The following is a 144,179-nucleotide window of genomic DNA, read 5'->3' as shown; positions in this document are numbered from 1 at the left end:
CACTGATTGAAAGCACTCGAGCAAGTCGCATGATCTCCACCTTCGTTGAGCGTAATTAGCGTCTAGGGTCATAACTCAATATCTTCTGACCGGGGTGACCTTCCCGGTTTCTTCAAAAAGGGGCACATTTATTTGCCGTTTTGCTGCACAGGCAGTAGTGTGTGTCCCTGTCACCGGAACCTCGGATGAGACATTAATTACGGTCCTTTAGAAATGATTATGGCCAAAGATGATGAAATGATTTCTTCGTTTCGCTTTCTTTGCGGACGTTATGCGAGACGTCCATTTCCTTTGTGTGATGAATGTGCGAAACCCTATCGGCTGAGAGGATAAGCGTACTTTCACTGCAAAATGGAAAGGATTTTACCCGACGGAAGAAAGGGGAAGACGCTCTTGCCGGACATGGGTTTAATACAAATAAATCTCCACCGACAAACGCGAGGGCAGATTGCAATTTGCACCGTAGTAAAGTATAATTAGCTCCAATCAGGTGAAGAGATTACCTCCCCACGCGCTCTACTATCCCCGTGGATGGGGTCCGCTCTGCAAGAAAGGACATTGAATCGTGATGTCCGATCGGTGCTCGCCGTTCAGCACAGGTATCTTGTTGAATGTCGGTCCGTGATAGCTCTTGTCCAAACGGGTCACACTCGCACACACAAAGTTAAGCAGATTAAAAACCCATTTGCGAAACATCATTCACTTAAGGTGAAGCCGGGCGGATGAAATGATGACCAATTTATCGCCTCTCGGGACGGTTCTCCGGATGATGGCATACCGTGCGAAGGCTACAGAAGATGAGTTTTGAGTTAAGGACGTCCTAGCAACGACAAAGGACGTCAGGCAGAGTGATGTTACGCCTGCAGTTCGTAGCCAGTGGGATAAATGGACTGCTTTGTCCCGGAACCCTGGGCACAGCGCTCAGCTCGCCCAGCAATGAGGAAGGAGAAAAGGGATTGCATTGATAGTGTGCAGCAGTGTTATGATTATTTATTTATGCTATTTACTTTCTCGTGATCTCTCTCTCGCTCTTTCATGGTCCTACCTAGAGACCATCGTCATAAATTGTTATTCCTCTGGAAGGCATAGGCTCTGTTGTAACATAGTACCTTATTCCAATTCTCGGATTTGGGCCCCGGAAGCATCTCAATTTGTTTAACACTTTCTCGGTCCCTATTTCCACTTTAACCCTCTGCTCTTCACCCTCTTCGATGTTTGTTCATTCCGAGAGTAACATTCCATTTTCGGGGGGGGGGGGGTTGGCTCTCGGGACGACTCGGGAAGTTGTCTTCCGGAACAGACCACCCCGTTCCCAACCCACGGAGCAACGGTCCAGGCGCCACCGCAGTCGCGTTTGCGTGTTGTTTACACGCGCGAGTGCATCAAGCAAGCGGAACCCATCGACCTGGTCGGCCTTTGTGGGATGCAACCGAATGCAAACAACCATTGTTACGGTCGACCGGGCCGCACCGGGACTATCGGGCTAAAGGCAGCAAGCAAAAGGTCATAAATAATGTCTGCGCCGGGAAGAGTTTTCTTTCCTTCTCGCCGCGCGTGAGAAGTCGCTCATGTGTTGCGCATGATGGCAGTTGCAGTTCTAATATCCGGCCTCAAATAGACCAGAAAAAGAATAGACTGAGGGGCGGGAACTGTTGTAGGAATGCACCGGAATGTGGTATGGAGACAACGTTTCGTAACCACAGCGTAAAGGTAGTGTTTTTTTCCTCGGTACCTATGGATAGAAATTTGGCAGATTGAGGTTCGCAAAAACCGCATACACACGATCCGGTTCGAAGGACCAAACATGCATGAATCGGTCTGCCGGTTGCCTCCAGCACCAGAGGGAAAAGGTTTTGCGGTTCACCCGGCGGGTGCTATCCATCCCAGTCTGTGTCCAGCGATGATGATGATGATGATGATGATGAGTTATAAGCAAGTTTTTAATAATTCATCGAGTTGTAATTACGGCTTTTGAGGGTTGGGTTCGCAAGTTTTTGGCTTGCGTCTACACCACCACACCAGCTGGGATTGGGCCCGTTGCTTGAGTCCACGGGCGGTGTTGTGTTACACAATGTCGCATTTGACGTCATCGTCACCGTCCGCTGGTGGTCTGCTGGCGGGAACGTCTTTCACGCTAGTTTGCTTTTCCGGTCAATAATTAACGAGGGTGGTTGGGGTTTTGGCTTGCTTTTTTTTGTTGTTTCTGGGGTGGAGCCGGCAAGTGCTACACGTGTGCGGGAACCACACCGGGTTTTGGGTCGGGTTGGCTAAACCCGTCGAAATAAATGAGGATTTTGACACTTGAAGTTTGCGCGCGCGTTCCATGTGTTGGGATGTGGTGGGTAAGGACGGATGCCTAGATAGATGAATTAATCAGGTTAAAGTTGTACCCGTGATGAAGGTGTGGGGAAACCACTTATTCTTGCGAAGGGTCCGAAAGGCTGAAGAAAGTAGTTCAAGTAGAAGAACTTGTATGGGAAAGTTGTCTTTAACTCAGCGTGCTATGTTAGGGTAATTTTAATTTTTTAAATTTAATTTTGAATATCAAGAATAGTCATAAAGTATGAGAAGATTTCAAATATATTGAAATGAATCGTAGGTATTCCTGATACTATTGCTATTATATGTATTTTACGTCAATACATTTTGTAGTATGTATTGATTGTTTTTCTTCTCAAGTCACACTTTTCTTTTATTGACAAATAGCTCTTTATATTATTATTGAATTTTTACTTTCAAGGGTTATATTTTTAATGGTTTAACTCCACGAATCCAACAATTGGTCAGTGCTCTCTATATAATTATGCATTGTTCATCATGGATCTGCTTCTTTATATTTACGCATCAAACGCATTGGGGAGTGCAAAATAGGACCTATACTTCAAGAAGCAAAACATTGAATTTTTCTCTTTTATTGAAGTTCTCTACGATTACCAGTGCTGTAGAATACAATTCTGAGTAACTTTGGCGGCTAATGACTGGCAATCGTACTTATTATGCTGAGAGATGCTACGAAACTGATTAGTGAAGAACAAGATGATAAGTTAGTGTGCTGCTGCTTTTGATTTTCTTTTCACATCTCAATGCCTTTAACACAACATATCAGCGATTGATCTACAGCGCACTTGGCGGTTTCTTGCTCTCTCTCTCTCTTCCATAAAAAAACTGAAGCTTCGGGCGTAAACAGGTGTATTAAAATTAATTTCATGAAATAAAAGCTATTTTCCCGGCAATCCGGCGGTGAATTGGTGGCCAATAAAACCAAAAAACAAATGGTAAACGAAGTATACGACCGCGGTCGGCCGCTTGCAACTTTAAAAGGTAGTCATTTCGGCATAGCTGCACGCATCGTTACTTCTACGCCAAGGTGGAAGAGCTTTGCCACGGCTTCCTGTGGGTGGCCCTGTTTTCTAATTGCCACTACAAAGCCTATGTTTTTCCGACCACTTTATTATCCCCGCTCTCCCACCAGGGGAGCGTAATGCGCGCCGCCGTTGGTCAGCGCCAGGATCGTCGCTCAAGCGGACGTGTAGTGATTTATTGGTCAATATTAAGGCAGGCCCAGCACCGAGCGCATAAATCTAATTGCACCGCGCAGGTACTCGGTCATTGGCGCTGTTGTGGGGGCCTTTGTGTTGGAGGGTAACGAAAAGAAACAACCCATTTCCCAAACCCCACCGCACTTTGACGCGTTCCAGCAAAGCGTTCTTTGTTCCCAGCAAAAAAGGTTCCTGGGTCACCGCAAAAAAACTGGGACAACCATTGGAATGAGCGTAGGGGAAATGGTGAAAATTATCAAAAACCGTTTATCTTTTCCTTTTCTCCCGGCAGCGGCCTCTCGTGAAGCATTAGACCCCCCTTGCTGAACGATTCCGGCCCAAGGGGGGAATGTTCGATCATAATCGCAAACTGGAAAAACACCGTAAAACATGTGCAATAAAGCCGGTCTTGGTGCTGGCAATAAACAGGGAAAGGGAGATAACGAGCCGCCACACTTTGGCCCTTCGAACCGGATCGGCCAAAATGGAGGCTCTTTTGCTTCGGAGGCCGAAGCGATCGTTGTTTGATCGTGGTTGAAGTTGGGTCACGGTAATGCGTCTGCGTGGTTAAAAAAAAATGTGGAAAGCATACAAATGCACCAGTCTGCAGGGGGATTGGTCTTACCAGATGCATTGTGCGCATTGATGCTTTCGATGCAGATTGAACGCTCAATCGCTTGTGCAGACTCGATTTCTCTTTGCAGTGCAGACAGTGTGCTACATTTCCTGTATCCCGGGTAGGATCTTTACCTTCCTGCAGGCGACAGCCTCAACAATCTAATAAACTCAAACGCAGATCTAAACAAGCGTTCAAGGGAATGGCAAAACTCCCCACATGCATCGCGCTGTCGCGCACTTCCGATCCCGCAGGATAGAATTTAATTAAGGAAATGTGTGTTGGAACCTCCTTGGTTTGCTGGAAATCGAGCTGCATAAGTGATGCGTTGCTCGTAAATTAATTTGTAATTCTCCACACACGTACACATGTTGGTTCTTCAACGGGCAGCAGCCGGACACGGCGTCGACAAGCCGGCAGCAGCAGCCGAGCCGGCCACGAATGCTGGTTACACAGATCGTACACCAAAAATTAGATTTAATTCTCACTTCTCAAATTCGGTGTAATTGGTTACATCCAGCATCCGTCGTTGAGGGGTTGTAGTTGTGACAGGCCGTTAAAAAACAGTTCCCTACCTTCCTCTTGTTTGGCCACCGTTATACGCACGCACCATTGGGCCTGACAGAGCCTGGGACTGGGCAAAGAAATTGATATTAATGACGATGTATTTCTGGGAAATGGTGAGCTACGAGCCAGTGCCAATGGCCAGAACAGATCAAGTCCGTGCGGTTCACAGCCGTGATCGGGCTTGGTTGGGAGGGGTTTTTTTTCGGCCCCTGCTTTTTGCCTGCCTTTGGCTTGCGCGAAGCGGAGATGTTCGGTTTAATAAATGTCACTGTAATGTGCCGGTGGCAGGTTGCTCCAGATGGGTAAATACATTGTAGCGTTCGAGCAATTTAGTAGGAATAGGTGGTAGTGAAGTGTTGATCTGGTGTTGATGGGTATGCGAGTTGTTGGAAAAAAGGTCAGTAGCTCTGGAGCTAATAGTTAGAAACTCAACTTAGGAATGCTATCGTACGGTAATCAGTTGCAACATTTCTTCACCAAAGTACCAATAACTGAATTATGGTAAGAATTTCAAACACTAATATGAGCGATTAAAAAGCTTTTTGAGGGGTTTTTAGCTAAAATTCACAATAAAACATAGCCTATTAACAGCAATACTTGAACGAAACTTGAATATACTTAAATATTACAGTTGGCTGTATACATAAAATTAAGAGCAGTAGACGTATCCAGTATCAGAGTAAATTTAAGAGAAATCGATGGTTTGAATGATTACCAATTATGTACTTGCTGTTATTGGCATAATTATACTCTTTACATTTTACTGGCTTTATGCTTGAGATGTTGCAAAATTGAAGTATACTACGACAACAATGAAGAATACGAAGGATTATTTTAATAAAAATCAAGAATATATTTGTACAACCAAGATTCAGCATCTCCCTTCTAAATCCTTAGTTACCTGAAACAGGCTCTTTTACTCACAAATATGGAATAGATTCAGAAATAAGATTATACATAGACCTCACGAATCAAACATAGAACACGATTTATCTAGTTAAATGCCTATACAAAGATTCCTATATCTACAAGGTATAAAGTTCCAAAAATCACAGAAATCACTATTCCAGATACTACAACAATTTTTTCCAAGAATTTTGCTTGGATAAGGATATTGTTTTACCTTTTCATTTGCCCGCTAACCTTCCTATTGACTAATTGGCTCTGTTATCTGGACACTGTTTCAATCTTTGCCCTCTCCAGTGATCTATTCTAAGAATTCTAGTTACTGTTCTGCTCTTTGAAATTACCCTAGTTCCAGTTCAGCTTCCAGAGCAATAACGATTTCCAAGAAAACCCGAGCAGATAAATAGGACCTAATAGTTCCTTGGATGTGCAGGCTAGAGGCTTCATTGTACTTCACTTTATTGACTACTCAAAGCATAATACCAATTACAAACTTTATTGACAAGACGCCTTAGAGTGATATATGTTCCACGACGAAATACAATGCTTTAAATAATCTTACATAGTTGCTTACATTGAACGTGGTAGATTGATATGGGTAGAATATAGTTGATATTTATATGCACTTGTTGAATTTACTAAACTGAAACTAAACCAGGTATTTTTTATTTACACTATTTTGTATAAGTAAAGTATGCTTCTTGTGAAATGCTTTCAAAGCTATAATGTTTAAACAAACACACTAAAACTTTACTGTCCTACCAACCTGTCCTCATCGCCTTCGAGTCGGTTCTGCTTCCCAAACAAAAAAAGACAAAACAAACAAAGGTGCAAACAATCACCTTTCGACAGCTCACACTGCCCTGTTTGGCTGGCCCGAAACCATCCAAACAAACTTTCCTCCAGCTACGGAAAAAGAAAATAAAAACCCAACAAATGCAAAACATACCGAAGAAATCATTGCAATGCATTCGTTAGCCTAATTTTCAGCCCCAAACCATCACCGGGAACGAAACAGTTTTCTTTCCAGTGCCAGTGCTTACCAGTGGCCCTTTTTACCCAAACTCCTCCCGAAGTATCCCGAGAGCATTGAGTAGCGCGCTCCAAGACAAGAAGACAAGAAATAAATTAAAACTTCCATTCCACAGTGTTCCTGGGGGAATTTTCCTTTTTTTTTGCAGGATCATTGAGTGGGGTGAGTTTCCCCATTCGTCCCTTATTTCACCTAGCTTCCCTAGCGACTAACCAATTTCAACCAACCGGAGAAGGAAGCAAGCAAAGGCCACCAAGAAAAGCCCAGTTGAAAAGAAGAAAAAGAAAACATCAGCAGTAGGAATTATTCCTTGTGCGAAGCCGTACGATGTGGCCAGTGGTTCAGGAGGAAGGAAGGAAAATGAAAGCTAAACCGCACACTCACTCATAAAGCAAAAGTCCGGCAAATGGAAAATCGTCACGCAAAGGCACAGATTCAGATTTTGCGCTTCGGTCCGGTCCGGTTTTCACTCCCGACAACTTCCACATTGCCCGGGTGGGAAAGTGTCGTCACACGTTCGGCAGGGCCCGCCCGGGCTCGGGAAAGAAACAAAAGCGCACCCGGTGGGCAGTGAGTGGAAAATGCATTAAATATTTATGCAAATCTCGGCGGTTCATCGTTGTGTTTCAGATGGATTTGGTCGACTTTGCACGAGCAGAGGCAGCTCGCCGGGCTGCCAGGATTGAGCAAAACTTCCCCGCCGCGCCGTGTTTCGAACGTGCAGGAGGTTTTGATTTTATTTTCATTCTCTGTCCGGCCTTTATTTTCCCAACCCGGAAGCTGCTGCCCTGCCGGGTGCGGGTGATGAAGTGAGGTCGAAAAGCTTCTTTGAGGGGTTTTTTTTTTTTGGTTCTCTCCATTGGCCCACACCGCAACGGCTGAACGATGGCGAACAAATAAGCCTAATTTAAATTTAAAGTGCATACACTTAATGTGTCCTTTCCGCTTTTAGGCTTTTTTGTTTGTGTGTTTGTGTGTTCACCATTTCGTGTTTTCTCTCCGTTATTTCAGCGCGCGTTGGATTCGTATTCCCATTTTTCTAGCAGCAAATCTCACACAAACACAGGCAAGTCAAACTACTGACTGTAGCGGGTTGTCGGGATTTGTGGCACACAGGACGGGCACAGGCCACAGGACAGTTCGGTAGTCCTCCCCCCCCCCTCGGTCTACGCTGTTTATGGTAAATGACAAATTCGAGCAAGAACCAAGGAATGAGCCGGTCGACAGGAATGGTTCGAGACGGTTGACTTTCGGGCAAACTCCCTCCTGGTGAAAGCCTGTCAGACAGGCTCGATGAAATGGAAAAAACCACACCGACAGGAACTGGGAGCTTCAGGAAGCAAAGGCTTGGTTTGAATGACAGCGTTTGCCCTTTTTTTGTTGGTGGCTTTCCACTTCTCAGTGCATTGGACTGTTATTTTCTCGGTGAGCTAAGAATGGTTGAACTTTGCTTCTAGCATTGGGTGAGATGAAAAGTGTTGTTATGTTGGAAATTATTGGCTAGATTGGGATGGTTGTAGATGTCGAGTAGGTACTCTAGCTTATTGATTTAAATTTCAAATAATGAGGTCTTATTCTTCCAAACATTAAGATTAATTTTTAATATGTTTTAATCAATTCCAGGGTAAGATCAGTGTCCTTTGACTTACAAAATTATGGTGTCATTAACAATGTAAATTGAACATTACTTACTCAATATCAACCATTATTCTGAATCTTACCTATGTCTAGGTCACTGTCTTTCTATCGAATTTCGGGTGTTTTCTATGTAATGTCACATCAACGATGTTGATTGGACTTTACTCCTGCTCAATCGTAGTTACTTTTGCATTGCATTATTTGTATTGTTGTGGACAAAATTGTTTGTCATTTATCAAAGTGACCACAATTATTACTTTAAACTATTGACATTCAATCCTTAAATCCCTACATTGGTGTATTTATCATATAGATCACAGTTTATTGCCAATTTTATATGACTCATACGCCTGCTTTCACGACGATCATTGATTTAATATCTCTCTCAGTTCCAATTAAATGGTACCGAATACTACTGATGCGGTAAGATTAGAGTTCCTGTCACAATATTGTTTTGGGGTTTTAACCAGAACTCTGGTTCATAATAGAAAAAAGTTCTACTTATTAGACTGCTTTAGGATGGTTGATATAGTCTGAAAAATATAATAGAAATTAAAAAAGAATTATACTAAAACACTAGAACTAATTAAAAGTTAAATGTATAAGATATAAGCCTAGAAGATATAATAGAAACTAAAAATTAGAATACTAAAGCACTACAATCAAAAAGAAGTTAAAATTGTAAGATAAATAAAGAAACGAATAATAGAACATCAGTTAGTCATAGCAAATGAAACATGAAACACATCTGTTTAGTAAATTAACATATTAACACCGACATCTGCATAAAAATTTGAATTGAATAGAATTAAATGAATTTTAAAAAACTTAAATGAAAAAAGATAATGCTGAGCAATGAATGAATAAATAAAATGATTAAAATGAAAGAGAAGCACCAAAGATTTTTTTTCTAATCGCATAAAACTTCTGCACCAACCCAAAAGTGTCTACATCGGTGCTGAACGATCGACACAGTTTCTCCGCCATGTTTTTGTGCTGTCTACTGGCTATTTCGGAGCCGCCGTCCTATCCGTTTAATTTTATTCCATACTGTGCTCCTTGCATCATGTTAAAATAAAGTTCAAAGTGTTGAGTGTCGTCCCGTTCACACCTGCCCACAGCTCCCCCTTAGCTGCCCCCCACACAGCGCTCATTTATTAAGGCGCCACACCAAACGTCTGCTGACGTCCAGCGGAAAGTTTTCGATTGTTTATCGAAACAATTGTGAAGCGTGCCCAAGTGCACCGGCCAGAAAGGATGCCGACAGGGTACGTTTGCGTATGCTCGGTTGAATGTGAATAAAAAGCCATCAAACGCAAGCATAATTCGGGGGCCAAACATAAAACCATAAAAATTAAACCTTTCCTCCACCCCGCGTTGAATGCTTCTTTTGTTCGGTTCATTGGTAACGTTTTGTTACCGTCCGGGGGGGTTTAAAATCGACACCCGGCACGACGCTTATGCATCCGAATATTCAAATCTAATCGAGATTGCATAATTTTAACGAGTTTGAGCAAGTGAGTAGTAGGTGCGCGGTTGGAGGTGGCGAGTTGGGCACTCAGTAGTCAGTAGTGGAAGGTTCTTACCAAGTTCGTTGGGAAGGTGCTCTAACATCAACCGGCACCGGCACCGGGTACGGGTCTCATAAGTATGCACAGGTTTATGAAAGCAATAAATCAGTTTACACTGGCATTTGTTGCGCGTGCTCGTATCGCATAGAAATTGGTCACTTAAATCCGGTGTGATGGAGCCGTTCAGGAACGCGCGTTGGTAGCGTTTGACTTCGTTCTTTAGAGTCGCATTTGCCTTGCCTGGAAATGATATAAATGTTACAAAAATGGCCCATTTTGAAGAAAAAGGTCTTCAAGGGGGAAGGTTGAATGATTTGAATCGTCACTTAAAGCTATTTCATATTATTGATAATTACAATAGCTGTTTCTTGGACTTCGTTTAGGGTTTAGAGCGGAATAGAGCAGACGCACCATGTAGTGTAATAAAATTAAATATTTATTGATTTAAGTTCAAGAGAAATTTAATAGCTTAAACAATTTAAACATTGTCAAAAAAGTTAAATTTATACACTAATAGCAAATTATATAAAAATTATGAGAAATCATGAATTCTTCAGCATTTCTTAAAAAATAAAAAAAAGAATCCAATAGCTCCCATCATCTCTTTCTCTCATCTTTTCAAGCCAATCAATACCAAAATTTTAGGTAGAAGATAACAATAAAACACATGTTTCATTTCCCTCATTGCTCGTCGCCTATGTCCAAAAAGACAAAATTCCCACTCTGGTCAAACCAGAGTTTGGAACAAATATGCCCATTCCCGACCGACGATGCCCATCACTTCTAATTAAATTTCTCGGGAAAATTGCAATCATTGTGCCCCTTTTTCCAATCTCCATCTCCAGTGGGCTTGACTAGGCTTACTTCAACGTATCCAATTTTTTTCCTACATTCCTGTGTGTGTGACCTTCTCAATCTGCTAAGAACTGCTCGAATAAATGTTGGCAGTTTTTGCTTGTGGGGTTCGCCCTCAACCACAATCAAATCAATCCACCGCGTGAATGGCAAAGAGTATGATGTCACGCTCGCCCATCGAAAATCAACCGTTTGCAACCGTTCCTGATCATTCCAATTTCATACTCTCGTACCTTGCTCTGGGGACATCGGAACGACGCTGGACTCTCGGTCTGGGTCTGCAAATTCGTGTCTGTCGATCAACCTATCAATTATCGCACTCTTCGGCTGGATATCGAAAAAGGGCGAGTGTAAAATAAATGCTCAGATCAAGATCCAATATATCCTGGATGCGTCTGTGTTTTGTTCCAGCAGGGTCGAAATTTGGACAGCACGAGACGCTGAATGCGGGGCGCTATCGCGTGTAAGCGCGACATAAAATTCTAGCGAACAGAAACGGCAAGCAAGTGAACGGGCAGAACGGGAACAAAAATGGTATCCTTGTTCGATGGAACAAGTATGCTTGAAGGATATATTTTTTAACTCAAGTGCGATGAATTTGATAATTTGATTCCCCTCTTTTTCGAGAGCGATAGTTCCACGGTAACGTGGAAAATGGTTGGTAGTAAAAAAAACGTATTACTATTGCAATCTTTCAGAATATGTGGCTCAACATTTCAAAGGTGACATTGCGTACTGAGGATATTTGAAAAACGATTATCAGATCAAATTGTCACTACCAACAACGCTACAATTCGTGGATATTCTATCACAAAACATTTGAAAGGCAATTTCTATTCCCAAACTAAAACCACTTTTACCATTCTACATATCAAATTTACGAAAAATAAGAAATCCATATTTTGAGGCAGCTCCGGTGTAACCACAATAATGATATATAGGTAGGACGCCGAGATACACGGTACCACAAAAATGCAGATTGGGAGATTAGGAACACTTTGGAGATACTTCGGAGAAAACCCCTTCTTGATCGAATATTATAAATCATTACGGGCCAAACTAAACGAAAATTAGCTAAATTTATGAATTTATTTATTAAATTATCAGTATGAAAACCGCGCGATTCGAATATCATCTGTAGTAAAATTGCACCATCATTTAGTGATAATTTGGCTGGAAACCCTGAGAATCGACTAAGGAACTAAGCTTTGATGCATGTTTTATATACATAGCAAAGATTGCTAACATAACATGCAGTTTTGGCGTGGCTATATCTTCAGAAATGAATGATTTTCAGGAATTTTATTTCAGGAATTTCAGCTCCTGAACAATTTTGTTTTACTGACTAGTTATAAAATTAATATAGATTTTTTAATGATTTTTTTCTGTATAAATACTTAGGCACTTAGAAGAAAATATCAAAAATTAAGTAAATAAGGCTAAAAACCAATGAGTTTGAGTAAATCAATCACAGTTTTGAGATATTGTGATAAAAAAACCTATATTTCATGGATTTGTAGTCGTTTACAGTTCACTAAATAATTGATTTTTCGGCCACTAACTGACGAAATTATATCATTATACCCATTTATGTCTTTTCAAAAGGCCACATCGAATATATTTTAGTGCACTACAACCACTACTGGTACTACCTGCACTATAAGTATATAAACTATATTTTATACTGCTTCCGTGTGAATTATCTTTTGAATATACCTTACATTTAGAACTACGTTCCTTTGAATTAAACTCATATGCACAAGATATCCAAATTATTCGGTTTAATTTCCTGAACGATTTCGAAAATTTCTATACAAACTCCTTGACTGTATTCCACGCCAACACTGTCACTTGCGAAATCTTAAGCACTTCCGCCAGAAGTAACTTTCCATTGTACTCCCGCGTACGAGCACATTCTTACCCATTCTGCAAGTGTAAACTGTAACGCAGTGAAGCCAGTGGTCCCCAACGGTACGATTCCGATCCGATTCCACTTCGATTCGAGTCACGATTTCATGAGTTTGCAAAACGGCCACTCACACTACTCGCCCGTCCGCACTACGGTTTGCGTCCACAGATAAGCCGGCGAAAAGCGGTGAGGAAAACCCTCCATCCCCAGCGAGGGGTGGTGTGTACGATGCGGGGAAGATAATCGGAAAGCAAGCTTCTGCATATTTTGCGCAGATAATACCGGCGAGTCAGTAAGGCGAGCTCCGTCCTCCACTGCTTTCGGGTTTCAATTTTTCGTCCACAGTGCAGCACGCTGAGTGTGTGTGTGTGTCCGCCCGGCACACAATTGTTCCGAAATGAAATCGGCGTGAAAATCATCGGGGTGGTAGGCGGGCACACGCGGCACGGTAATTGAGTTGTCGAACAATCCGTGGTACCACATTCCGAAACGCATCGGCAAGAAGTAAGAAATGAAGAGGTTTCTTCTTCGCACTTTGCGCTCCGGCTCGTGGATGGGCAGAAGATGTTGCCAGCCCTTCCGCACTGTTTTTCATTTCCGCATTCACGCGTTCCGTGTGGCCGTTTGTCCGGAAAGGATGGAAAAGGAAGGAGATGCCCGCGCTGGAGCCAAGTATTACAATTATCTTGCCTCGAAAGAGTTGTTATAGAGAGGAAAATTCCGGCTCGAAGGACCAAATCGAAGAAGAGAAAGACAGAACCCCACCCCAAATGTGAGAAGATTCCGGTAGACTTTCTTCACCAAAAAAAAAAGAATCCCCGGAACACTCACTTGTTCTTTTCGCTTGTTTCCAGTCCTCTTCCTGATTGTACGACGTAATGATGCAAAGATTGCAAAACGGTTATTAAATCAAGTAATAACGACACAAGCGCCAAATCGACGACGTCTTTCCATTCTTGGAGTCTTGGTTGGTTCGTTTTTACTTGCGTTTTTGTTTTTTCGTTGCTTTTCTTGTTTCAAACCTTTTGTCTGTAAGTGTGTATGTGTGTCTGTGTGTGTTTGCTATATTGACGCGTTTTAATACAACCACACCAGAAAGGACGAGCCCGGAAGTGAAGCTTTCTGCAACGGAAAGCGATGAAGCGCTGCATAATCAGCTCCAGACGGGCGGGCTACACATTTCTGCTTCATTTGAAACGTATTCTTGCTAGGCAGCGTGTTGAAGTTTTCGCGTGGAGATGGTGGTAGTGTGCAGGTTGGCTGGAATGGGAGTGCACTTAGCGAACGCGGTATGGCATTATGGCATGGTCGCCCGAATGCACGGAGAGCGTGAGAAAAGTGTGCATTAGTGCAGGCAGGTTTACGACCAGCACTGCACTGATTCGGAGATGATTGGACGGTGGCCGGTTGGAGCGGTTTTTCGCATTGATAGCAGATCTTAAACTGATTATTGGGAAAGAAGTTCTTTGGGCTTTCGAGGCACACGAAGAACGTCAATCGCAAACAAGCTGTGGTCAAAAAGAGAGTACAGAGCTTCAAACTGACCCCATGTATTTGAATTCAATGGTTTGTTTATATTTTTTTCATGTTTTTTTTGGTTATTATTCTATTAAATTCGAATTTATTCAAATTATCAGCCTGATGGTTTGCCTAAACAGACTTTATATATGTATTTTTCATTACAATTCATCATATTGTTTGTTTGTTTTTTTTTGACAAAACATTCAAATTGCACGGTATTTTTGTAGTATTTTTGTGCTCTCAAATTACAGTTGTCATCAATCAACTTAAATCCCCTTACAATACTAAAAAAATAGTGACTTAGATACAACAAATAGGAGCATTACAGTAAAAACTTGATGCCTTAAAGGCAAAAACTGAAGGTTTACAGCTAAAATATGGAGGTAACGACTGTTTTTATCGAAAACCTTTGATATTTTTGACAAATTCTAAGTGATTAATATTATAATACTATTTTATAAATGTCATCTACTCATACTTTTACTGCTACTCCTACTAATTCTACTAAATATCGTTTAATTTATGCAGTTTTCTTCATCTTTTTTTATCCCTTTTGTAACATCGTTCCATAGAGTTATGATGTTTTCTTCTTAGCTCTTAACAACAATTCAGTTATTCTTTTGCAATTGATTCTTGCATTTTTGTATGTGTAGTTTCTATCTTTTTTCACCATTTTACTACTTTTGTTCGATATTCTTTTTATATCTTATGATAATTAATGTTCATTTCTGTTCGTTTATTTGTTTAATTTTTCATTATCAACGTTAAAGTGAATTCTTGCACTTTTGTTTCAATTGTGCATTGTAACATTTTATGTTTTTTGGTAACTTATTTCGTAGAAAATATTGTTTTTTTTTTTAACTTGATATAATCACTTCATATCACCATCGAAATTCCCTTGCTTTATCCCAACCCACCGATATGCGTCCCCAATTTGCATCACAGGTAAGTAACCACCGCTAATCGGCACGTTCCTGCTGGGCCACCGACACCTACCCATTCTCCACTATGGAATGCTTCCCACTACACCTCATCATTTCCTAGCTTAACGGTAGATTGTAAAAAAACGATTCCACGTCAGACACGATGTCTGACGCAGTCGTCGCTCATAACTGCTCCCGCCGCATTCTATCGCGATGAACAACGCACCGGATCGCACGTTCGCTCTAAAACGGCTAATCGCAGCACAAACAAACAAAAAAGTGCAGTTCATGCATCGATCGGTATTTATTCCCAGTGCACGCGGCGAACGTAAAATAGATGGATTATACTTCTCATCGTTAAAAAATGGAATGGGTGGCTGGAGGAAAGGAATGTTTAGCTGGATCGTTATTTTGTTCTGACTGAGCCTTTTTTTGTTGGTATTGCTTCCACATACAAGCAATGTTGCCGCTCGGTAACATGACTGCGCTAACTTCTGACTCGCTGACCCCATCCGCAAACGATAGCGATCGCAATCGATCGAACGCGAATGTTGGCAAATATTTACCAGCCGCACATTAGCTGTAAGCGGCGATAAACGTTCACCTCTACATTATGCAACCAAAAAAAAAAAGAAGGAAGGGTTAGGAAGGTAGCAAAAAGAGCAAAAAACGGGTGGGTTTGGTTGGCATAATAACTAATTACCGTACTCATCGATACCGATCTGTTTGCATAAATGTGTGTGGAACGAGATAAATTGGGGCAACAAACCTTAAAGGTGAAGATCTGTTTTAATGAGCAAAGCACTGCAATTTAACATGGAACAAGCAAAAACCTGTAATTAAATTCCTGTTTTGTACCATTATTTCAGTAAACTTTGAAGATCTTTCTAACCGTTTAATGCTGGACAATGGTAACCGTTACGAGATTGTCGTCCGTGAGAAAATACAATCCCTGTTTTAAGGCCAAATTGAAATATTATTCCCTTGACATGATCGAAACATTCAAAAAAAAATATCCCAAGCCTTCCATCTTGACCATCTTGTCATGCGAGAGTAATCAACGGACATTAGAAACTCTGGCCGTCCTGTGCAAGAGCCCGATAACCCCGTTCTACCGACACACGCACCTTTTGATAACATCCCGGGAACAGCTGCCAACATGCAGCTTTCCTTCAGCTTCCCGCGACTCTCACCCATCAATGCACAACAGTCAGTTACATTGTTCGGCGCTAGAATAACTACAAATAAATAAAAAAAAACCCGCCGCCGATACAACTCGCGACATGCGCCAGCTGCTTCGCGCGGTGCATTAAAGCATCGCCGCGGCGGTAAGATATCGCCGCGGCGTGCCTGTTGTTGCACCCTCCGGCGGTGCATTCGGTGTGCATTTTCTCACCATATTACGCGCGAGCGTACCACCGACCCAAAATCTCCCTTTTTTTTGGTGATGGTTTGGTCAATGGGTGAGTTGTTGTTTTTTTTTTTTGGTGGTGCCCGAAAAATGTTTTATCTATTTGATTTAATGGCTGTCAGTACCCGTGGTCCGAATAGGTGCCAGTTTCCAGGGGTTTGAGGCGCTAAACATCTGAAGACTGAACGCCGATCAAAGATCAAGCGAGTCGAGCGTCTGGCAAACAGGGGTGCCTCCTTTGTGTATGATGCGTGTTTAGAATGGTACGAGCAACTAAATAAATAGGAAAACATTTATTTCTTGCGCCGACAATGTGTTACATTCATCGAGGAAACTAAAGTGTTTTAATGCAATAAATTGTAAGGAAATATAAAGTTTTAAGTTAACAGTGCACTAGAGAATTGGTAGTAGAGAATTATTCTCAAATAAAGTTAAAGCTAACGCTTAGCCTCATAAAGTATAGCTTGCAAGGTATGAATAATAAACCAAGTAAATAATAGGACCAGTATCGACAACTGGAATATATAAAATTAAAATTAAATAAAAAATCAAAAGTTTAGAAACAGGCCAACGTAGGTTGTAATAAGAAAAATTGAAAATAAGTTTGTGAAATGTAACTAAATAAATAAATGGTTGAGAAAGAGTGTTTAAACTTGAAACACTAAAAAGGTATAAACTAGTGATGAGCAAAATTGGCAAAAATCCGGAGTCGATTCCGACCCAACTCCGATAATTTATAAACCGACACCGGAAGATAGGTCCGCTCAGCATTTTTTATTTTATTTTATTTTATTTTATTAGTTGCTCGGCCACGTTGGGTTACAGCAATAGTGCTTACTAACTATAGTATACAATTATTCGCGAAGGAGTTGGAAGGAGTTTATGGTAGGGAAAAGGAGCGAAGACGGGATCGGTAGACAAGATAGGATAGGTTGAATATCGAACAGATCTGAAGTACTATTAAAAGACGACATAGCTCTTACAAAATGCTCATTGCGAGCAAAACGTGTACGACATATAGGTAACTGGAGACAAAAACGATAACGTAAGGTGCGACTAGGTGCATACAAATGTAAGCGCGATAGAAGGGAAGGAGTATCAATCGTATTGAGCAATATGCCAGCAACTAAAGAAGCCTGAGCAACCGAGAGGAATACGAAGGAAGCGGAATAGAGTGAGGACCCAGCGACCTACGAAATACGATCCTTGTAAAACGTCTATGGATCCTCTCAATCCTTTGGAGCAGAGATAGTTGGACAGGATGACCAGATGACACAGGCATATTCTAGTACGGAACGGGAGTGGACATGCGACAAATATAACCAAGACTTTTGTTGGCCTTGTTGATGACATAGTCCGTGTGCTCTTTGAAAGAGAGACTCGGGTCAAAGAAGACGCCAAGATCCTTAGACAAGGACACACGGGGAATAGGGGCATCACAGACACTATAAGCATGAGTTATACTTGAAGAGGATCGGAAGAAAGACAAGACAGAACATTTTTCAGGACACAGGACTAAACCGTTAGGAGCACACCATGTAGAGAATTTACAGAGCCAGGATAGAAGGACTAGACAATCAGCTGTAGAAGATACAGGAAGAAAAATTTTAACGTCATCAGCATTATCCGGAGTCTGGAGCCGTTCGGAATCGCCCGAAGTCATCCGAAATCGCTCGGAGTTGGAGTCGTCCGGAGTCGTCCAGAGTCGTCCAGAGTCGTCCGGAGAGGCCCGGAGTCGTTCGGAGTCTGAATCGTCCAGTGTCGTCCGGAATCCGCCGGACGTCCATTCCGTCGACTTCGTCCCCGAACGATTCCGGCGAACTCCAGACGACTCTGGTCGACTCCGAACGACTCTGGACGACTCCGGACAATTCCGTACGACTTTGAACGATTCCCAGCGGCTCCGGACGGCTCCGGACGACTCTGTAAGACTTCAAACGACTCCGACTCCGGACGACTCCGACCCCGGGCGAAACTGATTTTGCCGAAATCGGACTAACAATAGTCTGAGTCGGAGTCGGATCGGAGTTGTGGGTGTGCATCAGAAATCACATCACTAAACGTAAGTACAAGAGCACAATGAGCACAAAAAAATGAGCACAAAAAATTTTTGAGCAAGAAAGAAAGATTTTTGAAATGGAAAGTAAGATACAAAAAAAAGATAAAAGCAGTGAAAACAATTTATAAAATATTTAATTCACATCCGTTATCATAAAAAAAACTAGTAAAAAACCTACATGAAAAAGCAAAAAGCAATAACAACACATATCAGATTGATTCCCAATCGCTGAATATTACCTTTTTAAAACTAAAAATCAACCAAAAACCATAAATATCATGTAAAATGAAAGTGAACGGATAAAAAAATATAAAGAAATGGTCTTTTTATATTCGAAAGAGAAAATATGCTGAACAAAACGAAAAGAAATTGCAGCATCTAATCCGTTTGCGTAAAAAAAGGGAATAAAAAACATCATTAGAGCAATGCGCGCGCGTGAATTGAAAATCCTGTGCTGCAAATAAACAATCCTTCCATCCATCATAAATAAATGCAGAACAAAGCGCTTGATGCATAACTGCGTGAGGGGGAAGCAGACAAAAAAAACCTGTTGAATGAATTAACAAAATCTTTTTAACAAAGAAGAAAAGAAGCAAAAAAAAACCCTTTTTGCCTGCCACCATCGTCCCCATTCATACGCACATCAAAATTCGGTCAACGACGATCGACGACCGGTTTCGGGTTCGCATCCTGGCGTTCTCTTCCCCGGGCAAACCGTGGATTGCATAACAATCGGAGCTCGTTTTTCCTTCTTTCGCCCCCTTTCCAAGTGGGTCGCATTACCGTGACGAAAGGGGTTGACCGGTTAAAGAAAGTGCTCCGAGAGAGAGAGAGCGCGCGCGCGCGCGGAAAGGAAAGCAAAACGGTGTTGTGACCAACGCGACACGTCCCTCCGCGGAAGACCGCGCGAACCGCGCAAACAACCGCGATACCAGCGTCCTGGTGATCCGTACCCCGCGAGTCCGATGCAACTCTTACGTCGAAAGCAAAGGGGGTACACAATCGGAGGCCATTGTCCTTTTTTCCCCCTACCCGGGTGCGCATCCGAGGCAACCAAAAGTACGACAGCAAAAAAAAGGGGGAAACAAACGCTTCTTAAGATTGCGTGCATTAAATAGCATTTCTTTTGAATACCGCGCGCAGTTCCCTTGGGTTTGCTTTCTACAGTGATGCACACGCACGTACGCACGCACGCTGTTTTGTCAAATCGAGGAGTTTAATTTCAATCAAACAATCAAACACAAAGCAACCCAAGACTCAATCAAGCTTCAGGAGCGGGCAAGTTTTGCTGTGAGGCAGGCGGGAGGGCAAAGAAGATAGTCAAGCGTTTGGTTGCTTGGATGCGTTTTTTCCTTTCTTTTCTAGTTCTTTGTTCAATGTGCCCGATTCGCTTCTCCTCTTTCAAATCTACATGCCAAAGGAGGGGTTTTTTCTTCTCTGTAACATACGACGGGCATGTTTCTTCGCTCTATTGTACTTTGCGTTCAATTGTGAGTTGTTTTTTTCGCTATGCCCAATTCTTTTCAACGCTTAGCTGAATCATTTTTATGAAGAAGGGTAGCATTTGTTGAAGAAAGCATTTCTCCCGGATGACGAGGTTGTTCTCGTATTGCTTTGCATTGTTTGCGAATTTGGCAGGGCTGTCAGGGTTGTACAATAAAAGTGCTCTTCCTTCATTGTATTATTTGCTTTATTTTACCGCTGGTTTTCCTATATTTGCTACGTTTGATATAAGATGTTGTTTTTTTTCGTTATTCTTATTGTATTATTCCTTTTCCTTTAAAGGGTTAGATATTTTGTTTGTTTTACTTTTTTATTTGAATGTGTTTTGCATTTATCAAATTAATTTGCACATTTCATAAGCAAGTTTTATTATACAGTAATTTCTGTTTTCATTTCCTTTTGCGTTTTTTCTTATTGTGTTTTTTTTTCTTTAAAGTGTTAGATTTTTTGTTGGTTTTATTTTTTATTTGGATGTGTTTTGCATTAGGCAAATTAATTTGGACATTTTATAAGCAAATTTTACTATCCAGTTATTTCTTTTCTTCTTTTCTTTTTTGTTACACTTTTTTGTTGATTCTGCTTCAATGGAAACCCTTATTTTTTATTTTATTCTTCTTTGGATTTTTTAGGGAGAATTAGCATTATTCTGTCGCTTTGATTATTTCATGTTTTTATATCTTTCATTTCCATGGTACCTTGTTCATGTTAGATCTGCTTGCATTGCTATTTTTGTACGGTTTTCTACACATTTTCTCATAAATTTATATCATTACACATCTATTTGGTCTGTAAATATTTATAATGTAAATATTTATATTTTATGTTATTGTTGACGTTGATTTCTGAAAAAAAGCTTCATTATTTTTTAGTTTTTGCTGTAGTACAGTTATTATTTTTTCTCAGTTTTTTCAATATTCCTTCAAATGTATACTCATTTGAATTTGGTTTAATCTCTTCCTAGATGTATGTACAGATATGTAATCAATCAAACTTTCTCTTCCACCCCTTTTTTTGGTGCCATTCAAATCACGACGGCTACATGGCTGAACTAAACAGCAAGGATACGGAGCTTAAGTACTGTTCCTGTGTGCTAAATCTCTTCCCCCTGCAGTGAGCGCAAGCAGGCATACACATTTCAATGCAAAACAAAGAACCGGAATGTATGTATAGCACCGGGTCCATATTGTTCAACAACTAGTTATGCTAAATTTATGATTCCGGCAAATCGAAGTGAATGACCGAGTGCCAGGAAAACGGGGAGGGTAAAGAAAAGAACTCTTCTATAGTTTCCATCTTCAAGTCAAACCAGGCTACATTCCCTACTTTCTACTGTACACACACACACACACACACACACAAGCACGGGCAGGGAAAGGGGCATTTTCATCAGAATGCAATTCGATTGTTTCCTGTGGATTTTACCGGCGCATGATATACGGCCAAGTACCGGGGGCAGAGCTCCGGAGAGGAAAAGGGGAATTTAGATCGAATTCGCTACGGTGTCCGCCCATCGAAAGAAGAAAGTGAAGCGTATTCCGGTTTGCCGCGAGAAGAAAGTGGACGACGCATCGGACGACGCATCGGTGACGACGCGGCTGGTGGGAATCCTTTCGCGCGCCGGTAATGTATGGCAATTAGAGATTTAGTGTGGAAAAGTACCCTTTTCTCTGGCTCTGCAGGATGCAACTGGTGGAACTATTCTCTTTTGTTTAAGAAATGGACTGGGTTTTTGGAGCGGGGTTGGTCGGCTGAAAAGGCAAGGCACTACGTTTCTCAGTTTTCTTTCTCGGAGGTGAAAAAAAGGATTGCAAATCCCGTTTTTCCCCACCACCGGATGATAGATCGCGCTTTCGCGCTCTTGTTTGAGGGACGCATTGTGAATTTGTTTACATTTTCGCTTTACCTTTGGGTTGAGGTATTTTTACTCATATATACTGCCAGAAATTACTTAATGTAGACGCTCTCAAGATCTTCACGCCTGTTTCTCATACTGATGACTGCTTGAGTGCTTTGTATTGTGCTATCGTGCGTCCAATCCTGGAGTTCGCGAGTGTTTTATGGACTCCAACTCAGCAGTACGTATGTAGCATAGAAACAATTCAAAAAACGTTTTTACGCGCATTGTTATATTGCCTTGGTCCCGCGATTGTGCTTATCCCACTTATCCCGCACCAGGGGCCTGCCTTTCAGATTGGAGTCTTTCCAATATAGACGAATAACGCATCTATTGATGCCTTGTCCATTCCTGAACATATAAACTTACGTGCACCTTGTAGAATTTTTAGGCCAAGACCATTATTTTGTACTGATTTTAGATCGACAGAGTTTGGTCCCAATGACCTTATTTCAAATATTATTAATGGCTATTTATCTACAAATTGCAATATCAATTTTAGAGTTAGTATGAACAAATTTGAATCACTCCGATGCGCATTGTAATGAGATGTTTTTGTTTTGTTTTTGGCCTTTCGTTACAAGTTTCTCTTTAATATAAATTTCATCTCTTTCATCTTATCAGTGTGATGTAATGTTGTGAAAGCCTACAGGCTCAATGGATTTTTTAATGGAATAAATAAATAAAAAATAAATAAAAAATAAACAATTTCATAATTGATAATTAATGATTTAATCAAGAAATAAGTAAAAAATTGAATAAATAAAAATAAACAGACAAAAAAAAATGGCTATATACGTGCTATAATAATGGAATCACTAAATAAGTAAATAAATAATAAATTGATAAATTAATATATATCTCAATAAATAAATAAATTGATAAATAAATAATTTAATTAATTAATTATTTAATAAATAAATAAATTCATACATTTATTTTTCTTGAAGAAAAACATGAAAAGAAACATTAGTAAAACGATGGTAAACACTTGAACGAGATTTGTCCAAACAGTTTAACATTGCCAGGAGTGTTATGTTTTAGAAAGTTTAATTTTTCTATAAAATTATTCACTCATTATCTTTTCACCTTCACCTAGGGTGGAAGATTGATTCTTTTTTTCTAATTTTTTTCACAATGTCTGAAGTTGCTTGTGTACAGTTTTCCTTTAACTACTTAATTATGAATATATTTTTTGTCATGTCTTTACCTATGATTCATCCTTTTTGTTTGTCTTTCTTTAAATTCTTATAAGTTGTTTTCTTTTTCATTTTATCTTTCTTTAAAGATGATATTTCTGGTTTTTTTTTCTAATTTGTTTTAATGTATTGTTTTAATGTATTTTGAAAATTGTTTCATGTGAATTTCACCACTTATATTTGTTCCCTTAAATTTAATTCTTCATTTATTTCATTGTTCTTAGAATTCCTGATGTCCGGTGAAAGCTTATACAAACTTAAAGCAATCAATGTTCTAGAAAAACGTTACCCTTCAAGAACCGAATCCTTCTCCTCTCTCTACAAAGGCAGCACGTGACCGGCCAAACAGCTTCTCTATTAATTTACACGCCAAGAAGAAGCCGTTTGCCGTCTGTCCTCATTAATCAGTAAAACTGTCTTCCGATGAATGTTTCCCTGTTTCTTATACTACACAAAGATCCAGTTCACGGGGCCCCCGCATCATGGCTGCGCTCGCACGCCCTAACTTAACCCCAAACGTTGAAGATCTGAAATCTCCCACAACGTCACGCACTTCCATCTTGTATCCTTACGAGCGGTGGCGTTTCGCCTGCCGAGAAGCTCATTAAAAATTAATCTGCTACCGTGGACGAAAAATTGGGCGTGGATGGTGCGCCGGAATAAAAACGCGCGGCCCGTCATCGGTTCCGTAGTCGTAGCGAACCTCCGATATCCCGACGAATCTTCACTCAGCCGAAAGAAACTAATTGATAAGCCCGGAGGGAGATCCAACTCACTGCTGATGATTATGATGATGATGATGATCATCATCATGACGGTGATGGCGGAACAGGGGCGACCGAAAGGTGGTCGCTCGGTGTTTGAAAAACTAACGACGCCAGCATCAGCAACGAGCCGGATCGTCGTCATCAAAGGATTACGCAAAACGCGGTGAAATGGAATTTGAAATTTCACTTAAAGCTCAATCAGGCGCATTTTTCCACCCACCCCGGGGACGGCGGGTGCGAGCGCGCCCGTAACAAGATGATTCTGGCCGATTCCGCGGCGTGCGGCGGTGGGGGTCCACAGAAAGGGAAAGCGAGAAAGCCAACCAACCGGTCAGGGCATTTTAATTTGAAACAGTTTGCAGTGCGCTAATGAAAGGAAATGTTAAGCAACAACATTCTTGGTAAGGGGCGAAGTCAATCGATGGAAGCTAACGGTGTAATAATTAGAAATCACACAAAAGGACTTCATACCGGAAGCGATGAAAGGCGCCCCTCCCAGGGTAGATGAAAGTGAAATTTGCACCGAAAGCCGGCTTGTTAGTGCCGTTTACGGACTACAAATGTGATTCGTAGTGAGTTTAATGCTGTAAAGAGTAGGACTGAGAGGCTCAAAAATTTCCAGAGTTTTGATATTTGTCAGTTCCAGTCCAGTCCAGTGTCTACAAGGAGAGCCATAGAAAATATGAACTCTGAATTGCAAAAAAACATGTAATAAGGATATATTGACATCCTGCGCTTTTCTTGGTACAAAAAGGTTGCAACATTAAAGGTTTTTACAAATTCTGAACAGCATCTGACTTAATAAACTGTTTCTCATTCTTGTTTTAATGATAAAAAAATTAAACTTGGACCATTCAAGAATCAGATATCCGACAAACGATCCAATTATCCAAGTCGGAGTGAATACGACTTGAATAAGATGGGAACTTGAAGGGGTTGACAAGTGGACAAGTTCGTTTGCGTAGAATCTGAACGACTCCGGATGACTTTGGGCGACATCAGACAACTCCGGACAGTTCTGGTTAACTAGGCAAGCCTCTAGATTTAACTCCAGTCAACTCTAGATGAGATCAAACGATCGTACAACTAGTCTTTCAGACTCACCTGGAAACATCCAGACATCATTGAAGTTATCCGAAACGAACCGAAGTCGTACTGTTGTTCTGCCACTTCTAGAGCCGTTTAGACCCATCCGATGTCGTTCGGACTTATTGGAATTCATTCAGACTCAACTATAACCGTCCATATTTTTCCAGAGTTGTCACGAGTCATCTGGAATTGTCTGGAAACTTTTGGGACTCCACATTCTAGTCGCCCAGAATCGTCCAAGCTCACAGTAGTCGTCAGAGCACATCCATGTCCTCAACCGCGTGATCTGATTCATTTAGACATTACCAAAGTCGGCTGGAGTCATCAGGAGTCATCTACTATTAAACTTCAAGCTTTGAATTATTAAACTCGAATGAATTTGATGAATATGGATCAGAATTGCATTTTAGCTATTAAAAACATGTTAAATATCGATGGAAAAATCCGGAGTCAACTCCTATAAAACCCCGACAATTTCAAAACTGACTCCAAAAGCTAGGTCCGCCCAGTACTATTCAGAGTTGTCGTCTGGAGCCGTCTGGAGTCGCCCAGAGTCACCCAGAGTTGCCTGGAGTTATTCTGAGATGTATCGAATTGTCCGGAGTCGTGCGGAGCCTTCAAAACAAAGGCCTGTAATGCAAAAGTGCACCCAGACTAATGTAAAAGAACAAAAAAGCACAACGAAATGAAATGCCTGATCACAAACACATTGCACTGGACGACTTCGAACGACTCCGACTCCGGGCGGAACTAGTGGTTCTCAATTTTCCGAAGTCGTAATTAGACTAACAACTGTCGAAGTCAGATCGGAGTTGTGGGTGCGCTCCAGTGAGCACATCTCTAAACTAAACAGCATAAGGGCCAAACTCAATCAAAACGCATGCAAACTGAAACGCATTGGCAGCAAAATTCCACATCCCACAAAAATGAGAGTCGGAAAACCTTACAGAAAGAAGCGTAGTTTTCCCTCCTTCCAGTAGTGTGGAATCGTGTGATTGTTAGATCACATTGTGTTGTGAATGTTTTGCAACTAGAAAAAGAAAAGTACGACATCACCCCTTCAAAACCAGCCCAAAACCCCCCGCACAAGCTAGCAGGAAAAGAAAACAGCATTAACATAGTGGCAAATTGGGTGGAGGGCGCTGGTGGAGAAGAAGGAAGGATGATGCGCCATCGGAAGTAATAGCGAGCGAGCGAACGAGGTAAAATAAAATAGCGGAAGTAAAACTGTGAACTGTGTGTGTGTGTGTTGGCGTGTGTATAAAAGAAAAGAAAATAAAAACTAACGATTCGGATCGCTTTCGCCCCAACGTTTTCCCCTTTTGCGTTCCGTGTTTTACGCTCCTGGCCTTATCGAAAACCTCCTCGTGCCGAATCCTTCACCAGGGGCTTGGGAAAACAAACGACCAGCTTTGGTGTGTAGGAGTGAAAGGGGGGTGCACAGGGGTGGGATAAAATTTGACAAAACTTCCGCCCTTTGCTTTCACTCTTCTTCTCTCTCTTTCTCTCCCTCTTTAACAGCGATCAAAACGGAAACCCTTTTACGCCGCTACGCAGCGTGAGCAGTTGCCGCACGTAAGGATCAGACACACACACACACTCCTATGCCCACCGCACATCTCCCACCCTCGTTGGGGGTGCCGATGAGCATAAGCCATTGCCAGTTTCGGTGGCAATAAATATAAAAATTGATGAGCTTCCTCGACCGACGCACAACGGGCCGGAGGGTTTTGTTTGAATGGCGTGGAAAATCGATACAAACGCAGCAGCAGCAGCAGCAGCAGCGCTAGAAGAAAAGGAACCTTAAGACCGGAAGAAGCCCGATTTCTTTACAATATTGCTGCCCGGTGGTGCCGCTTCTTGTCCCCGTCCATCTTTCGTTTTAAGCTTTCGGTACACCATTTCACTTCCGCTTTCTTTCATGGGGTTTTGTTGAGCGAAATGGAGCGGTTTTTGCGAGTTTGAGTCCATCAGAGCCTTCCGAGGGCCAATTCTTCCGAGGGAAAATCCTTTCCGCTGCACAAACGCGGTACGGGGAAAAGTAACGAGACGTTGGTAGTACATCGCGCGGCCCATGATGGTTATGGTGATGGGATTGCTTGAAGAACAAAAAACGGAAAACACACGGAAGGACAACTGGTAACAACACGAACAAAACCGCCCGATTCTAATCGACAAATCGTTCCCCCCCGTCCCTCTATGTGTGCGTGCGTGTGTGTGTGTGTGTCTGTTTGTGCAGTGGAAAATGGACAAAAGGATAGCGCGCACTCACCCGCCCCAAAAGGACGCGCACATGAAGACATTTGGCATCGGAAGTGTAATTTATTCTACAGCGAGGACGACTAACGACATATTTGAGTGCGGGTGGAATTTTCTTATCCCATTTTCCGATCGTGTCTCGCGATCCACGGAACACATCTGGGGCGAGTTGCTTTCATGAAGTTGCTTCCGGGTATTGAATATTTCGCATATCTAATTGGCACAGGCATTCCCAGCGCTGTCCTTCCAGGAACATACGGCTGGCGCTGTACGGCTTCCCCTCCGCAGTAACAGCAGAAAATGCAGGGGAAACGGAGGAACGGACTTGTGAAGTGATTGAATAACTGAATTATTGTGCGTTCGAAGGAAAGGGTTTCGTTTTCTCTATTTGTCCGCGAATTTGCGGTGAACGGCTTTATTCGATTCAATTCCAGGGAGGAGTTCAATGTAATCAATTGGAAGAGAGGCTCGAAGAGCAAATTGAATTGAAACATTAGGCGGAGATATGGGGGAAGGGAATTTGTTTGTGATGGAAGGACAATTTGAAGGAAGATGGAGAGTTTAACGATGGAATTTTATTAAATTGGATAGTTTACACAATTTAAACTGTTTTTTTTCCCGAAAATTTTGAAAATTGAAGTTTTGATCGGAATTGATTCCGAAAACGATTCCGAAGAATACATCCGGAAGTATTTTTCGGACTCGGTTCCAGAATCACCTCTGGATTCGGAATCAGAGCTGGAATCTGAATTGGTTTGGGCATCTCCAAAAACATTGGGGTTAGGGTTAGTGATAGGTAAAGTTGGCAAAAATCCGGAGTCGACTCAGATCCGACTCCGATAAATTCGGAGCCGACTCTGGTAGGTAGGTCCGCGCTGCAATATGCGGAGTCGTTCCGAATCGTCCGAAAAGGCCCGGAGTCGTCCGGAGTCGTCCGGAATCGCCCGGAATCGCCCGGAGTCTGAGTCGTTCGGAGTCGTTCGGAGACGTCCAGAGTCGCCCGGAGTCGGAGTCGTTCGGAATCGTTCGGAGTCGTCGGAGTCGTTCGGAGTCGGAGTCGTTCGACTCCAAACGACTCTGGACGACTCCGACTTTGGCGACTCCGACGACTCCGAACGACTCCGAACGACTCCGGACAACTCCGAACGACTCCAACTCCGGGCGGATCTAGTGGTTCCATTTTGTCGGAGTCGGAATCGAACTAACAATAGTCGGAGTCGAATCGGAGTCGTGGGTGCGCTCCATACAGCACATCACTAGTTAGGGTTGTAGGATTGTGTCGATAGCCTAAAATGATCCACATGTACTTGTAATCAATTAATTCTCGTAAAGATTCCGGAATTTCTGATTTAAAAACTTCACTCATTCTGATTCCGGAGCCGATTCCGATTCCAATTCCTATTCCGAACCCGATTCCAATTCCGGAACTGATTCTTATTCCGAAATCTAAATATGCTCCTATATCGGCACCAGAGTCGTAATCAATCCAATATCGGAATGGCCCCGGAATCGAATAATTCCGTTACTCAGAGCCGCTAGCAGCTGAGTCTGAACAAATACCGGTTCTAACGAACATCAACCGATATTTATATGATACCGGTACATGTCCCGGTATCGGAAAGAATGATAAATCTATTTTTAGTTTGGTACTGATATTGATCCCCTTACTGAGCCTGGAACTGATACTAAGTTCATACTATCCCTTGCAGCGATGCTGAGAACCCATACCGGTTCTGGAACTGGTCCTGGAATTCATATGAATGAATTTATTTGCATTGATTTGTTGATTTCAGCTATCCAAACAGTTTTGTTTCGCAGTTTCTTTAAACTGTTTTTGTTCCAGTGTTGGTGATGGACCTACATATCGGAACTAGAACCCGGAACTTGTATAGTACCTATTCCGATCCGGTAACTGACTCGACTAGGGCACTGGTCGACGAACCCGGTTGCTCTCTATCACAGCTTGTTTTATGAAATATAAACGCGGAACATCAAAATAAAAGCCAATAACTTAATTAAAAAAATAATCTTACAACTTCCCACCTTGCAAAATCTAACAGGAATCACCATATCGATGGAAAGTAGAGATTCCAATTTTTGTAATTTGTAAGCTTGATCACTTCACGTTCAACGTAATTTGAACCATTCAATAACCTTTCCGCTGAAACGGTTCCTTTTTTAATGGCCGTAGGGACACGACGCCAGCGAAAGTGCTCCAACTCCCCCCCCCCTCCAAACCATGACAAAAGGGACCTTGTTAGGAAATTATTTATCACCTTCGATTGCACGCACACACACACACGCACAAACCATTCCCAAAAGACAGATCCATACCGGTGTGCGATTGGTCACCGGCGACCCGTACCGCAGCTAACTTGCACCAGTGGGACACGTGTATTTGCCGCATTTGCTCCGTCCCTCCATAGAGTCGCGAGCGATAAGCTACCCGGGCCGGATCGCCGGATAACGAATTCTAACGAACTGTTCCCCCTACCCCCACATCAAGGTACCGGGCGCTAGCTGGGGCCGTTAACGAAGGAAGCCAACCTCACCCGCAGGCTAATTTGTTGCCGGCGCACCATTAGGTGGAGGGGAAGGGAAGGAGCGTTAGCTTCACAACAAGGTGGACGCGAGCTCAATTTGTACCAATTCGTGTTCCCGGGGGCTTACACAAAATAGGACTCAGCGTCGAAAACCCGGGACACTACACCTTTTGCCACCCCACCCGGGAGGGTAGGGGGACTGTGGCAAAAAGGGGTGTTTGCGGTGGTGGTTTTTGTTTTCTGAATTTCGGTACCATATGGTACCGCTTGTTGTGCGCGGTGATCCAGGAGCAAAAAGGGACACCCGCCGGAAGGTCGGTGTGGAACCATAAAAAAAAAAGAAAGAAAACGGGAACAAATGCGTGAGGGTCACAGGGAGGAACACACTGACAAAAAAAAATGGTTCATAATAATCGGACATCAAGGTCCTGTTTTCGTGCTTTTTCCACTCCGCGATTCCCGAGCGGGATGTGTGTGTGTGTGGTGGGTCTCTTTTGTCGCGTCCACTAACCACTAACGCGCACTCCCAGGGGCTTGTTCGATACGATGATTGGCACAACCTGCCCACCCTACCACTGGGGCTGAGGGTGGTTTTGTGTGGCTGCGGGCGCACGATATCGCGCACTTTCTTCCCAGATGGGTGGTGGAGGTACGCGCATTGAAATGAACGGCCCCAGCGAATTGGCGTGTAATTGAATGAAAGAAGGAAAAAGCCCAAACCAGCCCCACTAACAAGTTCCCAGAAAAAGGGAAGGGAAATTGTTCCACTGTATGACCGGCCTAAGGCGGCCTCAGCTTAATCATGCGTTGAGGTGATTATGGGTAAAAGTTAAATTCGGAGCTAATCTGATTGTGGGAGGCCCCATCCATCCAGCCTTTGGGAATGCGGGAAGGAGTGTGGTACGTGAAAAACACCAGTCAATCATCGGCATAATACATTGATAAGGGAGAAAAAACTAGAGAGAGAGAGAGAGAGCTGATAAAAATAGAGCGGAAATCCCAAATCTAGAGTTATGTAGTATTTTATACAAAATATTCAAAGAATAGTTCCTACGTTACAGCTACTCATTCATAATAATAAAATATGAAGCTGCTTGTAATTCCAGATGAAGCACGAAGCTACATTTAAAGCAAAAGATGAGCTAGGAATGTTAAAGTACAATAATTAACTCCTAGGAATGATCTCCTTCTTACCCTGCGATTTGAGCTATTTTTTCCTAGTGTTAGCTGGAGCTTACAGCCAGCTGAAGTCTTTGAATTGAATACAAACTAAGAATTGACCCCAGCAAGCCCTGTAAGTAAAGATTAGAATGTCGCTGCCGCTCTTTAATCTACTTTTACTGCTGGATGTTGTACTCAATTCCCTCTGGACCAGTAGCCCCTGTTACCAGATTTGTAATCCAATTTCGTACAACTATTTAATATGATGAATATGTAACCTGAAAATTGTACCTATCTTGCATAACCGGCAGTAATACTAAACATTTTCTATTAGTGTATGAGCAAAATCATATACCACGTTTCGAATTGCACTCCTCCTGATACCCTTGACCTTTGCTCTAAAACCTTAAGAACGATCCTTCCTAACAAACGACCCTGAGCCCGAGCTTCTGTTTGCAGCCGCTACCAGTTGCAGCATTTTGATGCGAATTTTTAAATTTTCCTCCGCTGGCAGATCGTTTAAAAATGGCGTCAGGCTCATCAAAAAGCGACAGTCCGGATTTTCGGTATCAGGCTTCACCCAGCCGCCACCGGTCGAAGTGCTCGAAGCGGATTTGCTGGAACGCGGCCGGAACTTATTCTTGTAAGTAACCTCACCGTCATCAATTGATGTATCATCTTCCTCCTTGACGTCCTGTTCATCGATCGAACGTTCAGAGGGACCTGTGTCGTATTTGATGTCCTCCTCGATCGGTACGAACTTGATCGACTGTTTGACTTCAGTCTCATTGGGATTGTTTTGCAGCGGAGAAGACACACGTTCTGGCCGGCATACCGTTTTTCCACCGTTTTTGCGGGTTTTACTCTTCTTCAGCCGAAAGTGACCGTGCAGGAACTGCATGTGGTCGTACAGTGGCCAGCGGATTGCTGGGATCGTTCCATCCTCTATACGTTTAGCCTCCCGGCGGAAGCAATCGCGCAGTGTTTTCCAGCGCACGCGCAACTGATTCACTGCAAAACGGGAAGGTGATTGTAATGTTGTTTTGTAAACGATTTTTAAAGCTCATCTTCTTACCACTGATCGTGCTAAATTCCGTCCGCTGTATTTCCTCCCAATCTTCGATGCCCGACGCTCGACTGCGCAGATACTGGCGATGCCACAGTTTCGGTCGTTGGCGAACACATTCGATGAGGCGCAGCGTGCCTTGCTGGCCGAAAATTCGCTTCCGCCCAAATTCATCTTTCACCTCCGCTGGAAGTTGCTGCTCCGGGGCTGATTCCTCCTCCATCTCTGTTGCGTTCATTTACCTGCCCGGCTGCTTGCTGTGCTGCTCGAATGTGTTGCGGTACGATCTCGCGTGAACACCAAAACACGCGCACCGGCCGGCCTGGGGTACGCAATAGTTGGCGATAGTGTGCTGATAAGAACGGCAAGAACAGGTGAGAAACTTGTTGCAGAACCTAAAATACAAAGAAACACGTTTATTGGGAAGGTTATTGCCACTAGTTCTTGTTCCATTTGTCGGCGACGGATTGACGTGTGCGCCTGAACTCACATGCGAATTCGGAGCGCTTTTCTTGTGTGTGCGTAAACGAATTAGTTGTGTTTGGTACTTACTCGGAAAGTGTACTGCTAAGCAATGACGAAGGTTAATCCAAATCAAAACTGTACTTCACCTTTTTCTTCACTAAAATCCTTTCGCGTTGAAAATTGCACACCGCGGCTTGCGTTGCGTCAAACTGGATCAAACGCTACGCGCACACACAGCTTACCTTGATTGGACCAGTTTCGTCTGCGTTATTGCTGTGCGTTTGACAAGCACGCACGCTGCTTCTTTCTCCTTCGCGCAGCCAGTTGCAGGACGTCGTCAGTGTGACAGCATCGGCTACTAGATGACAGGCTCCTCGACTGCTGGCCGCTCCAAGTGTATTGAACAATCGTAGGCAAAAAGTAAATCCTCTGCTAAATTAAGTGTTTGGCAACGGGTACGAGGAAGTTATTTTGAGCTTTCTAAGTTGTTCCAGGTGAAATTGACATGATTTACGGTTTCTTTTCTAGGACCTGCGACCAACCCGTTCTTCATGATGCGTGGACGAGTGCGGCAATATTTGATTGTTTGTAAACACTTGGTAAGAAGGAAATGTTCAAGTCCCTAATCTAAAAACTAATCCTCTTTTCACATGTCTTTTAGAAAGATGCTGAACATAAGTGAAGCTGCTTTTGTGCCTGAAGCCCACTAAAAAGCTACTGAGCAGTGATTATTATCCGGCGTTGGTACAAACTGCAATCGCGAACAACTCACGTACGTAAACAAACACGCATAATCGTAGAAGGTGGTTGAATTGAAACGATAAAATCACTTATAAGCACTGAATTCTTTAGAGGCGAATAACTGTTGGACCAAATGAACCAACGGTTACACAAAGCTTTGGGTCTGGCAAGTATAGATTCTTATTAGATTTCGATTAGAATGTTCTTTGATCGCACTCAAGCATTATTTCGCATTTTTGTAATACATAGCAACTACTTCTGGTACTTCAGTCCAACTAAAAGGAAGATTAATTGAATATTCCAAACAAACGTGTTTGTTGGTGGTGTCCAGTAGAGATTAGAAAGCTTTACATACTTACTCGAGATGAGTCAACCGACTCCACAAATGGATCGACCCGGTGTGGCTTGGCCGGAATCGAATCCGACCCGAGGGTGCAACGAGTTCGGTAGGTTTACCTACCAAACCTACTACGTCTAATGAGCTCGTATGAACCTATCGATCTCCTATGATCGTATTGAACTCGTTTGAACGCACCAAACCTACTAATCCTACTCAACTCGTATGAACCTATTGAAATCATTGTCCCACGGGTATATGCTTTGCTGAACCTACTGAACCTACTGGAATAAAAATTACGACCCGGAGCGCTCCGGATCGCATGTGGATGGCTCCGACCCAGTAGGTTCGGGTCGTCCCGCCCATTGTTAATACTTACCTGTTCCCAATCGTTAGTAACTGTCTTCCAGTAGTGATCTTATCTACTTCAATTCAATTTCATTAACTTCAAAATTCGGACTAAAAACTGAACAAGCCTTGCGCAAAACTAAAACAAAAGATATTTAAAAGTTCAATGGCTTGTATATTTATTTAAAGAACGCATTCTAACGCGTTCAAAACGGTGGACAGTAGTTCAGTTAGTGTTCAAAATTAAAGAATTCTTTTGTAACGGATCAACCTTATGGACGGTCTTTGCGAGTGTTTGGGCACTGCTTCTTCACCTCATTCACGTACTCTTCCTGCACCATTTCGAGCATTTTCTTGTAAATCATTAGCTTTTTAATGGTTGGCAGACGGCTCACGTACGGTTGGATTTCCTGCATCAGGCTCGTAAAGTCCACATCGTCGTCGATCGAAATCGCATTGACTGCTCGTTGCCAGGCGGTCTGCTGCTTCGATGCGGATGGCGTGGCGGAAGAAGCGGATGCACCGCCAGCCTCCGTGGATGTACCGGTTGAGCGTATGGTTGTTTGCATTGGTGCTGGTGGTGGGGCCGTTGAGCTTTGGCCCGTGGTACAGCCAGCAGGTCCATCCTTGATCTCGATTGGTGTACGTATTGTCAGGATCGCTCCGGAAGATTGGCCCTCGGGCGGTAGGATCGAAACCTGCAGGGAAGGCTTCCGTGGCGCACTTGGGGCTCGAGGACTGCCCTTGCCCGTTGCAAGCAACACCGTTGCCTCATTAGTCTGAGTTGATTGATGATTCATCTTCACCTCAACTCCCTTGTTGTTACAAACGCGTTGCGAGGTCTGTGCTTGTTGGGAAGGAATAGGAACGGACGGCCCCGGAACCGGGTCCATGGGATCGTCTTCGATTTCAATTATCTCACATGGTTGAATGGTTCGGGATGATCCTTTTCCCGCTTCCATGGACGGGCCTGGCTGATTGGCCTTTTCCCACGTACGTCTTGATGGCTTGCGGGTAGGAGGGGATGCTCCACTAGCAGCTGCCGGTACTTTTCGTTGGAGAGGAAGATCTTTCATGTTGGTCGAATTGGGATTGCGTGGCCAAAAATCCGCTATTTCTTGATTACGCGATCACTTGCTACTTCCTCCAGCCGCTTCTTGCTATTGCGCGGTTGTATGGTTTTGACAGTTTGACAGCAGTGTCACTACTTGCTAACAATGCTAGCCGGATGATACGAATGTAAATAATGATAAAACAAGATTCATTACACAAAATTAGCAAATAATGATAATATACGGTTTTCAGTGATTCTAAAATGGCAATAGTTGTTTCCTTATTATTTTTCTACAACATCTGGTGGTTGTTGTAACTCGATCATTGTTATTAGCCTGTGGTTACACTTTTATTTTGTTACTGTCAAACTGTCAAAGCCACACAAACGCTTGTCACGAAAAAGTAACCTACAAAAATGGCTGAAGAAGCAGAAAAAGGAGGCGTCGAATTACGCATTTCTCTTCCAACAAAGTACAAATTGTAATCCGTGCAACATTCACTAGAGGTGTAAGTAATCGAGTCCTATTTGATTATCGATCAGAAACAATATACCTGGTCTTTACTATCGAGATCTTTTTGTGCTGTTGCTGCTCAACAAATGCTAATTGGAAACATTTCTTTTGTAGTCACTCGCAATGAAGGAAGCTCTGAAACATCGATATCGGAGCGTAAAGTTAAGAAAGAGGACATAGCTGCCCCAATTGTATCATCTCATCCACGCTTAAACACCATCGGGAAGATCCGAGCTATTCAATCATCCGAGGCGTGTGCCAAATGCCCTGAGCTTGCCAAGCTCGGGGATGTGCCTGCGACCTTCTTCACGCGTTGAATTGACTCCATCTTTGGTAAGTAGACGATCCTTATGATGCAATATTTGCAAAACACATTTCCGTCAATCATATATTCAACATCTATTCTAAAAAAACACACAAAAAACTAAATAATAGCCCAATACTATTACCTTAAAAACCACACGATCGCAAGACGTTCGCTATTTGGACGGTGCCGGTAACTTTACCCGGCCTTATCACGCCGCTGCGGAACGATCCACACAAACAACCAGCTTCACTGGCCACTGCAACCCCCCCATCATCCTGCAATCCGCAAATAACTGCAAACGGTAGATATTTTTCAGTGTCAAGTTCGCCTCCCCTCAACCCCAGAGGGTGACACAACTGGACACCGTTGTTTTGATTCCGGTCCGTACGTTTGGCGGATTTTGTTTGTTTGTGTGGTATTAAAAATTTAAAAATAGCTCCCGATGTAAAATGAGTTGCTGCACCTTCCAGCGGGCAACGGATGTTGCCTCTTGCAACACACCCGGACGCCTTTTGCGTATGTCTCTGCCCCTTTCCTGACGAAGTGGTTAGAATGTTCTGAAATTTGATGCCAAAGGAAAAAAAAACGGTGCTTTATTTGAAACGGTACGGTCCCATAAGTGCAAGATCGGCTATAAAGACGCACCGGCGACTAAGGGAAGGCAATTGCATGTGAGTGCAAAAAAAAATCGCACACGGCCGGCTGTAACTGAACCCTTGTTCTACCATTGCGAATAAACAATTAACTCTTTGAGCCGGGTTTGTTCCTTATCCTGCTTTCTTACCTCCACTCTGATGAGTGCTGTTGTTTTTATTTGATTTTTTGTGGTGCTATTTTTGTGTTTTGTGCAATCAGCGAAGAAACCGTACATCATGCGGCGTGAGTGTGTGGGGGGGTTATTTATCGTTGCACAACCTGGTGCGCACCATATCGGCACGATGTTCGTTCGTGCGCGCCCTGTAGTGCTGCTTTATCTCGTGTGGTCATATTCAAACGTATTTCAAATGCTTTGTATGCATTTACACTGTTGTGACACGGATGGAGGAGGATTATTCGGATGATGAGGATGTATTATATTTACGAATGGGATGGGATGTCCGAAGAAAAGGAAAAATTAAGATCCGTTTGCTAGCCGTATCGGTGTAACTGACCTACCACCAGATGAAGGTGTCAGTCTTAAGGCTTGGTAGGGTGTGCGCGAAGACCAGTGGCTTAAATCGTTGATCGATGATACCTTCGCGTTGGATTAATATGGCTATTAGTAGAAGGGTGGTCCCATTTTGTCAGAACTAGTGAATAATTGAACTAGAGCAAACAGCAATGGAAAGCAAAATAGTTGTATGCCGATATTAGAGCTGCTCAAAAGATTAAACGTTATTTTCATGAAGAAAAGCAAAGAAACTGAAAATTAAAAAAAAGTATTTTTCTAACTAAAAATACTAGGAATAGGAAATAAAAAAAGAGTAAGCAACACAACAAATTTAGAAAAAAGAACAATCGAATAATGCATGAATGAGATTATTACTATTATTGACATTAAAGATGAAAAACATCATACAACTTAAAATGATAAATAACGCTACAATGTATAAAAATATAAAACAAACTGAATAATGTGTTAAGTACCGACACCGGCACAATTATGGTGGCAGCTATTTCGTACCGTTACTGTTCACGCGTTCAATTATGAGAATTTCTAGATGAATCCACTGTCACCCGCTGCATTCCTGCAACTGGCACCAATAAATCCTATCAATTATTACCGTAATCCCATCTCAAACAACAAACCATTGCAGCCTGCAGCACACAACCAACCTAACCTAAAACACACAGCACACACCCACCACCACCACCCTTATTGTTTCTAGACAGGCCGATGAAAAGTTGAAACACCCGTAAGTAAACCGGGCGAAGAAGCGTATTAATCTTGCCGCGCGCTCGCCGGTGACACCTACAGCCCCGGGTTGACCAGGTCAGTGCTTCCGTGCCACGCCGACGTCACGTTGCGCTACACCGGCTGTGCGGACACATGTTAGCGCTAACACGATTTACCGTCCGCCGCCTATCCGAGCACGGTCGCCTTTAATTCCTTTTACATCATATAGGAAAAGGAGGTGGAAGGTGCAGGAGTGACAACTTGAAAAAACGAAAAGAGCCCACGCCCGTGTAGGCGTGTGCCGACGGGAAGTGTATCAATGCGGAAATCAACCCTCCTGTGGGGTACGGTTCTGGCAATCAACTGGCAAACGGTTTCCATTTCCACCGACCAGTTTGTGTGACATTTGCACCCACCACTGCGTGGAAAATTCAACCTACTACTACTACTACAGACCGGTGTTTTCGGCGTAGAGCGCGTTCTATTTCCGTCCCCGAATGTGCGTCACACAATGCCAAACAAACGATGTCGCTCCAAAGACCGGGGCCCGGATTTTAGATGATTTTGATGGAGTTGGCCATTTTTTCCTTCCTTTTGCTCAAGGAAAGAATTTGGAGGACATTTGCCATTGCTGCTGCTGCTGCTGCTGCTGTTTCGGTGTCATTATCTCAGAGCGCAGCGCGTTCTACAATCACGTGCGATCGATCATTCATTCACGGTGCGAAATAAAGTGTCAGCTAACGGAGGAAGAGAAAAAGAAAACGGAGGAAACCATGTATTAGCGAAGCGAAGTTATTATTGTCCAAACGGGTCAACATCAAAACAACACTTAATTGGTTGTCAACGCGGTTTGAAATAATGGTGATAGATGTATGCCCGTACGGCCAGAAAATCAGGGAGTGGTTTATGCGCAGTACGGAAAGCTTAACTGGGACCTTTTCTCATTTTGTCGAAATTTCATGATTTTTTTTGTTCTGTTTTTCAAACAATCTCATTCCACATCTGTGTATACAATTTCACTTTTAACGTATTATGTTGATTAGTATGAACATTGAGTTTGCGGTATGATTTTTACGTTAAATTGCAATAATGACTTTATTAATGTTTTGTTCAAGCTAGTTAAGGCTGCATGTAGACGTGGAGCCAAACACACGTCTTAAAGAATTGTTCAGCAATATCAGGTCAATAATGTTCAGCAAGTTCAATAATGTTTGAACAGTTTTTATCCAACGTACTACACGAATTTGAATTGTAAAAATTACATTTTGATTTATTATTTATTGACTCAAATATCAATTTATAATTGATGTAGTAAAAACTTCCATTATTTGCCAAATTTTAGTCAAAATTCAATTTCCTGTCGTTTGTTTAACCTTTTTTATACTTATTTTGCGTATTTTTTCATCTAGAAGGTTAAACTTTCATGAGTACTAATTAATTTTTAAGATATTTTAGCAATTTATTTCGTTATAAATTTTATTTTTTTATCTTTAATCATTAAAGCTTGCGTCTTCAAAACGCTTTTAAATGACAAGTTTGAACATTAAAGTAAAGAAAAAAATCTGTCTATTAGTATTTCTACGAATAATTTGTTTGCCAATGACATATTTTCGTTTTAATTGTCTGTTTATTGTGGCAAATTTAGCTAAATGTGAAATCAATTTTATTCAAATTGGTATAGCTCTCTTGTTCACAGCATTGAAAGATGAAAATATAGAAACTAAATTTAATTTACTTTCAAAAATTATTTTTTGTAGTGTTTGCCTTTAATGAGGCATTTCTCGGTAGTTATGCTTCAAGCATAACGCTTTACAGCAGTTCCCCTTTTGAGCTGTCTTCACCCCCCCCCCGGCTCCCCCCACCCGGCTCTCAAAAACTACCTTTCAGCATATTTGCACAGAAAGCAAACGCAAACCCGGCAGCGGCACCGAAAATAAACCCACACCGGGAAAGCATTTAGTCAATGTCAAAGGGAGGATTCGGGGTTTTTTGTTCTGTGTATTCTTTATAGGTTTTTGCGATTTTTACTCACCTTACGCTGCGAGAGTATCTGTACACACACCATGCTCTTATGGATCCAGTTCCAATGCTACTTCAAGCTAAAAAATAAAAAAACAAAAAAGGTAGTCAAAAACGAGAACTACACCGACATACCGTTAGCATATGTTGCCGCTTGCGAATGGTTTCTGTGAACGGAAACGGGGAAACGCACTTCTTCTAGGTTAAGGTGCTGCTGCTGCTGACTGTTCTTGGGCCCGGTTGCTTACTGCTTCGCATGCACAAACACACGTACCAGAGAGCAGTGCGGCACAGAACTGCGCATAAATTTTATGCTTTCAGCGAAAAGAACACGCCGCGGGTCGTCGCGGTTTTGGAGACTGAGGGGCCGTAAATGAAAAAAAAGGCCAAACAAAATCGCGGGACCCTATTCTCGTCGTACAGCGAAAGGTATCCAGCTGTGCTTGTGATAGCCGCGCAGCCAAAATTTCGGTCACTCGACGGCTGTTTAGTTGTGCGTTTTGGTGGCGTAGAACCTGGTTCGAAGTACCAACAAAAAACTGTGTAGATTCCTTCCAAACTTTCAGCAACAAAGCAAATCGTCGAGCAGGCCTCTGTCCCTCCCTTCCTCCACACGTGACTTCGAGTACGGGTTGCTTTGGTTTTGCGTTTTCATGTTTCATCTCCATCACAGCAAGCCACGGGGGAACGGGGTTCTCTTTGGGGTTTTTTTTTTGTGGAGGCACCTGAAAGATGTCAGCAGTGCTCGACGACGCAAACACACCGGGACGTCCACGAAAAGTAAGAACGAACGAACCGCCGAGAGTAGTAAGAAACGCACTTTGAAGCGCGTCTCAAGAATCAAGTACAGGAACTTGACAAGCAGAAGAAACTCAGCATACGCAGGAAGGGGCAGTAAATAGACCAAAGGAAGAGGGTCCAAGCGATCCAATTCTTTACCGAGAAAAAAGGGGAAACCCTTCTTCTTTTGCTGCTGCAAGTGTGAGTGTGTGTCGTCTTCACGTCCCTGGTTCTGAGGTTCTCTCGTTTGCTTCACTGATCCAACCGGTTTATGGTTATGTAATTCCGGTGGAATAATTTCGCATACTGGTGTTGTTGTTGGTGTGTTTTTTTTTAAATTATGTACGCGAATCAAACAGAACCAACACACACACACGACACCTTGTGCTTCGGTTCCGGTTGCTGTTCCTGCGTGTTCTACCTCGCTTGCGATGACAGCTGACCGAGAGCGAGCTCTTCCGAGCGCGGTGGGTTCGACGCTGGTTTTCACGGGGTTTTCTTTTCGCGCATTTCAGTTTTACCTGTGTGCACACGATTCCCTTTTACCCTGAACTCGAATCTTCTCACCAGGTTTCTGTTTCATCGCGGGCTACGTGTTCGTTTCGGTCGTCAGCTGGTGAGGCCGGTTGTCGTAGTTACGGCTACAAAGAAGGGATCCGGTTCGAAGGACCATATAAATTGCATAATAATATAAAAACCATAACCTATATGGAACGGTTCTGGCATAGAAGTTAACCACGGGCTGCTTGGGCTCTTTGGGCTTTCGGGTTCGGATGATGGGTTCAAATTTCTGGAATCTGCTACGGGTGTAACCTCCCCGGTCTGTATACCCCCGGTCAAGTTTATGGATGTGTATCTTAACGCACGGTTAAACAACACGAAACAAGACACGGTGGGAATCGGGTTTTTGAGAACGATCCGAAAAGTCATTCGGGAGATCAGTTCTGGAGAATCCCGCTCTTTCCTCAATTATGCAGAGTTCTTGATATCCTAGCTTTAAGTTGATGTTTAATAGAAGGAAAAGGATTGATGGAAATTATGTTATATATTTCCTACTGTCATTCAAAACTATACAACTTCGTTATGAGCCTGTGTTATTTGCTGAGTTCGCTGTAAATCAATTTTGGAATCCTGAATAATCCATAAATTTCTGCAATTTCTTCATTGCTGCAGATGCTGGGAAGTGACAGTGTCAATTACGAAAAGCTAACAGATATTGAAGAGCTATTTGAAAATAGACGTGCAACTATATATTCCAACAGTGTAACAGGAATTGCAGGAATTGTAAGAAATTAAGCAGAGCTCATTTCTGCAACATGGTAATTTTAAGGAACATTGGATTTAATGTTGAGAATTCATTTTGTTGGGATTTATGAAAACTGAGTATCTCGTTCAATATTACACCAATTTGTTAGTGTTTGATTTCCAAGTATAATATTGCTTCTAACTTCTTTAACTAGCTCTCCTAACCTGAACTCTTCTCTGTTCGGGATTACACGTTCGTTAAATACATCATATTGATCAAATGTAACACGGTTAACACCAATTTATATGAAAGGATTCCTCTGAGATTCTTCCACAACTTCCGTGTAATATACATGTCATTTCAATTCATAGGAATCCTAAAAATAAATCGCTTTACAACTCCCATAGCAAAATATGATCCACATTCGCGCATCTGAGCATTTTGTTACAACATTTGCTTTGTTCACCATCTTCCTTCGAGCGTTGAATCCTTTGCAATCTTAACACCGCTATCCTCGCAGATAGCAAAACTTCCGTGCGCTTGTAGAAGCGACTCGAGTGGAAAAATAACTACCACTAACAAGCAGTCGTTAAACACTCGTGCACACGGCTTCCTGGTTCATTCCAGGAATAGGAGTTCTGAGGAATAGACTCTCCCCTTGTATGGGGAACTTTCAAAAGATGTTTCTATACCGCTTTTCATAGCATGCGGGCTCGGGGGCGAAGACTGGGATCGTGTTCCTGTAGGATAAACTACATCTTGTTAATCGCAGACATGTCCTGCGTCAGACTTTTTTTCTCGCATCACCATTGGTTACACCCACTGATAGTGGGCTTTTGCGGGCATCGCTCGTTATCGTTATACCGGGGATTCATTGGAAAATTGGAACTGAAAGCATCCTCCGCTTTTGAATGTTGTGCTCCTATTTTTAAGTGTTGCTGCCGAGTTTACAACATTGATGCGTTTCGAGATTTGCAGCAGGGATAAAAACTATCTTCAAATCAAATTAATATTAAACCATCTCTTCCATTGTTTTATTCCATTTCTCGTAAAAAGTAATGCAATTTTACACAAGCACCGCATAGCGTGGAATTTTTGCTGCTTAGCCTAGGGAAGGGAAACGAACAATATTTTGGTTTTGGGAGTGTAGCATGAGCAGGAAGACAGAAAAGCATTTTATTATTTAATGCAGAACGTTTTATCGTTATTTTTTATTTAGCATACCCACCACCAACACCGCGGGACCGGTATGATGATGGTAATTTCCTGACTAAGGCTGTACGGATTTTGCTTGCACACCAGTATGAGCAATTTGCCGTCCTTCGTCTTTCTCTGTTTCTGTGGGATGTTTTTTTTTTGTATTTCATTCCTCTAGGCTAGGGCATCTTTATATTGATTGTGTTGTGGCCGTTAAATTGTGTGCGTTTGTCGTCGGTTGCCACGGGAAGGGACCATATTCCACCTTTATCCCGTAATGCAATTAAAGCTCTCTGCTGCCTTTCATTCATTTTATTAGTACCGCCCTGCCTAAGGCTTGGTGGGAATTGAAGGTGGGTCCTGTGGCTTTAAAGAACCTTGTGTCGGCAAACAAAAATTCCCACTTTTACAACCCATCGCGCATCTGTTTTGATTAAAAAATGCAAATAAATATGGTATGGATAATGTGTGCGTGTGTGTGGAAATGTGCGTTTTTGTTACATTTTATCTTTCTGGTTTGTCAGTGGACGTGTTTTTTTTTTTTATTTTTATGGAACCCCAAATTAATCCTGTTACATTAAAATTACAATAAGAATAATGGTTTGCGCTTTCCCAAAAAAAAAAAGCTGCTACCATGGATGATTTTGATATTGATTTTCCGCGCGTGCAAATGTTTACAAGCACACGTACGCAATTTCCACGGGACTGTGGAGGGGATGGTATGTGACACACAAAGAAAACTCCCATGTGGCCGCAGTCGGTAATAACACTGCTGCCTGTATTGAGAATGGCTGCCTGCACGAGTTCTGGAGTTGACGAATTTTACAGTTTTATTACCTTTTACATCCGTCAGGAAGGGGGGCCGTGGTGTGTGAGTTTGGTGCACCGCGCTCTGTGGGTTGTAAAATGTGCGCACCAAGTAAACAAACAAACCAACTCTCTGCATGTTGTATTTTTCACTGACGGTTGATGGGGGCTGGAGTTAAAGTTGTCGCATACTGCAGGCTCCTGACGCCAAAGCCAGCCATGAATGTAAATGACATTCCTGAATTGCCTGTTTATCTTGCAATGTGTGTGCGTGTGGAGCAATATTGGGCGCGCATGAAAGTATGATTATTGATCTTTTTAATAACACAAACAGATTGTTTTAATGGTTTATTTGTTTTGGAGCTATTTGAGTTCATTTTAGTATGTTTTGTTTAATGCACTGATTGTAAATGTGTCACTACCAGTGTTAGCATCTATAAAGTAGTTGAATGTAGAATTCGTATACAGTCGTTGCCGTCAAATTTCGACTCTAACGCAGCTATTTTTGTCTCTAAGTCAACAATTTTTGACTATTTTAGGAATCATGTCAAATTTGCAAAGCATTTTAGAAGTTTTATGATAACTGTAATGTAACATCACAAAAATACTACAGAAACTGTGTAATTAGGTTGTTTTTTTTGTGAAAAACAGAAATTTAATGAATACTAGGCATTGTTTATCCCTGGAAAAACATGTAATTTTTTTATTCATTAAAACTTGGCATTAAAGCATTCATTAAAACACCAGAATTGTCATACAATTGGTCATATTTATAATTCTATCAATGATATTACTATCTTAATGATTATTATTATTATTAATTATATTATTATTAACTAAAATTGAATAATTTTGGAACACAAAGTTTCAGACATTACGTTAAATTTTGTAAGGCGATTGACTTACTCGAAAATTTATTGCTTTAGAGGCAAAAATTGTGACACGCTGTCAAAAACTAGTGCTCTAAACCAAGGTGGATTAAAAATAGGTGATTTAGAGCGAAATTTAGCGGCAACGACTATAATGAATCTCCCTGTTGCATATTTTTATCTATAAAAAATAAAATCATGCTTATTTCAGACAAAACATTGCAATATTTTGCCTGATTTTCATTTGATTTCTTACCTAAATAATTCTCAGAACTCAGTTGCCTATTTTAATCGATGTTTTACGTTTCCATTTTGTTTTTTGGTGTGCAATTTGACATTTGTCGGGTGAAATGGCACTGATTTTCAGCTTTCATTCTTAAATCCTCCAGGGAACAAATGCTAGTTTTTAAGGGTGTAACGAAGTTCCTGACTGTCATCACAACATATAAGCACAACAACACAACGAAAGCAAGCTTGCCTTCAATGGCTACACATCTGAATAACAACATTAACTCCAGAAAGCATCGAGCTGCTTAGTCGCCGTTGGTGCTGAGACTTTCGCATCCACAACGGAAGACCTTCGCCTGGGTTGACAAACTCTAGCCCACACACACACACACACACACCGGCTGTCGCTGCTGCATCACAAAGGGCCAGCCTCCGATTCCGTTCGCCATCTCGCAATCTCGCAGGTCCATTGCGCCCGGTGTGTGATGTGTCTGTCTGTGCGCCATCGGCTGGGGGGGAATGCGAGCGATTCTGACATATCACGAGCCTCACGATCGCCCGTACTTGGGCGTCAGGCGGCTCTCCTCTTAGTGCTGTGCTGGTTTGTGCGCTCCGGTGCCTCCCTAGCTCTCCACATCGGTGAGATGTTTTAGAACAATTATTTATTATTTATTTCAATTACACTTCCTGCCTCGGTGACGATGACAGCATCATCCCGGCTGCCGCTGCTGCTGTGAAGGTTTTGCTCCGACAGTGTACGGGTGACAACCGTGAACACACACCCATTCGGTCTCGTGGCTCTGTGGTGGCCGTCTTATTGCTCGCCATGTTAAAAAAAAAAAAATAAAACCAACAGCAAACAGTTGGAAGCGCATGCACTCGTTCCGGCGACTTGATCGTTGTTAAATTGAATTTATTAGGTCGTTTCGAGCTCTCGCGGATAGTTTCCGCTTAGTTCCCCGTCGACCCGTCGGCCGGCAAAAGCTTCCAGCGGAGCGGTGCCGGAGAATTAAGTTTTAATTATTTGTACGCCAGTTTAAGGACGGTCAGAGCCCATCTGGCACCGTCGGTCCCTTCTGGTGCAAATCGTGATCGTGAATTGTTTGCTTCGAACGATTCTAAACGATGCCAATGGGCCTTTCGCAAAAGGACCTCCTCCACATTATGTGCCGCCTCGTTAACGTTTCGGTTTCGAGCTCCCCGATTGTAAAATGGAGAGGTCCTTAAGGGATTTTGCCACTGTGTGAGTTTGTTTTGCAAAAGAGCGGTCTTCGGCGGTCGTTTTCAAGAAATCCGTTTGCGAGGGAACTTTGCCTAATCAGGGTTTAATTGTTGGCAGTATAACGAAACTCTCGTTCTGCGAAATGTTTGCTCTCCTATCGCTAACGCTTTGGCATGCAAAACGCTGGGGGGGGGAGGGGGGGGGGAAAAAGGTCACATTAAGGTTTCGATTTTAAAGGTTTGGATTTCACAACGTTTCGCAAACGAAACGAACTTTTTTTTGCGGCAGGTCAGGTCGGGGGTGTGTGTTTGTGTTTGCGCAGAACGGGGCTCATCTTTCTTCAACGGTGAAGTTCGTTCAACCTTGGGTGAAAAATTGGAAAACTTGTGCAAACAGCTCTGTTTTTGGAGAGTTACAGGAAAAAAAAACGATATTAAAACAACGAAAACACATACAAGCGGGTAAGAAAAATTGCCATCTCATGGTGCCAAATGGTGACAAAAACACATCAACACGACACAGCCGATTAGCGTCTTTGATTCTGTGCTGTTCGTTTATGGGTGGGGCCAGGACTTTTGGAACGAACCATGCAAAGAATGCACCTTGCTGAAACGTGCCTTGTCATGGTGTTGTGACAGTCACCGTATTCATGTGACAAATAAAAATCTGCCACCACATGTCGATTGATGGGAAAATGTCCTTTTTCTGTGTGTAGGGTTGATGCAAAAAAACACTCTTTTGCTGCTATTTGTTTTACTTCGGTTACACTCGGTCTCTTGGTGATGAATTTTCTAAATATCATCATTGTCATCATCATCTCACGGGACACATTCCAGGTGAGGATTTACCTTATGTGGAATTGCTTGTAGCTGGTTGCATAGATGAATCTTTTCGGGGTGTGGAATGTGAAAACAATTTGTCGGTGTTTTTTTTGTTTTGCGTTTTATTTTTCTTGTGTTGTGACATGTATTACAGATGATTGTTTGATTAACGATGTACAATGATTTTGTGTTTGCGATGGCAGGATAATATTTTTTACATCCGCACGCATTTGTACGCTCAAAAGAGCTTTTTGTTGTTGATTTGTTGGATTATTATGATTTTGATTTTGAACAGACGTCACTAACAAAACTCACATGATGAGTGTTTTGTGTATGTAAGGTTGTAATTATTGAAGCATTTTGCAATTAGTATATTTAATTTTTGTATAATACATATAAAAATACATCTAGTCGATGCTAATGCAATTGCAAAACAATTGTTTATTATAAAATGTAACATTTGTCTTGTATTTCCAACATCTGCGACTATCTGCGATAAACAGATGTTCTTCTAAAATCAATTAGAAAGAGAGAATAACATTTATAATAACACTTTTTGTGGAAAATTGAGTTACTTTAACAAAAACTATCTTTTAACTATCAAACGAATCAGTTTTTAGGTCGAATAGCAGTAATTGTACTGGAGGTTTGAAGGCTACACACTGTCTTAACTAATAATTCAATAATTTACATTAACATTTTCTCATTTTATGCTTGCTACAATCGCCATGCATGCCACTATTCTAATTTTAAACGCACATCAAACGTCCCATTAGTGCCTGTTAGAACGCAACAAAAAGCAAACGGCTATCTTATCACAAACAGTCACTGCGCGGTCATTGCCACTTGACGTTCGATCCGGAAACGGCACTGATCGGCACAGGTGTGCGTGCAAAAGCGTAAGCGCACAGAAAACCGCGTACGAACGCCGCCACTTACAACAGGCTCGTTGGTCTAGGGGTATGATTCTCGCTTCGGGTGCGAGAGGTCCCGGGTTCAAATCCCGGACGAGCCCGCGGAAGTGGACCGATTCTTTTTGAAGAGTGTGGTTTTTTACATCTTGAAAAGGTTTTTTACTGCTTCAAACATTTATTTATTCCACACCAAAACTTCAAAGACGTAAAACCGCTCATACCAAACAAAAAAAAAAGGTATCTGGCAACCGCGGACGTGTGCGCACGTCAGTAGCCTACCCCCACCACCAATATTTATTGCCAAACAAGACACATCAAACGGAACAGAAACCGCTGAAGAATTGTCATCGATTCCGTTAGGGCGTGCTGGGGTTTTCCGTGCTGGCACAGTACTCCCTTGACGAATGAAGGAAAACATAAATAAGCAGAATACAAACGATTGCCAGATGATTTGATTCCTTCGGTTTTTTTTCCCTCGAGAGCGTACAGCGGCGGACACGCCAACGGAAAGAGGTTCGCGTCCGCCAGATTATCACAAACCGAGCGGTGGGTTGGTGGGTGGGTGAGTGCCGCAACACAAAGCACCTAGCCTATTACATTCCTTGGGGAGTTTTATGTGTTCTCGCTTAAAAAAAGTAAAATAAAATGGAAAAATATACCGCGCTGAATGTAGAAAAGCGATGGAAAACGGGAGATGTTGGCTGCTTTCCTGTGTCGTCCCTTTCCCGTGAGCATCGTTATCGCTGCACTCTTGTCCGCGCTCATCGATAAGAAGACCCCCGGTAGTACTACCCCGATTGATCGTTCCCTCTGGTTCAGGGTGGACACCGGTGCAAAAAGAAAAAAAGAAAAAACGGATGTTTTTGGACGGCAAATGCTGGCCGCCGATAGTGTGTAAAGCAAAATCTCACCATCAAAGCCTGTCCTGTCTTCTCTTTTCATACACTTTTTTCTTCGGGAGCTGTAAGGATGTAACGGAAGAGAGAAAAAAAATCACACAAAAATGCAACATCAGTGTAATAAATAGAGAAGAGAGTTTCTTACAAAGAACGAAACAAAAAAATAATAATAAAACGATGAAACATTCTACCAATCTGCCCTTCTGCCAGCAGCGACGTGCTGTTTCTATAATAAAAGTAATTTTATTACACCTTTTGCACCGTTTTGGTCGGAAGGGAAGCGCAAGGGCACGAGAAGGATGCGGGCACCAACCGAAAGTGAGAATTATTGTAAAACATTTTATTGCCCATTGGGTATTCAAAAAGAAAAACAGAATGAAAAGCGTCGAATAAGACGGGAGTAGAAGAGACCGGTAAGGTGCCCGCAGGTTTTTACAATTTTTCAAAAGAAATCTTTTCACACGACGCTGACCTACGCAACAGCGGTTCAGCGGGGATGGATCTTTGCGTTTGACAGGATGTGCCCGTTTTTGTATGTGCGCGAGTCCTCTTCAGCGAGCGGTTTTCATTATACCGATGCGAAGAAGTCCTCCCAAGGTTCGTTCCCCGAGCACAGCCGCACATAGTTAATGATGGGACATAAAAATGCCATCCTGCACACACAAACGCGTGTTTTCTTTGCATGCTGTTGCAATCCATCGCAATAGTGAAGTCTTTGTTACGCTGTTTTTTTTTTCTTTCAAAAGACCCCGTATTCCCGTTTCTTAAACTGAAAGGCTCAATTCGTTCCGAACAGCAGCGGTACAACAATGCTGCAGCGGGGTAGATTGTATAGTTTTTGGTAAATTTTATCGATTTCGCATTTATGGGTGTAGCGCGTAATGTGTGTTCTAGCGAGACGTGTAGGTTTTATGACTATCCAGCAATTGTTCGAATTGAAACTTGAACAAAGGTTTCAACGCGCTTTCCGGTGTGGTTCGATTTTCTGCACAGTTAGCTAGAGTTTTGATATCGCACGAGACGCTAAAAGCGCAACTTCTTGTTATTGTTGGTTTCGTGTGCGGGGAATGTTGCTTTGCCCGGTGTGCATTGCCTTTACGACTTGTCGGGTTTGATTTATGATCGTTTCCCATGCCAGATGAGAAGATGCTTGATCTACTGTTCCTTTATTTGTAATCATGTTCATGTACAACGAATATGCGCTTCATCGTGGACATCCTGAAAGCGATAAAACTAACTTTTATTTAATGTGCAACAACTTTAAGTTACTTGGAGGAAAAATTCAGACGCAATTTCACGCTCTATTTTTGTTAAAATATAAAATCAATTTAGAAATAAATTATATTTTTTCTATGGTTTGCAGCAGTGATAATTATCTAGTTGTATAGGTTCTGATTATTATAAGCAGCAAGTAATGACTCAAAAAGTCTGCCTGTTGTATACCGGTACTGGAACTGATGCTGAACCTGCATCGGTCCTGGGACTAATACTTAACGCATCCTATACTTGAAAGTATTCCTAAACCAATGTCCAATGTCCAATGTCCAATGTCCAATGTCCAATGTCCAATGTCCAATGTCCAATGTCCAATGTCCAATGTCCAATGTCCAATGTCCAATGTCCAATGTCCAATGTCCAATGTCCAATGTCCAATGTCCAATGTCCAATGTCCAATGTCCAATGTCCAATGTCCAATGTCCAATGTCCAATGTCCAATGTCCAATGTCCAATGTCCAATGTCCAATGTCCAATGTCCAATGTCCAATGTCCAATGTCCAATGTCCAATGTCCAATGTCCAATGTCCAATGTCCAATGTCCAATGTCCAATGCCCAATGCCCAATGCCCAATGCCCAATGCCCAATGCCCAATGCCCAATGCCCAATGCCCAATGCCCAATGTCCAATGTCCAATGTCCAATGTCCAATGTCCAATGTCCAATGTCCAATGTCCAATGTCCAATGTCCAATGTCCAATGTCCAATGTTCAATATACCAAGTCCAATGTCAGAATTCTCAACGGGCCTAGAAATGATCCTAAACTTAATCCGATCTTAGATTGTCCCGGAACTGATATTGAACCTATATAGATCCTGTAACTCATCATGACCCTGAATGGATCCAGAAAGTGATTCTGATCCTCATGTGGGCTTTGAAATCCCGAATCCGTATCAATTCTGAAATTGATTATGAACCCATACCGATCGTGGAGCTGATGTTGAAACCATGCCAGTTCTGAAAAAGATATCAAACCCGTAACGGTCCTGGTGATGATTCTGAACCAATACCCGTTCTAGGTACCCATACAGGAGATGTGTAACATAACCTAACCTCACACTGATCTCTTGACTGATTTTGAATTCATACTGGTCCTGGAACTAGGCAGGAAATAACAAATGTTCTGAAAGTCTGGTCTTGAACTCAATCCGGCCTAAGAACACATACTGAACTCATTCCCATTCAAGAACTGTTTTGCACATATCTCAGTACAGTACCTACCTATGCTACTGATGAAGAAATCATTGATATCAGATTTTTTCTTATTATTTTAATTTACAAGTTAAGATATTCAAGTAGCTAAGAACTAGCAAATCAAACTTACATTAGCCATTAATAAAAGTTTTATAGCGGGACAAGAAACTGCACAGCGATCTTCGCATGAAACCATTCATCCTGAACCGTTGAAATGCTTTGAATTGAATTGGAAAAATTGACATGTTTCCAAAAATCTTACTGAACCAGAAATTATGATCCAAAAATGTTATTATTATTCCATTCTTACTGAATGACACCTCACTTCCTAAAATTGACCAATATCCATGGCGTTCTCACAAAACGGTTTATGAGCAATCGCTTGCTTTCGGCGCAATGATTAACCTCAAAATTAAACCAATTACAGTTCCTTCATTTGTGCTGAAATTTTCAACGGAAAAGCAATAACTCCAGCCCTGCCACAAAAAGTTGGCCAATTGGCCCGAGCCAAGTAAGAAGTAAACTGTACATTTCACTGTTAGTTGCAATTGGAAAACTTTTCGTAGAAATAACTCAATTTCTTCACAAACTTCACAATCGCTGGCACACACACACTACCGCAGAAATAGCAGTCTGGGTCACTTGACTTTGGGAAATATTCTCGGCCTTCCCGAAACAAAACTATTTCAATTTCACTCCGTAGCCGTGCGCACAGTTTGTCATTGGAATTTGAGATGCCTGCCTGGTGACGGTTGATCTCGGTGTTTGTGGTTTGCGGTGCGGGCAAAGGTTGAAAAACAATTGCCCGAAGGCGGCCGGCTGCTGGCTGGCCCCAAAAATAAACCCAAGTGCCAACTGCAATCGTCACTGCAGTGAAAGGCAAGTTTCGGGAGAGAGCGGGGATGTAATTCCTTCATTTGGATGGAAAAATAGTTTGCCTAGTCGCAGAGTGTCCGCAGTCAACGCTGCGTCTTTCCAGCGGCGGGAGAAAAGTGGAGTAAAAGGTCCTTTTAGCACACGCCCCGCTGTACAACACCCTCTGTTACATGGAGGAGGAGGGGACACTTTTACTCCGTCAATAAAACGCAGCCCTCCGGTTCGGTCGGTCGGGGTCTGGTCATATGATGAAGCGGCGCGACATTCGCGCCAACGTCCGGTATGTGTGGAGCCGAGTAATAAGAGAAGCGTACATTCCTGCGCAAATTTTATGTGCCATCAGTCACACCGAAAAACCATCGCACACTACTACCGCCATAAACATTACCGCACTGGAAGCCGACGGGTAGGAGGAGGGTCGAGGTCGAGGGCACACGACGGAAGCTGCTCATAAGACACTCGGACATTATTTTTGGCCTCCGGTGACTGAGGGACGAGCTCTGGGCATGATTTCATTCTGCCAACACGCAGTCAGTTTGTGTGTGGTGTTGTGTGTGTTGATGAACGAATGCAAGGACGTGCAATGGAGCTCGGGACAATGGCATTCAAAATTTCCATGCAAGAGCCTCCGGTCGTACGCATAAAACGGTTGGAGCTCTCGGAGATATTGGGAAGCTGACGGTATATTGTCATGCCGTGGTGTACGGCGTCCGTATTACATACTCATTTGTAAGCATGTAAGGAGGTTTAATGAAACAAACTGTGGCTGCAGCTGGGAAGGAATTTAATTTTACCTTTTACGGCGTTCAAGTAACCGTTGATGGCGAGGTCGGTATTTGCTCATTTTGTTTCAATTAGAAAAGCTTTTAGTTTTGCATTGCTACGGTTCCGCTCGGGGTTTAAGGAAGTTGTTAGAAAATGCTAGAATTAATTTTAATTTCAATCTTGAAAGGTACTTATTCATTCAAAGTTAAATAAAATTGCATTTTGGTAGCCCCGGTATTTTGGTATAATGTAAAAGTTTCAACAGAGAAAGAACCTGGGTTCTCTACACATCAATAAATGTTTCTAAAACGATAAATTAAGTATAGATATATGTACCATATTGTACTAATAATTTGGGTATGGATAATGGAATCAAAATAAGATCAAGAACATCTCCAGAATCCAACAAAATTGCATAAAAAATCGTTACCATTTGTTGGCCACTAAAAACATCCAAATCCTAAAGATCTACACCTTGAATTGGTGGAACGGAACCACTTGTTACCGTAGATCGTATTAACCGAATCCCGGAATTTCAGTCTAATAGCCACGAGAGAGTGACCGGCAAAGGAAAAGAGCAATCAGCGCTGAAGATGGTGCACACAACTGTCAAGTAAAATCTCGTCCCGACAGCAATTGCAATTGCTCTCCGCCACCTTGCAAGGCCTGAGACCATTTCCCTGTGACGATGTGACGAAATGGTGCCGTCTCGAGCAGAAAACGAATTTTTCCTTCCACCGGCGGTTCCTTCCAAGTTGCAGTGATTAAATTTTTGTCCCCTTTCTTCCATCCATGTTTTCCACCCCTGACTAACTGAACACACACACCAATGATCAGACACCGGAATGCTAGCAGCATGACGCACCCCGGTGTCCAGTAGTTGTAGAATCGTGTGCCTTGCGATGCATTCCTTTCATGCACGGGAAAAGTTTCTTCATTGCGTTTCGGTCCTATTTTTCCGCAAGCTAACCTTTGCAGAGATTGCAGACGTTGTCCGACTGTTGTCCGAAGTGCTGTGCGCTTTCATCCGATATCGAATTGAATGTTCTGTTTTCAAGATAAAGATTATTGGATAGCTGAATACGGCGTACAAAAATTGTAGCCGGTAAGCATTTTTTTTGCGCTGAGGAAGAAATTTCATGGGTCCCACATGCGCAGAAATTGTCTTTCAGAATCATAACATATTCGTTAGGCAAAACTTACATAATTGTACGAATCGTACTATATACATACGTTGTTATGTCTGAACTAGTGATGGGTAAAGTTTGCAAAAATTCCGAATTTGACTCCGAACCGACTTCGATTATTTGGGAACCGATGGATGGAATTAGGTTCGTCCAGAATTGTCTGAAGTCGTCCTCAATCGTCTGGAATCCTAGTCGTCTGGAGTTGAAGTCTGACGAAGAAAGATTCCAACTCTGGTGGACTCCGACTCCGAAGGACTCAGACTCCGGACGACTTCGATTTTGGAGGTCTTCGATTACAGAGGATTTTGACTATGGAGGACTACGACTATGAAAGACTCCGACTCTGGAGGACTCCGACACGGATGAGTAGTTCCCATTTTGTCGGAGTCAGAATCGAAGTAACAATAGCCAAAGTCACTTCGGAGCCATTAATGCAGTCCAGTGAGCACATCACTAGTCTAAACTCAACAATATCACGGAAATTGTACTTATTCTGATGTCTTAGTAACATATTATTCGCGTAACTCGAGAGAAGATTGTTTATTGTTCGCCAAACAAGGTTTTTTCAAATCCTTTTTCATTCTCTGAGCCATGTAAATTGTGTAACATAGTATGAAAGTGATATGAAGTATTAAACATAATGTTATGTTTTCTACCAAAGGTTTTGTAGCCTTCGACTTTTTTTATCTTCTGACTAATTTTTATCTTCACTTATTTTTGGTATTAACGACGTTTGTTCGAACTTTAAAATCAAACATTCTTGTTGAAATATTAACATACACCTACATTAATTATACGCATATCCTTTGTAACCCTGGCTGCAATATAGCTCCCGAGCAAAAAGCCTCCTCTCCAGCACCATCTGGCAGTAAGGGCCAATGCAGATTGGGCCTAAGAATAATAACCACCGTTCAACACGTATACGCTAACCGGTTACTCGGGGCATATGAGGCACAAACTTCTATTTTAACGTGCCGTTTGTGTGATTTTACGACCCAACAGCCAATCGCAATCCCACATGGCAAATATTCACCCTCTAAAAGGAGGTGAAATACTGTTTGAAAAAAAAAAAGAAGAGGACCCGTTCGATCGAATAAAACAAAATCCTCACACCAGAAAATGGCCGATGTGATTAGACGCTCAACGCTCAAAAGCTCAATCACACCATCGCACGCAAAACCCTCGCAGCGTTCCTGTGTTATCCTGCACCGCTCGATAGGTTTTTTTTTTCGCTTGGCTTCCAGCATATTTTTTTACATCACTAACGACTACACACAGAACGACCAACTGGGTATGGTGTGGTGGGAATTTAAAACATTTCGCAGCAGCAGCAGCAGCAGCCTGCCATAAAATAAAGTCATAAAATAGATTGAAAGTGCATTAGGAGCAGGATACAGGACCGGCGGTCGTAGGTTTGGTTTCGCTTGCGTTATGTCGCGCACGAGCGTTACCATGGAGCGTCGTGGCAGCACACGGTGACACACACACACTCTGTGGCAGGAGGATCCCGTGCGAAACGCTTGCCTGCGCTTGAAAAAGGAATGCTCGTGCTCTTCTGGGTGCAAAATATTTTAGAAATTTTTCCCGGTATTCGACACGACACGGGGACCATTTCCCCTTGGCGCTTTGGTAGGGAACGACTCGCAAAGCCACTCCGTAGTAGCTGAGGACGACACTAGGCTAAAAGGTAAAAAAAAAATGCGAACCGTTTGGGAGATGGAAGCATAAAAGGTTCCAGGAATTTTGGTGCGAAAATAAAACGCTACCTAGCGAGAACGGTAAAAGCGCCAAATCAAGAAGGAGTCGTAAAAGAAACATCCATCAATTTTTGATAATCGCACACTGGGAACGAGAAACAGCGGAAAGCAATTCTTAGTTGGTATTAAAATTAGGTGATTTTTGACGATTTTTTATTATGTGCTTTGCTCAATACTATCTCGATGATAATTGTAACAACAAAACAACTACAAAAGAACAATGTCAGTAGCCTCTCCGTTAACATAAGAAAGTAAGTGCACTGGCAGCATGCAAATCGAACAATGCACTCGATTGTTTGTTGCACCTTTCGCGTCGCTGATACCGCGTAGCGATAACACATTCCTGCGACTCTTTCTCGCATGATCCGCGCCGGATGATGATAGCTCCGCAGATGATCTCGTCGTACAGGAATGTGTGTTATTGTTATCGATTCGCCCGCAGTACATGCGATGCGCTCCGGCTGCTGCTGGCGATGATATCACCCACGCTCTTATCCGCGATGGAGCAAAAAAAAAAAAACAAGAATGAAACAAACGCGACAAAGACGCTATTTGGGGCTGGTTGGGCCGGGTCCGAGGTAGACAATGATCCGCCATGCCTCACCGCATGAGATGTGCGCCATACATACATGTGAGGGAATTTCCCACGGGCCAGGCATGCCGCTCTCCATCCGCGGGGTACACCTGTGTGTGCATGTTTCGTTCAATAGTTTCACAATTTACGGGTGTTGTTTGCCCAGCCGGTCGTCGCGGCGGAGGTGATTGTCTCGTGAACGTGCTCGGAGTAGCTGGCGAAAGGGGCGGTGCGTGGATGATGGTAACTGATACGCGCGGGAGAGATGCTGTGTGTGAGGTAGACATCTACAAGGTTATTGAAAAGTATCATCAAAGGGACAGACGCGTGTGAGACGGATTGGGTCGTCTTAGAAATTCATTTGTGAATGTTTGGTATGTTTCATATAAATATCTTCATATCTAGGCTCATATTAAACCTAGATTTGTGTATTAAGAACACTATTTTCAAACATTGAAAGTACCTGATTCACTGAAGCTCTCAATATGTCTCAAGAATGGCCCCAAACAACCTACACGTCCATAATATGCTATATTCACCAGCACTGTCCTAATTCTAGAGGAACTGGAAGCTGCTGCTTTTTGTAGTAAAATCTACTCCAATATTCTGCTAAAGACCTTAGTGTAATAGCATTGTCTATGACGCTAAAGGTGCTAAAGGCCACGTCATTAGCCTTCTTTTATTGCTCAATGTATCATATAATTTAGAATTAATGATTGACCGCAATTCGGTTGAAGATAATGATGCAGTAACTTAAGACAGTTGAAGTTCTGAAACATCTCTTGGTTACAAAATGTCCCATTGAAATAGTATTTAATAATCACAGCCTGCCATGATTCTAATCATTACTATTTCTTTCGCACTTATTGGGAAACAATGCAATACATATTTCACGAATGAACTAAATCTATATCATTACTACCCACGCGCTTCTGTGTGACCTTATCAAATGCCTACATCCGTTGAACCGCACACAAATTGAGCCTTGGAAGATTCATACGGATTCTTGAAACGAGTTCGACATTGTACCCTTGTCGGAAAATCATGCTCGAGCGTCGTACACACGTGATGCGGGATTGACAGGCTGATGGATATCAGGCTAGCTTCAACTGACAGACGCCGACGCACAAATCGAGTCGATTCTGTGGAATACATTAAGCAAACCAAATAGTGTTCATGTAATTCCTAACACTTTACCGACGCAACGTAACTTTAGGAAGGACTTAGCAGTTTTAGATATGGAGATAGTGGAGTTCAATTAGTGTATTTATTGGGAAGAATTGTAGACAGAAGAGTTGGGTCATTATTTGAACGTTGGATCACTTGTACCACATTGAACATTAGATGGATTAAAATTAATTGAAAGGATAATTTAGCCAGGCACAATATAAATAAGAACAAACTTTGTCAAATATTTTGTGAAATGATAATTAACAAAGCCACACCTGTTTCTGTTTTCTTCGATACTATAGCTTCAATTGCAATCTACGCCGTACCCAATACGGAAGGTGCATAAAAGGTAATCACTTCAGCTGCACTTTGCACACTTCTGGATCACTTCGCCTGTTGCAAAGTAGGTCGTTGGCCTTATTCTTACTTCAAGACGCAAAAAGACTGTTCTATTTCATCAGACAGAGCCTGTTTAGCGAAGAACTTCTAGAATAACAAACCCCGGCAAGTAGTACATGGCGGTGTAGATGCGGCGCAATTGATCGATTCTATCACCTTTGCAAATATTTCATTCTCAGTCTCATTCCAGCACTTTTGTTATTGTTGTTATCGCCCCGCACACGCTCGGCTGGGAAATTCCAGCCGAAAATTTGCACAGCTGGCCTACCGGGTTGGATATACCGATCGCTCAGGTTAGTTGGCATTTTCATTGCTTTACCTTGTTTCTGTTGTTGTCACGTGAGCGAGGCGGATGAGTAATTTATTCGCAGCAAATAAAAAACTGTAATACGCTCACACAAAGAGGGATTTTCCACTATTTACATGGAAAGTGAAAGGAACCCACCGGTGTGTGGGATGACTCATAAGATCACCTTTCTATTCCATTGTTTCGACCGACAGGGCCCCGTATACGACGATTTCAACAATGTTGAGCCTAATTGGTTCTAATGCTCTAACCAAATGGGCTCCGAAAAGAATATATGGGAGGCCGCGTTCTTTAGCTACCCTTTTTTTCCTACTCCAGCCATCCATTCGGGTGCTACAATTGTTCAAGTCACAAAGGAAAGAAATGGTCTTGAAAAATCGAATGAATTGCAAGCAGCAGCACACAAACCAACACCGTAATGGAACGGGTTTGAAGACGCAGCGCTGCACTCTCGCGCATCTTTTGGTCTGACGTCATCGGTCAGCGGTCAAGCGAAACGGGTTGTTTAGGACTTGGACACTGGGACTGGGAAAATCGTGAACTCCACTGTCCATTGTTTGCCAGTGGCGCGATGGGTCGGGATGGGCCCGGCTGAATGATGAATGGAAGGAAGTGACCGATTAGAAGGGAGCGTGTGCGTAAACTTTAAGTCTCGCGATGCGAATGCATACACACACAAAGCCGGAGACAACGAAGGGAAAGGGGCCGGAGACAACGGAGACAAGTCGTGACATTCACGTGACCGACGAGGGAGAGGGTGCGCGGTTTCTCAAGCATTTATCGAGAACGAGCGTTTTTGTGCCTCGAGGCCCGACCCTCTGGGACTGGGGTGGGTTTTCTTTCAAGTTGGATCGAAGAAATTATGTCTCCGGTGTGATTATGTTATTGGTTTTGGGGACGGAAAATGGTTTGTGAAGGTGATGCGTTACGCACAGGCGGTTATTTGTTTTGTGAGAGGGTCCGTTTTTGTTTTGGGCGTCAGAGGGGGCTGTTGGGGAGAGCAAGATATAGTGTAAAGACCAGGGCAAGGGTGATTTGGAAATGAATCATAAGTTGTATAAATATTTTTTTCATAACACAGTGGTAAACGTTTTTGACAATGCAATGGGAAGTGAATGTTAAGCCTCTGCGAAAAATTTGGTTAAAATAAGACGACATGAAACGTTACGAAAATGAAAAAAGGACAATCGTTAAGAAATTTACAAAAAACGACAATTCATGCAACAATTAGTAAGGCTAGAAAAAACAAAACACTAAATCATTACTATTAATCAACATAACAGTAAAAGTATGAATCTGTTACAAATTCTTGCAATTTTGAATCATCTATCCGACCCATTTCCTTCAAATTACTGAGCCTACATTAATGACAATACGATACAGTGGCACAAGTGGTCACAAACTCACTCTACACCATTCAAATGCGCTCTCCAAGATGATTTCATTAAAACTAGATTAACGATACTCTTATTTCGCTAGCATCATCAAGTCCGCTCACTAGACCGCTTATTTTGCAAACCAAAAACAACGAACGAAAAAAAAAACCAACAAACGCTACACTCTTTCACTCATCAAGACCGTTGTTTGCCGCCCAAGATGTTGGCAAGTAAACGGTGTAACCCATCAGTGGTCACTTTTTGGACACGCCGGCACGACTTTGATTGATGATGAGAAAAACGGCAGTCGACAGGGAAGAAGCGAATGTGACAGTACAATTTTGGGTGGCGTTTTTTTTTTTTTACTTGGGTGCGTAACAATTAGGCGCATAAATTGGTTTAAAATTATGCTACAAGCGCAACATCGGATGGCTGGAGTGTGCGAGATAATCTAAACCGAGATGATGGTGAAACTTGAGCGATTAAGTCAGGAGACGAGAAAGATGCTTAAAAATTTAGTGAGTTGTATGCAAAAAAACGAACTGTTAGAAAATGAGTCAGTCAATCACAAACTAATGAAATATATAATCAGAGCTAAGAAAACAAAATCAAAGAAAATAATAGACAAAAAACGAACAGTCGAAAATTGAAACAGTAATCAGAATAAGAATAACAAAAACAAAGAGTTTTTAATAAAACTTGAAACAAAGAGTAAATCTAGACACGAGATAATATGGCACTAAAAACAACGTTTAAAAGGACAAAAGACGATACTAAACAACAATCCTGTATACACTTCAAAGTATAAATAACAGTTTGTAGAGAATAAGTTAGAAAAAATGTTTGTATTTGTACATAAGTTAATTTAAGGATGTTTTGTTTTTTAATGAATGATTTCATATTTTTCCTTTTTTGTACGTTTCAATGAATGTGTTTCTTGGCTTTATTTGTTTAGTAATAGTATTTTTTGAACCTTTTTTTAATTTTTATGATATTTTTTCATTCAATTATTTCTTTTTCTATAATGTGTCAATTTTTTTTATTGTGTTAAATGTTTTTAAATATATTTTTGTTTGTTTTGTGCAATATAAAAATCCAAAGTTCAGTTTTTTACTCATTTGCATGTCCATCACTGTCCATCATTTCTCACATCTTTGTCCAACACAAACCCATGCCCATAACCTAGTTCGATGGTCACTTACATCGCTTCCAGTTTTACATCTCCCCTACCCCCCCCCGACCTACCAAACCCTGCCGAAGATACGGTACAAGATGCGAAGAAGCGAAGCAGCTCATTCTACACAATGATACACACATTAAAACCGGAAGCAGTCAATTCGACATATTACGCTACATAATAAGTTTCATGCTACTGGCTCGTTTAAATTAATTAGTGTTTGGAGCGCCCGCGAACGCAAAGTGTGGTGCCATCCTCGTACAGCGGGCCGAATGCGTGGCGGCGGCGTTCATTATCATGACATTATCTGCAGCGCCCAGGCTGCAGTAGTGGCCGGGCTGAAATGGGTGGTGAGAGAAAGAGCGAAAAAAAAGGAAACAAAGAATGGAACCATTATGGAGGAAAGCGCTGCTGTCAAGCGTGGTGTGCTGCGGACCTACAAACCTGGAATAGATATCGAAATGAGCAGGAGAAACGAAAGTAGTAGTAACAGCAAACAAAAAACGAACGAAACAAAAAACTCGACTCTCAGAACACACACACTAACCATTCCAAATCACTAAACAAACCAGCATTAACCGAAATAAAGCACCCCGAACCCGAGGGGAGGAAGTGAAGGCGCGCTCATCCACAAACAGGGCAAACACGCAACCGCGACCAAAAATTTACATAAAACACAAATATTGCCGCACACTACTATACCCATCACTATTCCTCTGGTGCGCGTTTCTTTGTTCATCGGCTTGAGGATGATGGGTGGGCACAGTGGGCGGGAAGCGGCAGAGGTTGGCCATCCCAAATCGGGAGATGGTCTTTGTTTCCCTCGCGGTCACGTTGGGATCGCGCGCGCGCTTTGTGCGTGTGTTATGTTCTTGGTTTGTAATTTTGTGCCGTTTTTTTTGTTTTGTTTTGTTTTGTTGGCGCTTTGTTGCTGGTTTTGTTACCATTTTCCTTTGTCCGATCATTTCCGAACTATTCACACTGCGCGCTCGCTCGCCCAACACACGCCGTGGTGTCCCGTGGGTGTTTGGTGGGAGGATTTATGTACGGAAAAAGGGGGAGGGGGATACGCACAATGCGTTTGCTGGACGCTATTACGCTCGAAAGCTTGCCACACACACGCACGTGCGTTGTAAAGGGTGCTCCTAGTTTTTGGATTTCAAGTAATAGTTTTCATTGGGTGTTGACTTCTTTACACATTTTCTTCCATTTTATGTTTAATCGTTTAATGTTTTGCATACATATTGTTTGAAGTGTTTTTTTTTCTTTATGTAAAGAGAAAGAAAGAGAGGAGACTATTAGAAGAATGGTATTATAATAGTATTTTTGCAAATTATTTCTTTATTATGTTTTGACGAATTTTTCTTCTATTCATTCTTAACTAGATTTTCCTAGATTCATTCTTAACTAGATAGAGTTAGTCTAGAAGTAATCTAGACGAAAAACTATAATACACAAAAATAATAATAATAAATTATCAGATAATTCGTTCAAAGCAAAGCTATTAATAAGAAAGATAAAAATAAAGTACCAATAGATTCTTATTTTTTTCGAAACTCTACAAACAAATAGTTTTGAAAAAGAATAAAATAAAGTTAAAGAATAATCTTGGGATTTGCAACCGAAACTAGCTAATGTGAAATAAAATAAGGAACTAGAACAAGGATAATACTGTAAAAAACAGAGAAAAAAACACCAAAAAATTTCAAACATATAAACAATCAAAAGCTTTACCTCAAGCAAAGCTACAATGAAGAATGATAAAAATAATTAACAAACAGATTCTTGGATGTTTCAAAACTTTACAAATAAATAGTTAAAAAAATAAAAGTAAATAGTAAAATTATAAAAAATAAATAAATAATAATAAGAATAAATAAAATAAGAAACAGAAACAGAGATAATATTCTAGATAACAAAAAAATTTTAACAAAAATTGACCATTGCTTTTTTACCTCTTTTAAATTTTTGTTTTACTCGAAACAACCCAAGCTTTATCACGCCGCAGCAACACTAGCGACCTTTCAGCAACGTGTGAAGGGCATGTTGGTTGGGCAGCAATGGTTTAGTTTTTTTCAAACATTTTAGTTCAACCTTTTAGCCTACCCCCGCTGCTCGCCTGCTAGTTTGTATGCATACAAATTAAGCAACAAATTTGTATCCCAAACCCTTTTCGAGGGTCATTACGGTCGATGAAGAGGCAGCTCCCGTGTGACAGATGAACAGGGGGCGGCGGGCATGTGATGCACAGCGGGGTGCGATAAATAAAGCTCACGCTGTCCTTCCCTTTTTCTGGCAAGCCCAGTTTGGGTAATTATCTATACCGCACGTAGGAATCAAGATAATTAGACACTTTGGATTCAATTTCCGACAAAAACCGGGCCGTTTCTTTCGTCATCAGTGGCAGCTGCAAAACGGCACCGGTGCCTTGCTCAAACTGTTGACAACCGGCAACCTACTAGTGGGTAATCATGCTCCTCCTCCTCATCCTTCGCTTCGCCAGTGGCGGAGATCGAACGGCAAAGTTAAAGAAGAAAAAAGGCATTAAAATTTGCAAACTTTTACGAGCCTTTGCGGAACGGTTGCGAGATATATCTCAGCCGCGGCGCGCTCCCATGTCGTCTAATTGTTGCCGGGTTTGTAGCGTCGTAAATCTGCACCATGCGAAGGGAGGTGATTTATCGATCGTTACCGATCCGATTCGGCTTTAAATAAATGCTTCCTCTAACGCCCATTTCTATGCGCATGCTACCATTAAATCTGAACACCAAATGCCAACTGTCTTCCGAATCTTCTTCCGTACGTAAGCGTTTGGGCCTGGATGGAAATTCATTCCAACGATTGATAGGGCTCAGTAGGAAGTGTTTGGTTGGTGGTGGTGGAAGCTATAATAAAATTGCAATAAAAACAAACACATCTTCTGTGCGCTCAAATCCGAAGCGGGACAAACCCGGGGAAAATGTAGATAATTGCTTGAACGTTCGAAAGTATCACATTATCCTGATGTTATTCGTTTCCTGACTAAAACTTCTCCAAAACTTAGAGCGTTGAATTGTTACAAAAATTTAGGCAAAAATGAAGCACAAGAAGTACAACACGACTTGAAGGTATTTGTTCGGTTGTAACGGCAAACACAATAATCAAAAGCTAATCCTATTTATTGGATGCCTTGGTGCTAGATTTATGACCTTCTGCCGTTTATTGCTATCACCTTTGGCACATTCGCCAATCCCATCCCCTAGAGCTTTACATGATTATTTATGGTCACAATTTCCAATCAAAATTCTTTCGATTTTCCACTCCTTGTATTGCCGTCTGTTGCCAAATGCTTTATGGTTGACAAAAGGTAGCGCAAAAAATATCTCTAAAAACATACTGGATTAAGATCTTATCTAATACTTTAAGGATATTTTCCACCCGTAGATAGTTCCCAACGAGCGAGATGCAGATAATTAGGCAAACAAGGGAAGGGAGAGAAAGAATAGAAGCAGATAAAAAAATGTGGATTAAATTTGATATCTTCCTTTTCCGCCTCTCGCTCTGATGGTAAGCGCTGGTGATAATATTTGCGATAGTGAGAGAATAATACCCAAAAAAACATCGAACCGGAACGGATTGTCTGCCGCTTTACGACCCATTAAAAATACGAATCAATAATTTCGATCGCCTCAATCGAACTGGCGAACACAAAGGCAGGGAACATGTTTATTGGCCCATCATTATGAGTGAAGGGCGTGAATGCGTTGTTTTTGGTTCGTTTTTATGTGCAATTTTTCCACTCACAGCATCATCTACAACAAAAAACGCAACCAAACCAAGGGATCTCCTGCTTGGAAAACGATTCGTTGGTAAATTGTCTTTGCGATTCGACAAATAATAGCAGCAAACGAGCTCGCCAGAAAAGCAAAATTGGGGTTCGGATATACATTTTCTGGCGAAATATTTTCCTCATTCAAATTGATGTACTCTCTGTTCGAGAATCAAATTCCTTTTTCGGAGGGAACGAATCTAACTTTGCTCTAACGAAGCAACACGTTGAGCGGAGCAAAATGGGGAAGGCAATTAATTTACCGATAGAAAAGAAGAAAAAAAACGCATAGCTGCACGATTGTTGTCCGAGTAAAAACTCCAAAACCAGCATGTTGATTGCAGATATCCCTGGAGTTTGGCATTTGGTTGACGGTGTAGGTACGCAGAAAACACAACGTTTCAACCCTGAAAAAGGCATAAATGTAGCGCGCGCAAAGACATTCCAATGGGGGTACCATTCCGTTCTTATCTCGCTCAACCGAGAAGGGCTGCAAATAAATTGTTCCTCGAAATCGTGCAATGTTTGTTACGAAAATAAAATGTAAGTGCGTTCGTGGTAGCATCAAACGCACAGCCGCACGATAGGCACGTGCCGCTAAGTGTGGAGGGGAAGAAATCAGGCACACTGTTCTGAGAACGTAAATATAGTAAGCTTTGTTGTTGCTATTCACCATTCAGCAAGCTGATTAATCTTTTAGCAACAAACACGATCTACCGGGAGTGTGAGTGTGCGCGGAACATGATTTAACGAGCTCGAAACGTTCCAAATGTTTGGACAGATCCGGTTCGAAGGACCAAACTGGCGATCGTACTCACCCATCCAACCTAGTACTCGCGTAAACAAAACACAGAGCGCGTTCTTCTGTAAACTGTGCGTCTTTCTTCATCACGAGGTTGGCTTAAATTTAGAGCAGAAACACACATCACATGCCTAATGAAGTGCGATCCACTGTACGAGTGTATGATTTACTATCAAAAATCAATGAAACTCCCAACCAACGCACATAAACAGACGGCTTTCCACGCTGTTTCAGTTCGCTCTAGGCATTTGCCTGAGCTGCTAACTGCGATTGAAAATAATTTATGACCATTTTGCATTCACTTGAGCCTGGTTCTGCATCACCATCAGCCGGATAAACATTGCGCCTGTATACTCCCAGTAGGGCGCACTCTTGGGCAGTAATTAATAATTTTACGAGACCTCTCCACTCCCACCGCCATCTTATCAATCACGCAGTAAATTGATTCGTTCCACGGGTGATGGGTTTTAGAGGCGCAGACAAGGCAGCAACGGTGGCAGTAAGACACCTGCCCCGGTGTTTGCCTACCGGTTGCCATCACACAGCGTGGTATCGTTTTGTTTGCGGGACGCAGGTGAAGCAAGCAAAGTGATTTATGTGCAATTTTGTGAAAAATAGCTCCCCGATAAAAGGCAAACCAACCAAAACAGAAGCGGTTGCTGCGAGGGTGTTGAAATTTGGGATTGATGGGTTGAACTGGAACGTATAACCTCCCGAAAGAACTCCCACCCCACACGTAGCGTGGAGCGCATCAATCAAACTGGGACGAGGCAAAAAGGAACGATTTATTAATTTTTTCATGCAAAGGTGTAACACCGTTGGGAGTAATTTGGAAAATAAGAGAAGAGGTTATCGTTAAGGGGAAGGAGCAGCATGTTTTCTTTTGAATTGGTTTTAACGGTGGCCTTTAAGAATTTTCATTAACAATTCAATTGGTAATAGCTTTAGCTTAGGAGAAGAATTTCATATAGAGTTTCGTAACTCCTGGGACATGTTGTCAGTTGAGTTAATTAAGATCCTTGTTGTATATTCACATTTCCGAATTGTCTGTTGACTTCGATACAAGATGCAGCGTTTGGGAATCGAACAAAGCAAAGTAATGTGCCTGTAGAATATTTCGTTTACACAAGGATTCTGCGACCAAGAATTATGCGACCAAGAATTTTGAGACCAAGAAACTATACGACCAAGAATTTTTCGACCAAGAATTATGGGACGAAGATTTTTGCGACCAAGTTCTGTACAATTCAACCTAAGCCATTCGTGTGTTCCTTCTGAAGTACATATATATGCAGAAGTGGATCTTCGTGTACTTGAAAGATCTAAAAGACGAACTGGAAATTGTAAGTGATAAACGAAAATTAAAATTAAATGTGTATCATCTTCTAACGCCAGCTTTGAAACCAATCCTTCTTAGAAGTTTACATAACACACCATCTAGGTCACACCGTATTTCGCTGGCGCCATCCAACGCACGATAGCTCGCAAAGCTGAAGTGTCACTCAACCGAGGAATCTAGAAGCTTTACCATCACCGTAAAGTAGCTTGAAGTAAAAGTTGAGATTGTTACACCAATGTTTCAAAAATACTTTGTTTACTTAAGTTGCCTGTTTTCACAACTAAGCTTGAATTTACAGCTTCATTTCCAGTAAGTCCCATTCCACCAACCGCCCCATGCTCCCGTCACATCGCTAATGGCTCACAGGTCAGCCCTACCGTTCATTTGCATTTTCGTTTGCGCAACCGTCCAGGACAATCCGGCTCAATCATAATTAGTCTCATTTATTGCTAGACATACCATTTCGAGCCAAACGACAATAGCATCAACAGTACATCCACGCACACACACACACACGTAGAACGCACTTTCCAGAATCCCCGAAAAAGGTTCTTTCTCTACTATCCTCTCGAAAAAAGCGTGGTAGGTCGGTGAAAATGATCCAATTATGCGTACCAAAGCGAGACAGGGAAGAAACGGCCGCCGGGCCCACGCTTTTCCAATCTCAACCTACGGCTGACCGAACACACACACACCGATGCCGCCGACAATGGACAGAACTAGAGATTTTCCATGCCAATGTTGACGGATGTGGGAGGGATCAGGATCCTCAGCTGGATGCTGAAGATTGCAAAACGTTGTCCGCTGTCACTCGCGCGGGCGCATGGGTTTGGTTGGGGGGGGACTTTCCCGGCTTCCCGGGTCGGCTCTGAGTCAGGTGTGATTACGCACAGGTCAGCGATCGGGAAGGGAAGAGAAGAAAGACCGTCACGCGAGGAGTCACGCGTCCGTGCCGATGAATGATTCATGAGCCCGGTTGGCGACTTACCCGGAGACTTACTTACCTAGGGCAGAGAGAAGAGCGAAAGAGATTTGCCGCGGGAAAGCGAATCATTGAAAATCACTCATCAATGATGCAGGACAGTTGCCATTGTTGCGCTGGGTCCCCCCTCCCTTTCAGCTGACTTCCGGTAGAAAGGCAAAGAGGGGGATCCTTTCTTCTCGAAAGGAAGGAAATGCTGTTTCAACAGCAGGAATGTATAAAACGATGTTATTGTGTCGTTTTGAACATTTGGTTCGCACCGTCACGTGCACTCCTGAGGTGTTTGTGTGTCTCTACACAAGGATGGAAGTTAAAGGAAGGAAGAAAGCAACCGTGGTTGATTTTCACTTAATATAACCACCACCAATAAGGGGTATTGGGAAAGCAATGCCCCAGGAAGTGAGGTGCGAACTCGGTTTTTAAGTGCGGAAAATTCCATCATCACCCGAGTGTTTTCGGTTACCAAAGCTTTCCGTCCCAACCAAAGCCCCACAGTAAGTGGGAAACAATTGATTTTCAAATATGAATTATAAATCGCGCTTAACGGTCAGAACGGCACAAGCTGGTGGCGCGTACAAGTGGTCGCAAAAGTACTGTGTGAAAATGCACAAGACGTCGTCCGGGCTGGAGTGTGTCACCAGGCACTCTGCTTTGTGTGTGTGTGTGTGTGTGTGTGTGTGTGTGTGTGTGTGTGTGTGTGTGTGTGTGTGTGTGTGTGTGTGTGTGTGTGTGTGTGTGTGTGTGTGTGTGTGTGTGTGTGTGTGTGTGTGTGTGTGTGTGTGTGTGTGTGTGTGTGTGTGTGTGTGTGTGTGTGTGTGTGTGTGTGTGTGTGTGTGTGTGTGTGTGTGTGTGTGTGTGTGTGTGTGTGTGTGTGTGTGTGTGTGTGTGTGTGTGTGTGTGTGTGTGTGTGTGTGTGTGTGTGTGTGTGTGTGTGTGTGTGTGTGTGTGTGTGTGTGTGTGTGTGTGTGTGTGTGTGTGTGTGTGTGTGTGTGTGTGTGTGTGTGTGTGTGTGTGTGTGTGTGTGTGTGTGTGTGTGTGTGTGTGTGTGTGTGTGTGTGTGTGTGTGTGTGTGTGTGTGTGTGTGTGTGTGTGTGTGTGTGTGTGTGTGTGTGTGTGTGTGTGTGTGTGTGTGTGTGTGTGTGTGTGTGTGTGTGTGTGTGTGTGTGTGTGTGTGTGTGTGTGTGTGTGTGTGTGTGTGTGTGTGTGTGTGTGTGTGTGTGTGTGTGTGTGTGTGTGTGTGTGTGTGTGTGTGTGTGTGTGTGTGTGTGTGTGTGTGTGTGTGTGTGTGTGTGTGTGTGTGTGTGTGACAATGGGGGAAGTGTGTCACCAGGAGCCTGGGGTCTTCTAAGTGGAGCAGAAGGTTTAGCGCAAAATTCGAAAGGGAAAACTGTCACATGGTTTGGCTTGGCCGTCGTCACCACCCGGCTGTGTTGCTTTTTATTTCGATAAATTTTTAAAATTCAACCTTCCTAACCAGCTTCCTGCGGGGGAAGGAGTGGAATTTTACATTGTAGAAATGAACGGGAGGTTTGTTCGTACGCTGGCGCACACGAATGGTAAAGAATGAATTGACTTTCGGTATAAATTATCATACACTTTTGCAGACGCTTGTGGGGCGCGTGCCAGTTTGTTTGGCGTCGATAAGCAGGGGGACAAGCACAAGAAAGGGGAAAATATCATGCTGCATAATTAAACCAGCTTATGGGGGAAATGTTTTAAAAGGGCATGTTGGAATTAAACTGATCATGTTCGAATGCGAGTGATCGATCTGGAATGACATCACCATGAGCAAGCAACGGGAAGAAGTTAACCATTGAAGGCCGTTCAACAAATTATAATTAATTCCTTCAATCGAGATGGCAGTTGTATTTCTTAAAACACCACCACTTTTAAACGGCAAAAGGGGGATAAAGACCGTTAATATATATTCAAAGTATGTATCAATGTCGAGAAAACTATTTGGAGTGACGAATTATTCGACATGCCATAGTAAACTTCGAACTCTAACTCGAAAGTCGAACTTGGGAAATTTTACAAACAGTGGCGATAATACCAACCACTATAAGTGGTTATAGTGCGCTAAAATCTACTTTTTTTGGCACAACAACAGCTGTCGGTCAAGGCCTGCCTGTACCTACTAGTGAAGTGGGCTTGGCTTTCAATGACTTATTGTTACCATAGCAGGATAGTCAGTCCTACGTATGAGGTCACGGTCTGCTCAGGGCTTGAACCCATGACGGGCATGTTGGTAAGTCGTACGAGTTGACGACTGTACCACCAGACCAGCCCAGTTCACTAAAATATTTTCTGTATAATACTGTGTGAATCATTAAGTAAGGCTTTTGCAATCGGTTGGACTGTTATATTGTGTGCTATAATTATTTTAGTATAAAATGTAAGAACTCAAATGTATAGCCTTTTCGCTTACTGTCGTACTTGTTGGTATTTTTTAATCACAGTGTAGTTATAGGAACAGAAAACAGATACAGGGTTTTATAAGTCAGAATCGCATGTCAGCAAGACTCTTTCAGTAGTTCAAGATTCAGTTTTTTTAACAGGCACAATATGATGTTTCAAACGCACAAGGTGTTTTTTTCAGAGGCCTTTTGTATAATGGATTTTGAGAATTTGATTTTGTTTTCCAAGTCAGTTTCAAATGTAAACATTGTTATTCGCCGAATCCAAAATGTTTTTCAACAGCTGTCAAATGTTTTATTTGCTTCAAATGAAATTTCAGTTTCAACACATGATTTTCAACATTTCACAAAGGACTGTCAAACTCAATCTAGCTTGAGTCGTGTTGAAAATCATGCTGAAAAAATTAAAAATTATTATGATGGAAATTAAATGTCAGATCGATGTTGAGTAATATTTTCCACGCGGTGAATAATAATGTTAACATTTGAAACTGATTTGAAAAACCCTATAATCCACGTCTATCTGATGCTTCCTTTCCATCATCATAATTTTTATTTTTTTCAGTATGATTTTCATCACGTCTCAATCCACAGTTATTTGTGATGTGTTGAAAATCATTTGTTAAAACTAAAATTTTATTATGAAGCAAATACACATCTTTTGACAGTTGTTGAACAACATCTTGGAGGCAGTTAATAAGTATGTGCAGATTCGAAAGTGACCCTGTAATATTTTTTAATTTCTTCAGTATGATTTTCAACACCTCACCTATCAACAGAAGATGACGTCATGCTTCAAATCCCGGAGAAAAAACCATGGTAGGAGTCCATTGAAGTGTTGAAATTCATGCTGAAGAAATTGAAAACTATTAAAACTGAAATGAAATGTCAGATCAATGTGGAATAAAATTTTTCACGCGGCAACATTGCAATAACAATGTTTACATATGAAACTGTCCCCTGTAAACCCTGTAAAACGTATTTCGACAACGGTTTGGTAAAATATGCAAATTTTTACTAAAAGTAGTACATTTACTGTATCCTTTAACTGTATATCACAGTGGCAGTGCATCTTTTTTCTTTGAGTATTTTTGCAAAATAATATTTTAAGTATGTTCTTTTTAGCCATTAACCGCGTTTTCTTCCCATTTCAAAGAGTTTATTTTTGTACATAAACCATAACAACGCAAATGACGCATATACGAAATGGCCCTCAACGCCTACGTAACGTTTAAAAACCACTTAAAAACTCAGAACCCGATCCTTTTGCGAGTTTCGAGTATCCATTTAGCTAAGCTCGCCTCGAATCCTTTGTGTTCCGCCTTTTCGTGGGAATTTGTTGTCTGAACAGACAGCAGTGCAAACTGTAACAACCTTAAGGTGGAAGCGGTGTGTACAAATTCCGGCTAAAATTAATACTACCTACGACCTCAAAAACACGTCTACCCACTTTGCACTAAAATCCTTTGAAATCCTAAGCGTAACTTCACACCTTTCCTAGCGTTACAACACAACGGGACTGGTGTGGCTGCGTCACTCCAATCAATCCAATCGAACCGAGCACGATTCGATGTTGAGCACACGCGGGCTTAGTGAGTGAATAATTGAACGTAAAACAATTCCTTCCGCTCGGGTAGTGCTCGGCGAAGGACTAAGTGGAGCTGTTTGTGTGGGCGAGTAATTGAAAAATAAATAAAAGCGTGTTGCCCGTGCAGCGTGCACAGAAGGATTTTATAAAATTGTGATTGTATTAGATGATGGGAGTTTCCACTCTCACCCCCTCCGTGAAATGGAAAAGGGAGCAGCGGCAATCGGAAGTGGCTTTATTTTCTTTTATTTCACCCAATTTTACAATCCCAAACAGGGCAGCGAGCGTTCCATTTTAAGCCAATTGCATCGCAAACATTTGCTCAACGCTCGACGGTTAGGTGAACGTTGGAAAGCCGCGCTAAAGTTAAGCTGCCACGCTTCCCATTCCCCCTCCCCGATCACCCCCCCATTTGGTGTGGCATCGCTTAAAAGCTTTTAAGACAATTTAAATGCGCGGTTGGAAAGCAATATTTTCACCGGCTTTCCCGATCCTACTATCGCCGCTTCTATCGCCGTTCCTGTGCGTGGTTGTGGAGAAGATTTTAAAAGCAGCGAAAGATGGCGATAATGATAACAATAATAATAACAACGATGAGCTCACACAGACACATAGCCAGTGCAGCACCCTTGCCACAGCGCGAGCAAAGTACATGGACAGAAGTTCAATTTTTACGACCACTACACGCCGCCCATTTGGCCGCTGTGTGCTGCTTCGGTCCTGTAGCCGTGGACGGCTTAAGAGCGATTCCTTCTTCTTCTCCTTAAGCCGCCGCGATGGGTGTGTTGGAGTGAAAATGAACGTAACGATCAAAGTTGGGCCACTTATTTACTGCTACTGCTACTACTGCCACTACTACAACCGCCACTACTTCATTCTACAACTTCAACAGTGTTTGTGGTTTTTTTGCGCGGCAACTACTGCCTGCTGCTGTACGGAGTGGTATGCTAAAGCCGTAAAATTTATGCGACTAAGCCGGGTTTGTCTATGGCGGTGGAAAACTTTTCCCCATCGCTAAAAAGCCTTTCGGTCGCGCTGGAAGATCTGCTTAACGCGTGGTATTTAGTGTTTCTTGTTGGTTCGTGCATTGGTCGTTGCGGAGCAGTGGGAAAGGCTTTATAAGCGGTTCGATTGTGTAATTAAATGCTGAACAAAATCGCTAGCATTAAGGTAAAGGATAAAACTAAGATCTTTGCATACAATATTTCTATAATTGTAAGGCATTTTGTTGTTGTTTTTTTTTAACTTATTTTGAAGTACATGCATTTAAGGATGATACATCCTCTTTGAGACTTTGGTCGGTTTTCAGTCACCTGAAAATACCACAAATCTTTAGCAAGAACGTAATTTCTTTTTTGAAATTTTAAGGATTTGATTATAAAATGTAGCGAAATGTGGGGCACGAGTGCCACCTAGCATTTTTTCAGCCAATCTTAAGTTAAATGACTAAATGAGTAAACAGATGGTATCGTTCCAATGTCTAGTAATATACCTTGGAGAATTTCTTATAGAATAGTTGATTTTTCTCAGTTTTTCCACTATTTAATGTTGTGTAGCAAAATTGAGCAAGAAATTACAGTTTGGCAACAACATCAAAAAAGCTCTAAACAATATAGGATGTAAGAAACAAGAAATTATTTTTACCACCGTATAACACCGTACAACAAAAAAAACGAATTATGTTGATGAATCAAAAAATCACTATAAAAAATATAATAATAATAACGTTTGGTGAAAAAACGAATATTGCAGTACATTTCGTGACCTAAAAGAGTACATAGGTGATTTGGGTCATTTTGGAACACATTCCCTAATACCGCACACGTAAAAACCCATAAACCCAACAAATCATGTCTTTTTCAATCATTTTTAAAACGCTTCAAAAACAGTTATATTTGCACTTATTTCCAATAAAACCCATTTATAAATGGGGAAATAGGTGTAAAGTGAGTGAGTTATAGCATGAAATACTCAAGATGTCACACTTGTCCCAAATTACGCTATACATTTTTTAAATAGTTGGAAAGTCTCGATTCAATCGGTATTCATTGCCAAGAGACTTCGCGTTGTTCATCATCATGTATTACGTTTTCTCCAAAGAATTTCTCCAAAGATGTCCAAAACATCTGTTTCAAATAATGTTTACGTTGGTTGAACATGTTGTTTAAGCTCAGTTTATAGTTTATAAGCCTGATTTTGTTGAGGATTCATCCCTCCAAGATCCAAGTGGAATATATCTATTTCTCGTATGTTTTTCTAAAGTGGCATGTTACTGCTTGCGATGTTTCAATGTATATAACATAGGTTTAAGCGGCAGAATCAGTCATCAGCCATTCCGAGTATTAATGCATACAATTCTGAGGAGACTTTATCCTGTTTCTGATATCATCGGACAATCAGTTGCTTGGTTTTAAGGAGATGTTCATGTTCTCAGAAATTTTCGTAATATATTTTTAATTCTATATAATTAGATAGACGGAACTACAGTACATTTTAGAACATGAAATTCTCAAAATCATTTAGCTTGTGACACTCACGCTTATGTGGCGGCAATCCCCCGGGTCTAATGTTGTCCTAGTCGTCACGAAATCAAGTTTGCACAAACAATCAAACCGATGGGATGTGCCCGATAGAGGCTGCACCGAGTTTCATCACCTCCTGGGCGGATTAACGTCACTAATGCTTCCTGGAAATCAGATTGTGTGTGATGGCGGCAAGCACGCATCCCAAGATTGTCGGTGTAAAAATAATTACTGATAAGTACTGGCGGCACTGGCTTGCGCAATCGGAACGCGTAACGCCCAGGTCCGAGCATAACAAACAACTCACACAAACAGACACAATGATCGAAGGGCCTTTTTGGAAAAGCGGCGTCAATATTGACCAGCTCGTCAGACGCGTTGGATCACAGTCACCCGTAATCATCATAGAGGTGGGCAAGGGAGTGGAGGTTGTCAGTGATAATGACGGTGGGCTTAAAATAGCCCGCACGGGTAATCCCAACTATTCCCTCGAGCGCATCGATCGTTATCGAATGGTGTGCTGTATGTTCGGGATGCAAATGTTTGTGTGTCGTTCGGGTGTTTCGGGAATGCCCTATGTGATTGCAAATCAGGATGATTTGGTGCCGTTTTCCCTTCGCTTTCTGGTCCTTTGGTTCGAACGACAGATTGTTCAGCACAGCGTAGCAGAGCCAAGAGAATTCGAAGGCTATCAATCAAGACACGAGCGCGGGCGGCTTTTGGGCTGTGCAGCCTCCCGTGGGACTCATTTTGAAGAAAAAAAAGGGGAAAAAACGTCATCACTGACGGGTTTTGTAGCACAGCTTTTGGGCCCAGCCGGGCGCCAGAGGAACGAACTGGTTAAATCCCTTCAATGTGTCTCAATGTGTCAGAAGTGTAGAGCGCAAAAAAGAGGGACACACACTGAGGACAGAAGGCGTACAAACGAAATAGTCGTTTGTCGTTCGCTGTGGCTCAGGCTCTACCGAGGATTCAGATTTACCGTGTATGTATGTATGTGTGCACCCAGGTTTCACATTCCTCAAAGGCATTAGTTCCCTTATTCCCGGATCCCAATTTTTTCAAACGAACGAAAAATTTGTTTTTCTAATTACACAACCCTTTTCCGTTGCTGCGCTTTTTGTTTTTTGGCTTTTCTACAAATGTTACTCGGTTTTTTGGGAGGCGGATTCGGGTGAGTTTTTTTTTTTAAATTTTATTATCCTTACTCTAATACTCGCCAAGGCAACCCGAACAGAATGAGGAAGAGCGCGAGATTTTTGTTTCGGGTGCCTTTTTTTCTGGCCTTTTTTTCTTTCTTTCTTTCCTTGCTTGTCTCGTCCTAGTCGTGTCCTGTTCGTACATAGCCGCTGGGCGGGCCTTGGCGGTCATCAATCATTTTTATTAAATTTACTAGATTAAAACGAAAAATGCTACCGTTGTTTACTGCTTTGGTGCCTCTTTTTTCCCGCGTTCGAGTGTGGAAACTTACCCGCGCCGCCGTGTGTTTGCTTACTTATTTCTACTTTCGCACTTGTATTTGTATGTTCGGGAAGAGAGCGCGGACTAGCTTTTCTAACCGTTCCGTTTGACCATTGGAAGGTAGCAGGATAGCCAAAAAAAAAACCCCCCTCTGAAACTCCACACCAAGCAGATAAATGGCTTTCGAGAAGCGAAACGTTTCAAATGAGCATTAAATCTAGTAATCTCGCTGATTTATTTGTGCTGCCCGAGCGCACAAACAGGTCATTTGTTTCGGTTTAGCCAGTGTTTATTTAAATTTCAAAAAAAAGTAAACTAACTGGTGCTACTTTTTGGAAATTGTAGTGTAGTGTAAGGTATTGTTTTGTAATGATTTTTTTGTTCAAATTGTTAAATGATTATAATTTATGGTTTTTTTACACTGACGCTATAGTATTTTTTTTGTTTTAAAGATCTTTTTAGCATTGTGTTAGTTACAAACCATACAATATGATACAAACGTGGTTCGTTTAGGAAAGATAATTAAAAAAAAACATTCTCATAAATAGTAAATTAAGAGAAAGGTATGAGAAAATACGAACGATCAAATATAAATTAGTATTATATATAATAAATGCAAACAAGATCATAGAAAAGTAAATGTTTCAACTAGAGATTTGAAGTATATCAAAAACAAAGCGACAAATTCTATTGAAATTATATATTCATTGGATTATATTCTTTCAAATACTTCAGTTTAAGTACAAAAAAAAACATGATAATAAGGAAAGAAAGTGATGAACTGGTAAAAAACGAGTAAAAAAAACATAATCGACAGGAACAAAATAAGAAAATTAAAAAGAGCAAAACAGAAGTGAACAGAGATGAAACAAGAAGACAAATGAATAAAAACAGGATAAGGCGCAGGAAGAATTACGTTGTAACACACAAAATAGAAGTTATTTAAGAATCTTCCTTTATCTGTTTAAAGGAAACTGGCATGTAAATTATTGATTATTTTGTACCTCGCTAATACGGACAAGCTGTAGTTCCTGAGCATCTAAAATGAAGCAAATCCTAGCTCCTTGAAGGCATACCTCATTATTTGGTTTAAATTCTACAACAGCTCTTAGGAACGATTGAGCCCAGTTAACGAAGAATTGCGTTACACTTCTCGAAGGCAGTCAAATTATTTTTGCAAGGATACGTTTGTAGCGTTGCTCGAAACAACCAAATGCAAACGGATTTCACGCTTATCTTAACGCTACAGCCAGCACCAATTTCATTTAGGAACACGGGATGCCAAAAATCCTTTCAAGCCTTACACACGCCTAAGCACCGAATCGTCATGCGGATGTGCAAAAAACAAAAACCCTACCCAAATGTAAACCTACGGAAACTGGAAAAAAATAACCTCCCAAGCGCTGAAGAATATTTATCGTTGCCAGAAGCAACGGCAAACGGTATGCCTCTTGCTCAGTGGGGCACAGCTATCAAGCAGAGCGAGAGAAAGAAGGAATAAAAAAAAACGCAACCCGAAAGGATTAGAGCACAGCTCCGCGGGATGTTAAAACCGGAGCCACCGGTTAGGGAAGCCTAACAGCCTTCACTTTATTTGTGCTGCACGCTCGCTGATATGAAAATGTAATAAAACAAAATAAATCAGCTTAGAACGATTTGAACTTTTGTAATTAACCGGCGGCGGCTCGCGAGCGAACGAAACCCGCCGCCTTTTTCCTGGTTGTTTGCGTCCGGGTTGGACACAAGTCCCACGCGCCCAGGTTTAGGCATAAGCACAAGCGAGTCGTAAAACAACGGCCTGACGATGGGTGTGTGAAATAGTGGCACGCCTTTACCGCGCCTCGCCTGGGCGACAGTTGTGTCGAAAGCAAAGGCAATGAGAGTGAGCTGCTGAGGGCGTTTTTCTTTGCTTTTTCCGAACCGTTTAGCACCCCGAACCTTGGTGGGTAACGTCAACGGGTACGATTTAAAATTGGTCCCTTTTCCTCGTTCAGTGGTGGGTGTGTGTTTTTTTTTGTTTTTAATTTTGCTCCAATCTTTACACGGGGCACCATGAAAATGGAGCTTCATCATCGTTTTCGGTGGAGATTAATTTAATCTGTCATTTGGTGTGGTAGAGTGGCGTCGTGGCAAAAAAAAGATGCTTAAGATTTAACGACCTCATTTCCCTCGTCCCCCTCGCACACACCACTGGTTCGGTGCCGTTCTGTGCGAAAGTTTTCCTTTCGTATTTGATGTGACTTTCCTGAAGCATTTCCTTCTTTTTTTGCTGTTTTTTTTTTTTTGGTTCTGTAGCTCGAACCTCCACTTGAAAAGCTTCTCGAATTGTGTTCTCCGCCATCCTGCGGGGGGGGGGGGTTCACACAATCAGTTCTTTGTTTGATTAAATTGGATCCATTTCATCTCAAAGCTCACCTAAAAGCCCTCAAAGGAAACAATATCCGAGCGGGCGCGCGATCCGTTGCTCCGTGCTCCATCACACGATCCATCACAATGCTGGCTGCTGCATTCGGGGCCCAACATTGCTTGCTTGGTTGGGAGGCTGAAAAAATCCGAAAGGAAACGAATTGAAAAGGAAGCAATGAAAAAAAAAAAAGAAAAGCGGTTGAAAAATAAAATACAACCACCCTTGCCTGCCCGCCGGCGGCGGCCGTCCTTTTTTCGAGTGAAAAAGGAAGGAAACGTGGATGATATTGATTGTCATTCAGGCGTTTCGCGATCAATCGAATTCCTCTCTTTCACTTCAAGCGAGCGTCGAAAGACACCTCGTTTTTTGTTGTTGTTGCTGTCTCTATGTGTTTGTGTGTGTGTGTATGTGTCGGCCGTGTCCTATTACAAGTACAATGGATACTTTTTCGCTTAACGTCTTTTTTTTATTCGCTCTTCTCGTCTCGGATGATGCTATACTGCTATTTGTCAAAGGAAAAGCCCTCGGTGAAAAGCCTTTTTTTTTGCAAAACAGGCGACCGTAGGAAGTTGTCTGAAATTTTCAATTTTGCCATTGAATATTACATTCTGGAGTGTAGTGTACAGCGAGAATCGGTAAGGATGTTGTGCAATAAACCACTTTTTTGTGTGTTGTCGTTGTTGTTGAACAGAGTAAAGAGAAGAGTTGATGGAAACTTTTGGAAAAATGGGGATCGCTTTGAAGAAACAACTCATAGGATGACGGTAGTTGACTCTCATACACATTTATTAAATAAAACTAGAGACCTTTGTATTCGTTAGGATATTGTATTGAATTACAAGAAGATATATTGAAATTTCAGATTTGTTTGGGGAATGTTCGCCACATGTTTTCTATACTCCTTTGAACTATTCGAAAGCATTAATTGTGAATTAAAATCTGAGATTCTTGAAATGTTCCTAGTAATCAATATTATCCTAACGGCTGGTGTATGCAGACCGGCTCATTAGAGAGACATATACAGATGACGAAGATCAGAAAGACTTTGCGTACACAAGACTCAGGTGATCTATAAACCTGCTGATGCTTCTTCATTGATATAGTGTGATACCTCTCTAAGAATCTCTTCAAGAATTGTTTCTTTGAGATGTACATTTTGACGCTCCCGTCATATTTCATTCATTTTTTGTCTCACCAAGATGAATGTCTCCCTAACCCGAACATCATTACATCATTGAAATTAAGATGCATTTTTGGGTGCTAGTTAACAAAAATATTGGTCAATATATACCATTTCTGCCCGTGGTTTCTCAGATACTTCATAGCAACACCTTCATTAGTGTTCCTCAACATGAATACCTCTCTGAGCTGACGATTCTCCTTGAAGATTTACCTTAGAGAGATTTCACTGTATTTCGTTGGGCTATGTCTAAATGACTTTTGGAGCTTGAGGAAGGTTTTACATTTCATATCTTTCCTTTATAGGGTTTATCCACGATTGATTAGCCGGTTCCCATAATTTTTTGAGCTCATCTCAAGATCTATTCATCGTATCCCACAGATTTTTGGTTCGTTCACATAATTTGTTGGTATCGTCCGATTGGATATCAATACAATTGAACCAACAAATTCTTGGTATCGATCACAAAATCCAATTCAAAAATCAAAAAAATGAGTAACAAAATATAGGAAGCACCCAAAACAATTATGGGAACCAACCAATAAATCGACAATAGGTCCAGCCTAATGTCCTGGAAGCTGTATGATGAGGAAAGATGAAACATTATGAGTTAGTTGGTTATTCAATTGAGACTTTTGGCGAATTGTGGATCAAAAATCATTCTTCGAAATTTTAGATTCTAGATTGATTTCATGAATCAGTATAAAAAACATAAATTTAATGCTATAAACACAAAATAAGCAACTTTCCCTTTAATTTCGTCCCTTTCACAACTGTAGTGCGAATAACGCATCTCTCCCGGCCCATAATCCTACCCACAAAGCATCTTGTATTAGGCTTCCGTTACGTTCTATTCCCGTGCATGAGCGGCTGGTTCTATTTTTGGGCAAACAAGTGCAGACTCTTACCCACCAAACCACCGTGAGATAACAAGTATAAGAAAAAGAGAAAGATAGAGCGAGAAAGAGCGTGTAATGGATGCGAGTAGAAAGAGCCCACCCAAAGCCCGGCCCGAACAAACCCTCCGGGGAGCCGTTGCATCGTCACGCCAATATAGAAAAGCGCTAAAGTGCAGGCGAAAATGTGCGCGGAAAGCGTGTGTTTTCTTCTAGGAAAAGCGAATAAACGGAACAAAGAGAGAAATAGAGACAAAAAAACAACGATCCGCGCGCACAAAGAAAGCGCACACCCACTACAGAAACGTTAAAAGTCCTCGAGACGGTACTCCAAACTGCCTCCTATCCTCGAGGCATCGGTATAAGAACGTTACAAAAATCGACACGTTTCGCCGTGAAGAATTTAAGCAACAACAACAGAAAGTCGCTGCTCTTGGCGGTGGGTTTTTGGGGTGCACCACACACACACACACACAAACACACACACACATATTCATAGAGACAATGGGTGCGATAAAATTTATTCAAGTGAACCCGAACAGCAGCAGTCTCGTGCAAAACAACAATGACGGCAAACCAAACCCGCTGCAGGGAGAGAAGACGCCAAACACAGTGTCCAGCGCCGAGGCGACTCCCCCGGAGCTGTCTTCGTAGGGACATTTCGAAGGCGCGCGCGCGCGCTATTTGTGTCGCCGGATCACGGATTCGTTCGCTTCGCTTCACGCTGAAAAGTGTCAATTAGGGATGGAAGCGAAGAAATGTGTCAACTTGAATAATGCCCACTTCAAGCGCGCGCTGTACGCCTCGAACGGGGTTTTCGCGAAGCCACCCCGGGATCCAGGGATTGGGTTCGAACACTTCCAGTAACTGTCAACGTGGTGGCACACCACCACGCGGACAATGGCGCTCGGGAAGGGGTAAGCCCTCCGTGGCGCAGTGTCGCGTTCGCCTGGCGCGGGAGCGATGGGACGCACAATTTTGTTGACAATTCGCATGTTGAATGTGTAGTGGGGCTTTCACCAATCCTCTCGCACGATCTCGCCGGCGAACTTGCCCGGTGAAACCCCGGGTATAGCTCTCTAACCCTCCGACTCCGAAGCCGATCAGGACCGGGCAGAGTGGATTCAAGGACTGTGACTGTTGAATTATGCAATAGTTTTCTGACGACCCGGGTCGGAGCTGGTCGAGAGCTGGCTATCGAGTGAATCGAGGCTGGATGGGAGGGCACGGGTATGGGTGATGATGCTTCTTCCTCGAGCTCTTAGGACAACCGATTCAGCGTCAACATGTTTTGGAATCGGTTAAATTACATCACCAGAACCCCGGTGGCTTCCGAACAAAAGGATCGGAAATCGAAGGCCCTCCTTAAGCAATGGGACGAGCCCGGGCGATGGATTTTGGGATGGGACGGGTTGGGCCAGATAATTAGAGTCATTCATATTCGGTTCTGGATAGAGATGGCACTGGATCGATATTGGATGCTGTTGAACGCTGCTGCTAGAATATTTACCGGTGCTACCGGAGTTCGAGTGCGCATTGTTACGTTTGACAGCTCGGTCATGGATAGGTCCTTTGTCTTGAACAGATAGAAATTTAATACTGCAAACTTATTTAATGTACTCTACTTTGTGTAGATGTGTAGTAATTATTCTAGACTTTGTAGAATATTAAAACCCTGTGATAAGCTCTTGGTTTGTACCTACATTAAAGGTTGTTGTTTCCTTTCGTTTCCTTAGTTAGTTATTATGGTTTCTTTGTGAACAATGAGCCTACATTTAGTTTAGTGTCATTAGTGGATCAAATAATAGTTATATTTCCTAAGGAACAACTATCATATTCAATAACTTTATTCATGTCTTCAAAAAAATTTGTCCCTTAATCCAAAACTGATACAGAATCCAAATTCATGTGGAACTAATCCTGGAACTGCAGTATTCCGATGTTATTGTAGTTGAACAAATGTTCCTGTCCTATTCACTGTCCTGTGTCAGTACCTAAGTTGATCTAGTACCTGATTCCGTTACGATATTAATCCACGAATCATTCCCAAATAAACTTCTTCAATGTTTTGGTAGAAAAGTCCTTGAAATTAATAGTATATTGAACAGTATTTAAAAGATGTAAGCTTGGGTCATACCGTGAAATTGTAACAAAAAATAAATCAGTAAGTCAATTGTTATTAACTATAATAAATGACAACACAGAATGAGGATACTGTTAAGAAGAAAGCTGTATTATAATTTCAATTTTACTGAATTTTCAATTCTAAATTAATAATTACATATCTTTTTATATCTAATCTATATAAATCTATAACAAATTTTTAAAATCTATCCTTACTCAGTTTTCTCCGAACAAGGATCTAAAAAAACACTTGCTGCAATCTTAAAGTCGTCGTCTTAATCCCGCTGACAGTGACAGCCCGAAACCATTAGCAGTCACGTGACAACCGTGTAACGTTTATCTCGCAATCCAAACGCGCTGTCGATGATGTGGATTATTGTCATCGCTGGGTGTATTGTTTTGCAGGTATTCAGTTGCTGTAGCAGTGCTGTTTTTTTTTTTGTTGTTTCCTCTGGTCCCACCACGCTCCACAACGCACAAAACAACGCCAGATCGGGGAAGGCTGATTACGCACGTTTGGTCCCGTACCGTTACAACCCAGCGCGCGTCTTTGTGTGTTGCGAGGCTAGGTTGGTTCCGATCTTCTTCTGTTTTTTTTTATTACAAAAAGAAAACACCAGCGACGACACACCTTTGTGCCTTTGGATAAGGATTTTGGTGTGCTCTGATTCATTAGCATCGAAATGAACCGTCGCTCGCACCATTTGGTCCTTCGAGCCGGATTTGTTGCCGCTACACGGCCCCGTTCACGGCGGGCTTTATTTCTCCGCGCGCCGTTTTGACGAAATCACGGATCTCATCAGCTCGCTGAAACGTTTCCATGTCGTTTTTCCCGGGCATGGTCGTGAAAGGGACGGCCGAATCGTCACACCCGGGACCCATAAAATCCCATAAGGAAAACTTCGCCCAGAGCAGCAAACCCTTGGGAGTTGGGGTTGAGCAAACAGCGAGGAAAACCAGGAAAAAAGTACACACCCTTATCCACTCCTAATCAGGCGGTGTAGTACAGGTTGGGATGCTGCTGACGCACTGTCGATTTGCCGGCAAGTTTATTTGCCACCACCCTGCCACCAGCGGGGGTTATAAACGATGAAGTTTTATGACGTGCACAGAGGAGCCCCACACCAGAGTCGATGGCCTTTTGGTAGCAGCGGCGAGCGCATTACACAAGACACAAGCTGCCGCAGCCACACTGGTGCTTCTTCCATTCGTTATGCTAATCGAACAATCGAAAGCAAACGAAACGGAAACAGGATGCGTGGCAGTGGTTCTGAGTGTGTTTTTCGCCATTTTGCTTCTGCACAATAGAACCTCCCAATCCTCAAACGCGTCTGCCAGGGATTCGCAGAGCACGGTTTTTACGATTATTACTAATTTAGATTTTATACACCCCTTGGCAAATCTTTTCTGCATCGGCTGAGATTGACAGGGTTGGGCCTCAATTTTGCGCAGTTTGTGCAGTGCAGGAAATGGACGACACAATGCTGTTGCTCTCTCTGTCTCTTGTGGGGTGGTGGTTTGCACTTTCTGCCACCTCCTGGCCAGACATTCATTCGGTAGCACTGCCAGGGTCGGTTTATTGTACCATTTCGTGCAGATCTTTTCCATCAGCCGGAAATGTGCGTCTGGGTACGTCTTCTTCATCGTGTGCAGTCTGTTGTCCAACAGGCCCCTTCGCTTGGCGCTTTGTTTGTTTCGTCAGTTTTAGGTCCTCCGAGTGCGGATGATTTGATGGATGAGCAACGCTTTGGGAACCCGGGACTTGTGAGCCGGATGAGCGGGAAGTAGTAGTAGTAGTAGTCTTCCCAGCTCCATAAAAGCTGAGCACCACCCTGGGCGAGGATGACTTTTTGCCCGGTTCGGTTGAAATCTTTTAATTGATCCTTTTTAGTGCTGCCGCGCTTTGTTGCGCAGACACGGGGGAGCAAAAGCAAGCAAAACCGGGGCGGAGTCCGGCATTTACTATCCGGTCGCTATTTCTGTCGGCCACCACTTTCCCGGGGTGATTGTTTTCACTTTCTTCTGCACGAGCAGAAGTGCAAGTGTTTCCTCCCAAAGAGTGGTATTTTTTCGCCTTTTTTGAGTACGAGGATTGTCTTCTGAACGAAATGGCTGTAAGTGTAGGAGGGGCAGGAAACAGTTTCATCAGTTTCATGGCTCGGCAGCAGTGCTAATGAATGCTGTTTGCTTTTGGATTTTTTTTTGCTCGCTGCCTCTCGATGAAACCATCTTGAGAGCTGCCAAGAGCGACTTTGCTGATGGAGAATCTTAATTATTTCTTCTTTCATTCCAATATAGAGCAGTGGTGGGGGCCTGTGGGAGGGCGCTGTGCGAGGCTTGTGGTTTGAGTGAGAATGCATAAACTTTCGGAATGGATGCGAAAAATGAGTCTTCGGAGCGATTAGTGGCAGGCAGCGGTTGATACGCTTTAACCAAGATCGATGGGCTTTAAGGATGGCTGGAAAGAGATGAATCGTTGTTTGTGAGATGTGAAAAGTTACGACTGATATATCTACCGGGTTTAAATACTCTTAATTGCATTTAATAATGGGACTTATGTGTATCAGAATAAGTCGCAATGACTAAAAGAATATTAAAATATGTGAAACGGCAAAAACAAGTGTCTAAACGTAGCTATAAATAAATAAATAAATAAACATTAATAAAGAAATAAATGTTGTGAAATTGTATTAACATGAATAGAATGAACAAATTTTATAAACACTGAATTGTAAAATAACAGTAGAAAATGAAGGAAGCAAAAGGCCTAAACGTCTTTGCAGCATACCATAGTTGTTCATTATTATTTATTTGCTCTCATTATTCTAGCCTATTACATAGTTTCTCAAATTTTTTTCGTATGTTTCCAAATTCTCACGCTATATTGAATATATCTCAAATATTTGTGAACAGTTACTATGATTTATCAATTGTTTCTCAAAAATTATTCACCGAAATTTTGGCCCATTTTTTAAAATAATACACAAAAAAATTATTGTAAAATTAATTCAAAGCGTCTTTGGGAGACATCGAAAAATCGTTAGGAAATAATTAAAGAAAAGAGAAACCCTGTATTTGCTACTCCTTATTTTAACTCACTAAATTCTGCTCTCTATCCACGTACGGATAGTTTTAAATGATGTTCATTACAGGCGTTTTCCAAATCAGTTTCGAATGTAAACGTTGTTATTCACCGCGTGCAAGATGTCACATCAATCTGATATTTCATTTCCATTTCTTCAGTATGATTTTTAACACGTCACAAGCTGGATTGAGTTTGACAGTTCTTTGCGATGTGTTGAAAATTATTGTTGAAAAACTGAAATTTTGTATGAAAATACTAAAAAATACTAAAATAATAAAATATTAAATATTAGAAAATTAATCATTTGACAACTGTTGAAAAACATCCCTGAGGTGGTTAATAAGTATGTGCACATTCAAAAGTGACACGGAAACCCCTGTATAGATGCTTAGAAATGTTATGGATTTTTGTTTTTTTTTTTGCAAAAAATATCTTTCTAAATCTTAAAATTCAAAATCAAGGCCCGCGCAAAGAGCTTCATAATTAATTAGCCTAAAGTTGTATTTTTTTGCATTTTATTCGCCTTCAAAACTCATAATGCAAAAATAAAATACACTGCATGGGCCACAATTGCTCGATAATGTTAATCTCGCCTTTTATTCCCCTTTTGACCTTTTGTTTCGGGCTGTAATGCGCCTTACAAGCAGACACGTGTCAAAATCAGGCAAGGAAACCACACACGCACTGGTCGCTTTTATGATTAAATGGAAATCTTCCGCTCACATACACACACACCCACATACAACCGCACATTCGAGCGAGGGCCGTTTGTATGAAACAAAAACCTCATTTCTCAAGCCCCATCCGCCACCCATCGTCGTCGTGTGGTCACGGGGCTTTTAGGAAAACCGTTCAATGCCGGCGTGTGTAAGCCTCTACCGAGAGCGAAGGTTGAATGATTATTTTTCGCTTGTTTTTTCCCCCGAGCCCTTGCGCTCCCAGCCACCCCACCAAGGCAGCTGGATGTGTCTTAGAACAGGGAAGAAAATGGAGGAAAAGGAAAAAAAAAAAGGAAATCAACAGCACCAGCCCAAGCGCAAAGAGAAAGGAGAGTCAGCACTTTTCTTCATCAACGCTCGCTCAACACCTCATTCATTTTGCGCTCCGGCAAACCCTATTGTTGCATCCTGGGGTTTTCCGACGTGGGTGTGTGTGTGTTTTTCGTGTGTATGTGTGGCTACACACATCGTTGAATGAAGCCATAGGCGGACGTACAAGGCGAGATGAGCCTTTCCATCCCGCTGGAAGGATTGCCATTTCCATTTCGGCCCACCATAAGTGCTGATTGCTCTATCTCGTCTCGTCGCCCGCCTCACCCCCCGATGGATGGATGCCGTTTTCTGCGGAAAAGCGTACAGCTCAGCAAACTATATGCTACATTACTGCGTGCTGCGAGAGCAGCTCGCCTGTGGGTGGGCAGCAATAAGGCGCACCACAACAGCATACGGTTGGATGGGCAACAGCGAAAGGAGAAATTAACCATTTGCTAACGAGAAAGTCGCCTTTTCTCGCAAAACCGCCGGGGCGCGCTCCCCCCGATGTATGGCGGAAGGTTGAAGGTAATGCGTTTCCATCGTGTTGTGCTGCCACCACCGATCGTGTGGGGCCGGGAGTTTCTCGGGAGCTGGCGAAGATTTTGCGTATAAATTAACGATTTACTGTGTGCGCTGGGCGCGGTGGAAACCCGAACCCGTTTTCGCCCAACTCATCGTTCACCGCAGGGGTTTGTCGAAGGCGCAAATAGGAGAGAAAAAAAAAGGCAAGAAAACATGATGATGGATGCCCACCGAAACGCAACCAAGCGCGGCACCAAAGCGAGCGAGCGTCAAAGCCCTTTTTCGGCAGCGGTGGCCGGCAACGCGGCAAAAGAAATATGACCCATCGTTTTGTGGCTTAAGCGCAGCAGCAGCAGCAGGAAAATTGCAACGTAATCGAAAAATTGAAAAATAAGCAACATTGTACGTACGTTGTGTGTGTGTGTGTGTGTGGTCTTAAGGATGGAGGTGAACAATTTTCTTTGGGATTTTTTTTTCTTTCTTCCTCACCCTGTGGAAGAAAGAAAGCTCATAATCTCTTGAAGGAGATTCCTGCTAGGAATATTTATAGCTACCCATCACACTGGCCCACCTCCTCCACCAGGGACGTTGGTTACGCGATAAATAGTTCCAAAGCAGGGTCGAATAATGCTTGTAATGTGTAATTAATAATCAGTGGGGCAGCGTTGCTGTGGCCGGTGGGTATGGGGAAGAAAGCGGGGCGCGGGTGGATTAGTATATGCAAAATTTGAGTGATTTATTTATGGAGCGTTTATAAAACGTTTAGCTTGAGATTAAGTGAGATGGGTTTTTTTTCTATATCTCGTCTGGTTGTGCATAAAAAAGCGATCCGTAGGATGAGCCAGATGGTTGTTGCAGTGGTGCGAGTGATTTATGGTAATTGAAATAATTAAAGGTGAAATTTAAACCCTAAAATTACGTTCTGTTGTGGAGTTAAATCGAGAAACATGTAAAGGAAAACAATGTATGATTTGACAAACAGATGGTCGACTTGACCATAGAAATATAGAAGCAATTTTTCACAATAAAAGAAATGAAGAAGCTGGTAAAACATAACAAAAGTGGTGCCCTCTATGAGTATCAATACTTACTACTAAGACTGACATTTATGATAGTTAGTGGCGAATGTATCATTTGACAGCAAACGTCATTAGAGCTTTGTAAAAGAAGCATTTGATGTATTCAAGTCAAAAATTAGCTCTTTCGAGATGAAGTTAACGACAATGATTGTAACATTTTTCAAACCACTTGGAAACTTGGTTTCCTGGAATCTGATAAACGAATGAGGTATAAACGAGCGTCCTCAGCATCATTTTTCGTCAGAAAAAAATCGATAGGCGCTCACGTTGAACTGACAGTAAAACTATTTCCTTCATAGCCCTACATGAAGTCGATTCCCATCGAGTTCAGGATTAAGTGTAAGCAGACCATGTTTTAAAAATATCTAATAAATTATTCTTTATCACCCAAAACATTGAAAAAGAACCAAAACTTGCCTGCTTTTACTTTAGCAACAGCAGCTTGTTTTACCTAACGTTTTTCAAAGCCTTTATTTATGGCATTTTTATGATATTCGATAATTTCCGCAGCTCAATGCGTCGTGGATTTTTACCCCAGACAAAGCGGAACGAACGAATTTTTGTAGCATAGTTCATTTTGCTCGTAAATGCCATGATATGCCAGTTTTCAAAAAGAGCATTAAAATTAACACCTTGGCGGGGAAATGAGTGTCAAATGACACCAAAATGACAGATCCGGCTGATTGATTTTTTTCGATCTAAAAATGGTGCTAAGGCCGATATTCTTGTAGGAGTCAAATTGTTGTTGTACAAGCTGCTGTCAAAAAGTCTCTTTATTCCGCCGGATTAGTTTGTAATTATGCATTTAATGCATTTTGCAGTAGCTTTTTCTCCTGTTTTCTATCTCTTTTTCCCACTCAAATTTTCTAAGGCTAATTGGGGCTTGCAGTTTGCGTGAATGTCCATATGAAAAAAAAAATCTTATGAAGTTTTACGTGCACGTGCTGTCAAACGGCGGCACTCGCACATCTCCAATGTGGACCGATTATAACGCTCTTACAGGGTTTCCCAGTCACTTTCAAATGTAAACATTGTGATTCACCGTGTGCAAGATTAATTTAACAAATTAATTTAAGATTAAATGAAATGTCAGATTACTTAATCCACATCAATCTGACATTTCGTTTCCATTAAAATAATTTTTAATTTCATCAGCATGATTTTCAATACGCCTGAAGCGTGATTGAGTTTGACAGTTATTTGTTATGTGTTGAAAATCATGTGTTAAAACTGAAATACATCATTTGACAGCTGGTGAAAAACATCTTGGATGTAGTAATTATGTGCACATTCGAAAATGACTTGGAAAACCCTGTATATTGCTGTTGTAGGGCTCCAACATCAAGATAAGTGCCTTTGTAAGTTAAATTAATCATTTATTTTTTAAAATGAATGTAGTTAGTGATTACATTGAATTCATAGTGAATGTTACCACTATGCCATCTATTATAGACCAAATTGATGAAAGAGACCAATAGGCTCGTAGTCTTCTCAACAAAAAAAATGTACCATTTCTTTTTTATAACCTGCAATACACCTGCAAATAATACAAACAAAAATAATACTAAAACTACTACTACACCTGCAGTTCCTTACAACTCTCCTCGTAATTTGACTACTCATTGTTGTGTTCGACAGGACGTCGTTAAAAATTGCCTTTACTACTAAGCCATGCTCATCTGAGTACACTTCAATCAAACTATCGTGTTCAGCGCCATCTGTAGGATACATTTGTCAACCTTAATTTGAAGTCGGGACAAAATAAGCACTAAAAATATTTACAAACGCTCACTGCACACTAGTGATGGGTAAAGTTGGCAAAAATCCGGAGTCGACTCCGATGCGATTCCGATAAATTCGGAATCGACTCCGGAAGGTAGGTCCGCGCTTCAATATCCGGAGTCGTTCGGAATCGTCCGGAGTCGCCCGGAGTCGCCCGGAGTCGGCCGGAGTCGGCCGGAGTCGCCAGGAGTCGCCCGGAGTCGGAGTCATCCGGAGTCATCCGGAGTCGTTCGGAGTCGTTCGGAGTCGTCCGGAGTCGCCCGGAGTCGCCCGGAGTCGGAGTCGTCCGGAGTCATTCGGAGTCGTTCGGAGTCGTTCGGAGTCGTTCGGAGTCGTCGGAATCGTCCGGAGTCGTCCGGAGTCGGAGTCGTTCGGAGTCGTCCGGAGTCGTTCGGAGTCGTTCGGAGTCGTTCGGAGTCGTCCGGAGTCGTCCGGAGTCGGAGTCGTTCGGAGTCGTTCGGAGTCGTTCGGAGTCGTTCGGAGTCGTTCGGAGTCGTCGACTCTGGACGACTCCGAACGACTCCGTCTCCGGGCGGATTTAGTGGTTCCATTTTGCCGGAGTCGGAATCGGACTAACAATAGTCGGAGTCGGATCGGAGTCGTGAGTGCGCTCCATACAGCACATCACTACTGCACACTCTTCCTTCACACTGAATAAACTTTGCCTTACGATGCTTGCACTCAACCGTGCACACAACCGTGATGCAGTCGACATTGAACCAATTTGTCGTGTGCTCATTTTTCCTCCCCCTCACACCCCCCGCCTCCTCTAACAAGCTGATCGTTTTTACGGAATGCCAACAGCGCCGCTTTCCGCTTCACATTCGAACTTCCGGGACGGGTCGGCAGGGATATCCTCTCACAACGACGATGGTCACCTTTTTATTGAAAGCACTGAAGCGAATAAGTGAACTCGACAGAAATCTACCACTACCACCGGAAGTTGATCGTAGGTGTGAGTGCAAAGAGCACCATTACTCGGACAGGAGGTAATACGTGGTGAGTGCAGTAATAGGTTCAATTACTACCATAAACTAACGTGTTCTAACCGCCCACACCCACCAGTGTCTTCGCTTCTTTATGAAGAAGTCAACTGGCTCTGTCAAGCGGATGTGTGGCAGCTCTAAAACTCCTAACTATGTGTGAGAGAGTGTTTGACGATAAAAAAAGTCACCTTTAGGAAGTAGAGGGAAAAAATAAGAGCAGAACAGAATCTGTTGCAGTCGTTTCAACATTATTTTTTTCATTTTTCTTTCACCTCTTCCCCTCCCCCAGAAGCTTCAGGTACGGCGAAGAGATGCTGCAAATTACTCGGCGAGAAGAGTACCTTAAGAACGAGCAATCAGGCCCGGGCAACAGATGCCAGTAACGACCTGGCGAACGGCGACAGTCCCTTTTCCTTTCTTTCTCTTGGTGACCTTTTCAGGTGACGTTTTTTTTTGTGACGCACCACCGGAGCACCGGAAGCAAATGGTCGCAAATTCCGTGTGCTTTTTCGTGCAAGGTCATCTCCCGAGGGGAGGAGGCTGGTATTTCTTGCAGTGCAGGCAGTCCAAGGGAACATGATGGTTTTCCGTGATATATTGGTCACACTAATTGGGTTTCTTGTTCTCGAATGGTTGGAAAGGAGGGTGACGGAACAGAAGAAATTCCACACTCTCCCGGTTGTCAGGGCGAAATCCGACGTTCGACGGTGGAAAAATTGGTACGTCAAACATTGGTTTGGGGCACCCGACAAGTCCCTTTCCCCATTCTTGACTGAGGGGAATAGAACCAAAAAAAAAAAAAGGTGGTAATGGTTGTCGGTCGTCGTCCGAAGATTTGTTTTGTGAGCTGTACATTCCGACCGAGTTGACGTTTATTGTCCCGATCCGATCCCGAATACCGTCGGTCCAGCAAAGGAAAGGAAAGTAAAAAGCCGCTTGGAAGTCGCCACGTCCAGGCCCCCCCCTGTGGACCACAAAATCCGGAACCAATTTGAGGCTTTCTTGCGCGGGTGGGGGAATAAGGTAGGAAAAGCAAATTCTTCCGTCACCTTTTTCGGCCACACACACACAGCAGGTGTGCGGGTAATGTCCTTTTTGCCTCGAACTTCTCTTTTCCTAATGCTTCATGGTTTTTCCGGTGTCTCGGCCCTGTGGAAGGGTAAAACTTTTCACAAATATTTGCCTCACACACACGCATCCGTGATCGATCGACCTCTTTCGAAAAGCGTGTCCTTTCAGAGGAAGAGAGGGGGAGTGTTCCCGTTTTTGCGGGAGTTCCGATTTTTCGATTTCTCGTTCGCTCCCGGGGTCGGCCTCCCTCAAACACACGACGACGAAGGCGACAATCTGGAATCATTTTTTGTTTGCATTTTTTGTGGCCGCAGTGGGCGGGAAAAAGGGTTCGCAAAAGGATAGATTAGGGTTGGGTGTGCGTACCTGGGGGAGCTATTTTGGTATTTGCTGGCAACTGATCGGAATGTCATTATTTTCTTCACAGTGTGGACCCCGAAGCAGAGCAGCCGCAAAAAAAAAGGTTCGTGTGAAGGTCATCATTATGGAAATTGGCGTCTGGGGAGCAGTAGGAAAACTGGCAAAACCATGGACTCCTCCCCGATCATGGGGCTTTCTGGGTGCAATAATGATGCAAGGAAATTATTCAACCTGAATGGGACAGCTTGGGAGCAGGAGTTTGGTTTGAGAGCGCGGTTGTGATTCTGGAGAGATCAGAAAGATTGAATACGTGCGAACGGGAACTTTTTTGGGTTAGTTGGTCATTCTTTGGACAATAACACACAATTTCTCCTCAGTTTTAGCCACAAAATTGTTGGAGTAGAGCTTTTGCATCATGTTGGTCAAAGAATTTCGATAGGACGTAGCTGGGGGATTTTGAACCGGTTTGCGTACTATGGTTATATCAAAATTCTGCTGAAATTCGCTTGAAACGATCGCATTGCATTTTGTTTTTTTTTTGATTCTCGATTCCTGATATGTTTGTTTGATGATTCCCAGGTACTATTTCATTGTTTGGCTGATTCCATCAACCTCCCGGCCAAGCTGTGGCAGCAATACAGCCACATGTCCCTCGGTCTTCATTTTCAACTTCCTTTGGAGCTCTTCTAGTCGATCAGGGTCGTCGGCCATTCGGAACCGGGCATTCTTTCGATGCTCTGATTGTTGATTAATGTGTGCCAAGATGCTGTAGATTCCGGAACAGACTTATTATCCGTTCTTTGATCGTGCATGCTTCTAAACGAACTTGCTTCAGGTTGTTGGCCATCTCCGTTCGAGTTCGACTGATAAAGGTGTCAAATTTTGTCTGATGACTCCTGGGATACTATTATTTAAAGTGCAATTAACGTTTCGTTAGTGCGGGTAAAGTTAAACCCTTGAAAAATCGAGAATGTTAGTCCATTTTTTTCAAATGCAAAGGTTATTTGGAAACTGGCTTTCCTGAAATGTTTGGTAATTTTGTTTATAATGATAATTTAATGTTATATGCAAAACATCCTGTAATAGTTCACAATTTGTGTGAAAACAGTAATTCTAAAGCTTTCTGTGCCAAATACTGCTTTGAATACATTCAAACCACAATATTATGATTGAAATTACTAGTTTTGTGTAGGCTAAACATCAACTAAAAATATTTTTTAATTTATTTAAGATAATTGCGTAGCGCGCGCAGGGGCTTTTGCAATTCTTAGAAATAAAACTCAAGATAACCTTACAAGCTAAACGTTTGTACAGAGACAGATTGAATTTAAATGAGCTCTAGAACTTATTGAAAACTTTGCACATTGAGACAAATGGATCATGAGCTCGCCTGTTGGAATTGGTGAGTTCGATCAATTCCAAGCAGAAAGTTCCCCGGGGGCTCTGTGCGTGGTCGGGAACGTACAGAATCAAATCTGCTCTGTTTTTGGTACTGTTTAGTCTCATATGCTGAAGGCTGAACCATATTCCATCTTGAGGTTGATTTGTTTATGTTGTAAGAAATCCGGACTAAAAATGTCATGACAACATCACAGTGTTGAGATTCACATGTCAAATTGCAGATAAAATAATTCAGTAGCAATCGTAAAATTATCCAATTTTTTGTTTAAGGCCATTAAGCCTTTAAGCCTTTACTAAACTGTTAGTGTGTGAATATATTTGATGAAGCCTAACGATTTCTAAAAAGGTTGAAAATTCTTTTCAGCCGCTCCCTATATCCGTAAGCTGTTTCTTTCGAGATGTTCATATCAATTGAATATTTATTACCAACGACTCTATTCATCTGCCTGCCCGTAGCATTCTTCTTCTTTCAGAATACCCCTAGTCCCTAGTTTCGGTGTAAAAACTTCACAAACAATCGACTGATGTAATACCCCCGGGATTGGCTCAAAAACTCCATCAATAATCATTTCGCCGAGCACCACCACGTCCCTTAACCCATTTCGGCATGTCCGGCCATGATCCCTTTCCCATCCTTGCCGTATGCCCTACCGAACACACAATCGTCTCAACGCCGTTATTAATCATCAGATTAGCGCACGGCCAGTGAACATTATCATTTCGCCTGGTGACAATTCGCCTCTTCCCCACCCCAAAAGCATCCCTCCGAGAGCATCCCACGGCCGGTAAAAAAGTGCACGCACATCGCTTGCTTCCAGCGGCTCGGATGAAGCGGCTTCCACAATCAATAAACCTGGCCAAAGCGAAGGGAACGCAGCGAGAAACAAAACAATTATCCTAAACAACGGGAATGGTTCGAAACGGTGTGACGATGTGGCTCGGTGTGCGTGCGTGTGGCCACACCAGGGTTACCTCTTTTTCCTCTTGTTCGTCCCATTTGCTGTTAATGGTTCTGGAGTGCTCAGGTGTAATTTATGGTTTTCGGTTACGCAAAAAGTTTCGACCGCCAGGAAAAGGCTTCTGCCGTGGTGGTGTCCCCTTACTTTCTCTCCTTCCTGTGTTTCATATTTCGCCCATTGCCCAGTGTCCCAGTCTCTGTGAGAGGAATTACCGAAATGGAAACGCAACCAGTGTCCTAGAACCGGTAAAAGCATCGGGGGGTTTTTTTTTTTGGTTAAAGTTTCAACCCTCGCAACTCGGCAAAGTGAGAAAAGTTTGCCCCAAAAGCGATAAAGCGATGGGAGCGTAAATGGAAAGGTAAAACACTACAGCAGCAATCCTACCGATGTGCTTGCTACTGTTTGAAGTTAATGACATTTTAAACATCTACACGAAGGACGTCATTTATCACTTTCCCCCTTCCCGCGGGTTTTCTGGGAGGTTTTTTGTTTAAGCTACTGCGCTTACGCAACCGTTCCTGCCGACGGGAACCGTTCGTTATCTATCGACGTTTTCGACTCATCCTGGCAGATGAATTATTCAACCCGGATTGCGGGAGGGGTGTGTGTGTGGTTCGAGGATTTATTCCTTTAATCAGCTGTTCGAGCAGCTTCTCGGTTGGAGGATAGGCCCCAGCCGAGACTTCTGGCTTGTTCTTCCTCTCAGTGCATCCGGTTCCTGGATCGAATTGGCAATTCTAAGACCAACCGTATTGGACAAGATTGGACGTTATGGGGTGAAGTTTGCGCTTGAGTGTGTGTGTGTGTGTGTGTTCGTCCTTTCTTCTGGCCTTATTTCTTCCCCATCTCTCCTGTCGGCATTCCGTAATTGAAATTCGATACAGTTCGTTTCGAATCCACCCAGGGAAAAAAGCCATCTGGGATTACACAGCCAGACTGACTTCGTGGGCGATGTTTCGAGTCGTTTTTTTGTTGTTGTTTCTTTCACAAACAGGCAATAGGGAACGTTTGTTCTGGTGTAATATAGCGCCCTGTGCTGGCCTGATTGGCAGTGGCAGATTGTAAAAAAGGCTTTCGGCGTGTTTTAGACAATTGGCAGATGAGTTTTACAATCCACTTTTTGGCAATTAGATGGAATGATGTCCAGCTGTTCTGCTTCTTTGGGGTGAATAGCATTGCCATTTTTGTCAAAAAAAAAAGAATTGTAAGGTTGTAAATACATGGAAAGTACACCTTCCAAGGTTTGTTTTAGTCTTTTTTTAAATATATGTTGCAAAGGGCCATTATTCCGAAGAAAACAAATAAAAAATATCTATTGAATATTAAATATTAAGCTTCAGTTTGGATAAATAAGTAAAATAAGAAAACTCGAGAAAACTAAAAAATTAAGAAAAAATTAAAAAAACAAACAATAATTGAACATTAAGACATTGTAAAATACGAAAACAAAGATCTAATAAATCAATCAGAGCACAGACATAATCTAAAATATAAAGATCAACAAACACATAACATAACTATAAAAGGATAATAAGTATATTTAATCGATGCAAAACAGAAAGCTAAACAAACATATGAAAAAAGTAGCAAAATTGTATGCAGAATGCTGTTTTCCTATTTAACTCAAACAAACAGTATTAACATAATGAAACGTCTATTAATATTGAACAAATCGTTTAAATGAAACATGTTAATTAACAAATTTAAATTAAGAAAAAAAGATCATATGAATAAAAATATAAAAGTAGTTTTCAAACATTAAAATGTATTTGATATAATATAAAAACAGTTGAAATATTGTAAAAAAGCAATGAAATATGCGTGAACAATGAATATTATGACATACCTAACCACTGAAAGCATACTCCAAAAATAGATGAATATTGTTGAAAGTTACCACAGACACGTGTAAAATAAAGGACACAACAACAATTGAAAATTTCGGTAAAGTAAACACGTTATAAAGCAGTTAGTAGATGATAGCATGCAATTAGAGCGATGATTGATAAACGAGCAAATCGGGTAAACTTCGTTGCCTTACGAAATGGAAAAAAATGCTTCAGCTAACTTTCTCAGGAAAAAAGTACACTAATTGTCCAATTACGACCCAGTACAACTGCCCCGGGGTGTGGTAACATTTGATTCGAAAGCTACATCACGCTCTTGTACGCGACAAGCAAATTGCTTCGCAATAAGACACTCGAAAAACGGCGAGCAGAATTGAACCCATAGAAACTCTGAGGCAAGAACAGAAAAAAAATCAGAAACAATAGCAACTCAAAAAACGGAAGGTACAATTGTACAACCAGAAATAGGGAAAAAAGGCAGAGAACCATGTCCCTGGTGAAGTCTCCCTTTGCCTTGTGCCATTTTTTTTTTTTTTGCTCTTCTGCATTTGAATCAACAGATTATAATTAGATACGCCCGAAGGGACAATTAAAATCGAATGCTTTTACCCAGGGACCCATGGTGGTGCTTCTGCTGCGTCCGTTTTTCACTGCACTTTCGTCCCCGTGCAACATTGTGTTAACAATGCCAGCACTAGAAGTGGCCGCGTAGCAGGGAACAAGAAAAGGGATTCTGGTCTCTGTTGTACCGTTTGTACATGCCATTTCCACCGAACCGTACCGAAAGCCCCCACCGCCGGAGGGCACTAGAAACGCATTGCATGCGCATGAGATGATGCCGTAAGTGCAGGCACGTTTGTCACACGGGCAGGCAGGACAGAACGTTTTGACATATGTAGCCCGTCGGTTGACGGAGTTCACCCAGGTTCGAGTACTTAGCAGTTCAGTCAATCTTAACGTCAAGCAACGACGCGGGTCCATCCGGGACACGGTGGATGAGGTGAGGATTAATTGTTTCATTTTGCCTAGTTTCCGTAGTGCAATGGAGTGCTGGGCGAATTGTTTGATTAATGTTGTTTTGATTTTATGCTTGCACTGTTACACAGAACAGTTGTTGTTGGGTAGAGCCTGGGCCGTGTCAATGGGCTGAGGCAGATGATTGAACGGAGCTTCCGTTTCGGATGCTGGCTGCCTTTGGTGGATGAATGATTAGAAAATCCAAACGGTGAGAGGATCCTACAAAATGGAGTCATTTATTTTCTTGTGTGTCCTTTAAATCGGTTATAAATGAACAGTCGTTGACTCTCAGTTGCTGTTGGAACGCATCTTGACTGAGAATTTTGGGCTATTATGGGATAAGTTTGGAGGAACGGTGTTCGCACTTCCTGCTGGAATGTTCTCATAAGCCAATTTGTGAGATTATTGTAAAGTATTATTAATGGACTGTCAAAACCTGTTTCACGGGAGGGGAGAACAACTGGGTAAGGAGATTTTAGCTTGCTAACGGTTTTGCTGCAGCATGGTGTTTCGCTGTTTTGTGAGACGTGATTCCATTCATTGACATCCTTGGCGGGAAACGAATTCAATTAATAATGGCATGTTGTTAAGCGTGAATCCTTTCTGCACACACATTTTCAAATCGTGCTCAAATGGAGGAAAGGGATTTAAAATTAGCTCTTTTTTGTGTTTTACATTTATCAAACAGACTTCTCTTGGAATAATTGTCGAGGAACAAAAATAAAAAAACAACTGTAACTACACGAAGTCATTCCAATGTATTGTAACTTCATATCCTTATGCATTGTAGCTTAAACTAGATTAAGATTCGTTGTTATTTTAACACTATCAAATTATATTAACTATTCTTATACATTAATTTGGATAAATTGTATAGTGAAACAATAAAGCTTAGTGAACATAGCAAATCGAGGAAATTATAAATTTGAAATAAGGAAATAAAAATAAATAAGGCTAAAAGTAAGTGCGATAAAACATAATACAATTCAAAGAAAAATTAATAAGCACAAAATATGATCAATGAATGAATGAACTTGATAATGATATATGTAAAATTACAAAAAAAATAAAATAAACATGTGTATTCTTTAGGGAATCCTTGGATTCAAGAATATAAAAATAATAAGCATCCAAATACGATACTTGGATACAAGGGCAGGCAATCAAATATGATAAGGCCCAAGAATGAAAGTCAATCCAACGAAATTACTAGGATAAACAGGTCAAAAAGACTAGTACAGGGTTTTGAGTCATATAATGGAATAGTTTAATTGGTTAAGAGAATGTTTTAAATCGGTAGTGGAATCGAGCAAGCATTCTGTGGAGGTTTGTAATCATATAATGGAGTGTTTGCAAAAGAATAGGGAAATTTTGCGAGCATACCGATGAGCTTTTAATTGGACTGTGGTAGCCGGTGTAAAAAGTATCACTTCGGGCCTTTCTATCACCAATGCTTTATTCTAATAAACATCATTTTCAGTTGTTTTTGAGAGGTTTTTATCTGTATACATAATAAACTAAATAAATCCAGCCGCGGAGTAAAAATAAACCTTGATAAATCAGTAAAATTAACTAAAACGTTTTGGAATGTTTACAGCGGCACCCACAGTCTGATGACAGCTCCACAGAATGCATGCAAAATCCCCCCTTTTCGGTTGCAACACTCCATTATATGATTGCAAATTTCCACTGTATGCTTGCAACATTCCACTATCGATTTGCAACATTCCCCTAAGTACTATTCATGTATATGACTCTAAATCCTGTATCAGAAATATCTTTTTAATCTTTAACCTGCGTCCGAGTTTCAGAGAAATCTATTTACAGGGTTTGCAAGCGACATTGCGATGTGTGTTGCATATTTTATCGAGCACGAAATTGATCTTGACAGCAGCCACGTTTTTTAACTGGCAAAAAATATTTTTTACTCGTCCAATAATATTTTTAATTCATCACTTGACCATAGTTTTTAAGCGCTAACTGTCCTATCGTTCCTTTTTTGTAATGCATTGTAGATAAAAAGAATAAAAAAGTGTAAAATAATGTAGAATGCCATAGGCAAACTTCCACCTCGGGTTGGTGTAATAAATTAGGACGGGTGAATATTTTTATTGAACCAGTACAAAAACGGAATAGGTGTCAGAATAAGTTTCATGAGGGGCAAACTATGTAACGCACATTGCCAAATGACTTGGTAAACCCTGTATTCATGTTGAAGCTACAATACCTCCCGGAAGGACTAATTTGGTATTGTTTAGGATTGGATTTAAACGTTATGCTTGTCTCTCTATGATGGATTTTCGTGAAATGTTACCTTTCCCAGAGGAGACTTTATTCATCTCGCTTCTTTAGCAATTACTCGCTATAAAGCCTCGCTGATTGATTTTAATCCTATTTTTACTTTTCTATATACATTTACATATAAGTATTTGTTAAATTAAACAAACAAAAGCATGCTATATAGTTCTCAGTGATAGTATGAAAATTGAAAACCCCCTATCAATCAATGCTTACAACAATTGCCTTTAATAGATAAACGATAGAACAAATCTTTGAACATAAATATCCGCAACATTGAAAGCACCGCTCCGAGACTTTGTTTTCCCCCGCGGGAGGTTAACAATAAATCGAAAGCCCATTAAATTGATTTACTTGCGTTCGAGTAATTATAATATCTACATTTTGGTTCCCATTTGCATAAAAACTGTCACGAATGGGAAAAATTAAAAAAATCGAATCAAGCAAAAACTTGGCCACAACCGGGGTGATATAGGATACAGAAACACACACAGCCACACGCATGCAGCATTATCACACCGATTGCGTATTGTCTTGTCGTAATTTATAGGCATTTTATGCGACATTGGGTTTAATTAAAAAACAAAAGTTCATCCCGGCTACGGGGGGGAGCACTGTCTCGAACCCCTTATTCATTGTGGCGTTTCGCGCAAACATAAACGATTACTGCCACTGTGTTTTCGCGCACGACGATGCAGCAAACACATGCGCTACGGTTGTAAATTGTATCGATTTATTTATTTCCCGTTTTTTTGTTCGATGTTTCGCGCCCGCTGAAATATTTGTCGTCCTCTTCCTTTCCCCTCCCCGCTTAGCGCTTCTGTTATCATCGAGTGGTGATCATCAAATAGCAATGATTTAGCCTCGGATTGCACCGCAAATGTCAACACTTTGTGCTATTATTTATTTTTAAATGTGTTTTCCCCTTTTTACTTTTTACACACATGCAGACACACACAGACACATTTCCCCGTGCTTTGTCCCACGATCGAGTGCTGCGCGCACGGGAGAGCGTGGTAGCTTTTTCTTCCCAGTCCCGTGCGCGATACGCGCTATTTCAATTAAAAGTGCGCCTCTGCACACAATATTTATGGCCCAATGGCACACATACGCACGACACGCAATGCTGGAATGGGGTGCCACAAAACAGGACATTCAGGACGAAAAAGGTCACACAGCGCAGTTGGCAGTCTTTTTTGAAGCACCCGAAAAACGACGTGCGGCTGTTGTGCAGCGCACGTTTGTTTCCTCTGCCCCGATCGCAAGCAAACGGACAGTTAACACTCTGGGTGACATTAGCAAGCCCTCTCCGGCAAATGGTATCGGTCGGTAAGTGGGAAAAGGTTGCCTGTTTATTTGTTTTCTTTTATTCCAGGCTCGGAAATGTTCACATTAACGACCAAACGCCAAACACAATAGCGAGGATAGTGTTTTGTTGTCCCAGTCAGCTGTTTTACCCACGGTTTAAAGGTTAGTGCTGATGGGAGAGAGAGGGTGCCTTATCGATTGTCATCAAAGTGAACTGCTCCTTCGGTAGCTCATAATTCATAATTTATTATCTGGGAGAAAAAAGGTTCATTTTGGGGTGCATGTGTAGTTTGGCTACAAATCGTCCAAGTTTTATGGACGCTTTTGTAGCGAAAATGTCACGAGCGTAAAGATGCCTCGAATTTTTACTGTTTACTGTTGTTAATTATGATTTGTAGTCGCAAAAAGGTTTTTTTTCTCGCGGATTCGCTATTCATTGATATGAGCGATTCTCAAAGATTCTAGTCTGTTTGTAATGTGTCTAAGGTGCAAAAAATATAATGAAACGCAGATAGTATCAATCCAAAAGCTTACTTACAAAGGCCTATGTGAATCTTTTACAAGCGATGGATAAAATGTCGTTTGAAGTGTGCACTTTTCATTCTATTGCATATTTCAAAGTGCAGTGAACATCCAGTTTTTTTTTTTTTTAATTTATTTTATGATATTGGCATGGTCTTAACTTATTAGCTGGTAGTCTTAACAACTTAAGAACTGTCCTAAACTATGCATGAACTATCGACCTATCAAGAACTGGCGTTAGGATGATTAAAAATCAAAATACATTTAAGACAAGTTAATACTTTAAGTAAGACTTGGACATCAATGCTTCATAAGAGCTACATTGTTGCATCGTACAGTCAATAGCTACATGATAGTTAATATATTTATCATAATTCTACACAACTTTGGAAGACGTTAACATTTTAATTACTCAATTCGTAACATTATAACAAACACTACATCTGATACGATACTAAAAACTCATTAATACTCAAGATAAGACCTGGCAAATGATAAATAGAGGGATTTGAGGCAATGGAAGTCAGTTTGAGAACCTGAGCGACGGTTAACAAAGCCTAGCATTGTGTGAACGGATGATCGTCTCATAATTAACACGAAAATCTTATTTGATGTCTAACATGATCGGCATTATGCAAGCGATCAAAGGATACGATATCCACTCAAAGAAGCAATGACAACTACATAAACTAAACTTAGTGATTACTGAGGGCCCCGGAAAAAAATATGTTATTGCTCGTCTCTGCAGATGAGTCCAATATAATGTATGGATACTTCAACAGAATCTAAATTAGTGTGACTGGAGTAATTCCTTATATCATGTTAGTGATACCCAACAATCTTGCCCAGTTGCCGAAAGATGCCCTTACACCAAGGATGTTACATCAGTGTCTTTGTTCAGATGATGTGTGCAAATGATTCGTTCGATGTAATTAATAAGTTAATTGTTATTGCGACTACATACAATAACAGAAGTAGAAAATGCATTAATTTATTGTGTATATTTTTTTTTAAAGGATGGCTAAAACTGAAATTAAAAAAAATAGACATCAATCAATAAATAGTAAATTTTTACAAGAGATTTATATATCCTGAAATGTAACATTTTATTTTGGCAAAAAAAAACAGCCGCACCCGTTGGACACTTTTTGTTCCTCGTTCGAAATCACACGATTCACACACACAACACACACATGACCGAACAACGCAAACATTTAACAGCTTCACCGTTGGCTGTGCAGCAAACGGTGTGCGCCGAAAACATTATTTATAATCATTATTTATTATCGGCGGGGCAATATCTCCTACCGAACCACTCGCGAGCATTTGCTGTCTCTGGCAGCGCTTTTCCGAGGTTTTGTTGTTCCCCACTTCCCGTCGCTGGTATGATATATGGTTTTTGTTGCCGTTTCGTTTTGTTGCTACCACTACCACTCTCGGCCTTTTGGTTCCTTTTTTTGCCACCGGCATAGCAAAATAGCACCACGGTAATCCTCACATGACACCCTACCATTCCTGCGATCGCTCCACCGTTGCCATAAATACCCGTGTCCCAGTGATGTCCCAGCGTAGAAAGCAAAAATTATGATGTTCCCTTGACTTCGGGCTTGGGATGGTGTAGTGGGTTGGAGCAGGGGATGAAGGAAGAGAAGGACGCTAAGCCCAGGACGGCCCAGGAGTGACCGGAAGCTCACCCGAGAGGAAGGAATTAATTGCTCGAGAGGAATTCCGTTGCCATTGTGTGGAGCAAAACCCAAACTTCACGGCACACGCTTCAAGACCGGGAGACTGGGGGTGAGAGGGTGGGGTGAGAGAGGGGATTAAAGATGCTTTTGATAAGAACAAAATAGCAAACGGCAACGTACTATTTGGGTCAGCTTTCCGCGCATTACGAGCGCGCGCGTTCGTCCGACCACTCGCCTATCGGTCAGCCACATTCGGCCAGGGTAACTGGGTCAAGGGCAGCTAGCCAGTCGTCCGTGTGTAGCTGCCAATTTATCTAATCTTATCTAATAATAGCGAACGCAGCACGACGCAAAATCTTAGACATTTGCCGTGGTTTTTTCTGCGACTCAGCTGAAAGGCACAACCAACGAAAACAACGTCATCAAGAAATTGATTAGAATGCTTTGATGTGCTGAACATTTTGATAGTATTGTTTCATAAAAAAAGTTCTTCGTAGCGATCCTGCCAGGAGTCGAACCTGGAATCTTCTGATCCGTAGTCAGACGCGTTATCCATTGCGCCACAGGACCCCGTTGCGAGAGGCGAGGTTATTTTGAAATTTAAAAATAAATTTCAAACACTTTTCTAATCATTGCTGCTTTGTTTGCTTGGATCTATTTTCAAATAGTGCTTGATCGTGAAGATAGTTGTCTGCGCATGATCAAAAGCGTCTTCTAAGCAATGGTTGGATGTGATTTTAGATGGAGGAACGATCGCATTTGGTGCTATTTTCTAAAGATTTTTTTTAATTGATCCAACTATTATTCCAGATATTTCCACTTGTTGATAATCAAGGCGCTATATATTTACAGTTGGATGTAACAAAGATGCTTTACATAGGATTTTGGTTTATGTTTCCTTATTTCTTTTTGAATCTATTTCTTCGGTTTTGGATTCCAAAAACCAAAAAAAGAAATATATTAAATTTTATTATTTTTCATTTTATTTTAATGAATTAACTTTAGTTTAATCTTTTATTGGGGTTTTAAAGGTGGAGCTTCGGTTGGTTTTTTGTTGTTGCGCTAAGCTACAATTAATGGAGCTCAATGACTTGTTTCTTGCAGTTTGCGGATTCAATGGAGCCTCTAATTTGATTAATTTTAAGAAATTAAACACATTTTTGTGGTATCACGCTTAATAACATTCTTTAATCCCTTAAATCCTTTAATACTAATATTTTCCATAGTTGTTCCATCATCATCATGGACCTAAGAATAGCAAATACGTCGAGAAAAAGTATCATTCCAGTTTTGCCCAGTAACGACAACGAACCGGCCATAACGATCCCCAGAACGACGTCACCATCGATCGATACTCTCTCACATCCTGCCGCATAGCACGCTACATAGCACGCAAACCCTACCGGGGTCGGACTCGGACTGCACAGTTTCCTTTACGCAGGTCGCAGCCGCCGGGCCCTGGCAGAGTAGGTCCTCGGTCCGACAATTCGATCACTGTAAATCAGTACACGATTTCCTGAGTTTAATAACCATCTCCTGCTCGGACTGCGGCAGGCAAGGATCCCATACATGAGCGACCGGTCTCCCTCCCTGATTCTATCCTTTTGGTTCGCCTTGGGCAGTTTCCTAACCTAAAACGGATATTGCAAAACCGTCCTCCTCCTCATCAGCTTCTGACCCCGTGCAAAGGTTCGGCCGGCATCATCATCGGTTGGAAAAAACTACCCTTATGGTTATGGTGGTGGTGGCCAACGGTCGTTCACCAACACAGACACACACACACGGTAGCATACTTCCGGGGGCCTTTTTCCGGCGCGAACGCGCGGAAGGGAAATTGAAAATATAATCACTAAAAATAACAATCACCAATCATCGGTCCGGCAAACGTGACAGCGATTACGATGACACGCGGCCACAGAAGGACACACACACACGTCCACACACTACCATGAGTGTCACATTTCCCGGGGACGCTTTTGTCACGTGTGTTTTTATTTTTTTTCCCCGCTCCCGCTCCGTTTGCTTTTGCTTGGTTTGGGGGCGAGCAAACGCGAGAAGAGGGCTAGCGCTTACTTGGATGGATTTTGCGGTTGTTACATGACGCTTTTCGTTCGCGAACTTTGGTAAGGTTAGAGTAGTAAGGAAAGATAGGAAGAGAGAGAGAGAGAGAGATTGAGGGAGGAATGGTCCAATGTGTGTTGTTGATTTATGCCATTCGAACCGGAAGTTGATATTTTGGGTTTTTGTGGTTCTGCTGTGCACTACGGTCCAGTGTGGGAAGGAAACGTGGGAAAACTCGGAGTGGTGGCAGTCCGAAATCGGATTATAATTGCAAACGTACGTGTGTGTGTTGTCCGTGTCCATGTTTAGTGGTGGTTGGGCTTTGTGGTTGTGGATTTTTTTTTTCTCGTCCCAAAGTATAATCCAACTTTTGTTTCATATGTTACATAATGAAGCTGATGTTCGGCATTTTGGTTTGGTCGCCCTTTCTGCTACTGTGGTTCATTTTTTTACGTTTCTGTTCCCTTTTCTGGATGGCTGGAAAATTGCTTTTCAATGTAATTATCAAGCATCATCACCACCACCATCATCGTCCACCGTCATCATTGGAGCTGTCCTTGCAATCAGCAGTCGATGAGTGAGTAATTGGATTGATTTCGAGTTTCGACTGATAATTTAATTGATTTATTCACGCGACTCAATACGAGGACAATTGTTGTTTGGGGTGTGGCACGCGGGACCTGCCGGGGAGACGGGCGCATAATTTGGGAATTGATTGGTTCAGTTGAAATTTCCTTTTGAAGCATGATGCGGTTGACAATGTATACCGTGCGGTGGGCACGATTCACTCTTTTGTGGTCAATCGGTATTGCTAGTCGATTTTTACATGTTAATAATTTCATTACAACTGTTTCAGCTACTGATAAACAAAATTAAATTAGAGTTTTTAAATCAAATATCATATATTTATACATAACAAAATAAAGATTTGCGGATAATTGACGTTCGGTACAATTTTGTGGAGTTCAATCCAGAATAAAGACTTGAATACACTCTTTTGATTTTAAACGCTGATTGTGATTCTGATTCAAAATCAGTTTCGCGATTTTGACCTAAACTCAGGACGAATCAGGACGAATACGGAAGAGGATCCAGACGATTCCGGGAGATTCCGGGCCAGTTCGGATGAGTCCGGAAAACTCCAGATGACTCCGGACGATATCGGTCGACTCTGGATAAATCCCGACGACACCAAGAGGATTTTGAACAATTCCCGTTGAGTCCAAACTATTTTGGACGACTCCGGTTGGATCAGGTATACTCTGGTTAAATCCAGGATACAGGAAGTTGGATGACTCTGGAAAATTCCAAATGATTCCAGTTGACTCTGGGCTAATCCAGTCGATTCTTGATGATTTTTAAAGAGTTCTGAAAATTCTGGATGAACCCCGACGGCTTCAGGTAAACTCTATACGATTCCGGTTGAATTAGGAACACTCCCAAACTCTGGGAGAGTGCATTTAGGTCCGGGCGAATCAAGATGGGTCTGGACAACTTTGGATGAGTTCAAATAAGACCATAAGATGCTCTATTCTCAAAACTAGTTCAAACTCCTCGTTCATCTGGAGTCGCTGTAACTCATTCGGAGTCGCGGGTGTTTGTACGGAATGACCCGGATCCGATGCATCCAAACTTGGCTGAAAAGCGTTTATAAACCCAGGAATTAATTCGACTAGGATTTTTGTTAATTTTTAAATTTCCTCATCGCTTGTAAGCTTAGTTTTACGATACGTTTGGTTTTAGAACTATTTAAGATACACACGAATATTATTTTTCTTCATTAAGACATCCGTGCCGACATTAGAATATGTTGTCTCCGTACAATGCATCATCGATTTTTGCAAAGTGCCAACTTCTACACGATTTACTCTATGTTTCAAAATTATTTCGAACTATTTTTACAACATTTTAATACACTGAAGTAGAGAAAAGTAGAGCAATTCCAACCAGACGCGCAATAAAGTCTCCCCTTTAACAGTACTGAACGACCCAAGAAGTCCACCCCTTGCCAAATTATACGAAAAAGATTATGACAAGTAAAAACAGCCAGAACCTTTCGGAGAAACGGAAGAAGAAAGCAACGGCAAAAAGAAAGCCATCCGAAAATGAAAGAGGAGACACTTCTTATCAGAAGGCAGGATGGCAGGACCGAGCAAAAAAAAAACGACGTCCACAACTTCCGGGCGGCGCAGGACCAGAATAGAATGGGCATAAAAGTTCCCTTCTGTGCTGGAGAACCATCATCAACCCATCGTACGGGATTCATCCCAAAAAGGGAAAGAATGGGAAAAGAAAACTCATACATGAATAGCTCCACACCAACGCACACGCAGCAGAAAGCCGGCTGGCCTCGGATTCCTCGGACGGAATGTGCGGAAGTGTAGCAAAATTCGCTTCTCAAGACGTTCCAATTGACATTCGAACTCGTCTGCTTGTGTGCGAGTATTGTGAAAACCGATTTGATTCGATCATAACTCTTCCCTCGGAGCAGGGGGAGAGAGAGTGAAGGAGTCTTTTTATCTCGATATTTGTGTTGTGCATCCCACAGCGACCCAGAGAGTTGAGTGGCCAGTGATGGATGGATGGCCCTCGGTGACAGGGCGCTACAAATGTCAACCGGAATTGCTCCCCACGGAGAGAGAGAGAGAGGGGGGGGGGGGTAGCAGGTTGGCTCTGGTTGGCCGGTCGGGGTCGGGTCGGGGTGGATGCGAAAGCGGCCGTGAAAAGTAAAGAAAACGGTTTCCATCTCGAACGATCTCTCGCACTTTCGTTGGTAGAAAAGGAGAAAATAAAATTTTATTGCATATTTTTATTGCCATTTCTTCCTGCTTTTTTCTACCGTAGGATGGTCCCGGTCGCCCGATGGGTTTGCGCATTGCTGCTGACGGAAGCCAAGGCACTGCTGCTGATTTCTGGTTACTGCCAGTTCATGTCCTGCCTTCTACTGTTTGCCCCCCCAGCCCGTGGCAACCCGGGGGAGATAAGTTGTTTTTCGATCAATTCAATTGCTCACCGCCGAACATGGAAGAGGCGGACCCCACCGGCCCATCGAGAAACTGTCGGTTTCCGAAACGGTTTGCCTCAGCGCTGATGATGGCGACAATAGCTTAGACGTCCTGCTCCTCGGTAAGAAGCTCCATTTGAAGAACAGCATTTGGTTTGGAAAAGGGAAACCTTTTTTGGTAGGAGAATAGCATCAAGCATCAAACGGGATTTTTATTACTCTTCGAGTAGCATCGTTGAGTCGGGGATTTGGTGTCCTCTGGTTGAATGTCCGTTTTTTTTTTTTTTTGACCGTGTCACATTGAACCAGGGGAGGGAGGATTGTGCTACAACGGTGCTTCATCAAGACGAAGACGGTGATGAATTTTCCTATTTTAATTGAAATTGTGTCCTGCCAACCTTCCTTCGCAATGTTTTTACGGGGTTGAGGCACCGTAACAAACGGTGATTGTCAAACGGTTTCGTATCGTAAACGAGCTCATGAGAGTGTACTGTTTTGTACGGGGTGCTACACATACACCACCCAGCGGGTGGAATTGTTTTGTATTTTTCCCTTCCCATTTTTTTTTCTGTTTATTTTTGGGGGCAATTGTATTTGTTTTATCGTTATCGAATTTTCATCAATCACTCTGTGGCTGCGGTTTGGTAGAGGATGTGTGGTGCTGCCTGCCCAGAGGTTCCTCCCAGACGCTGTTTTGCCGCTTCATTGACAATTGCTAGCGTTGCGCTACTAGCAATCTCTTGGCTAATGTTTGTTTTATGCTGATGCGACGTAGAAAGTCGAATAAATTACTTACTGGTGGTAGTGGCTTTCGATTGGGTGGCACTGATGATCATCTCTGCTTTGCATTCAGTTTATTGAGTTTTAAATGGCAAAGTTCCATTGTTTTGTAAGGTTTCTTACAATAATTCGAAATAATCGTTTTTTCATTCAAATTAACTTAAATCATACCATAACCGCTATAGAAATCATGGATGATTTGCCCACCAAATACCTTCTACTAAGAGTTCAGTGCATGTTATGCTTCAAATCTCAAATTGATTGTCTTGGAATGCAATAGTGTTTATGATAGGTGTGTTTACACTTTTAAGACCATTTTACATATAGATGAATACATTGACACATTCTACAGTCCATAGAATATAAATAAATTAAATGTTATATATTTAAATAATTATAATTATATGAATTTACTAATGGATACTAATACGCTTTTGTTAAAAACTTTAACACCTAATTTCAAAAATGTTCCAAACAGCCTGGCTCTCACAAATGGTAGTAAGACCTTGGGTTCCAGGTTCCAGTTTCCAGCCGTAGTTCTACACGCAATGGAGTCTTCCTCCTTCTATTTGGTGTAACGTCCTACGCGGATATGTCAGCCTATATACAACGCTTTCGAGACTTTATTCAATGCCACACGCTGCTCGGGTAATCAGGTCCTTGATTCGGGACTCTACATTCTAGGCTAGAACTCACGACTGCCATGTTGTTACGTCGTACAAGTAGACGACTGTACCACGGGACAGCCGTTATGGAAATGCAAAGGAAACTAAGTAGTCCAAAACAAAACGGATCATATCCTAGTCCGCAGTCTCATCATTCTACGATGTTCCACAGGATACTTCCCAGTTTCAAGCATTCTATGATTCTCGTTCTTAGTTCTAGCTACCTTTGATTATTGTTTTCTTTCTCATAATTAGATTCTCCTGCTTCGGAAAGTAAGAGCCTGACAGTGGTGCCAGAGACCCTGGGGTCAGCGGTTGGCACTAGTGGAACTGGCCATATGCATGTCGCAGTTGTGTCCTGATAAGTGGTGCGTCAGATCCATTTATTGGTTCTTGGCGGGCTACGTAAAGGATACTAGGGAATACCATTGTATTCGATGGAGTATGACCCGTTTTTTTCTTGATGAAACTATGTTGGTCATCTTGGGTGTGTGTATGACTCGGACAGCTCCTCTGAGAGTTTTCCGATGCCACCACTTGCTCGTACAAAATATTTCAATTTACTTATCAGAGTAATATTATCGTAAAGATACTTCCGTCCTTCTCAAACCTATGTTGGCGAAAGAGGTGGGACTTATCATCATCATACTCATGGTAATAATCAATTGTCTTAAGGTTCATATAGATAAGAGCTAATTTCTATAACTCCTAGTACATTTATCAAATCCAAAATGAATGTTAATTGTATGGAAACTATTAAATTGAATTAAAAATACCAAATGATAAGAAAAGAAACTAATTTATTTGCATCATCATTCGCTTAAGTAATATTTCATCGCTGCATCAGAAATAAGCATAAAAAAGGCACCGAACAATTTCTCCAACCCTAAACACTTGCAAAGTAATTGCACCGGCAAAGAGAGAAACAAAACGTAAAAAAAAAGTAATATTTTTGCATCCTTGCACCTTTTCTTTGCACTCTCTATCTCTCTCTCTCTCCGGTTCCCAATAATTCCTTCTCTGTCCAACGCATAAAGAAACGTTTGCTCTTTCTCGCATCCTTCCCGTGAAGCCACTTAATTTGTTTCTTAAGTCCTTTCTTAAGACCCGCTCCGCCCTTTGTTCTTTCATTACTGTGAAAAGCGAAAGAGAAACAACAAAAAACGGTCGGCTAGGTACAAAGCGGCAAAAGAAATTACACTGAAGTGTGCAATTAGTTGCATTCAAATCGAGTGCAGATAGGCGCGCCGTCGCCCCTCCTTCCGCTATGCCAATACTTAGCAAGGACCACTGGAATCTGTTCTTTTTTAAAGTAACGGCGGCCCAGTGAATGGCGCGTGAAGGCGGCTACTGCGTTTTTTTCCCCCTTGACCGTAACTTCGCAATCATTATTTCCTTCACACCGATGGGGCTGTGGATGTGGCAGTGGGCGGCGGCGAGCAAGGCGCGAACCAGGGGCGCAAAATTTACAGCTCAATCTTTCGCGCCTTTCCTGGCGTGAGAGTGGTTTTTTTTTTCTTTTACGCGTTTTTCTTCCACCACTAGAGAGCAAAAATTGTCTCCTTTTCACACCCCACAGCAAAGCTGCCATGGACACAGTGGACGGGCCCATTACTTGGTGCGTTTTATGAAGATTGGATTACTTAATTGCGACGGACGGGCGGGGGGATGCTAAAGTTACAACGAACGAAAATCCACTGCAGTGCAAATGTCTGCAGCGGTGGAGAAGCGCATTAAAAAATAAATAAAAGAATGCCCCCGCATTCTCTCTCTCTCCTATCAAGTAATTAAATTTACGGAAAACACACTCGCACACAAATACAGGCGGGGAGCGTCCTTGCATAGGAAGCAAGCATAACAGCAGCATAATAAGGCGCAGAGAGAGTTGGCACAAAAATAGCGACACTTGCACTTGCTATAACGCCCTCGATCAATAATGGACATAGCACGCTCGGGGAGCGCGCTGTGGCTGCTCTGACGGTAACGTCTTCGCCCCGGCAGGCAGGCAGGCCCGGCGGTGGTGACTCCAAACAACACTGTTTGGAGCAACAACTAAATTAGCATGTTGATGGCTTTCTTCGGTGTGTCGCCTCGAGGTGGTCCCGCGTGGTCCCCATTGTAGAGTGTCATATTTTGCTGTACCGATGCGTTGTTATGGCTGTGCTGTGGCCCTTCCACTTCGCAGCAGGATCGCCAACGACGACAGCCCAAGGACCGAGGACCGACACACCACTGCAATTGAATTAGATGTGTCTTATGTATACATCCATATTGGAAGGCACCGTTTGGAGAGAGGAGAAAAATGAAGAAGAAGAAAACACATCGCTCCGAGCCAACCAATCATCCTGTAATACAATTTCCAAATTATTCAATTACAAAAATAAACACTACTAACCTTCGGCGCTAAGGTTTGAACAGTCGCGGGAGCATCACAGGCTGAAGAAATTGGTAGAGCACAACACACAAACGGTCATAGCCCTTAGGATCTTAAACAAAGCAACAACAACAAAAAACGGGACACAAACAAAGTGTGACAGTCCTTCGCTTTTTCCCATTTTTTTCCTTCTTCTCACGTCAAACTGATTTTCAGTCAAAAGCGCTGCCTACTTCTATTGTCATGTTTCATTTTCGTGTTTTTTTATGCTTCTGTTCCCGTTTTTCCGTCCCCTCACCCTTTTCGCTTCACTGGAGAACCAGTAATGGTGTTGCCTGTTTGTTTAGCAGCTAGTACGATAAATTGCTTGTTTGTTTAATCGTTCTCGGCTTGCTTTTTTCTCTCCACTCAGGGGACAATTTCGTTTGTGCAGCGGGCGCACGTCATCATTTACTGGCACGTCAATTGGTGATACACTCTCTATCTCTCGTGCATCGGGGAAGGGAAACTGTCAACCGTAGGCAATTGGCAATCCTGTATCCAAGTGATTGCTGCTGGTCGTGTTGCGTGCATATTAATGTCGCTTGGTAAAGAAATTGCTCACTTTCCTGTCCAGAAGTTTGGTCCCCCGTGCGGCCGTCGTCTCTTATGCGCCCCTGCGAGATATTGTGGATAATGGCACTGTTTGAATGAAGGTAATACGGTGAGCAAATAGGCGCACTGTCAGTCGCACGGAACGTCAACGCGCCCATGCGGTTTGGTTGTTTAGATGGTTCTTCGTAGGTTTTACATGCTCGTTTTTTTTTGGTCGTTGAATAAGATGTTTTTACTATTTTTTCAATTAATTTCTGGTAATTTTAGGTTGTTTTCTTCGACAAGTTTGATCTTCATCATTGATTTGTTACTTGTTTCAAGTGTTTTCTTTGTTAATCATATACTTGTTTGTCCAACTCCGCTATATGTCCTAGATGTTGGAATGTACGTGGTATGTGTTATTTTATATTTTACATGTTATATGTTATTTACTTCATTTTTTATGAAGATTTGCATCATTTATGCTGTTTAACAATCATTCCATCATTCCTTTATCATTCTTATTATTTTTTCTCAATGGTTTAAACTGTTAAAAAAAAACCCTGCAATACTGGGACCAGTGCCGCAAAATGTCAATGTTATAAAAAATTCTGACTGAAACAAATTCCGTGTCAGCGTCACGTACTCAACTATGATAATTAGAGGTGATGCTCAAACCAATACATGATGGTGGGTCCAATACATGCATGGTGATTTTTAAGCAACAAACGCTTAATCAGTCACTATGTTATAAATTTTTTTGTTGCTGTTATCAGTTCTGCAAAATGTCACTGATATAGTCATGATAATTTCCATTGAAACAAATTAATGTCAGAGTCACAAGCTCTACTGTGATGATCAGAAGTGAGACTCAAGCAGTTGGTGCAACCATCATATGCTTGGTGACATTTTATGCAACCAACTCTTGGTCAGTCACTTGGTTGCGACATTTTCTGCCGGTGATCATCACGATAGTCACGGGAGATATGCGGTGCGTGGGATTGGTTCCAAGCATCAAACTGAGCATGTATTTTCGCTCTGTTTGACCCGACAGATCATCAAACCAGACGGAGCAAGCAAACATGCTCATTTTGTTGCTTGGGACGACATGCCAAGAATGTTGTGACCAAGTGAGTGACCAAGAGTTGGGTGCTAGTCAAAATGTCACCAAGCATGTGATTGATTCTCCAACTGTTAGAGTATCGTCACTGATCATCTCAGTTGTGTACGTGATTTGCTTTGAGCTTCCTTTCAGTCATGAGTGTTGGTGACTAAAATAATGGCATTTGATAACACTGTTCACAGCCAGAAAAAAAAATCATGATTATGCTTGCGTCGGCATTAAACTCAGTTTGTCAGTCAGAGTATCGGGTGTGACTTAATCAATCGCACGTCGTGTTCGGCAAATCATGACGCACTTTCATTGATTAGCAGTATTAGCAATGAGCATCAAGCATATGTTGATTGTTTTCTTGCACTATACTTGCATTATACTATATTTTCAAATAAAATGAAAGCAATATGCTAATGAAAAAATGGGAAAATATTACATCTTATATCAACTATATCCAAAAACATCAAGAAATCAGATTTCTAAAATAAACAAAAATCCTTTTAACACTTCCAATAAAGCGGTTTATCAATGTTCAAAGCATCAAAACGGTTGAGCAGCACCGTTTTAATTATTGCCACACTGATCACCAAGACCAAGTAACCAAGATTTCCCTTTAATTCTACTGAGAAGAATCCGCCAAGAAGAACAGCTTCATAACAACAGCGTCAATCTCTACACGAGATAATACACCGTTGTTGTGTACTTAAACTTACTTCTCTTCGTTTGGGGATTAAAAAAAATTCAGAAAAATCAGAAAGCAAAACCAATTTTATAATTTTCGCAACATGCCGCAAATCAACTCCCAGCTAGGAAAAATATGATCTAAGACCAACACACACACACTTCATCAGCAATGTAGCAAATGATTCATCACACCGTAATCCCATCACCAGCCGCTCTCATCATCGTATACCCCGAAAAGCGGTACAGCTACAGCAAGTCAAAACTCATCCATCAGCGGTGGTGGTGCTTGGTGCGCTATGGGCAGGATTAATTTCTTCTCCCCTCCCCTGTCTGTAAAGGAAATGCACACACTAAGAAGCTCACGCGCGCTAGTACGCCCGGCAAACGGTTTCCCTGGGCAACGTAAAATGAGCAACAGAGCGCAGCACAGCGCAGCAGAAAATCCCCATTTCTCCTTCATACATCGCAATCGTGCAACGGTAGCAGTTACGCAGCAAGCCTTTGAAGCGAGCGTTGGAGCGCTAATCCTTTCGGTAAACCTCTACCAACCAGAGGGAGCGAATGGGAAGCCGGTGCCGTTCCTGTTTGCTCACTGCCCTGGGTTGTGTCGGTATGGGATCTGCAGGGAAACACGCGTTCGCAAAGCCGCGCATCATCGATGACGGAGGGTGATTAACTCTCTGTCTCTCTCCCTACACACCTGGCCATACACGGCCACCGTGAAGCCATCTTTCGGGGCGACGAATAAACCAATTCCTATTGATGTGGCTTTCCAGCACCGTTTGGCATGGGGCGCAAATCCTGCAAAAGAACGGAGGGAACCACGGCAAACCACGACGCATCTTCCTTCCACGAATGGCGGCGTGTGTGTGTGTGTGTGTGGTGAGCTTAAACCCCCCGTTACCTTGGCAACATTCTTGCATGATTTTAATTGACATTTTTATTCCTCCCTTTCGCACGCCTGTCGTCATTTGCCCAGGATGCAGGAGCCGAAAAATTGGAACCTGATCTCCCCGTACGCAATCCGGCAAAACGGGGAAGCATAAATAAACATGCGTGCTATTAAAATGCTAGCGCCCATGACGACTCCCAGAAAACGAGAGAACTCTGTATAAAGCCAACAAAGGTGTGCGCCTTGGCTTTTTTCTCGGCCGCTAACTGCGTAATATTGCTAATCAGAAAGAAGAAAAAACGGGAAAAAGGAAAGCAAAGAAACTCTTGAATCAACATTGTGCGCACAAAATAGTTACATCAAATCTATGCTTGGTATGATTAGTTCCGGACGAGCGGATCCATTGCGCGTAGTTCGGGGACCATCTCATCACCGTTGTTGGGCCACTGGGGCGGGCGCGCCCAACCTTTGTGTATAGCAAAACGTTTAATCAAGCCCAATTACACACCAAACCACTAGCAGCACCCTTTTGTGTTTCGTAAAAGGACGTGCAACCACTTACATTGCTTAACAGCAGGATCGCGCCATCCTGGCCAGGTGAACGGAGGACATGTATTGCCAGCTGGAATCCAGCATGTGTGTGTGTGTGTGTTGATTTTAGCGACCTCAGCTCGGGGTGACATTTTGGGTTGGTCGCGTTGCAGTCTTCCCTACCCTCCAGCGGAATCGTGTGTATTAGCCCGCTGGACAGGATTTTCCTCTTGTTCGGTGGTATGTTGCGACAACTGTGCGCTTTGTTTTCGCGTACGCCTGTGTAGAAAAGGGAAAGGAGGTTTGTCTTTGATTAACAATAGGTAAGCTTAGCCGTGCACGGTTGGGTGACAAAGTGCTTGGCGAAAGAACTGTGAATTGTCTTGTTTTTGTAGCTCTGTTTTCGTATCTACTTATCCAGAAGGACACGGTGGATTTGAGCTTGTCCTTGAGTGAATAAGATGTAATGATAAAAGTAAAGTTCTAGTGATGCTAAAAGTATTACACTTTGACAGAGACACGGAAGTGATGTAAAGGATCTCATGCTTGAAAAAGTGATTTTTTACGATAGTTTTAACCTTTTTCATTTGTTGGTGTGTACCTGTAAAATTCTATTTTTTAAGATTCTTTAACATTGCATTTGACTCGTTTTGCTTTGTTACGTTTACACAACTGCTTTTTTATTCTCTTTATTCTCTTCCTTCTTCATCTTTGGTTCTTCTTACGTATTAGTATTAGTTTTGATGATCGCTTTCTCATGTCTTACTTGTGATCATTAATATATTGTTTCTTTATAGTTTTCTATCTATCCGATGTACATAATCATTTTTCATTTTCATAACTTAGCATTGAAATTGAAGTATTTCTGACTTTTTAAATACAAATACCATTATCGTTATTTTATTACTCTGTCAACTTTCATTCCCTTCTCACGTTTTTATTTGTTTCATACGTTTTTTTTTCATTTCCTGTCTTCCATATTGCTGTAACGACTTTTTTATATTTTTCATGCAACCTTAGCTTATTTGATAAGGGATAGAGCTTCTTTTATTTATTGATGATTGGTTAATTCTTTGTTATTATATATTGATAGTATTTTTGTTGTTTTATTATGTCTATTATAACTTTGTCTTTTATCCAAAGAACAACAAATGTAATGTAGATGAACATTAAACACGAACAATGTTGTTAGACTTGTATTTGTTATATTATTCTTTATGGTTATAATAATAATCGTAATAATTAATTCTTGATTTTGCCTTTGTTTTTTAGAATGTTTTTGTGTAATGCTTCATTTATTTGGTATTGTTCTTTATGTTTAGTTTTAGATGTAGTTTTTTTCCAGTAGGACTGTAAGATTTATGTAGTTGCTTTATTCATTTTACAATTAAATTGTATAATTCATATAGTATTATGGCTTTTAATATGTTTTTCGGATCAATTTACAATTTTTACGGCATTACTCAACGATCGGGCGATGTACTTCAACAGCTGTCATGTATATTGAACGACAGAGCTGTTGAAAAACATATCGCAAGCGTTGAATAATGTTTTTCAAGTTGGAAATCGAAACTAAAAATCATTATTATAGCTTCAAACAATTACCTTCCGGTGAAAAATTTCTTCATCACAGACTTTTTGCTGCCTTTTGAACAAAAGACACAACACAAAAAGGTTCTCTTGTTTCCGCCCGGGATCGAACCGGGGGCCTTCCGCGTGTTAGGCGGATGTGATAACCACTACACCACGGAAACAGCTGGCATTTCAATTCGCGGCAGCTCTGCTGCTCACCTATCGCGGTGGAAAAGCATGTTCCACGCTAAGAAGAAATTAAAAACAAACTCGCGACCACAACATTACAAAAATACTGCTACAACGCTCTTCTTGATTTCTTCATCCTACGATTGCCGCGAACCCAACGCAAATCCCGACCTCCGCCGTAGAGCCCGTATCGAACCAGGAATAGAATGCCGTGCACACTTGACTCGAGAGAGAGAACCAGAAGTGCCACTCGCCGGGCGAATAATTGGCTTGATAGTCAACTGATTCAACACGATCCCTCGGTTGCGTCATATTTTTGCGCCGAAATTCTTGCATTATCGCAAACACGCCGGGTCAAATTTGGCAAGCCTCGTGTCGTGTGGTGGGATGCAAACGCAGCACAAAACATGTCAAGAATAAGCCAGATATTGTTAACAAACAACAGCTTTGAAGGAGTCTGTGACGCAAAAAACTGAAAACGATGATAAGTATTGTAGGACGCTCTGTTCAAGAATGATGAAAAGGTGCGTTACAGTTGCTCATTATTTTAGATTCATACATTGCATTTTGCATTGAAACAGGCGCAAACTCTCAATTGCCATTCCTGTAAAGCACATAACTCCAATAAACGATTCCCACTCCTCACCGTTATCAGTGGCCATTAAAGCGAGCAATTCTAATTCAATCGCACTGACGTAATCGTCTGACGCGACCCATGGACGGATGTGGAGGAATCCTTTATTGTCTTGCGATTGCGACCTCCTCGGCTGACCCTCGAGAGCATTTGCAAAAAAAAAAGCCCTTATACACTAATCAAACCATCCATTGCTCGGCCATATTTTACTGCTAAACGACTTTGCTCTTTTCCCTTTAAACGTGTTATCAGGCTTTGGTACGATTGGTGATACCGGTTCGAATCGGTTCGGGTGTAGATTGCTCCTGCCTGCCGGTCTGAAAACTTCTGTAACCGGTTATCATCGTCGCGACTGCCAGAGTAGTGAGTATAGAGCGGAAGCAAAAACCGACCAACAAACCAACCAACCGGGCAGCAATCGTCACTGTACGACAGCCCCCCGTGTCCCTGAACTGTGAGCGTGCCCCGAACCAGATTGCGAATGGTGGTACGACCGAGGGATTATCAATTTATTGCACAAACGCTTGATGTTAAGGTTTGTTGTTTCTTTCTTTTTTCTTGCACCATACCGGCAACCATATTGAAATGCAGCCATTATTGTTTTGAAAGTAGCGATCAAGTGCAATAGCTCTTACGACCATGATGAAGGATGCTCGAGAAATAAACCATTAAAGAAATAAACGGGTAATTATGTCTAGAATGTCTAGAAACACTTTAGTCGCTTGAAGATGAAATTTTTAGTAGAAAATTTCAAGAAATTGACGTCAATTATTTAATCGTTTTTGCAGATGAGGAGGAATAAATTATTGAACATTCCAATAAAGCTTGAAAATACAGTGAAGTACCTCTCTACTATGAATCTTCAACGAATTCTTCTGAGAGAAACTAATTCAACTTATTGGTATGGAGTATACAAACCATCCAGTGTTGAAATATGATTGACATTAAGTGTTGGTGAATGTAGGTCGCCAAAACGCATGTACAACTTTAAGAAATTCGCGTTAGGAAAGGAATAATCTACGAGGGACACATTTTATGGGACATCACGGAACCGTTTAAATGTCTATCTTAAAGAAACAATTCATCTTGCAGAGACAACACCTTAGAGCCCTTAAATTTTAAATGTAAAATATAATTCAAGTTATTTTTCTATAGGTCTCTGCTATAAAGTACAAAATATTCCTTTGCTGTGCCAGAATTATGACATTCTTCTTCAAACTCGTTTATTTACCGTTGCAATTTGATTCATTCCTAATTACTGGATATCTCCGAAATACGCTATTAATTTGGACTAAGATAAACCACGTATCTCGAATTTCCCTATCTCCAGTCAAAATAACACTAATTTTCGTGTAATTTAGCATGTAATGATAGGGTTTAGTCTCTTAATTTCTTATTTGATATGAATCTGATTCTTATTAAGGATTTAAATTTTATATCTTCATGACATATGTATGGAATTCGACCAAAAGGGAATTTATTTTCCATTTGACAAATAACATGTCTAATTAGTACAATTTGCTTAAAGAACTGTCAAATTTAGATTAGCCGAAACCACGTATAAAGAGGTACTGCGTACCTTGGGTACTACCTGGGGTACTACACAGGTTTTCAAGATACCTCAACACCAAGAGCACGAGTGTTTCAAACTCGTGAGTATATTCTCCAATTTATTTTTCTTCACTTACATTCATTCATAGTGTTGAAATGGAATTTTACTGATGATGTTAAACTTGTCAGAAAATTAATTTAATGCTTGATTCTTGATAATTCAGACACTTACAGTAACCATTTTAAATATTAACGATCGTTTGCCTTGCAAAGCTTAGCTAGTATGTAAAACAATTGAGATAATTTGACAACTCAGGGGACTACAAATAATGATAAGTAATTGAACACATTTTAACGTAATTCTTTATTTTGCCACTTACTTGTATGATTTCTATGGTAGATGAGATCAATGATCATCTTTCTTGAAGGCAAATGAGCATTTAATGGTGTTAATGTTTGCTACAACAATACATTAATTATTACAAACCAATATTGCACCAATGCTGCAATACTTTACCTACATAAAAAAGATTGCTTACGGAAGAGGTTCTACCGAGATTTGAACTCGGATCGTTGGATTCAGAGTCCAAAGTGCTAACCATTACACCATAGAACCCGTTGATGCTTTCTGACGATTATAGCGCCCCGGTAGAGCCAACCCTAATCTTCGCTTCACCTGCAATTAGCATCTCGCTAAGCCGCTCTGTCGATAGTAAATCCCTTCCCTCTTGCAATCGCAATCATACCTTATCGCGCAATGACGTATACCGGCACATCGTAACATAGTTGGAAGAGCAACAAGAGAGAAAATTGGTTCCCAATTCAATCCACAATTGCAGCGATGACTCACCACAACGGCGCAATAATCACGCCCACCTAGAGGCCCACTAGCAGCGAGCAAAATGTGGCCTATCTGCTGCAGTGGAGAGAGCAAAACGACGATTGCATTAATTAAGGAATTGATTCTCGATTACTTTTGCCGAAAATCGAAAACACATCGGTCGCCCCCGAAACCGATCCGATGAGGTTTTTATTGCCCTGAACGGGCGGCGACGAGGAACGTCATGCAGCGTATGTACGGTTCCATAACGCTTCCGATGGCTAATTGGTTGCCTGGAACTGCAAACGATCTAAAGAAGACCACAATGCTCCGGTGGATCGAAGCACCCGGGAACCTTCTCCCCGGCAATGTGAAGAAGTCGGTGCAAGGAACACAGCAACGCGAAGCCTAAAAGAAACCGTTCGGGAAACAGAACGGCAGTGGATGGCATTAATAGGTAGTCATAAAATAATTTACGATAGATAATACGGACTCATTAAGGTAATCACAATAAATGCGACGACTTTGGACTCGGTGTGTATATGTACGTGGTTACATGGTGGCGTACCATCCCGATCCCTCACCGCCCAAATCCCACACCCGTGATCGTTTCGGAGGGTTTTTTTGGTTCGCTCATTTAATTTCATCCTACTTTAACGGGGTGGAATTTACTTCCCAACGCCGGCACGGCCAGGGAATCTCGGCCGAATGCTAATCCCTGGAAACACTGGAGAGAAGAACTTCGTTTTTGGGCCGTTTTTCGAGCCCCCGCTAGATGGCGCTCGTAAATCATTCCCCTACTGCTCTCCGGGAGCATCCACAACTGACCACAACGTCGAAGTTGGTCAGTCGAAGAACGTTAGAAGGCAACACACAGTGAGGTTAGACTATTGGAGCTTGCTGTCTATAAAATAAATACCTTCGATTTACTGCTCACAGAAAAGAAAACATTAAAACAAACAGAGCACCATAATGGATTAAAACCGTACCACACACACAAGCACTAGAGCTAAACGGCAGCAGCTCCGCCCTTTTGCCGTGTATCAATAACCATTAAACTGCTACGTTGTTACGGTGCTTAGTATCAGCAGTGCCTGACACCGGCACAGCTCCAGCCCTTCAAACGACTTAGATCTTGGAACATAAAAGGCAGCTTCCCTTTCTGGTGGTGTACATTCGGCAACAGCGAAAACGAACAGCGTAAGCATCATCATCGTTATCGTTTGGTATCGTTTCCGTTGGAAGATACTTGGAAAGGTGGGACCATCTTCTCAATGGCACGTTTTGTTTTTCTCGCTCTACTACTGTCCATCCGCAAGACAGATATGCAGGTGAGCGATAAAATTCGTCCAACCACCACTCGGCAAAACTCGAATAATGGCAATAATGGCAAATTACTTCTGCCACAACAATTCAAATGAGCTTAAAATCTTACACAACCCACACACCCTCTGTTGTTTCAGCAAATGTCTTTGGTGATACGTGTGGTCGCTTAAATGTGCATCCCGGACCCCTCACCCATCCGAACTTCCCAACGGAAAACAGTCTCGGGAGAGCCCGTGCAGGGTACGAATTGGATACGGAAAATGTCTTTCCAAAGATGCCGACGCAATTAAAAACGCAAGGTGTATAACATGGGCGACGGAAGCATGTCCTTTGAAACGTACGCGCGCGTATTCGGCATTTGTCTGGTGGAAGTGATGGGCCTGGTGGATGAGAAAATGTATTACCTATCAAAAGATTACTTGAGAAACGAAACAGAAGGTGTAACCGTACCCATTTATACCTATGTGCTCGAAGGATTTCGTATCTCCTTCCTCCATGGGCAATTAATAGCGCACGGTAGAGAAGAGCGTACGATCGAAATCGAGTTTGGAAACTTCTGGATGGTGTGTTTTACGTGTGTGCTGTGAACAAAACGGGAGTTTCTGGTGACATTTGTTTCATATATAAGATGGCAACCCGATTGGTACTTAAGATATTATAATGTGTATCATGCACTGACGCAGGGTATGGTATAGGAGCTGAAGAGGTTTGCAGAAGGTACACGAATTAGCAATTACAGTTCCTATTGATTAAAACGGTGTTTTTAACGAAAGGAGAATAGAGTATATTTCATTCCGGAAAGATAAGGGCAGCCTGTACCAAGAATGCTATTGCTGTAAGCAGAATGCCAACAGACGTGAGTAAAGCATTGTTAAACTGTAAATCATATATTTTTACATTCATTAATTACTTTCTTGAATTGAGTTCTAGACTAATTGTATCGCTATATAGTCACACCTTGCTAAAAATCAATTTTGAGCAATACATATTTATTCATTGTGTTTTTAATTGATTTAATTGGATAACCAGTACCAATGGTTATCCAAATTACCAGGATATTGGTTTTCACCAATAAGATCATCATGGTTTTCACCAATAAGAGATCAGATTTGAATCTTATTGGTAAAACAGTAGTTATTTATTAGTTATTAGTTTTTATCAATATTTCTTATTGCTTTTTATTAGAGATGCTTCCTATATGGATATTCACTGGCGAAGTAATGACTTTGATCGTCTCTTAAGTTCAGCTCATATGGCAACCAAATCCCCACACTTTTAATCATTCTAACTCAGCGGTTTTCAACCGGAAGGAATTCTCCCAAAGGGGGGATTTAGACAAAAAAAAACATATTTTTGAGAATTTTTAATCAAAATTTCACAAAATCCAAAGAGTCATAACCAGATTATTCGTATTTTTCATAACCAGATTATTCTAACATTGAAGAAGGTTGTTGAAATTAAAAATTGTTGTGTCAAAACTAGTGATGGGAAAAATGAAGTTTTTGTCGGAATCGATTCCGGCTAGCTCCGCAGTTTTCTGGAATCGATTCCGGATAGTAGGTCCGGAATCAGTTTCCGGAATCGACTCCGGAATCGGCTCCGGAATAGGAATCGGTTCCGGAATCGACTCCGGAATCGGTTCCGGAATAAGAATCGGTTCCGGAATTGACTCCGGAATCGAATCCGGAATCGGCTCCGGAATCGGAATCGGTTCCGGAATCGACTCTGGAATCGACTCCGGAATCGAAGTCGGCTCCGGAATCAGAAATGGCTCATAAATTAGAATCAGCTACCAAACGGAGTCAGTTTCGGCATCGCCATAAAAAAAGACGTTTGGGTACTACGTATTGATAACCGCAAAAATCCAAATTTACTTGTAAAAGATCCATTCTCATGGAGATTCCCGGACTGATTTCGCTCCGGAGTCAACACCGGAATCGGCTCCGGAGCCAACTCCGGAATCGGCTCCGGAATCGGCTCCGAAATCGGCTCCAGAATCTTCTCTGGAATTGGCTCCGGAATCGGCTCCGGAATCGGCTCCGGAATCGGCTCCGGAATCGGCTCCGGAATCGGCTCCGGAATCGACTCCGAAATCGGCTCCGGAATCGGAATCGATTCCATGATCGGAATCGGCTCCGGAATTGATTCCGAACACGAAATCGGAATCGGGTAGGTCCGATTCCGAGCTCCCACCACTAGTCAAAACTCCCTATTAAATGCAGAATAAGTTTCGCAAGGTACAATATTATTTTTATGCAAAACCAGTGCTTAAAGCCAACTTGAGGTACTATTTAAGATCAATTTAAGCCAATACATGAGCCATCCATAGTAACATTCGGTGCTCGTACGAATAATAATTAATATCTAGGGCCCTGATTAGGTATTCAGCTTACACTTTAACTGCTTTAAATCGATTGATAATAATTTACTGAGACTCCTCATGTGTCCTTGCGACTTCTTGAAACGCTTATGCAGGATTTTCATCAAGCTACGATTCTTATTATCCATCCTTAACGATTTCCTTATGAACAATTCTCTTGTAAGCCTGACAAACCACTTCTAACTAGTTGCTAGGTATGCTTTCTCAGACTCTTAAAAGATAAATTGTTTTGTGAATACAGCGTATTATACGACATCATATTAAAATAGCATCACATTTCATCTAAATTCCATGACTATGATAATGGCCATCATCATGTCATCGTCTAAAATCTATCTAAAAATATGTAGAATTGCTTTTATGAGTTAAAGAAAAGATACAAATAATCCAAGAAAAGGGAATTCCTTTGTAATACCATCCTATCCCTTTGTGCAATCTATTTTAAATATGTTGGCTCAATCCATCCAAGCCGAGCACTGGAATAGACAACAATAATAGACTCCCATTACTCACACCACAGCACAACCGCATCCAGCATTTAGCATCTAGCAACTGTCAAATTCAACCTATCCCTCACAAAAAGCCAAGCGCTAGGCTAGTACCACACTGTGTAATCAATCCTCATTATGCGATCGTAGTAAACGCATCGCGCTAGAGGAAAGAAGCGGTGCGGTGCTGGTGGTGCGCCAACATGCAACAAAACACGCCAATCTGTCTCTCCACCACACTGGAACTGCATGATCCGAGCAACCACATGGCCGTGCACGAAACACCACCTCACTCACACACACAAACACGAGATAGATGATCTAATTTCATCTCCATGCACTTTCTGTCCCAGCAGCTCCACCATACAGCAGCTGTCAAGTTTGCTTTGACAGTTGAGAGTTGCCCATTCCCCGAGTTGTTTTATTCTCCCGTTGGGCTCTGTGATTTGGGGTGTGGGATGACGGCGCAACGGCGCACAGCGAATTTGTATCACAATTAATCGCTTATTTAAATTCATCGCGAAATCCATCCGCCCCAACCATTATCGCGCGCGACCGCTCATTTTGCACGTGTTTTGAGCGCATGTGTGTCCACGGCTACGGGGATGGGACGACTAACAATAATGGCGTGCTGTGCTGCCCCAACACATACATAACACAATGGAGCTTTTGTTGTGGCACACAAAAGCGCATCGCGCTGTTGTTTTGTACTCCCGTCACCCCCCTCTCCCTCCCAGAGGAGAGCAGGGCATGATGCGATGAAAATTGAACTCCGGTTATTTCATTATTTTTCGTACCGTTTTGTTTTCCAAACAGCACGAGTTCGGGGAGGAGGAAAGGGGAGAGGGCTTTTGGTTTTAATGCACGCGCGAGATACCCCTCAGCCCCAGTCCCTCATTGTGCGGGAAGAATTCGATTCATTTTGGCAGGATTATCTTACCTATTGCGAGGGGATGGAGGATGTTTTGCAGCAGCATGCATGCAGGAGGATTATCATCGTACGCCGAATGATGTGCGCCCCCTGAGTGATGATGACGCAGTGCAATGTGTTCTCGTTTGCCAATGCTCACGCCACCTTAATCCGATCGGACATGAGAGAGCACGTTTATTTAAATGAAAGACTGCAATCACGCAAAAGGGATTAGCCGCTGTTGTTCCACGGCTCACCATTGCGCGATCGTTGTTATGTGTGTTTTGCAAATGAAACAAGCTACGGAATGTTGAAGTTTCACAGATGCAAATTAGGATATTTGAAGTATTTTACTAACCAACAGGATTGAACAAACATATCGACAAGAGATTTCCTCAAAACACTTGTAACATATGTTGAATAATAAAAATTATTGGAGAATCTTTAGATAAAAGTTTAAAATAATTTTAAAACCTAAGGAGACAAATAATTAATGTTAAAAAGATCATATAACACATTTTATAAAATATATCCATAATAAATAAAAACAGTTGACAATGCCAGTAACGAAATACGAAGTAAAATAGATACATACGAACAAAAAAAAGAGCAAAACAAACAAGAGAACGATAACATTCAAATGAAGATAATTTATATTACACGAGATACACGCAATTTATTCGATTTAAATAGTTAAAATAGTTTTTATTTTGCAATTTACCCATTGTGAGCTAATGAATTTCAATTTCTCAAAACCTCAGTTGATTTGATTGGAGCTGTTCTTTCTACACTCTCCTTTTATTTGTTTGTTTTCTATTGTCTTTCTTTTTGTTTATCTCTTTGTTGTGCGTTCGATTGTGCTTCTTATTCTTTTCTTTTTTCTAAGTGAGTTAACAAATTCCTGCGTGGAATTTAATTTTTCAACAGAATTATAGAATGTAATGTGCAAACATCGAATAAGTAGATGTAAATGGCAAATATTATACATCATACGACTTTTAAGCAACATCACATAATTTCATAGGAAAAAAAAACAAAAATATAAATAAGAAACATGAATATAAAAATACTGCATGAAACATACAAAACAACATCAATACAGCACATCAAAAGTGCCTGCAATATTGAAATGATTTAAATTAAAATCTCATGTACTGTTCAGAGCAAACATTTCCTCAACCACTAAACTTCTCATATTGCAGACACGCAATTAAACCCACTTAAAACTCAATAGTAGCACAAAAGCTGGCCCCGTGTGAAATGATGATGTTTCCAGCGCACCGGTAAATAAATTAAGTCTCTGCTTTTAACGCTCGCCCGATCAACGCGATTGTGGTGCGAACCGTGATTATCATTAACCTCAACGTTCACGTACACAAATACTACATTTTCAATATTATCATTACCTGTTCCAAAAAAAAAAAAAAACAAAACAAAAATGCTGTAAAACGAGGATGTACGAACCAAACACCCCCTCTCCCCTTGCCCTCTCAGGTGAACTTTGTGATGCGCCATGTTGTTGTGCATCACGATAGAAAATGACTTCATTATGCATTTTACCTATTTGCATGGCATCTTCCATCCCCATCCACCATCTCCATCCTACCCAATAATCCGGTGGTTTCGAATATCCGCAGATCCATATAGAGAAATGGTATCGAACCAGTGCGCGAGAGCATTCGAAATTATGCAATAATGCCGGTGCAGCACGTTTTGCGCCGATGATGCTGCTGCTGCTTACACATCAACAAACTTGGTGCTTTAATTGGGAAGGAGATCGTTTACACTAGAGGGAAAGAGAGATACAGCGAGAGAGCTGGATAGAAGAGATGCTTATTGCCTTACATTGAACCATTTATCAGTGCCGGGTGGGTGGGTGTCTGTATTTGTGTACATAATTGCGGAAGAGAACAACAAACGGAACCCGAACAGAACAGAACGGCATAGAGTAAAGTGCAGATAAGCGCGAATGGTACAGCACGTGGTGGAACCAACTTGCATAATGGCTATCTTGGGAAGGAGAGGGGGTGTTTGGAGAGCTTCTTTCTTCCGTCCCTCCCTTTTGGCTGGACAACATCGTCCACCACCCAGACGGGTGATAAGAGCTTAGTTAAACATCATCTACAGTGTGGTCCATGCTGCTCGTGCTGTATACATAATACTTCACGCTATCTCTCTCTCCCTCTCTTTTGCACCCTATGGAGCATATTCAATCATTCTCAGCTTCACACAAACACACACACACACGCACAAAGTGCAAGTTTTCAACGTGTTCGGTTGTTTAATCCACACGCGGGCGAGAACCTTCGATAATTGGAGTGCTTGTTTATTGATAAACACTACCATACCATCCCCCATCGGGGGTCCGCTCGTCGCCGTTTGTTACGTGTAATGATGCCGTACTGGGTGTGTGGGTCCTCGTAAGGGAGGGGCAGGTTTGTTTGTACGTGTGTGCTTGCTCCAGCATTCCAACCGCTGGTTGAAACAAACAACTTCGAAGTACCGAACCGTATCAAGCGCAGAACGTTGGGGCAGATAGCTTTAAAGTTGAATGTGTGTGTGTGTGTATGAGGGCATTTACTTCCACCCGAATGTTTGACGAAGAATGGTTCTATGCGATGTAAAAGAGGGATGAAGAATGCTACTCCGACCGGTGGGGGTTAGTTATGCGCGTAAGACGCTCACACAAAGACGAAACGGCACGATGCTGCGGATCGATTATAGACGCACCACACGCACCGAGGTAGCGTGGCCGAGCGGTCTAAGGCGCTGGTTTAAGGCACCAGTCACTTCGGTGGCGTGGGTTCGAATCCCACCGCTGCCATGCGAACGAAACTTTTCTTTTTATTATAAGTGACGACGATGCAGGGTTCCGTTTCTAAAGAGCAGTAGCTTGTAAAGGGTAAGTTTAATACAATGATACAACAACATAACATACAAGACGACTTCTTACGAATTATTGCAAACAGAAGTTAGTTAGGTATAAAAGTTAGAATGTTATACAACATAAGCAAAAGATAAAAATGATGAAAAAACTTACGATTCAGTTAATAATGTACAGATTCAGTTTGTTAACTGTTTTCTATTATTTGAATATCTGTAGTTTACTTTAAAGATAAGTCCAAACTAATTTCATTTATTTTGTATGCTGTTACATTTTCCCCTACACTTTTGAATGTTTATGATATTTTGTTTCATTTAAAAAAAAATCCAATTTAAAGTGTCATTTCGTTATATCTTTTGAAAGTGTTAAACCAACATTGCATGAGTGCTGGCTTCCCTTGCTCTCACTTCCGCGCGCTGTAAATCACCAAAACATTAACCAAAACTGCACACAAATCCGTTTAAAAATCTATTTCCCATGCGAGATTAGCAGCGAGCTGCCACTATGATCGTTTGATCACTTTCGCTCGCGCTCGTTTACTGCAAGCCAGGCTCGTCTATCATTAGACAAACCCTTGGCAAAACCTGCTTCTTTACAGCAGCGCGCGGCCACGTCATGAATCTGTCATCAATTTATGGTTTCATCCCCATCCATTATGTGTGCCATTTCTTTCATTCTTTTTTTTTTGTGAATTATTTCTATCCAACATTCCATCAAATATGGAGCCAACAAGAGGAAGGAAGAAAAAATGACGCGATGCTCATCTCTATCTCAAAACACGTCGTCACACACTACGGTGGTGATGAGAGCTGCATGGCGCTGCAAAACATTCCACTCCAGGCTAGGGAAGGGAATTCTGGCAGAAGAGCATCATCCCGAACGATACGCAAAACGAGTCAAAACTCATTTCACATCAACATCGCCAGCACGTCGTCTTTCTCCTTTCCCCGGCCCATCAAGGCGATTAATGTGTACCACCACCGTACCCGGCAAGCGGCAGAATCCGTATCATCGTTGCAGTGGAGGGCCACACACACACACACACAAGGACATGATCATGTGATACATCGTTTGCGGTGGAAATGAGATGAGATTACATTTTTCCACCGCGCGGTGATGCTCGTTTATGGTGACATATTCGAGCTTTTAACGCTCTCGCCATTCCCAGCATGCATGTGCTGGCGTGTAAGCGTGTGTGTAAGTGTAAGCTTGTCCGGTAGTTGTTTTTTTTGTCGCTCTGCGAAGAAGTTGTGGATGATTGTATGTTAGAAGGTAATGGATCTTCTGTTGAGCCATGTGCGAGTTTTCCATTTTGTTGATTGTCATACATAGTTTTCGGATTTATTTTTTTATATTTAAGTTGTTGTTGTTAAGTGGTTTATTTTTATTATTTACTTTACTGCTGTAGTTTCAGTGTTACATCGCACAATCATATTCATATTAATAATAGTTATCTGTTAGTTTTCATAAACTTTCGCAGTTTTACATTTCGTTTTGCTATTCGCTTTTCTTTCTTTCTTTTTTTTATTCTTTTGGTTCACTTTAAGCTAAGTTTATCTGTTTACTGTGTCATTAAATATATGTTATTTATTTATTTATAAATGCTTTGGTACAGCTTTCTATTTGATATCTATGGGTAATTTGATTTTATTTGATTTTTTTATTACAACTTTCAACTTACTTTTTTGAAACATTTCATTTGGAAAATTATTCCGCTCTATTCTTTACGTCCCCTAAGGGTTAATTTTTACTTTTTTTCTCCTTTCTTTTAAGTTATTGAATGTTTCTCATCACTTCTTTCTTTCGTTTCTTTTAGCGATTATGTTATATTAATTATTTGCATATGTGCAGTATAAGTGACATTTTCGTTAAACTTTCGAATTATCTTTTCAATCGTTACATATAGAACTAATGCAGATATTAAGCTTCTTTTATCTTTCTTTTTGTTGTTTACTTTTTTTTGATACTTTGATAGGTGATTAATTTGTTTGAAAAAGGGTTTGTTTGTTGTTTTTTATATATTAATGTTTGCTTTTACAAATTTATTTGATTTTCTTACAGGGCTCCGCAACGCAATTGTGAGGTAGGTTGGTATTAAATTTAAAAGACTGATACCCAATCCATACCAGTAATGGCACTGATATTGAACTCATCACGAGCCTGGCACTGATCCTCAGCCTGAATTTATAGAAGTCCTTAAACTGATGCTGAAGCCCCATACCCCCATGCATCCATGGGTAGGGTAAATGTGATTATTATTATTATTATTATTATTATTATTATTATTATTATTATTATTATTATTATTATTTTAGTTTTTTAGGACTAAACTACTAGTTGAGAGTGACATATGATAGAATTTACCTAACGCTTTAAAACGATGAAGCGATATACCCCTAGAAGCTATTCGATGAGGTATATTAACTTTATTAAACCTCATCCACCGTCAATTTCCCCCCGTACAGCTCATTAGCAGATTCAACTGTGCACATACTTCGAACAAGAACCGACCACCAAAAATGTATCGAGTAACCAAAATCCTACTGTGCGGAAGATAATGAAACATTTTCTACCCTTTCCATCCGGTCCCGCTCATCCATTGTTACGAGCCACCAAGCGTCTCCATGTGGAAAACGACCCGACCACCTACAAGTCAGTGGTGGTTTGCTTGCTTGCTCAAACAAAGAAACCGGTATTTACACGCGCGGGCAAGCGACCGTACTGCTTTCCTAGAAACAATCGACCAACAGAAATTCCACTTTATACTTTGGACGCTGGAGCTCGCGTGAGCCCAAATTGCTGTACTCCTCTGCCTTTCCCGGAAAATGGGCACACAAAACGCTCCTTTCTAGTGTCCGCCGTGTTTGCCGCACAAAAAAGAGGGAAGTTATAGCAAATCTTGATGTAAAGGTTTGTAAAAAAACATCTACAAACGGTAGATAAAGGAAAGAAAAATCGATTTTGCTTCCTGTTTTTTGTGGAGAGAGGCAAGAACGTTCCTAGATAACGATCGACATGGGAGCAAGTTGCAATAAAATTTGAAAGCCTCACACACCATTAAAACAATTCAAAACCGGGATGAAATTTAGGGTGGGATGAAACAACTCACATTTCACACAACGGAAACTATCACAAACATGCCCCAAAAAAAATGGTAATGAAAATAAATGACAATTGCCATCTTCTTGTGAAAGTTTCAATTTAAACGTTCCCGTTTTTCTTCATGCTTTTCTCCAAAATAAAAAGGGACAAATAGCTTCGGTCTCTGCGAAGGCATTCGCCAACCCGTTTCCGCCACTCCATTGATCAAAAACCATTGATAAGGATGTACGCTCAATAAATAAAACTGATAAGAGAATATAATGTCAACGTACCTATTTTTCCTCCTTTCCTTTTTCCCATGCCCTTTCTCTCGGGTTGGTCAATTTCTCATCCCAATTCCATGTGATTGAAGCCATGTGTGCCATGACGGCGTTTCCTCTCCATCAATCCCTTCACTGTGTACGGGGGAGGAGGAAAAAGGAAATATTTTCATACTTTATGTAACCGCCGTTGCGACACAGACAGAAAAACCGACTCACCCTGAATGACTTTTTTTTTGCAAAAAAAAAACACTAGCGCATATCTCTTCGCTCTTGTTTTTCCGCGCCACATTTTTTCTTCACCACCCTTCCTTCTTCCTTCCTCTATCCACGCTCGCTGCATGCTCGCAGCATCTTTTATCTAAGCTTTTCCCACTTCACTGTCACAATATTTGCCATTCAATTTCCTGTGCAAACACGGGACTCTCCATGTACCACAGACGGCACAGCATACACGCACACACATCGCCATACATGTGTATTCCGCAGCCTACTACTACTTCAGCTTTGCTACGCCGTTGCTGCGAACTTAAATCCTTTTGCTGCGCCTGCTTTTCCCGATACATTCCAGCGCGCTTGATGGGGCGATGAAGAAAAGCGGCCGAAGAGCGATTGGCAAATTGGTTGCTTCCTGCGTGCCCTGCTTGTGAGTAGCAATTTTTTTTTGGCTTCGGTTTCGCGACAATTGCAGAAAAGACACAGGTATGGGGTTCCAACACTACACCGCAATTTGGGAAGGTTTATAAACCTTCTGTGTGTATTTAAAAAAGGAGTAGGATGAAAAAGCATTCCATTTCGATTATAGCGTGCTAACAACATTTATCTTCCATTACCCCGAGAATGTGCTCCATTTTTTTCCTGCTTGTTATTATATCTCGCAGTGTCATCCCCGCATATACCCCCCCCTCTAACCATCGGACAGAGAATAAAAACAACACACCCCAAAAGCAACGACCTTGACGCCAAGCTATCTCGACAGTTTTGCCAAAGTGTTGTTTTGATAATCACCAGCACGAAGCACGCTTTCTCGCTCTCTCTCTCTTTCTTAGTGCATACGCACTCGTGCTCCAAGACGTTTTGGACACTTCTGACACAACTCTTGGCTACTACGATTGTCACCCGTCCGTTACTGTACGGACGTACGTATACGTGACAAGCCCCACATCGTCCATCGTGTGCCGAACTCGCGCTAGACTCAGTTCCTCCATCAATGCATACTCTCCCTCTCTCTCTCTCTCTGTCTGTATTCGTGCAAAAACAACTGAAACACACCCTTAACTTATAAGAAAGCAGGAGGGCAAAACGAAACGCAAAGCGAGCGCAAAAACAACAACAAAAAACAGGGCGTAAATGCGCGAAAACAACCGGCCCCAAATGGCTGCTAGTGTCCGGCTTAAATTACCCACACAAACGCAGCTCCGAGAAAGAGAGAGAGAGAGAGAGAGAGAGAGAGAGAGCGATAGAATCAACTCCATCATCGCTCATTCTGTTCCTGTTCCCTTCCCCTCTCGGGGACCTGCACCACCTCTACTCCCATACCCCTTTCTCGATCTCATAGAGTCACTACTCGCGAGAAGGAGGTAAACAAGCATCATCACCATCATGACCGTCATCATCATCGCTCAAGAGGTAGACGGACACCCCATCGCCCCGCCGTAACCATGCCAAACCGGGGAGCCCTTGTGGAGGGGCTGACACACACACACACACACAACACACCCATACAAACGCAGTGCCGTTTAAATTTGCCATTTCGCTTTCCCACATTCCGGCATTCGGTGGGCACGGCGATACACGGGGGTCGCACGTAGTAAACAGTTTAATAAATAGACGCTTTTTATCAATTTATTTCAACCGGTCTATTTTTAACAAAACAACCCCGTTGAAGGAAGGTTCTCAAAATGGGGGCTCCGGGCGTTGGGTGGGTAGCGGGCGGATTAATTCTTCTGGGAGGAAATGGGAATAATTGTGACCAGGTATTGCTGCTGCTGCTGCTGCGCTGAGAAACGCTGCTGAATGTCTGTGACGTGCTCTGTTTGCGGTTGGCGAGGAAGTGGACAAACAACAACACTATTAATAATGCTCGAGAAAGATTGCGCCTTAGCACAATGTTACAGTTGTGTTTGTTTTCACTTGCGAGGACATTCTAAGGAGTAGAAAGACATGATTCTGGTTTTACATATTAAACACGTGTCACTTCGCTTGGTACAGTTAATATGCCTTTCTTATGGGTTGGAATATATTTCCTTATTGAGAATATCACAGGGAGCTATGAACAGATTTACAGGCAAAAGAGTTCCATACGAACCAAAGTTTCTCTAAATTATACCAACAAATACTATGAACAGATAGCGAATATTAGCAAATGACACTTATACTTTCCCTTTTTTTTAATTCAATGTTGGACAATTTAACGTAATAATAAGTATTTGATTCGTTTTAGCACATGTTCACAAGAAGTTGCACATAAATCTACTTTAATGTGTATATTGAGTCTTACAATTACATATTAACCTGAACGACAAGATCACCAAATCGTGAAATAGTGAAATTGGTAAATTTGAAATTTTTAAAATTTGTAGATGTTAATTCGTCTTTTTATTTGGCTTAACAACCATAGTTAATGCCTGTTTTATTGACTAATGGGCTAAACAATCTCTTACATGAGATGAGAGGCCGGATTTATTAACGATTTTAGCTCATAAAAGGCATACTGTTAGGTTGTGCGACTTGCTAAATGAATTTGTGGACATCGTATTTCATACCTATATTAAACATTTAAATGGATGCATTACTATGAATGTATAGTGCTTAATTACAATTTATTCAAATATTTAAGTAATAATAGACCACAAGTAAATATGCTAATATCCCTTATTTCAATCCACTACAATGATGTTCGATCGTATCCAAAACGTTAGTTCCTCAGCACTAAAGTTAAATTCTAATTTTGATTGAGTTCGGTTTTAATTAGTTTAATATACACACTTTTCCGTTCCCATTAACCACACATTAATATGAGACGTTTTACAGTCTTATTGGAATATTTGTTTTTGCCCTACATCGTTGAGTATCTTCTTCTTCTTCTTTTGGCACAACAACCGCTGCCGGTCAAGGCCTGCTTATACCCACTAGTGAAGTGAGCTTGGCTTTCAAAGACTTATTGTTACCATAGCAGGATAGTCAGTCCTACGTATGGGGGCACGGTCTATTCGGGGCTTGAACCCATGACGGGCATGTTGTAACGTCGTACGAGTTGACGACTGTACCACCAGACCGGCCCGTTCGTTCGTATAAAACATCGTTGAGTATAAAATATTCTAATTTCTGCTATCCACGATACCAATTAGATCATCAAAGCTAACTAATAATACATTATCAAAATACTATTTCAAGGTGGGAGATTAAGCGTTGTCAATTAATTGTTTTTTAAACATTATTAGTTTATATTTACCAATCCCTGAAACTCTTCCAATTGAATATATTTAAAACTCTTTCAATAAAATAACCGTGTTTCAAGAAATTGTGCACCATTTCAAACCAAACTGGAAGAAATAAGGAGTGTTTTCGCTAGAGCTTGTGAAATATTTCATAACTCGTTAAGATAAAAGAGCTGTCAAACAAACCATATACAATGCACCTTCACAACAACAGCAAACGAAATGGCACATAAAGACAGCCAAAGAGTTCTAATCACTCACTTATCTTAATTCCCTTCAATTAACAATGCTTCCCCACGTCCTCATCCTAACAGCAAATGGTAATAAAGCGCCTATTTAATATCTCACACACCAACGTTAATCGCCCCGGCGTTGAGTTGGTCATGAGCTAACACACAACAAAGCGGCAATAACAGCAGAAGAAGAAAAAAAGGACAAGAGAAGAAATAAAGTAAAAAAAAAAACAGAAACAACAAACAGAACGCGCGATTGGACTCAATTTAAATACGCAACCGGCATACACACAGAAAGAGGCACGAGCGCGAGCGCGCTCGCGGTTCGCGAATAAATCACCCTTCCTGTGTGCCCTGCCTGGGTGTACTTACCCCGTATTAGCCCTCAATGCTGATTCTACTGCACAAACGAATCTCCACACGAGATCCCCCCCACACCACCCAAAACTGGGTCAAAGTGGTGCGCAGTTCGCGGATCGCTCACACCACGCTCTGTCCCACTCTCTTGCGTTCTAACTCATACACGCCTCCGTCCCTGCGGGCGCTTTATCTAATCGCGAATTATTATGTGTGCATGGGTGTGTTTGTTTGGTCGCGCGAGAAGAGACAACAGCGTATAGAAACAACAACAACAACAACAACAAAAAAGCGCAAGAGATTGCGCGAAAGAACGCGCACTTCTCGTGCCGTCCACCATTGAACCATTCGACAAACAACAACAACTGCCCTTTCTCACCCTCTCCCGGTTCTTACTTGTTGCACACTGATGGACCAACCGGTTCCATCAAGATTGAATTGCCAGTTCTCGAAGGGTGGTGGTGGTGGTGGTGGTGGGGTGGTTGGGCAAATATCATAACAATTTGCGAATTTTGTGATTGCCTTGCCATCATCATCATCATCGGGTTGGGCGGCAGATAGCGTATGCGTCCACGGTCCGAGGGTAAAGAGGAATAAAAAGGGTGTGTATCGAAGCATTTGTGTATCGATTAAGGGGAACACATGAACACCATTCACAATTGCACACAAAAACGGTTGAATTGGACAACAATATAAAGGCAAAAAACCGGCGATTTGGAGGTATGTACACGCGCGCACATGCCGGAATAATTAGGAAACCGCGGGAACCAGGAAGAAGGAACAACCGATAAGCCACGAGCCGGCGCGACGATGGCAAGCCTCCTGCCCTTACGCGCCGTGGCGTGATCGCGGGCGCAGCCCGTTTGCATTCGCTTTCAATCGCCCGGTCGGGCGATAGCCGAAAAAATTGCGCAGTAGCGCGTGCTGCTTTGTGTGCTGGTGGCAAGAGGCTTTTGAGATTTGGTTTAACAAAAAAACAACAATCGCTTCATTGACAACCCGCCACATAGCCCGGAACACGGAAGAAAGGAGGCAGGCAGCAGGGGATTGTTAGCTGCTGTTGTTTACAGTCTTTCACCATGCGCGTGGAGTCACGGTCGGAGCCGAACATTGACTTTGAATGATTTTTATTTTTTTGCACATTTATTTGCGACATTTTAAACAAAAAGGAAAATAAATGCCCCTTAATTAGTCGCAGTAAAGGTTTCATAATTAATGGCTTTTATTTTGGCAATGGAATTCAGCTTAGTAGCAGAGCGTTTGAGAGCTCGATTGGGAATATAAAATAACTTGTTCGGAAGTAAACTAAAGCTACTCTGCTCTTATCAGTGTAAAAACAACAATAGTGATCCTGATGGATTGGTTGACGGATTGGAGCAAAGATTCTGATCGCTCTATCTGATCGACAAAATTCATGCAGGGGAAATCATTTAGCTTAGGTTGAATGACAAAACTATTAGGTTTAAAACAGCTGTTGAGGACTGATGAGTTTAGAAAGCAAAAATCCTCTTCTGAGCATTTTTAATTGATAACTTCCAATTTTTATCTTGAGGGCTACTACAGTGTGCGGTGTTGATGGTGAAACTTTGCACAAACGACAAGTTGCAAAATATGTCCTATAGAGAATTTTGTTAAGTCCAAGAAATTCTGAAAGTCAAGTCTACAACTATTGAATACCTATCAGATACCAGACCAGGTGGAAAGTTTGTTTTGTTTTTTAACGAAAGAAGGCCTTTGTTGAACCAAGCTTGCCTTGTACCACTAATTGGCTTGACTATCAGTGACTTTTTGATTACTCATAGCAGAATAGACAGTTCTCAGCTCAGTCTAGATAGCACTATCCATACGAGGCTTCAACCCATGACGAGCATATTAGTAAGATATACGAGTAAACGACTGTACTTGGGGAAATTTCTAGGCTTATAAAATTATTAAATTCTCTTGCCCGTCTCCTACATATAGATAAGGCCATCAGAATTACGAAGGTTGAAAGCCATCTTCTGCAAAGCATCCTAGATACTGGCATATGCTGATGAGACTGAAAACGCTAGTATACTGGTCCTACTTTGCCACTGAAGCCTACCAATGGATCGCGGAGGTGATAGAGAACTGCGAACTGTAGTTCAACGAGACAAAGGTAAGCAATGAAGCACGTCTCTAAGATATAGACACTGACCAAATCTGACGAATCCCTCTTGTCCGAGTTTGAGAGTAAGATCTCCAGAAAGTTTTGTGGCCCCATATGTGTAGCTCCATACAATGTAGGAGCCGCTACTTCGATGAGTTGTACAAGCTGTCGTGCCGATCTCACTATTATGCAGCTTAATATGTACCCTAGGCTTCGATGGGCTGGTCAATGTTACACGCATGGAATAGGACAACACGGTCCACGAAATCCTTTAAGGCCTGAAGTACGAAGTTGACGTGTACGCGTCCGCCGTTTAGAACTGTAATAAGAAACCCGTTCAGAACTGAGAAGACTGTGATAAGAGATTTTAGAATTAACCTTGGAATTGCACATCAGAGACTATGTTAGATCTTCTTCCAGAGCACGAACCATACATGCAGGTCTCCAAGATACACAATACATTTGGGACAGTGCAATAAAAAGATATTTCCAAGGTTATTCGAGAAGCATTGCATGCATCAAATCGATTTGAAATTATTTCTTCTTTATAAACCTTCAAGACAAGTCTTGTAGAACATCGCAAAATGATTCCATGACCACCATCAATCCTGCCAGCAAATAATTACTTTCACTTTAAATGCCCTTTTTTGCACAACTTCTTAAAACCGCTTTGGTCCTATGGTACATTTTTCATTTTTTCACAAGATTAATTTTATATCTAATTACCAGCACCCACCCAGCCTAATTCGGCCTAATTCTAAGCCATCTAAGAAGCGGCAGAAGAAACACTAATTACTATCCCGAAAGACAGGCCAGGCGCTCGTAAAATCGAACGATCCTCAGCCATCGCCAACGCCCTCAAAAGCACGCTCAAATTGTTTTACGATCAGCATCAAAGCAACACAGCTTCCATTAAAATACAAACCCAACTCTCCCAAAGCTGGGAGTGTACTTTTTTCGGGAAAATTGTGATACCGACATTCCCTTAATGATAACACATATTTACACTTCGTCGAATTTTAGTGTGGAGTAGGTCTCCTTGTGCATCGTTAAACCGCTCGGTTGTGAAATTAAACTCATCTTCACGGGATTGTTGAGGGGAGGGGTTTTCTTGTTATATTTATCAAACAATACAACACACCACACACGAAAAAGCCCTCCCTCATTAGGTTTACAGTCAGCTCGGTGAGCGAAACTTCAATTTAACATAAACCTCGACTCAATTTCAAAAACCAGCAATTCCTCAAACTCTACCAGGAATTCTTCGGTTTGCTGATACTGAGACTGGCGGCGGTTGGCTCGGGCACGGCAGATGAGGATCAGCTACAGTTCATTGTCGCGCAAAGGCGGGGAAAACCGCAACCCAATGTGAGAGGACCCTCGACCCTGGATGGAGGAGAAGCCGTCATATACACGCGCGAGACAAACACGGTTAAAATTATCGCAAGAATGAGATTAATAATTTAACTTTATTAGCAACCGGAGTGTCGTTTTTCCGAGCAAAACGCTTCGCTTCGTTAGCGTTCCAGGGACACACATACACACACACACGTACACACCGAGTTTTTCCGTCCCTTCGGTTGGCTTAAGTCACAGAAGTAATAACGACACTGGTGAACCCCGCGACCACCGTGTTCTGTCCTTGGAACCGGCCCCCTCTCCGGGGTTCGGTTGGAATTACGGGAGCAAAGTTTGCTCCCCAAAGGAAAGACGAAGGTGGTAAAGCCAGAGCCCAGAAACTTCCCATGGAATGTAGCAGCAGCATCGAGGAAAATCTACCCACCCAAAAACTAAAACGCGGAAATTCAACCCCCTTCGGGCTGGAATTTACGGTGTCAATAGTTAATGCCACCTATATCGTGTGTTCGCTTCGCAGTTGTGTGTAGGCCGTCGCGGGTATGAAAGCTTAAAATCCGCTTTAATATACAGCCGTGCATTAATGAAGTGAAAACTACCCGTGGTTGTCGTTATCCACACCGCACCGGGCGGGCACATGTTGGGTTTTGACGGGGGGAAACAAATGAGACAAACTTTTCCTCCACAACCTCTCGCTTACATTCCTGGACCGCCTAGCGAGCTAGCCTTCTTACGCGTTGGTGCACATTAATTTCTAGCGAGCGAACTTTTGCGAGCAACTCAGTTCACCGCATTTGCGTAAATTACCCGAGCTCCGCCGGGCGGACAGGATCGACGTGCGAGTTCGATCTGTTCGGAAGGTGGAAAATGCGTCATAGCTGGGGAAGGGCTAGCTTTTTCCACTTCCACTAATGTACTAATGTAGTGTTAGTTCCAAGCAGTTGGGTCGTGCGGCGAGTGGTGGGCGAACCGAGCGATTAATGCCAGTGTTCGAAAAAAGGGACATTAATTTTCGTAACGCACGTAGATTTTAAATGTCACAGGGGCGTTTAAGTTGAGCATGTGTAACGATGGCTTACCGGGGACGTTTTGTCCTGGTGAAGTGTATTTGGAGAAACGCGGGTGGTTGGATTCAGGATCTATCTTGTTACAAATTGTATGAAATAAAGCTCTTACATTTTAATTAACTAATTTATCGCATAAGAACGACTGCCTCCATATCAATCGTCTTTGTGATAAGCAATTGCGCCTCAAAGCTATGCAATGTTTTTGTTCCGTTACTACTCAGCCACTTTCCGCTATTTCACACCGGTTATGAGTAAGCTAGACAAGAGCAACCAGTGGTTCGCATGCTAAATAAAGTCCACGAGCTTCTTCTATGTCACATGCGGTACAATTTTAAAGATGTATAGCTAAACTAAATTAAAAATAAATTGTAAAAATGTAATGTTATGTAATTCAACTAGAATCAATGCTGTAAACAACCAATTGTAATTTCAATCAAACATGAAAATCGAACATTAAACATCAATTAGTTGATTATACAGAGTGTATGAAGGTTGAATATTACATACGAATAAAAGATAGACACTTAATAAGATGAAATGCAATAAAAAATGCATCTAGGAACACAAAGAGTGGATCATATCATCCCGATAGAATATGTTACTCTATATTTTGGTAAACTAATGAAGAAAGTCCGGTCTCGTAGTACAGTCGTCAACTCGTACGACTTAACAACATGCCCGTCATGGGTTCAATCCCCAAATTGACCGCGCCGCCATACGTAGGACTGACTATCCTGCTATGGGGGGGAATCAATTAGTCACTGAAAGCTAAGCCCGCAAGTGGGTACAGGCAGGCCTTGACCGACATCGGTTGTTGAGCCAAAGAAGAAGAATGAAGAAAGTAGTAAAAAAGTGTAACTAACTTAGTCGTATACCGTTCTGTAAGAAGCCTTAGTAGCAATTATCAACTATATGGCAAAGTAGTTATGAAAAGTTCCGGACAAATTCTTGATTTGGCTCAGAGTCTATTAATGTACCATTCGGAGATATCTATGGAACAAAATGACGCATCATGTTCGTGTGAAATGCTTCGATCTTGATCAGAGAAGCACGTGTACTATTGAACTACTTCCAACAGGATTTTTGGCTCTCTTGTAAGACTATTAGCTTAAAACAACAGCGATGGTCAGGCCTTAGTCTGGTGGATGGTATGCGTAACCATGCTTTGACTGCGATAGGTACAGATGAGACACTATTCAAAGGACATTTGAATTCGAAAAAAGTCAACCCACTCCCTTGAAAACAACCTTAAAAGAAGAAGAAATTTACAAAGATATTGGTAAATATAACTAAATCAGAGTAGAAGTACTTAATACTCTTTACAGAATTTACGGATGTTTCAATTGCACAAATTGGAAATGTATCACATCCGAAAGTAACTTTTAAAACATTTTGCATTAAAACAACTTTTGAAACAAAACAAGATCCTAGCAATTTTAAAGAAAAAGTTAAAATATAACGTGCACTAAGACTACTCCAAAACATACATTTTTTAATGTCTAAATGTATAGAAATGATTTCCGATAAATCAATAAAGTTCATTAAAAGACAAAAAATAAAATAAAAAAAAAACATAACTGTAGGAAGCATTTTGGCATCAAAACAATTATTACAGGGTTTCTCTCTAGCCAGCTCAACACTGTAAGCTTCATTTCTAATTTGTAAAATCGCAATTAATCTATTGTCAAATGTATGTCGTACACATACACAAAGCAACCAATCAGCCTTATCATGGTGACATTTCGAATACTTCAAATGTTTAAGCTTTTTAACTAACCAAAGCATATAAAAAAGTAAAAAAAGTCTTCTTGGTCGAAACTTTGTTCAATTTTCTGTTCTACCTGCTGTTCGATTTGCCGTTCGAACACCGTGATTAGGTTGAATCATTCGAGTTGCCATAGTTATTGTTTAAAATCTATTTTACAGGATTGAATTGTTTGCTTATGGTGTTGAGCTGGCTAGAGTAACCCTGTAAATGAAGATAGGTACATGATGAGGTACTTATGATATCAAACTGGATATTGTATCAACACTAAAATTGACGGTATTGTGACACAATTCTCAACCATCAATTGCCAAAAACCATTATTACAAAAGGAAAAATAATAAATTACAAAAGAAAAAAAATGGTTGTTTTTTGGCGTTAATTTAGCTACAACAATTATGTAAAATTTGAAAAGAAAAAAAACCTAAACAAAGCTGTAGTTTACTCACGGGGGTATTTGTATTTACGATCAAAATATCTACCAAATATTTCTACCTACTGGCTACTATCTACTAACCATCTTCCTATAAGAAATAAACCTTTACTGTCTATTGACACACTATACTTTTTAAACTCTCCAATGCATTTTCCTACTTTTATTCAACTTCAACGCTTCGTTAGCGTAATCGAAGCGCGGCTGATACCAACAAAAGACCCTACACGGAAAGACAACAGCAAAAAACCGCCGACCCCTCACCTCTTTCCGTAACGGGTAAAGCCTCAATGCCACCCAACGGCCAACGGATTCCCAAGCCCACTCGGCGCTAACGGGGTGATAGCCAATTTAATTAAATGGAATTGATTTTAAGTAATCGGATAAATCGAGGATTATGTAGACACTTTATGGCATCACAAATTCCAGCTGCAGGCTCCTGGGAGGCTACTTGTCTTCCTCCCACAATGTCCCCTCCCCTGATGAAAGTGCAGGCAGCATCCGTTTTTCCACGACCCGTGCTTTCCCGTGCTTACTGGATGGGTTAAACAAGGGAAAAACGCTTCTCGCTTCCCATCCAAGAAAGCATTGAGCAGTATTAAAGGACACAGAGAGAGAGAAAAAAAACAACATCCCCCGCCCCCAAGCTAATAGCGTGATGGCGATGTGTTCGATTGCTTCCAGCCGGATTATCGTTAGGTTTTCGGTTCATTGCTGCTGCTACTCCTCGTTAAGCCTCTCAACAGTGCCTCAACTGTCCTTGCTGCTAAAGTCGCTTAACCAAACGGCGAACCCCCCCAGTGACGATGTAAGGGGTGTGTCAGTGGCGTCTCACCAAGGGGCCAATATTTCGTCGCCATCCGATACATCGCACCGTAGAAGCAGCAGCAGCGTAGGATGACACTTCCACTGCGAGCGAGCTAACCTCACTTAACCGTCACCGGAGTGGGTCGCTGTATAGCCAACGAGCACAGACAACAAGGCATGGACAAAAAGTGGGGATATCTGCTTTCTAAGGGCAATTTCATTAAATTTGAGAGAAAATATGAAACCCATAAGTAATGGAAGAGTGGCAGAGTAATGCGGTCCAGTAAAGCAAAATTGGAGCAGCCCAAAAAAAGAAAAACAGACGCAAGACACAAGCATCCGAAGGGGGCCCCAGGAGTGGTGAGAGTGTCGTCTTGGCCTCAGCACGGACACGAAGTGCAGCGAAAAAAAAAACGCTTTTGCTCTTGTAGAAGAGATGCGAAACCGATCTGTGGGGAGTACGTTAAGGGCTGAGACATTAAGCCTCTGATGACATGCTGGTTCTTGGGGGTAGCGCAACGAACCAGGGCAGCAGTAAGCAGCGTCCAAACTATATCCAATAGAGTGGTTTTGGAAATAAATTTCAAAT

The 144,179-nt window shown here is 41.9% G+C and overlaps 1 protein-coding gene, 4 long non-coding RNA genes and 5 other non-coding genes across 11 annotated transcripts; 5 read left to right on the top strand and 5 right to left on the bottom strand.

The window, feature by feature from the left end:
• Positions 1–30,806: 30,806 nt before the first annotated feature.
• Positions 30,807–32,818, bottom strand: LOC120902777. 2 transcript variants are annotated; one of them, XM_040311778.1, is made up of 3 exons: positions 32,737–32,818; positions 32,039–32,424; positions 30,807–31,974 (listed from the first exon to the last, which is right to left on the bottom strand). In XM_040311778.1, exons 2-3 carry the CDS (start codon positions 32,265–32,267, stop codon positions 31,370–31,372), a joined length of 834 nt encoding a protein of 277 aa, XP_040167712.1. In that variant the 5' UTR covers positions 32,268–32,424; positions 32,737–32,818; the 3' UTR covers positions 30,807–31,369. The 2 variants fall into 2 exon arrangements, with proteins under 2 accessions (XP_040167712.1, XP_040167711.1); XM_040311777.1 differs by lacking the exon at positions 32,737–32,818 and adding an exon at positions 32,582–32,695.
• Positions 32,819–32,829: 11 nt separating this feature from the next.
• On the top strand, positions 32,830–57,969 carry LOC120902778. Its single transcript, XR_005739479.1, has 5 exons — positions 32,830–32,949; positions 33,023–33,093; positions 33,156–33,266; positions 35,600–35,818; positions 57,772–57,969. It is a non-coding gene; the product is annotated as an uncharacterized LOC120902778 (long non-coding RNA).
• On the bottom strand, positions 37,343–40,299 carry LOC120902779. The gene is made up of 3 exons (XR_005739480.1): positions 39,881–40,299; positions 39,701–39,767; positions 37,343–38,405 (listed from the first exon to the last, which is right to left on the bottom strand). It is a non-coding gene; the product is annotated as an uncharacterized LOC120902779 (long non-coding RNA).
• Trnap-cgg lies at positions 47,801–47,872 on the top strand. Its single transcript has one exon. It is a non-coding gene; the product is annotated as a tRNA-Pro (tRNA).
• A 91-nt stretch (positions 57,970–58,060) lies between the features above and the next one.
• On the top strand, positions 58,061–131,753 carry LOC120902780. The gene is made up of 4 exons (XR_005739481.1): positions 58,061–58,161; positions 108,116–108,397; positions 130,704–130,884; positions 130,958–131,753. It is a non-coding gene; the product is annotated as an uncharacterized LOC120902780 (long non-coding RNA).
• Trnar-acg lies at positions 103,708–103,780 on the bottom strand. The gene has a single exon. It is a non-coding gene; the product is annotated as a tRNA-Arg (tRNA).
• On the bottom strand, positions 117,570–117,642 carry Trnav-aac. Its single transcript has one exon. It is a non-coding gene; the product is annotated as a tRNA-Val (tRNA).
• Positions 117,726–119,508, top strand: LOC120902781. The gene is made up of 3 exons (XR_005739482.1): positions 117,726–118,173; positions 118,536–118,967; positions 119,072–119,508. It is a non-coding gene; the product is annotated as an uncharacterized LOC120902781 (long non-coding RNA).
• On the bottom strand, positions 120,379–120,450 carry Trnaq-cug. The gene has a single exon. It is a non-coding gene; the product is annotated as a tRNA-Gln (tRNA).
• Trnal-aag lies at positions 128,501–128,582 on the top strand. Its single transcript has one exon. It is a non-coding gene; the product is annotated as a tRNA-Leu (tRNA).
• Positions 131,754–144,179: the final 12,426 nt, after the last annotated feature.

This window comes from Anopheles arabiensis, chromosome 3 (genome assembly GCF_016920715.1).
Source record: "Anopheles arabiensis isolate DONGOLA chromosome 3, AaraD3, whole genome shotgun sequence".
Lineage (NCBI taxonomy): Eukaryota > Metazoa > Arthropoda > Insecta > Diptera > Culicidae > Anopheles > Anopheles arabiensis.
This window is presented reverse-complemented; position numbering and strand designations above follow the sequence as displayed.

Bases quoted from the DNA above. Each gene is read 5' to 3' on its own strand.
- LOC120902777 (XM_040311778.1), bottom strand. From the start codon at position 32,267: ATGAACGCAACAGAGATGGAGGAGGAATCAGCCCCGGAGCAGCAACTT. The intron at 31,975-32,038 runs GTAAGAAGATGA...CCCGTTTTGCAG, and splicing joins GGAATTTAGCACGATCAGTG to TGAATCAGTTGCGCGTGCGC.